This window comes from Ostrea edulis, chromosome 1, assembly GCF_947568905.1.
Source record: "Ostrea edulis chromosome 1, xbOstEdul1.1, whole genome shotgun sequence".
Taxonomy (NCBI): Eukaryota; Metazoa; Mollusca; class Bivalvia; order Ostreida; family Ostreidae; genus Ostrea; species Ostrea edulis.
The window spans coordinates 6489646-6633824 of NC_079164.1; the positions used below are offsets into that span (position 1 = coordinate 6489646).

The 144179-nt window shown below is 35.6% G+C and overlaps 7 protein-coding genes and 1 long non-coding RNA gene across 14 annotated transcripts in view; 2 read left to right on the forward strand and 6 right to left on the reverse strand.

The window, feature by feature from the left end:
- Positions 1-14674, reverse strand: part of LOC125664694 (protein mesh-like) — a 24065-nt gene extending 9391 nt beyond the window's left edge. For all 3 annotated transcript variants that reach the window (XM_056152378.1, XM_056152387.1, XM_056152389.1), the window contains exons 1-2: positions 14458-14674; positions 71-358 (exon numbers count right to left, since the gene is read on the reverse strand). In XM_056152378.1, the coding sequence (XP_056008353.1) occupies positions 71-358; positions 14458-14658 (489 nt within the window). In that variant the 5' untranslated portion in view covers positions 14659-14674. The remainder of the gene's footprint in view (positions 1-70; positions 359-14457) is intronic.
- A 9640-nt stretch (positions 14675-24314) lies between these two features.
- On the reverse strand, positions 24315-43428 carry LOC130051089 (sushi domain-containing protein 2-like). The gene is made up of 16 exons (XM_056152410.1): positions 42816-43428; positions 33644-33931; positions 33398-33535; positions 33084-33246; positions 32426-32686; positions 31646-31791; positions 30199-30347; positions 29571-29849; positions 29054-29340; positions 28626-28769; positions 28278-28436; positions 27805-27957; positions 26164-26271; positions 25822-26082; positions 24974-25580; positions 24315-24807 (listed from the first exon to the last, which is right to left on the reverse strand). The coding sequence occupies exons 1-16, from the start codon at positions 42999-43001 to the stop codon at positions 24600-24602; spliced, it is 3537 nt and encodes a 1178-aa protein (XP_056008385.1). The 5' UTR covers positions 43002-43428; the 3' UTR covers positions 24315-24599.
- Positions 43429-45552: 2124 nt separating this feature from the next.
- LOC125655106 (uncharacterized) lies at positions 45553-50075 on the reverse strand. Of its 2 annotated transcripts, XM_056152484.1 has the most exons (4): positions 49733-50075; positions 48770-48933; positions 47919-48043; positions 45553-46481 (listed from the first exon to the last, which is right to left on the reverse strand). In XM_056152484.1, the coding sequence occupies exons 2-4, from the start codon at positions 48904-48906 to the stop codon at positions 46102-46104; spliced, it is 642 nt and encodes a 213-aa protein (XP_056008459.1). In that variant the 5' UTR covers positions 48907-48933; positions 49733-50075; the 3' UTR covers positions 45553-46101. The 2 variants fall into 2 exon arrangements, with proteins under 2 accessions (XP_056008459.1, XP_056008462.1); XM_056152487.1 differs by lacking the exon at positions 49733-50075 and having other exon boundaries at positions 48770-49136.
- Positions 50076-52698: 2623 nt separating this feature from the next.
- Positions 52699-73561, reverse strand: LOC125664317 (protein mesh-like). 3 transcript variants are annotated; one of them, XM_056152397.1, is made up of 16 exons: positions 71203-73561; positions 62026-62313; positions 61784-61921; positions 61470-61632; positions 60812-61072; positions 60028-60173; positions 58581-58729; positions 57953-58231; positions 57436-57722; positions 57008-57151; positions 56660-56818; positions 56187-56339; positions 54551-54658; positions 54209-54469; positions 53361-53967; positions 52699-53194 (listed from the first exon to the last, which is right to left on the reverse strand). In XM_056152397.1, the coding sequence occupies exons 1-16, from the start codon at positions 71386-71388 to the stop codon at positions 52987-52989; spliced, it is 3537 nt and encodes a 1178-aa protein (XP_056008372.1). In that variant the 5' UTR covers positions 71389-73561; the 3' UTR covers positions 52699-52986. The 3 variants fall into 3 exon arrangements, with proteins under 3 accessions (XP_056008372.1, XP_056008377.1, XP_056008380.1); XM_056152402.1 differs by lacking the exon at positions 60812-61072; XM_056152405.1 differs by having other exon boundaries at positions 61784-62243; positions 71203-71326.
- Positions 73562-73939: 378 nt separating this feature from the next.
- Positions 73940-78487, reverse strand: LOC130051115 (uncharacterized). Of its 2 annotated transcripts, XM_056152472.1 has the most exons (4): positions 78145-78487; positions 77182-77345; positions 76306-76430; positions 73940-74868 (listed from the first exon to the last, which is right to left on the reverse strand). In XM_056152472.1, exons 2-4 carry the CDS (start codon positions 77316-77318, stop codon positions 74489-74491), a joined length of 642 nt encoding a protein of 213 aa, XP_056008447.1. In that variant the 5' UTR covers positions 77319-77345; positions 78145-78487; the 3' UTR covers positions 73940-74488. The 2 variants fall into 2 exon arrangements, with proteins under 2 accessions (XP_056008447.1, XP_056008452.1); XM_056152477.1 differs by lacking the exon at positions 78145-78487 and having other exon boundaries at positions 77182-77548.
- A 1900-nt stretch (positions 78488-80387) lies between these two features.
- LOC125664322 (sushi, von Willebrand factor type A, EGF and pentraxin domain-containing protein 1-like) lies at positions 80388-85391 on the forward strand. Its single transcript, XM_056152462.1, has 6 exons — positions 80388-80858; positions 83720-83896; positions 84069-84182; positions 84314-84559; positions 84651-84848; positions 85006-85391. Exons 1-6 carry the CDS (start codon positions 80537-80539, stop codon positions 85185-85187), a joined length of 1239 nt encoding a protein of 412 aa, XP_056008437.1. The 5' UTR covers positions 80388-80536; the 3' UTR covers positions 85188-85391.
- A 3702-nt stretch (positions 85392-89093) lies between these two features.
- Positions 89094-91237, reverse strand: LOC130051155 (uncharacterized). The gene is made up of 2 exons (XR_008799528.1): positions 91151-91237; positions 89094-89224 (listed from the first exon to the last, which is right to left on the reverse strand). It is a non-coding gene; the product is annotated as an uncharacterized LOC130051155 (long non-coding RNA).
- A 24361-nt stretch (positions 91238-115598) lies between these two features.
- On the forward strand, positions 115599-130307 carry LOC125664634 (sushi, von Willebrand factor type A, EGF and pentraxin domain-containing protein 1-like). The gene is made up of 26 exons (XM_056142083.1): positions 115599-115607; positions 116344-116527; positions 116629-116736; positions 119451-119583; positions 119764-119885; positions 121406-121591; positions 121674-121859; positions 121968-122222; positions 123314-123511; positions 123596-123799; positions 123887-124071; positions 124177-124441; positions 125191-125352; positions 125463-125624; positions 126260-126468; positions 126587-126740; positions 127007-127195; positions 127284-127514; positions 127627-127797; positions 127992-128195; positions 128339-128602; positions 128890-129072; positions 129191-129370; positions 129479-129566; positions 129764-129847; positions 129932-130307. The coding sequence occupies exons 1-26, from the start codon at positions 115599-115601 to the stop codon at positions 129948-129950; spliced, it is 4335 nt and encodes a 1444-aa protein (XP_055998058.1). The 3' UTR covers positions 129951-130307.
- Positions 130308-144179: the final 13872 nt, after the last annotated feature.

Genomic DNA, 144179 nt, shown 5'->3' on the forward strand with positions numbered 1-144179 from the left:
GATATGTGTTAGAGAGAGAGAGAGAGAGAGAGAGAGAGAGAGAGAGAGAGAGAGAGTATTCTGTACTAACTTTGGTACAGCTTGAACATCCAAAGAATGCGACATTATCCCAGGTTGCTATAAAGACCCAGGTAGCTTGAAAACGATTAAACTGTGGAAAATATGTCCGAACTTCCTCTGTCGCTCTGTGTAGTATTGCTTGATTGGTTGATTCGCGATACCACACAGTTCCCCCCTTTCTTGTATCGACATCTGCCCAGAAAATGGCAACCAGACGTCTGTCGTGTGCTAGCGGAAAAGAATTCGGTGTGTAAGTTGAAAGTGTCCCCAGGAAGGAAATGACGCCATTTGTGTTAACCTGGATTTATTCAGTACAATAGAATGGATACAAAAAAAGTACTTCACATAGTCAGAATCGTCATAACTACAGAGAGAAAAGCATGTACATCCCTCTTAATTATTGTGATAAAACTGTTTTAGAATAGAACATTGTTAGTAAAATGTTAAAGCCTTTACTATAAACAAATTAAGCCCTTTTCACAGATGAGGAGCCGGTCAATGCCGGATGCAAAATTCCAGTCATCCAGGGTGATCCGGTGTTTTTGTGTTATGTGACGGTATAAATACCGTCTTACCACGACGCAGATACAGAATGGACTGGTCTCCCTACGCATAAACACGGTAGCTACCCATACGTCACCTCCGGTTGGTGCCGGTGTGATCACGGAGCTCGCGGAAGATCATGGTCTCTGCCGGTCCATCCAAGGTTGTTTCACGGAGACACGCGGATGTCCATGGTCTTTTTCCTCTGTTTTTATCGTGATTGTCCTTGTAGTTAACGGGAACAACCCATGCACAAACCGTAGGCATCTGTGTTCATAATGGGCCAATACAGAGGATTTTCGTCCGGGACGATCCAGGGAAAAATTAAACATGTTTAATTTTTTCCCGGTTTTGCATGACCAAGTAGGATCGTCAAGGACGACGTCGGACGCATATTCGGTTTGTAGACGATGATGGTGGATTGTCACGGATTGACAATCCGGGATGATCCGGTGTCTCATCTGTGAAGATGTGAAAGGGGCTTTAAGGATTCAGAAGTCGATTTCTGTATCTTTTGCATTTAATATATATATGTGTGTGTATGTATGTATGTATGTATATATATATATATATATATATATATATATATATATATATATATATCGAACAACGAGGTTGTCAAATTTTCGGGACGACCCGTCCCTTCTTCAGGACAAACGAAAACAATTACATAATGTGGTCAATATCAACAGAGCTAATAACAAAAACTACATATAAATACATCTAGCACTACAACTACACTAATCTACAAACGTATTTACAACGCAGACTACATGATTTTGGTCTTAAGGCTTGCCAATCAATGTTAAAAGTGGAGCGAATTAGGACATGCCTTATTCGTCTAAAGAGCTGATCCAAAATGTCCGAAAAGAAAAATAAACTTAATTAATCTCAAGTGGAACGAGTTAACCCAATTACGTTGACAAATAGTAAAGCTAACTAAGGGCTCACGGCGGGGGTGACCGGTTGTCAGGAGATGCTTACTTCTCCTAGTATTCTGATCCGTCCTTTGTTATGTCATGGGGTCAGTGTTTGCCCAACTCTTCAATGTGTATTCTTTATAGGAGTTATGAGATTGATCACTGTTCGTTATCTTCACCTTGCATTTGTTAATCAAACCGTTCTTTACTCACTGATACTTAGTTAACTTGACGTATATATAGGACTCATGGCAGGTGTGACTGGTTGACAGGGTCTGCATACTCCTCATAGGCATATGGTCCGACCTCTTTTATGTTTATATATTCAGGGGTCAGTGTTTTCATGGAAGTTTGTTACAATTTTACCCGATTTCTAAGTTTGATGTTTTTCCGTTGCGCTTTATTTTACTAAAGGACACAATGGGAAATTCCAGTATTTTATAGCTTTCTTCAGATGAAATATATTTCAAAATGGTCGTTGAAGGAAACCTTTGATTGCATCTTGTTTAACGTCCACCTCGAGGTTTTTTCATTCATACGGTGACGTCACCAAGACCGGTGAAGGGCTTCAAATTTAAACCTTTGTTCGGTGCATACGGGTATTGAACAGTGAGGGTTATTTAGTGTTCCACACCTACTGTGATACGGAACATCTGTTTTTAAGGTAATCTCTTAGGACCCGTGACATTGACACATGGTGCCGAGACTTTGGTTTTGATAATGTATCAATGATGTACATATACATGGATAAAAACAATTTATATCAACTTGAACAACTCAATAGATATAGATAGTGATCAGGACGGTAAATCAACTACTAACAGCTCGACTTGTAAAATGTTAAACAGCTGACTTAGATAGTTTTATCGTACTTTCAACATAACCTGATAGCACAATCTTGAATTCATCTTTTTTTCAATATTGATTACGAAGTTATGTCTTGTTATTTTTCAGCGATCAATCAGTGCAACAAGTCTAGTTAAAAAAACACTAAAATATGTTACCCGATAAAATAGGTTTATTAACAATAATTGATGGTAATTTTCTTATTTTGATGTCTATGGGGACATTCGTGTCGTATTGACTGAACCTCTTTAAGAATTTTGTATGTGTTTTGTATTAGAAAATACAGATGTATACAGATAACTCACGAACAGCTTGAACATATTGGAAGACTTCGGAACTCTAACCGAGAAAGATGATGGTAATTAGTTGGTGTTATTTATCTTCGTCTGAACTGATAGACATTATTCTCAACCTTTTAAAGCGATTCTTTTTAAACTGACAGTGCATGATTTATGCATACCAATATTTTAATAGTATACGTATGCCCATATTGTTTTTGTTCTAGATGCTGCTTTGGTAATTCTGATATAGAAATATATTTTAGGTGGCTATCATTATTAAAACTGATTAAATTTAGAGCATTTTGTGTGATATACACTGAATAGAATTTGAAAGGCAGTGTTTCGTGTAGTTCAATACATTTTGAGCATTTTACCATTTATTCAAATTTTTTATCTTAGGATACAATATGATAAACCAAACTTAATGTTTAAAATTTATATTTTCCAGATTACGACAGATATTCTTCCAAGAGTCCACTCAATTACGCTGAAGTTAGCAGCCGCTAAGAAAAATCACTGATTAAAAGACTGAGGACTCAAGGAACAAAATTGCTTTGAAAACTATTTCAAAACGAAAATTTGAATTGAATTCATGTTTTGAATTAAAGATATATCAATTGCAGCCAGCACACACGAGCGACCTCGCTCACATGAGAGATTACACGCTGATGATGAATCTCACTGATATCTGTAATGAAAAGGATGGAATGATGGAATCAAATAAGATTGACCACAAATTTCATTATTGGATCTTTTGTTTTTGGCAATAACATTAGCCAACTTACTGTGGAATCATCAATGTCCATGGGGGTTGATGTTCGCGGATTTCGGGGGCCATTCTTACCCATGATTTTACGTGTATAAACCAAGTAGAGTTATCTCTCCTAGTGACATCGTATCGCTTACCCACGAAAATACGTCCCCACGAACCAGCAAAATTGCCCCCCACGAATTAAAATGATTTCACAGTATATGAAACAAATGCGCATTGATCATTTAGTTCACAAGGATAAAATACTCTTATTAGATGGGTATGATTACGTAGCAAAGAAAACTTTATGTTTTTATGATTTCCAGATTGATATTATATTTGCCAATCCACTTCAAATTATTCAAAATATAGGAAAACGAACAGTGACTCATTTTATAAATAATAGTAATACCATATTTATATGACAATCTTTTCATACACTATGTACGCTCAAAGGTATTTACAATGCATATATACCTTACTATATAATATTATACACAATACATAGAAAATAAATAAACATTAAGGAGGTACGCTACACCAGAGAAATTTGATGTAGATGAAAATTGGAGGATATGTATAACAATATTTTGAATTTGAAAATTTTCATATTTACTTTATTTTGTCAAAAAATACAGTTTTAGTAGAAGGTAATCTGAATTTTTTTAAAAAAACACTGCTGGACTCGAACCTGCGACCTACAGTTCAGCAGTCGGTATTCTAACCTACTGAGCTACTCGGCTAGGTATTTAAATTGAAAAGGAAAAGTCCAATATTGCTGATATCGATTTTTTCATCCATGTTTTAATGGAAGTCAGCCATTATGACGATGTAGAGTACTACCTTAAAAAGCAATGATATAAAAGCGTTATCAGATGCAAACAGTCCGTAGCTGGTACCCACACATAAACATGAAAACACAAGATACCATAAATATGCTAGATAAGAATAAACATCTGTTACAGGGCGTATTAAAATAATAATAATAATGAAATACACACACGCACACACAGCATATAATGTCACGGTTATAATACATTAAAACAGCATTTAAAAAATAAATAAAACATCACAAAATGATACTCGAAAACTAAAACACCCAGTCAAACAGATAAGATAATCTTAATGCACTGAAACAGCAAACAGGAATGACTGAAATGATAACAGATAAGATAATCTTAATGCACTGAAACAGCGAACACGAATGACTGAAACGATAGAAACTAGTTCTGGAAAACTTGATGGGAAAAATGTGTTTTCAATGACTTCTTAAACGCACAGTGTTCTGCAGTCCTTTACATGTTCTGGAAGGGCATTCCACTGTTTTGGAGCTGAAGGATTAATTTGTGAGTCACCTGCTGTCACTGAAATGTTTCTAATGATATTTGCATTACGACAAGATGCAAACACAATGACCTCGGTCTTATCTGTGTTGAGTTTCAACACATTGCCATGCATCCAAAACTCGATGTCGTATAGACAACGCTCAATACGATGTAATGTATCTGCCTGTGTAGCTATGCCCGTAGGCTTAAAAGACAGATAAAGCTGAGAGTCATCAGCGCAAAAATGGTGATCAAGTCCATGATATCTACAGATGGAGCCAATTGGTTTTGTGTACATTGCATAGCATGTTGATTCCTATAAACAAGTAGAGTAAACATAGACCCCTGGACAAACCAGTCATGGAATCAAGGGACTGGAGAGAGAATTATTCCCTGTTGATCGCTTGCACCCGCACTAAGCCCTATATCTTGATCAGATAAACAAAGTGGTCCGTAGTCAGAATCAGTGAAGGAACGCCCTCAGTTTGTATAAAACAGCATTTTACCCAATGACAGAATGTGTTTTACGATGTAAATAACATCATTATAGCCATATAAATCATATATTTTGAAAATGCGAACTTTAAACGTGGCTTTTGAAAACCCTGTAACATCAACAAACCTGCCAGATCAAAAGACCTGCCACATGCAGAACATCCCTTTATCGAATCAACCGATAGACAAAGCACTGATTTCAATCTATTTATTCACTCCAAACCAGATCATTGGTACATGAGCTCTAAAAAATATATACATAGGAAAATAATGATACTGTTAAGCGTCACAAAATATACGAGTATAGATTGAAAAATAAATAAATACAAGTATCAACAAGAAGTACTGTGAGCAATACTCACTAAGAATACCCCCTGTTTACCCCAATCTCCCAAAGGGTGTTGGTAATAGGTAAAACTTCAGTATTATGATCCAAAAGGTATCTAGGAACACAGCATCTTCATGCGATGAAAAAAGCCATTAAAGAATTTAAATGGAAACCATATTGCTACTTCGATGTCCAGTGCGCGTGACCTTTGACCTTTTGACCCCAAAATTGATAGGGAACATCTTCATTCCATGGGTAGTCCATATGTATGATATGGTGACTGTAGGTGGAAAGGATAACGCTTTAGAGCGCGGAAACCATATTGCTACTTCGATGTCCAGTGCGCTCGACCTTTGACCTTTTGACCCCAAAATCGATAGGGAACATCTTCATCCCACGGGTAGTATATATGTATGATATGGTGACTGTAGGTGGAAAGGATAACGCTTTAGAGCCCGGAAACCATATTGCTACTTCGATGTCCAGTGCGCTCGACCTTTGACCTTTTGACCCCAAAATCGATAAGGAACATCTTCATCCCATGGGTAGACCATATGCATGATATGGTGACTGTAGGTGGAAAGGATAACGCTTTAGAGCCCGGAAACCATATTGCTACTTCGATGTATATTTGATATGGTGACGGTAGGTGGAAAGGATAATGCTTTAGAGCTCGGATCCATTGCGTCTACAGACGGACGGACAGACAGACGGACAACCCGATTCCAGTATACCCCCCCCCCACAACTTGTTGCGGGGGGTATAATAAACTGGTTAAATATACATAAGTTCAGGAGGAGCAGACAGTACTAAATATTCTTATAACAAACTTTGCCACATGCAGGCAACACTAGTATAAGTAGGGTTACCAAGTGTGGAATAAAAGTCAGGTTCGTCTGAAATGCAGTTGTAATAATCAGTCTTAAAAACAAAGAGTGTTGTTACAAGCTGTGTCAGCTGGAACTGAAACGCATTTCTCATCTCATTTTTCTACAATTGAATTCAAACATATTTTATTGATAAACTCAAAAGGATTGGGTTACAGGCTTCGCCTATGTAGGCCCTCTTCCAATTCTTTTATCTCTTCTGGTTTACTAAGCACAGAAGGATAGACGGCATGCACTTTTGTTTTGATGTGCCTAATACGGGAATTTGACAGTCCTCTTATACTTTTTATATCAATTCTGCCAAGGTTTGAAATTCAAGGTTATCTTCACTCTTCATACATTTTGTAAGTGTAGAGGAGTGACTTGTCTTGGTCGATGGGTTATAAACACCATTCACTCTAAGTAGAATGGCGGCGGTGCACGCATATTTAAGAAAAATGTTACGATAACGAAAAGTGACCAATCTTATAATAAATCCCATAAAAATACGAAATCAAGAGTAGGATAAACACGGACTACTGGAAACAGGAGAGGTGGTATCAGATGACAACGAGGAGGAAGTATTCCCTGTTGATAGGGTCCAGTCGCCGTAAGCCCTGCATCTTGATCAGGTAATCAGAGCGATCCGTAGTCAAAGTTAGGATGAAAAATCCGGCCTAACAATTGGTATGAAACACGTCAGAAAGTATTCGACCTAGTGATATTCATTATTTGCAAATTTGATCATCATAACGAACATAGAAGTTACGAAATATTGACTTCAAACGAGACTGTTGAGACCTTTGTAACATCAACTTATTTGTGAGTAGCTTAAATCGATTAAACAAAATAATGATATATATCATATATCAAATCAGTTTAGGAACATCAGGATCACATTCAGGTGATAATCGACTGTTGTTGTATAAATATGGGAAGGTGATGATGGAGAAGCTGAAATCACCTCGTTTTTCATAAAGTTGAGTTGAACATAGTTTGCCATCAGCATTTATGTAATTATTTGTAGAGGTACTCCATAGTGTTGCGCCCATATGAAATTTTAAAATACTGTTGGAAGACCTGATCACTAAAGACTACCTAGATATTGTCAATGAGGAACTTGAGCATACTTTGATATCAACCCCAGAGTACTTTAGAGAAATATGAGAAAACAAATCTTGAACATTCGTAAATTGAGAAATCATCGATGATTTGCAGGTTGTGCAATTGGTATTTAGATATAGAGTTGACAGAGGACTTATAGAGAACATTTGTAATTTGATTTTGAGTTTTGACGTCGAGCGATTGAGTGTACATTTGTCACAGAAGTAAGAAAAAAGAAGACTAGATACGATGACCTTCAGGCGTCTCTTCATCTTTTCTATTATGATATATGTAAAACTTGTACGGTACAAATTTTGATGCACAATGATGTCTCTTCAGTGATGCTCAACCAAAATTTTTAAAATCCGAAATAATAAACTTGTAAGAGTTATTTTTGGAGATAATCTTTATTTTTGAAATTAATTTCTAAATTTTACCATAGCAATTAAATATACATCCGTATTTTCAAGTTAGTAACGAATTACTTAGATGTTTACTATTATTACTTTTTCGTTCATTTTTCCATATAGAATAATAGTATGAATGTTACTTGTAGATATGTATTATCTACTATTCATGAGATATACGTGTATATAATAACAAACAATAACATTCTGAATTTTGAAATGAATTTCTAAATTTTATTACGGCAATTAAATATACATCCGTATTTTCAAGCAAGTAACGAAGTACTTAGCTACTGGGCTGTAGAGACCCTCGGGGACTAACAGTCCACCAGCAGAGGCCTCGACCCAGGGGTCATAATGTAAAACTTATACGGTACCAATTTTGATGCACCAGATGCGCATTTCGACAAATAATGTCTCTTCAGTGATACTCAACCGAAATTTTTGAAATCCGAAATAGTAAACTTGTAAGAGCTCTTTTAGGGGAAAACAGTGCCAAAAAATGTAGTCAAATTCGTCTAAGGATAAGAGCTATGCATTAGGGAGATAATCTTTAATTTTGAAATGAATTTCTAAATCTTACCACAGCAATTAGATATACATCCGTAATTTCAAGTTAGTAACGAAGTACTTAGATGTTTAGAAATTTCAAAAAATTCCAAAATATCCAAATTTACTATTACTATTTTTTCGTTCATTTTTCCATATAAAATAATAGTATGAATGTTACTTGTAGATACAAGGTGAAGATAACGAACAGTGATCAATCTCATAACTCCTACAAGCAATACAAAATAGATAGTTGGGCAAACACAGACCCCTGGACACACCAGAGGTGGGATCAGGTGCCTAGAAGGAGTAAGCATCCCCTGTCGAGTGGTCACACCCGCCGTGAGCCCCATATCCTGATCAGGTAAACGGAGTCATCCGCAGTCAAAATTAGTGTGCCAAGAACGGCTTAACAATCGGTATGAAACACGTCAGACAGCATTTGACCCAATGTGAGGTTGTATTGACGAACTAGATCGTTATAACGACCATAGAATTTGAGAAATGCTGACTTCAATCGAGACTGTTGAAATCCCTGTACCATCAATTTGTTTGTCAGTAGTTTACCTCGATTTAAAAACTGACTATACCCAGAACAAGCTCTTGCGTATCGAATCAGTTGAGATATATAAACACCATATGCAGGTGATAATGGAATATTGCTACATAAATGTGGAAAGTTGACGATGGAGAAACTGAAATCATCCCGTAGATATGTATTATCTACCATTCATGAGATATACATGTATACGTGTATTTAAGTGCTTGTCTCAGAGAAAAACAGGCAAAATCAGAAAAATATTCCAGAAGGGGGGGGGGGGGGGTCAAAACTTTCCAACAATGATGATATTTTTTTGATGTATGGTCTAAAGTGAGTCAATCGTGAGACCAAAATATAGGTCAAGTTCATTCTATTTATAGTAACACGAGCAAACTGCATTTCGGTCAATCCCTAGCTTCCCTACATAGAAAATGGTTTAAAATTACCCATTTTTGCAATAAATTGAATTAGTTAATATCAGTTTTATGAATTAAAACTTATTGATATGGTGAAATATACAGTCTAATGTATCATTTGCGACTGTTGGATGATTTTTCATGTTTGACGCATTAAAAGGGGGGTGCGGCAAACATGGCTTACTATTTGAGACGTTCATTGTTAGTCAACTTTGAGCACCTGTATCGTGTAAGGTAGACAACTATTTTAATTGGTAGTATTTCCATATTTTTTAGATACTTAAGATATATTAAGAATTATATTATGGAGCTTGGCAAATAATGAGAAGTAGCTGAAAATTGCCATAAATAGTAGCTATATTCCGACGTATTTGAAGAAAATTAATTTGGTTGTAAAACCGTTTCTTTTAATGATTTCTAAACAATTTTTTTATAATACTCGTTTAAAAACATTTATATTATCATTTCTAAGCTCGGAAATAGTGAAAAAGGCCGGAAAAACATGATAAATACACTTCTTCTGTATAAATCGAAATGGGGATTCCCCGTGTAACTCTTCAAAAAAAGAGTCTCAAAAGGTATACGAGAAATGCTGGCATCGTCTGACTTGTAATTTTTGCAAATGTTTTGGAGATCATAGCTTTATTTGTGGAAATTTTGGTAATAATTTCGAAGATTCTGACACTTCATCGTTGATTGATTGTAAGAAAGATACTTCTGCACACCTATGTTCATCAAACGGTTCGAAATACGCTTATTGATTCTGTACCGGACCAGAGTTTTACAGTTTTATGCGTTACCGGACAGTTAAATATGTCAAAAACAACGAGACCATTACGGCATATATTGGAAAAGAACACGGACAATTGCTCTTCCAGAAAGGCGAAAGCGGATTGAGGTGCATCACCAATGTTTTGGTATCGGTCAAGGGAGGCAATTCAGGTTGAAGCTGGTAAGGAAACTTTACATAAATTTGTGTTTATAATGTCCCACTCCCGGCTCCAGCTCCCCGAAAAATATTAGCTGGGTTTTTTAATGTTTTTTTTATAAAGTGTGATGCCAAATCTGTGGGTTTTGTAGCAGTAATTAGGTGGTGGAAAAATGAATATTTATGTCTATACTGAGGAAATGTTCATGTAGTGTTATACCGTATTACAGAGACCTTCCATAGGAACTATAAAATCTTCAGAGGCATCAGAGCCAGTGACGTTTTTTGTCTAACACTCAGACAGTAAGAAAAGGAGATTAAAGATCTGTAATTTATTCCAAATTTTAAAAGCCAGTCACATTCCATTTAAATATTTCAATAGTGATTGGGGGTGGGGGTGGTTGAGAAAGAATAGAGGAAAAAATTCCAACTCCCACAGAAGGTGGAAAAAATCTGAACAGGAAATATGAGTAATTTGCTTTTGGTCATTGAATAATACATTCATTCAAGGACAAGTGTAGTGTAAACCTTTTTTAATGCACTGCTTTTGTTTTTGCTTTTGTTTGAACAATTAACCCGCCATGAAACATGATGCGGAAAGTAGGTACATTCCCTAACTGAAAATATGTCAGGATCAAGGAACAGTACCAATATATCATCTGATCTGAACACCTGATATCAAATTCATATTGCTCCTGCACACTACTGTCTGAGGTATAAAATCATTCAAATGTATGTAGTCAAATCTAAAGGCATAAATTATGATAACATAAACCTACAAACATATATAACTATGTCATATACCAAATTTGCTACAACCTACCATTTATCACAGTACTGTATCCCTTTTTGTTAGAAAATTCTTAATGGAATTTTTTACTTTATTGCAGGGTATAAAGCAAATTGAGGAATTCTTTGGCATGTTTGAAAGTACCTACCAGTATTGAAGATGAAATACAAGTAGGTAAAATAAATGCATATCCTGTACTAATTCTACATTTATAAAATTGATTTTCAATCTGATGCCCAACTGATCAAATAAACCTGAACTAGCATATATACATGTATGGTCTGAAAATGATAACTTATTTTGCCTTTGTTTGTTGCTTATTAATGAATCTGTTTTCAAATACTTCGAGTGTTTGATAATCTAAATATATTTTTACATTCAGAATGTTGTAAAAATGAATTACATGTGAATTCTAATTATTAATCATAATTATCCAAGAATTTGTTTTTAGCATGTCTGGCTGTCTTTTTGTCCTTATTCTGACAATGAAAGTATTACAGAGTGTTTTGTATGTATTATATATAATAGCCCCCCCCCCAATTTTATCTTTTCAGAGAAAGTTTTCATTAAATGTATGATTTTTACTTATAGTGTAAGAGAATGAACCAAACAAAACAAAGAAACTGTGAATGAGTGTCCAAGATGTCACATTAGAAGCAATGGAAAATCTGCACATAAATGAACATTATCTGAAGTATAGTTATGGATCTGATAGCAATGTTCAGTATTAGAAGAGACCTTGTCAACAATGTACATGTACTATAATGCTGTGTACATCAATATTTCTTAATTCTACAATTGTTATAGATTATGGTATAATACATGGGATTACATTATATTTGTCTGTTATATACACATTGCATGTATTTAATTTTATGAATCGATCAGACTAAAAATGTAAATTTTTGTGTTTCTGTTAACATGTAAGTCAAAACTGAAGTAGGCTGGTAGAATATACATTATAATTTTTTTCTCAAACTTTTATTTTCAAAACAACACTAAGAGACAATCTAATCACAATCTATATTTTTAAAGTTACAAGTACATTAACATATTTGATTTGAGGGGCTCAGTTTTTACAGTTAATGGTACTTTTAAATATGCTTGATATTAATTACTTTGAAATTAGTACAAGTGTGAACTTCAAAACAATGTTTATTGAAAAATCTCTTTAACAATATATATTTTATTTTAAATTCTAGGGTAGGAGGTATAATTTCAAAACAGTGGAAACACAGTAATTTTCATTTTAGGCCCCATTGTCATTAAACATAATGCAAGGATTTTGTAAAGAACTGAATTTTTCTCTCAAAATGCTCCATAAGATGGGTTAAAGGTTGTTAAAACTTAGTGGATGAAAATTTGTTTTTTTTATTTGATATCATTGTTTTATTTTTTACCTTCAAAACATAAAACTTGTAGTGAAGGACTGAAGCTTAATCAAGATAAATAAAATTTAATGAAAGTAAAGGCCATATTCAAAGTCACTTCTTTATTACAAATAGATCGATAGAAACCCAATGAATGAAAGTCATGTTTAAGGTCGCATTACATGTAAGGTCAAATACATTTCATGCAAATGATGTTTTTATTATGTTACACATGTTAAATCTTGCACAAAAGTCAATCTCATGAAATAATCATTCTGTCCATGTTCGGGGATGAGGTTAAATTTATATATTACTATACTGTATCTATTTCTACTTCAGTAATTCTACAAGATCCCTCAAACATTTAGACAGCTTTGGTTGTTATGGATTTTTAAATCTTATGTACATTGTTAAAAAAATCTCTGTAGATTGTTTCATCTACAAGATATTTAAGGTAGCTCATTACACCAAGGCTCATATCACAAGTTAGCAATTTGAATGTTTTGTGAAATTGTTTTTATCGATTGATTTGGTTGCATGTATATCATTGTGGCTCAGTGAATAAAGCATTGGGCTGGTGAACCTTAGATCTTGAGTTCAAATCCGCCATAGGCTATTTTTTATAGTTAATGATATTAATTTTTAAAATCATGTTACTTTTATCCAAAATTGCATATTGTATGCCTTTTTGACATATATACTTATGATGTATCATATCCTTCATGATGAAATCATTCTTGTGCTGATTTGAAAAACTCTTTAAGTTGTAGTGAGCCACCTTAACTCTCCTTGAAAGAAGATTGGTGTATTGCTTTTCACATATTGGTCTATCTCTCAATTGGTTCATAGACAGACATGGTATTAGAAAAGTCTTTTCTGTATAGGTATCCTAAGGCAGGCTGATGTATCTTAGTACATAACCCCTATTCAATTTTAGGACACTTGGTTAAAGGAGTTGGAGTAACATAAATATCTTTAACGATCAGGGGATCAGATTTATGTGGTCAAACATGTGGATTATTTTGAAATTGTGCATAATAATACAGTTTTGGTGTATAATTACTATGATTTGTATAAGATACTTCGAATTACTAATTTCAAAATTAGTATTTATTAAAATTTTCTTAAAATGAGAATGTTTTTTCCTTTGGTATTGATATAATTGTTGGTATGGTATGTGAAATTCATTGTGTGGTGGATTTTATCGACTTTGTCAGATTTCCTAATGGTAGTCTCTTCGCATCCCTTGACGAAATGGACAATATTATTTGCCGAGCTCAATATTTTTATGAGTTGGCCATATATGACAGAGCTTTTACTAAATGAACACAAAACCCTCAAACTTGGCCTACCTTGGAAGACTGATGGCTCCGAACATAAGGAAAAAATGCTGAATCAGCTATTGTTTGGGGGTACCCATAATAAAGGCATCGGTACTCGATTATGATAAAATATTTTCACCTCATTTTAAGTATGATTTATAGCATAGAGGAGGTACTTTTTTAAGTCTGTCCAGAATTGGACTGCCTATCTCAGTTATCTATATTTCGGGTATCGAAAATAGCTGAAAAAGCTGTATTTTGGCTTGATAATTGAGACCAATATGCCTGGAATAGGTGGCGCTGTATAAAAAGAACATGCAGGGATATTTTACTGAAATATTTTGTAAATGGAGATAGAACCCATAGGTGATTCTCCATGTAAAATATCACAAGGATTGGTAACATGTGCTTCTGGACTGTTTTGCATGGTTTTATCTGAGACAAGCACTTAATAACAAACAATCATAATGATATAGTAAGATTTAAAACAAATTACTTAAAGGCGCTTTAGAAGGTTAATGAGGGGAATAAAACACAATTAAATGACATTGAATGGCACAAGATCTTATATCTGTAAAATTACCAAAATAAAACAAAATGATTCATATCACTTACAATCAAGTGGTCATGTTGATGGTCAAAGAATGGAAACAAAGTTGAAATAGGAATTTCTGGAGAGCTACCGTCATCATTTTTGTCAACAGCCGTATCTCTATTAGAGTGTCCATGGGGATAAAATTGATTAATACAAAAACTGTGAGGCAGAAAACAGAAAATTAAAGCAAAGATGATCAACTTCATTTCTATTTGTCTCATCTGAAAATGCTTGATGTTACATGTACCTGTACATCAAGATAGTGGTCATGATTAATGGCGAGATAAGCTGTAACTTCCTTGTTCTTCTGACTGGCGTAAAAAGGATTGGCGGATCGATTGCTCACCATGACGACGGTAACTAGCCCGACATTAGACACATAAACAACATGGCGCGGATCATGTCGTTAAAGGACATACCAGACGATTTTTCTGCATCATACATGTTACATACACCGTCTCTTCGGCAAAAACAATGGCTGTCGCGTTTATGAAAGATTCTTATGTTAAATCAGTCAAAGTATATGCACAAGAACGCGAAAATATGCTAATAAAAGCCGAAGTATATCGGAGTCAGAGGAAAACAGAGGACCCACACAAGATCAACATTGATGTCAACTTTGAAGGGAAGAAGTTAGACGATGCACATTGCAGTTGCAAAGCTGGGTGTGTATACGGTTATTTTTGAGTTATTGAAATAGTTTTTACTTGTTTACAATTTCAATTTTACGTTTTTGTTTATTCAAATTATTGTTCTTGAAGTGTATAGATCTACGTACATGCGTGCATCAGCCTCAGGTATAAATAGAGAGCGTTTGTAAACAACCTCACTCGGAAAAGTTTTATCATATTTCATAAACGTTGCTCAGTGTTGTTCTTATTCTTTTTTTTTTCAAATTTCATTTGTTGTATTTTTGTTCCTTTTAGTAACTCGGTGCATTTTACCAATGTTTGTGTTTCCAGTTACTTGCTAACTAAAGGGTGCACATTCCAGGTCAGTGTAACTATGATTCAGTATCTTTACCAAATTCAGGTACACACCTTTCCCAAAAGCCTGTTTAGATAATTATACTAAACATATATGTGTAAAATAATTTTGTATTGTGGTACATGTAGTGTTATAATGCTATTGTTAATTTGATAAATGTATATTATGCAAATTTGGTGTGGGGATTGGTTTCTATTTCTTCATGTTGTGTACATATTACAGGGAGGCAGGTCAATGTGCACATGTCGTAGCTGTTATCATGATTCTGGAGCAGTGGAAGATTTCTGGTTTTGTTGAAATTCCCTCAATGCTGTCATCAACTTCCCTCCCCAACAGTCGGATAAGCCAAGAGGTGACAAGATTCAACCAGAACCAGTGTCCCAGATGATCATTTCCAACCCATCAAACCTAAACAGAAAAAGAAAGCCAATTGTGGCTTCTTTTGTTGACACATGGTAAAAAAATTGTGTACATCTTTCAATCAATTTTTTCTCTTCATTTTTTTTGTAATTGTTTTGCATGACTGATTGTCATTCTATATTGCACTCACATGGAGACAGTCTTTAAATTATATATATACACGTGCCCAATGTTTTGACCAAATTAAGGCTTTTCAGCAGAAAAGACTCACTTAGTTGTAAAGCACCTACAAGGACACCAGGGGTGTGTTTTACAAAAAAACTTCAGACTAACGACAAACTTTTCAACTTTATTTTAAGTCATTCACTCCGAATGTAAAATATTTTTTAAAGAAAATATTGAAAATTTAGCCTTAGAAAAGTTTTAATTCATTCATTTTTAAAGTAATAACTGTAAAATACAATTTAAGACTTGCCGCAAGTTGTTTTGTAAAACGGGCCCCTGGCCTCTAACAAGTGTTTACAGGTGTAGTTATTAGGTCTCAGACTCCAAACCACAGAGCTGCCAAGTCACGCCCTAGTGTTTGGCACTGAACACTTGTTACAACATAAAGTTCTTTTAAATGGTCATTCAAAATTATTTTCAACAATTTTCAGGAAAACTGAAATGTGTGAAATGGATATGGAAATCCTGAAAAAGTTTAAACAAGCCCCGATTTCCTATCTGGTATCCACAGCAGCAGGACCAACTGTTGACACTCCATTCAGTGCTCATTACATAGGATCTCCTCTCAGCTATCATGTAAGTTACAAACATTATTCAGACAAATATATGAATTAAACTTTTTAAGGAGGTATTCTACAGTATCATAATGACTGACTTCCTTTTAAAACATGGAATGAAATATAAATATCAGCAATATTTGTCTTTTCATTTCAAAAATCATCGTCTAGCTGAGTAGCTTAGCATATCGACTGCTGATCTGTAAATCAAGGGTTCGAGTCCACCAGAGGTTTAAACATTTTTTTTTTGGTCAGATTGCTTTCTACTAAAACTGCATATTGTGACTAAATGAAGTAAATTTGAAAGTTTTCAATTTCAAAATATTGTTGCAAGTATCCTCCACTTTTCATCCATATCAAATTTCTTTGCTGTAGCATTATACAGTAAATATCAATGATTATTATATTTTCCACATGCAATCGATTCATTTAAAAAAATCCATTTGTAGGAAAACCTCGTTGATATTATCAAAATTTACACCAAAACACATTTACTGAATGGAGTTTAGCAGTTTTCTTTATCTTGAATTATATATGGCATAAAATTGGTCATTACACAAGTTAACCATATCTGATCAACAATACTAAAAAGAGAAAGACTAATTTTGCCTGACAGTATTTTAAACTGTTTTATACGAGCAATAGCCCGTTCAACATGCACACGATGTTTGGCTATTTTGACAGTTTCTGTTACCTCTGAAGCTTTCATCTGTGTTGCACATGACGCAAAAGGTGGAATGTTTAGTCGAAGACTAATAACTTCGATTTCCTTTTCAATATTAAACCCTTTGTCCACCATAACTCCATCACCATTTTGTGATTTCCCACATTGTTTAAGGTCTGACAATACTTTAAGGAAGCCACTCCCCTTTGTAATAACTTTATCAGATACTGATCCAGAGAATAACATGGAAGAAAATATTACAGAGCCCCTTGGATCTATGCCCACAAGTCTTTTCAAAGTTGTGCATGACTTATAGTCAGAATAACATTGACTCTGTCGATTGAGAGAACTGGGCTTTTGTACTTTTAACTCCGTACAGTCAATAATGACGAAAGTGTCTGGAAAATCTTTCTTATAATTTTCAGGCATGTTTTCGATTATTACTTCACGATGAGGTCATATATCTACACTACCTAGTCTGAAAAACATGAAATTAATCTAGTGGGTGAATATTGCACTGTAGTCTTGCACAGATATATCAAACAAATATGAAATATGTCTAAAGTCAAAGTTTTGTCTCAGTTTTATCAAAACAAGCAAGAGCTGATCCTTTGTTGACAACGATTTTGCACCTCTAAGAGTTTTACTCCATATAATAGGATATTCTTCTGTTGGTACTAACAATGAGTATAAAACATTGAACCGGTCTTTAGAAAACCCGGTATAATACTGATAATCAGTGTCCTTCAGTTTTTTATATCCAAATCGTCCTGAATTTTGTTGTTGCAGCTCAAAATTAATTCGGAGCAGTTTTTCCTTCTCTTCAGTTAATGCAGTATTGTCAGCAACAATGGCCAGTATTTCAAGTGGATTACAACCTGCAATATATTTAGAAAATTTAATATTATTTCTTTTTGTAGTATTCATGGGTAGTACAATAATGTAAAACATATATGATAAAAAGAATCTTGAATGGTTTTTCATTAGACATGATTTATATACAACTCAACATGGATCCCGATAGAAAACACACTTTTTTCCATGAAAGTCAAATCCGATCACAACTCATTGGAGATCCTAAACATAACCCTCAACATTATATGTCATGTCTATCATTACAATGTATTTATTATCGCATAATTTCAGGCACCATTGATTTTACCTATTACAAAACCCCGTGCAGCAGAAAACTGTGGAAGTACTGTGTTCCCAAAAGCCCTTCACACCTGCGTTGACCTTGAATGCATTCAAAATCTTACACATGAATGGACTGATCTTAATTTGACACAGAGTGATGCAATTAATTTGGAAAAATCAACAAGATCTCAAAGTCTGAACCAAATATGGTATGCAGAACGAAGTAAGAGAATAACGGCATTCAATTTCGGACTAATCATAAGAAGAAAAAAAGACGTAAACCAGAAATTTTTAAAGAACACATTTCAAAAGAATGATTTCACATCTTCTGCTACATCATATGGTAAAGCGAATGAACACATTGCCAAGCAAATGTACATTAAGAAAACGGGACACCACCTTCATGATATAGGTTTGATTGTAAACACAGAACTACCATTTCTAGGCGCTACTCCTGATGCCATAGTGTGTGATAAGTCTAAAAGTGGCTTGATTGAAATTAAATGTCCTTACTCTGTCAGAGACAAGACCATCAGTGAAGCATGTGAAACAAGAAATTATTTCTTCCTCCAAAGAAATGGCGACACTTTCAGCTTAAAACATGAGCATTCCCACTGGTATCAAGTCCAAGGACAGCCTCTAGTCACCGGAGCTCCATTTTGTGACTTCATTACATATACCAAACAAGACTTATATGTAGAAAGAGTTTATCCAAACACGTCTACTATGGATGTGCTAGTTTAGAAACTAGCTAAGTTTTATGTCCAACATTTTAAGCCATTTATCCACAAATGTGATTCTGATCTACATGTATGATGTTGATTTACCACACCAACTATGAAAACAAGAATGTATTTGTACCTGGCATAATATGCCCCCTCCCCTCATGACAACAAGGACACAATAAACACTGACTCAGTGTGACAGAAAGATTTGTTTACTGGTCATTAATATCTTTGTATGGTAGATATATTAGCGAATCTTGGAGATAAAATTCTGTTTGCTGTCATACACTTAAATTTGTATATAAATGTACTAGATAATTCAAATTCAGTTGAGTAAAGCTCTCTTTACACTTTCAGTGGAGTATTTACATTTTGTTTTTATTTTGGTGCAGAGATATCATGTCATTTGCAAATACTGCTCCTTGATACTAATATTCAATCATAGAACATAATTACCAGGAATAATTGGGTTAACATTTTCTGTTGCTGATGCTTGAGAACTTGTAGTTGCAGTCTTTGAAACATGTTGAATTTCAGATGATGCCTTTAACACATCACTGCCAGCTTCATTGTGCTGATTCCTTTGATATGGATTACAAAGAAACATTTTTCTTACAAATATTTTCTTAAAGATGAAATTTTGTCAGACTGGGTAAAGGTTTTGCTTAAATATAGTACACTGTACATGGATTGTCATTTTTTCAATGTGAGAATATTTACTTCAAAATGCTTTATCTTGCAGATGTATCATACAATACTATATATATATATATAGTTATAACATAGGGTGTCAAGTCCCTATTTATTCCTATAAACTCAAAGGTTCTTATATATACCCTACAAGTCATTATAAAAATTCCTATAAAGCCCTATATATCCACAAAAAAAGAAGAAAGAAATGGCAGTCCTATTTTCAAAAATGATAAAAAAAAAGAGAAAAAAAAAAAAGAGAGCTGATTCTAGATTGATATTTAATTAGATTGTTATGAAGAGAATAACTATGATCATTTTATAAGAACTTTTTGTTGGATGGAAAACTGTCCACATCTGAAAGGATTTTGTCTTTGTTTATGTTTAATATTATTTTTTCTCCAGAAAGATACTATGTAGAAACAATAAACTTTGTTACAAACTCTTTAATAAAAACCCTATTTATTCCTATAAGTCTGCTGTAAAATCTCTATATTTGCCCTATAAACTGCAAATTGTTTTCCTTATAATCCCATATTTTTTAGACCCAAAGTGGTTTAAATTGACACCCTGTTGTATGTACATGCACTACAACTTACATATCAATACTAGTGTCCATCAAAATCTGTCGCTTAGATGTAGTTCTCGTTTCTGAACTTGATCCTCTTTTGGTGGGTGATTTTCGAGCTGGTGTCAATGCATCATAACTGACTGCAGACACTGGATCAGGATGCTTCTCAGATGGCTGGCCATTGACAAAATGCTGATAATTTTAAAAAGGAACACATAAAAAAAATCCAATTTATCTTTTAAATATTGTAACAATTAAAACATCCAATTTTATAATAATGCAAGGTGAAGATAACGAACAGTGATCAATCTCATAACTCCTACAAGCAATACAAAATAGATAGTTGGGCAAACACGGACCCCTGGACACACCAGAGGTGGGATCATGTGCATAGGGGAGTAAGCATCCCCAGTCGACATGTTTCAGTATCCGTTTTACATGATTATAGAATACCTGAATCTACTGTCACAGTGATTGAGTACATGTACAGTACTTTAAGTCTTAAATGGACTGATTCAAGATTTTCCTCATGATTTTATTTTTCACTAAGTTTTAGTGATCAAATTTTACTGTCTAATATGTTAAAAAGGTTTCACAAAAAAATAAGGTTATACATGACAGAAGCTTAAAATAAAAACAAAATGAATACCAATAGAATGGTTATTTTGCCAAAATTTTGATGCCCCTGTTAAAATCCTGGATCCTTCGATGCTATATTTAGTCGTCAGGTCGTATTTAACTGCATGGGTTTGCATAAAGGAGTTTTGATTATATAACATAATCACTAATATTTTGATATACCTACCTATTCATTTGCATTTCATATTACCGAGCACTTTACATGTAACTGTGCACGACAAAAAACTTGTATTTACACGAGTCATCAGTCGACCTGCACGGGCACCAGATCTGCAGCTATGTCCCCTTTGTACTTTCTATTTACGAGTTTAATGCTATTTTAATGAGCGTTACAAGTATCGGTGAGCATATTACCTTTGAACACACGTATAAATGTTTCGCTTTCCCTCTTTCTTTGAGTATATCTTCATTAAAAATATATAATGGGGACGACCACACAAGCGTATCCACCTCTTAGCTTTTTCCAAGTTTCTTCCAGGTTTTGGAAAAGGAATGAACACTATCCCTCCTTGAAGCCGATCTGGGTATCTGCTATCAGTGTTACAAGTGCCCCAACAGCAACGTTTCACCATAATTGCGTTGTCATAAACCAATGTAAACAATCCGATAAAATGTCGAATTTTCGCTTGTTGTCGGGAAAATGGCGGTGCGTCCTTAGCTTCACAAAGCGCGTGTAAATGGAGCTCTCTGATTGGCTAATGCTCCCGTCACTAAAAGATTCGGCGATCCGTCAATTTCAGCATGTCGATCTTTATCTTTACTTATTCTATTTGAAACTTCCTGTTAATACTTTACAGAAGGGTGTCAACCTTTCTTATATATATGTAAAATTAATGTGGTACGGTACATCCAAAAGTTTCTTTTTAATGACGTCATACAGTGATGTTTACACTTTATATGATGTTGTAGGTCTTAAAAATGGTAACCAAGCAAAATACATTTACGCTAAGCATATTTTTGCTTCGCATCTGTGTATATTCCGATCTACACAACATGTTCATTCGATATATCACAGTGAACTCGAAATAAAAGATATCACAGAGCCATCCACATCTGTTTCGAACTTAGATATCGTATTGAAGATAAATGTTAGCGGCAAATTAACAACTCAACTTTATGAAAAACGGGATGATTTCAGCTTCTTCATCTTCAACTTCCCATACTTATAATATTGCATTATCACTTGCATATGGTGTTCATGTCTCTCAATCGATTCAATACGCAAGGGTGACAAATTGATGTCACTAATTTTCATTCATATGTCGATTCGATATATACCTTTGAACTCGAAATTTAAAACACCACACGGTCGTCCACTTCTGCTTCATATTTATGTACTTTATTGAAAATAGATATTAACAGCAAACTAACAACTCAACTTTATGACAATCGGGATTATATCAGCTTTTCCATCGTCAACTTCCCATAGTTATGTAGCAATATTCCATTATCACCTGCATATGGTGTTTATATCTCTCAACTGATTTGATACGCAAAAGCTTGTTCTGCGTATGATCAGTTTTTAAATCGAGGCAGGTTACTGACAAACAAGTTGATGGTACAGGGTTTTTAACGGTCTGGTTTAAAATCAGCATTTCGCAATTTTTATGGTCGTTATAATAATCTAGTTTGCCAATAGAACCTATTTTTTGTTTGAAACGCCGTCTGACGTATTTCATAACGATTGTTAAGCCGTTCTTTGCACACTGATTTTAACTACGGATTACTCCATTTACCTGATCAAGATATGAAGCTGACGGTGGAGGTGACCGGTTGATAGGAAAGCTTAATTATCCTAGGTAACTGATGCCACCTCTGGTATATCCAGGGGTCCGTGTTTGCCCACCTCTCTATTTTGTATTGTCTATAGGAGTTATGGGATTGATCACTGTTCGTTATCTTTACCTTTCATGTGTCACTTATACATCTGATAAGATGTTATTTAAAACCCCTACCTCTGGGATCGCATGCTCCTTCTGAATATCTAATTAGTATCAAGAGCGTTAAAGATGTTATTTAAAACCCCTGCCTCTGGGACCGCATGCTCCTTCTAAATATCTAATTAGTATCAAGAGCGTTAAAGATGTTATTTAAAACCCCTACCTCTGGGATCGCAGGCTCCTTCTAAATATCTAATTAGTATCAAGAGCGTTAAAGATGTTATTTTAAACCCCTACCTCTGGGATCGCAGGCTCCTTCTAAATATCTGATTAGTATCAAGAGCGTTAAAGATGTTATTTAAATGTTGCTCATTAACACTATATACCACGTTTGATCCTAGCTAAAGTTGGAACCTCTTCACAATTTTGGTGGAGGTCTTCTTGCTCTTCAATGCTATGCTTTAGTTTCTCTTACAGATGTGCGGTTGTAGAGAGGATTTTTGTAAATTTTGGCACGTTTTGCTCACCTTTAAGGCTCCGGGGTGCAGAAGTCCTGAAATTTAAGTTTATGCCCCCTAATCCCAAAGATGCTGAACCAAATTTAAAAAGAATTGGAAAGGGAGTTGTGTTCAATTGTTGACGAACGGTGTAGGAGGAAGGATGCAGACCAATAACTGAAATCTTGACTCTGTAGTCTCAAACAACCAAGCCAAATACATAGTGATAATGAAATGAGAAGACTATAAAAATTGTGACCTGCGCAGTACCCTGGTAATCGGTGATTAAAACAGACTTACCGGCCCTGCGTTTAGTCTAAGACTAAGACGTTTAATCAACATAGGTAATGACTATTCCTTAATCAAGCGCCCATCACTACAAGTGAAAGTAACGCGTTTTTCAGATATGACCTTTAAAATGGAAACTCCACTTGACGATAGGGGGTGGTACATTAAAGAACTCTCTCACTATAACGGTCACCATTCGTGCAACTTCATCTGTAGCTGATGAAGTCGCTACGTTAGTTTAAAATTCTCGAATTGGACATAAAAAAACCCACCCACAACAAAAATACCCTTACTAAATATTTCTCTTGACCAAACAGTGTATTATGACTTTGAACCACGGTTCCTTGGTCAAGGTCACATTTCTATGGACATAACTGTAATATGGAGGGTAATAAATATCCATATTAGACACAGAGATTACATATGACCAGATTGTGTTTTACAATCGCGGATTAGTCTGTGTCAGTTTGCCACGGTAGCAGATAAATATTTGATGAACGTTTGTTCAGGCCATATCTTCATAATGGAAATTTGGCCAAAGCTCAGAATACTGGCACATACTAGATTTTTACTGACCAGATAGCCTGTTGTGACTCTGAACCACAATCGTTCGGGCAAGGTCCAGCTCAACAAATAAAAAAATAATAGAAAACATTAGAAATTCACATCACTTTATCGCAAAAGGTGAAGCCCTTTTGTGCTCAATGTTTAAGATTCCCTTGTTATACTCGTAACTTTTAAAACATGGAACTCGGTAGAAATTGCAAGTAAAACGCTCCTTTCATGATTTTAAATACTAGAAGATTTATATCTCAAGAAATCTACAGGATATCATTGAGAATATGATCTTGTTTACTGAACACTTGATGAAGTTTGCCGTTCCAGCACCTCCGGGCTATAGTTCTGTCGGTGGGTTCTATACATTGGTGAATTCTTTACATATCAAGGACCGGATTCCGAGTATCCATAGTTGTCACAACCAGGCAGACTTTGTTTACTGCCTTCAGAAACTTCTGATAGTTCAGCACTTGCATCTGTATGTGTCCTCCCGGAATTCATTTGGGATCCCCTATTGTATTTCTGATAACGAGAAGAGCGTCCAGGGGAGTGTGGATTTTCACTGTCGTTTCCTACATACTTCTCACGTGATCTGAAATACAGGTGTATTGACGTGTAGTCTTAACACTTGCCCACTACGTGTACATATATATCTACATTGAATATACAATATAACGCGCATCATCGAGTGAACTCGGAGATGATGATGTAAGGTTTTAGAACAGAACACATTAGTATACTGAGTAATTCACACATACCTGATTTTACATGTCACAAAAGACCCAATGAGTATGATGAAGATGATGAAAACTACTCCTACCCCATTGATGAACCACACGTGAGCCTTGTTAGATATAAACTTGAGAAAATTATAGTTGTCCTTCGTTGGAACTGGTGTTGTTTGATGAGCGACATATGCTACTGTGCGTGTTGATTGCGAAGTTGGCGGGGGCGTTCGTGGTTGATGTTCTTGCGATTGTGGTGTAGAGGAAACAGCCGTTTGACCTGCTGACGATGGCTCCAACGTGGAGATCCGTGTTGCGATTGATGTCATTTGATGACCAATAGACATAGGAAAACGTGTTGACTGTGATGTTGGCGCTGGTGTGAGACTTGGAGGAGTGCGCGATTGTGGTATAGAGGTGAAAGTCGTTCGACGTGTTGAAGTTGGCGGCGACGTAAGAATCTTTATACAAGAACAATGTCTAAAATTGCTCCATGTTCCATTCTTACAAGTCGTCGGTGGACATGAACCACTGATTCGATAGCCCATGCCGCACAGAAAGTTAGCTGTTGCATTCTCTAGAGTGTTATTGGTATACCACACACCTCCGTCTTTCGACGGAAGCACAGGACAGGATTGGACTGAAAAATATAAAGGATCACAGACGATACCATGTTTGAAGGGCAATATTTATTGTTAATGAATAAGTAGGTGTACCGAACGATTTTCTAATGTATGATGCATTAAGATGCATGCAAAGTTCAACAAAATGGAAAGTGAAAGTACAATTATGTAAAAGTTGATGGCTGTTTGTTGTAAAACTTGATTACAGTAGGTGTGCCTGGTCTCGCAGCATTATGATGATGATTATAGTAGGTTTACCTGGGCTCGCAGCGTCCGCTGCTTGCTGTAGTTGATAAGTGAATTGACGAGTGCTCTGAGCGATGTCCCGGGACCCAGTCATGTGCAAGTCAAACAAACAATCTGTGTTGCTACCACATAGTTCTCTAGCTTCTGTTGTAACTGGACTAGTGACGGATGACGAAAACACCGGGCGGAAGTCCACTTGCCGTTCACTGTTATAATCTGAGTACGTTTTCCCGTTAGGGTAGGTGAACAATGAGTTCCTGTTTGTGATCCTCCCTTAACAGAAATCAATCTATATTCTACAACAATCTGAAAATAATTTGGAGCGTTTCCGAAATTTAGAGAAGTGGTACTTGCATGATTCATTAATGACGTGGAAAATTGCTTCTTCTGTTGCATCAGATGGCAAACGCAAGTCGTTAGCTGGATCTCCATCAAAGTTTCCGACAAGACCGCTGAGGGTACCTGCGAAATCAACGAAGTCTTGTCATTAAAAAGGCTATATAGCAAAATTTTACCCGATTATGCTATTCTAAATATAGAGTATGAAAGAATGTTAAAAGAGAAATTTTGTATGTACCGTAGTTATAAATGCATTATTAAGTCACACGTGAAAATTAACCAATAGTGTTTTTTTATTAACAGACTTGATATATAATCTTATGAGCAGAAATTGTTTAAAACTTCCACTTGAGAAGAAACAATCTATTGATGTGGCCTTCAACACGACATTTAGACATATCGACAACTTTATATCTATAACCAATACCCATTTCCATTTATATGTCAATTCGATATACATGTATCCCATTGAACTCGAAAAAGAATATACCACAAATTCTTTCACGTATGCTTCGTATTTGAGCATCTTATTGAACATAGATTTGAACTGCAAACTATAAATAAAACATTATGACAAAGGAAATTACTTCTCCATCGTCAACTTGCCATATTTGTGCAACAATATCAGGGGCGGATCGAGGAATTGCGGTTACGGGGGGGGGACACTTTATGAGGCAGTGGGTCCAGGGCGAAGCCCCCGGAAGCACCTGTATTTTACAGATTTTATGAGGCTTGAAATATTTCTCTTATTTAGTCATTTGTACTATTTTCTATCATTTTGATAAGGTGTTAATCAAATGACCCAAATTTTAAGGGTTTTTTGGAAAAAATTAAGTTCTCCTAATAAAGTAATTCAAGAAATCAAAAGATTTTGTCATTTACTTATCCCGGAGTGGGAAATTATTGCTTCTTTTATCGTGTAGTACATTTTCCGAAACAAGATACCACGATTTACCTTAAATTGAAAATTTTAGGGGGGGGGGGCGCCGGCTGCGCCCCCTCTAAATCCACCACTGAATATTCCATTATTGATAACAGTCATAACGGGGAATTGAAGACCGAAGCAAGACATTTTTGTTCTTTTTTATTCTGTTTCATGAATACAAGAACAAGTAAGCTAAAAATGGAGCACAAATCGTGCTCATAGGAATTTCAACATCTGATAATCTAAGACAGTGTAAATATTGTCAATGAGAAACTCCATTGTCTTTTTAACATCAATATCAAAGTATTTCTGTGTGGAATTAGAGTGATGTCTGTCAAAACAATTCTATGGATGACTGAGCACAAGATATAACCATTTCCATGTTCAATTTTTACGGACGAAACTTTAATTTTTCGCGAAGAATTATGTAAAGTTTTGACAAGTCATACGTTTTGAAGGTGTTGATTTTGAAAATAAAAGTTTTGTGATTTAAAATTCACTAAACGGTTTTTTGAATTTTGAAAATCCACATTTGATTCACACCACCTTTTTCGCATGTGTTGTGGCACAATAGTCTGATGTTTCTCACAACAGTGGGTAGTTTCGCGAGGAGTGCAAATAAGGGCATGGTAGAACATTTGCTAATCCTGCAATGTAGTTCTGCTTTGTAAGGATTTAGTTGTAATTCTTAAGTCCAGTATATACATAAAAGTTTAGTTTTACAGTTTTACCTTTCAAAATGTTGTTCCCAATGACTGTGATAACGTTAAGCATTTTCTGACTGGCCAGAATCCTAAATGAGACGCCCAAAGTATCAAACATTACGATGATGTCTCTACCCGTGGAGGTTCCAGAGAGGTTGGGCAAACTGAGCACCGATACACCTGCCAATAGAAAGAAGGTGGGTTTTTGATCACGAATAAGTACAGTAACGAATGATAGAATCAAACAGATGCATGTAATATATGTATATTGCCTTAATTACAGAGTTGAACTTTTATGTAAATGATGGCTTTTTAGTTAATTTGCTTTTGTAGGTTTCGTTGCTAAGATTCATGTGTGATCTAACATTAAGTGATTTTATCTGCAAGACCCATCTTCCTGTTGCATGTACAAATTCATCCTGATGACAAAAGTGTCATGATTATCCACAGTGTGAAGTTTGTTATAGTGAAGAGACTGAAGTTTAGTATACAATACACACCTCTGTATCGAAGCCAGGAGACGTCACTAAAGTCCTGAATTATTCCGTTGACAAGTACGTCTGCCATTCGAATGGAATTCAGACGAACCTCTACTTTGTCCGTTGAATGCGTCACCTGGGAGACGAATGAAGTGCAGACGCTGGCATAGACATTGTTACCTAGGGATCAAATAAGCAACTTCCTGACTACTTCCTTCTTCCTAGTAAATGTTGTGATATGTGAATATTGATATCGTTGGTTTTAATTGCTTATCTTGGAATCATTTTTATGTTTTTATTTAAAACATTGAAATTATTTTAATACCACGAGCTCTGTAGAGCGTTCCCCGACGTATTTAGAAGTAGTACCTGTGCTGTCCGTGACTTGTTCAAATCGAATCTGGCTCTCAAATGATGCAGTCTTAGATATCATGAACTGAAATTCCCCAAGACCATTGAAGTCGTAGCTTTTTCCATCCAAGGTTTTAATATGCGGGTCCCCATGTGCACCAGCTAACGGGTATATGCAAACAGACATCTCAATTGTGCATACAAACATATGATCAAGTTTCTCTTTCATGATTACATCAATTATGAAATATCAAAATAAAACAATCTGTTTCAAATATTTTCCGACTATTCTGAAAACGAAAAAACACACCAAAATCACATAAATAGCAATCAAGATGAAAGAAAACCGAAAACAACACGTCTTATTATGGTTTGAATAATGATTGAAATGCACGCACGCAAACACCCATCCACCCACACAAATATACAAGATATATATGATATACCTGGTTGAGGGGGAATGTAGTTGACACAAGAACTGACGTCTCTGAACTCTAGATAATCTTGACATTCGGAGAAGACGGACATCCCGCTAAATCCGTTTAATCTGGTGTCGAAGTACCTACAGCAGTGTAAGGACGGAAGCACATCGTAGTAGAAATTGGTCACGTACGGTACATTACCCACCCCTCCCAAATAGTGGTAGCGCTGGAGAGTTCCGCCTTTCTTCACCCGGGAGTCAATTAAATTGCCGTCTTTATCATAGCAACACACATTGTCAATGCCAAGTCGTCTTAATAGAAATATAAAACATCACGTAAATTCGCTTTCAAAACATAATACGTTTTGGAAAAAGGTTACTTTACCGAAACATGATCAATCCCTAAAATCCTAGTGATTTTAACTTCCTCGTATTGCACTGATGCAGGTCGTTCGTTAGAGTTGAAACAGTGCATATACATGTATACAGACATAATTCATTTATCTGGTTTTTTTTCCGGTTTTGAAATAACCAGCTCTTACCCTGGTGCACTAAGTCGAACGCAATGTTGGGCATCAGCTCTGTACAAACAATTCAAGTCTTGTATTCTAGTATTTGTTATCCTATTACAGTCGGGATCGGGCTGGTATCGTGCTGTGTCCACCAAAGCCTGCTGCAGTGTACAGGGACATGGGGATATGTCGCCAGAAGACAGTCGTGGCAAACGAGCTTCATTTCTTAACCAAGAAGAACAAAACTGCTTTGATTGTTCTTGCGAAGGCACTATTGCAAAGATGTCTGACCAAATACCTCTGGTTGGCCTAAAATAAAAATAGTTTCCGTTTCTTTATTTTTCACGTCTTCGAGAATTTTTCACTCATATTAAGACACAAATTTATTCTTATGCATGGTTCTCTGTGGCATACGCATCGCGACAACGCCTACCGAGACACGGGACCCTGTTTTTATAGTCCCATTCGAAAGACACAAATTTCTCTCCTCTAATACCTAGGGTTTGGGGAAGGCACACTAACTACCTACTGTTATGTCTAAGGTTTGACTTTGCTCTGATTCAAGCGTGTTCATACCCTCACCCATAGAGAGAAGATAGCTTTGATTTTATGAATGTATACATAGTACACATGTATTTGAACCAAAGGAGATGCTTACATATCAAGATCTGTCTGTAGAGCGGAAGTGACGCGGAGGACTGCCATATATCCATCTGAATGAAGAGTGATGGTAAATGTCCGAAGGCTTTTTTCGATGTTGTCATGCAGCACAGATTTTTCCCATATTAGTTGTTTATTTGTATGTTCCTACAAAATAACCCCCCAAAAAATATCCAAGACGATACCAACAAACACAAGCAAACAAACAAATGAAACAACATAAGGACATGCCAATTTGTAATCTAATTCGTCGGATTCGCCGCTTCTATTTGTAACAAATCCAAATTATAATATTATCAAAAAATAATATCCGCCCGCGTGTTCAAAAATATCCGTAAATATTTTTTTTAGTTTTTACAACAAGCGCACAAATAACCTTGATGTATATGCTGACAAATGACAGAAGTGCAGGCTCTCGAGAAATTTCCTAACAGTGTAATACGGTTAAGTTATTCATGATGTCAATCTTAATATGTACGATACTTCATAACATTGGATTGGAAGTTGTTCCTTATGCTGGAATCGAACTGGAAGCCGATGAAACTTTTGAAGCGCTATTCGATGCCACTATTTAGAGAACATTGATAGCGTATGATTGATTGTTTGATTAGCCTATATATTGACTGAAGTCTCTCTTGAGAATATTTCACTTACATGAAGACGTTACCATTGCCAGTGAAGGGCTGCAAAATTTAGGCCTATGCTCAGCGCTTATGGCACTGAGGGATCTTTATCGTGCCACACCTGCTGTGACAAGGATCTCAGTTTTTGCAGTCCTATCTGAAGGACCGTCCCATTTATTCGCCTCTTACAACAAGCAAGGGGTACTGATCGATGACTATTTTAAACCGGACCGACAGTTAACGACAAATTCACGAAAGGTTTGGTGATGTCATATCAAAATTCAAGAAAATGCTCAAAGCGATGCAATGGATATTGCATTTGCAATGAATGTCAAAACTGGATGTGTCCCTAGCAATTTGCATATCTCTGAATCGAAAGTTTGTACAGATGAAACTTAAATAAAATTCTTCAAAAAGACCTTATCGGTTAATGTTGCAAAGTACATGTATTAGGTATAAAGAAAATAAGTCTTTGAAACCTGAAATACTTATTTATTGACGTAAACTATATCAACAAAGTTGAAAAATATTAAGTTTATGTGGTAAACAAATAATATCTGATGATTTTAGATCTTTATTTTTAGGCGCCCGCTTTTTAAACTCACACTTAATTCAATTAAAAATATTTATATTTCTTGTATTCGCTCGCCTCATAATTTTTATCTCCAAAATTAAAAATAATATTTGTAAAATAATTTCGCCCTCTCGCCTCACTTTTTTTTGTTTGAAAATCAGAAGAACTATTTTACAAATTGGTGTGGCCTAAAACTGCTGGACCACATTCTGCGAGTATTGTCGTTGGTTTCTAGGTCTAACACGTACCTTCAATGTATATAAATGTATGTGAATTCGTTCAGAGCCTCTTAGTTCGAACGCCTGTGGGTCCCATGAGATGCCATATTGCTGTCCATTAATCCATTTCTCGGGTTCGTGTCGCCTTACTGGGTTATTGGTTATAGCAGGATTCACTAAGGAAAATTAACAAGGTTTATGAATAGACATAGAATTTCATGCTGTACAGCAACCGTGCAGTAAAGAAATAATGAATATGTTTTATAGTGATATAGATGAGGAATTTGGGTATCAATTGTGTGTACTAGAGTAATGCAAAATGAATGATAAGGAGAATATAGTTAGTGGTGGTTATATGATATCTAATTAACAATGTGAGTATCGTGGTGCTAATTTGAGCAGGGAACAAGGTAAGTGTTTGGTTGTAAAACCATGTGTTGTCTGTTATTAGACATTCTCCTTTTAGTATTGTCTTTTAACCATGTTGTGTGGACGAAATATTTGCTAAACTGTTACAATTGGTGAATTGAAATTACACAATTATATTAAACACGCACGCAGGCACGCACACACACACACACACACACACACACACACACACACACACACACACACACACACACACACACACACACACGTGAACTTTTGAAAATAACGAACAGTGGCCAGTCCCACAACTTATATAACCAATACAAAATAGAGAGTTGGGCAAACACGGACCCCTGTGCATATCAGAGGTGGGATGGGTTGTCTAGGAGGAGCAATTTAACCACTAATTAGATTCTAGATATAAAGGAAACTGTATGGTACCAATCGTATAATGCCCGGTATGATCCCGTGTGTTTCCGTTGACTTCTTTGATGGTAAGGGTGATTGTGATATCACCGGTCAAGTTAAACATCGGCGTGATGCATACAGCGCTGAAGTCTGAATCTCGCCGACACGGAAATGACGTAACAATCGATGAGTACTGGATTTGGATAATAACATCAGGATTCATGCATGGACCTCCGATCACGAGGTATTGTCCTCCAAGCATTGGGCCATACCGAGGGGAAATCGTCAGTGTGCCTATTTCATTGGATTATTAAATATTAGTTTATTACCTTTTATTTGATATCAATGCCCTTATAAGTAAACTAAGTGATACTTATGCCTTACAAGTATGAACAAGTGAAAATAACAAGTGTCAAAGAGGAGTAAGCATATCCCTGTTGACCGGTCACACCCGCTGTTTACCCTTTGTCGCGAGCGGGTAAACGTTGTAATTTGTAGTCAGAATCAGTATGTAAAAAACTGCATAAACTGCAATGGTATAAAACACGTCAGACAGCATTCAACCTATGGACATGTTGTAAATGAAATCAGTAGATGCAAAGTGAGTATGAATTGCTGCTTCAGAATAATTAAAGATAATTTAGAATACTTGAGATAAGATGCCTGGATCAAAGTTAAAATATCTAGATACCCCAGGTATTACATCCACCATTGTCGATTTCTGCAGCATCAATACGGAATGCGAATTTCCCTGGGATTCCTATGTTAGACATGTGATTTACACCGATGATGTCATGTGTTCTCGACGCATTAACAACATAAAATACCCTGCCATCTCCTGCATTAAATCCAACCTACAGTTGTAAAACAAATTATGTATTATATATCAAAACAGTATGGTGGTAAATGTTCATCCGACTATTAATGTCTCGGAAAAGGAGTTGCACTAGCTACTAACGAACCATAAAAGCCCAAACTATGCCTTTCTATACATTAAATCATCACCTGAGCAGGTGTTCCTCCAAGACCAGTTTCTGCGTTTCCTCCACTTGCAGTTCCAGTCGTCCATTTAATTTGTCCATAATTGAAAACGGTAAATGAATGTTGACCATTAGTAATAAGGATCTCTTGAAATGTATTTCTCTGAAGAATATCATGCATTTAATAGATATGTGTTAGAGAGAGAGAGAGAGAGAGAGAGAGAGAGAGAGAGAGAGAGAGAGAGAGAGAGAGAGAGTATTCTGTACTAACTTTGGTACAGCTTGAACATCCAAAGAATGCGACATTATCCCAGGTTGCTATAAAGACCCAGGTAGCTTGAAAACGATTAAACTGTGGAAAATATGTCCGAACTTCCTCTGTCGCTCTGTGTAGTATTGTTTGATTGGTTGATTCGCGATACCACACAGTTCCCCCCTTTCTTGTATCGACATCTGCCCAGAAAATGGCAACCAGACGTCTGTCGTGTGCTAGCGGAAAAGAATTCGGTGTGTAAGTTGAAAGTGTCCCCAGGAAGGAAATGACGCCATTTGTGTTAACCTGGATTTATTCAGTACAATAGAATGGATACAAAAAAAGTACTTCACATAGTCAGAATCGTCATAACTACAGAGAGAAAAGCATGTACATACCTCTTAATTATTGTGATAAAACTATTTTAGAATAGAACATTGTTAGTAAAATGTTAAAGCCTTTACTATAAACAAATTAAGCCCTTTTCACAGATGAGGAGCCGGTCAATGCCGGATGCAAAATTCCAGTCATCCAGGGTGATCCGGTGTTTTTGTGTTATGTGACGGTATAAACACCGTCTTACCACGACGCAGATACAGAATGGACTGGTCTCCCTACGCATAAACACGGTAGTTACCCATACGTCACCTCCGGTTGGTGTCGGTGTGATCACGGAGCTCGCGGAAGATCATGGTCTCTGCCGGTCCATCCAAGGTTGTTTCACGGAGACACGCGGATGTCCATGGTCTTTTTCCTCTGTTTCTTATGGTGATTGTCCTTGTAGTTAACGGGAACAACCCATGCACAAACCGTAGGCATCTGTGTTCATAATGGGCCAATACGGAGGATTTTCGTCCGGGACGATCCAGGGAAAAATTAAACATGTTTAATTTTTTCCCGGTTTTGCATGACCAAGTAGGATCGTCAAGGACGACGTCGGACGCATATTCGGTTTGTAGACGATGATGGCGGATTGTCACGGATTGACAATCCGGGATGATCCGGTGTCTCATCTGTGAAGATGTGAAAGGGGCTTTAAGGATTCAGAAGTCGATTTCTGTATCTTTTGCATTTAATATATATATGTGTGTATGTATGTATGTATGTATATATATATATATATATATATATATATATATATATATATATCGAACAACGAGGTTGTCAAATTTTCGGGACGACCCGTCCTTTCTTCAGGACAAACGAAAACAATTACATAATGTGGTCAATATAAACAGAGCTAATAACAAAAACTACATATAAATACATCTAGCACTACAACTACACTAATCTACAAACGTATTTACAACGCAGACTACACGATTTTGGTCTTAAGGCTTGCCAATCAATGTTAAAAGTGGAGCGAATTAGGACATGCCTTATTCGTCTAAAGAGCTGATCCAAAATGTCCGAAAAGAAAAATAAACTTAATTAATCTCAAGTGGAACGAGTTAACCCAATTACGTTGACAAATAGTAAAGCTAACTAAGGGCTCACGGCGGGGGTGACCGGTTGTCAGGAGATGCTTACTTCTCCTAGTATTCTGATCCGTCCTTTGTTATGTCATGGGGTCAGTGTTTGCCCAACTCTTCAATGTGTATTCTTTATAGGAGTTATGAGATTGATCACTGTTCGTTATCTTCACCTTGCATTTGTTAATCAAACCGTTCGTTACTCACTGATACTTAGTTAACTTGACGTATATATAGGACTCATGGCGGGTGTGACTGGTTGACAGGGTCTGCATACTCCTCATAGGCATATGGTCCGACCTCTTTTATGTTTATATATTCAGGGGTCAGTGTTTTCATGGAAGTTTGTTACAATTTTACCCGATTTCTAAGTTTGATTTTTTTCCGTTGCGCTTTATTTTACTAAAGGACACAATGGGAAATTCCAGTATTTTATAGCTTTCTTCAGATGAAATATATTTCAAAATGGTCGTTGAAGGAAACCTTTGATTGCGTCTTGTTTAACGTCCACCTCGAGGTTTTTTCATTCATACGGTGACGTCACCAAGACCGGTGAAGGGCTTCAAATTTAAACCTTTGTTCGGTGCATACGGGTATTGAACAGTGAGGGTTATTTAGTGTTCCACACCTACTGTGATACGGAACATCTGTTTTTAAGGTAATCTCTTAGGACCCGTGACATTGACACATGGTGCCGAGACTTTGGTTTTGATAATGTATCAATGATGTACATATACATGGATAAAAACAATTTATATCAACTTGAACAACTCAATAGATATAGATAGTGATCAGGACGGTAAATCAACTACTAACAGCTCGACTTGTAAAATGTTAAACAGCTGACTTAGATAGTTTTATCGTACTTCCAACATAACCTGATAGCACAATCTTGAATTCATCTTTTTTTTCAATATTGATTACGAAGTTATGTCTTGTTATTTTTCAGCGATCAATCAGTGCAACAAGTCTAGTTAAAAAAACACTAAAATATGTTACCCGATAAAATAGGTTTATTAACAATAATTGATGGTCATTTTCTTATTTTGATGTCTATGGGGACATTCGTGTCGTATTGACTGAACCTCTTTAAGAATTTTGTATGTGTTTTGTATTAGAAAATACAGATGTATACAGATAACTCACGAACAGCTTGAACATATTGGAAGACTTCGGAACTCTAACCGAGAAAGATGATGGTAATTAGTTGGTGTTATTTATCTTCGTCTGAACTGATAGACATTATTCTCAACCTTTTAAAGCGATTCTTTTTAAACTGACAGTGCATGATTTATGCATACCAATATTTTAATAGTATACGTATGCCCATATTGTTTTTGTTCTAGATGCTGCTTTGGTAATTCTGATATAGAAATATATTTTAGTAGGCTATCATTATTAGAACTGATTAAATTTAGAGCATTTTGTGTGATATACACTGAATAGAATTTGAAAGGCAGTGTTTCGTGTAGTTCAATACATTTTGAGCATTTTACCATTTATTCAAATTTTTTATCTCAGGATACAATATGATAAACCAAACTTAATGTTTAAAATTTATATTTTCCAGATTACGACAGATATTCTTCCAAGAGTCCACTCAATTACGCTGAAGTTAGCAGCCGCTAAGAAAAATCACTGATTAAAAGACTGAGGACTCAAGGAACAAAATTGCTTTGAAAACTATTTCAAAACGAAAATTTGAATTGAATTCATGTTTTGAATTAAAGATATATCAATTGCAGCCAGCACACACGAGCGACCTCGCTCACATGAGAGATTACACGCTGATGATGAATCTCACTGATATCTGTAATTTGTAATGAAAAGGATAGAATGATGGAATCAAATAAGATTGACCACAAATTTCATTATTGGATCTTTTGTTTTTGGCAATAACATTAGCCAACTTACTGTGGAATCATTAATGTTCGTGGAGGTTGATGTTCGCGGATTTCGGGGGCCATTCTTACCCATGATGTTACGTGTATAAACCAAGTAGAGTTATCTCTCCTAGTGACATCGTATCGCTTACCCACGAAAATACGTCCCCACGAACCAGCAAAATTGCCCCCCACGAATTAAAATGATTTCACAGTATATGAAACAAATGCGTATTGATCATTTAGTTCACAAGGATAAAATACTCTTATTAGATGGGTATCATTACGTAGCAAAGAAAACTTCATGTTTTTATGATTTCCAGATTGATATTATATTTGCCAATCCACTTCAAATTATTCAAAATATAGGAAAACGAACAGTGACTCATTTTATAAATAATAGTAATACCATATTTATATGACAATCTTTTCATACACTATGTACGCTCAAAGGTATTTACAATGCATATATACCTTACTATATAATATTATACACAATACATAGAAAATAAATAAACATTAAGGAGGTACGTTACACCAGAGAAATTTGATGTAGATGAAAATTGGAGGATATGTACAACAATATTTTGAATTTGAAAATTTTCATATTTACTTTATTTTGTCAAAAAATACAGTTTTAGTAGAAGGTAATCTGAATTTTTTTTTAAAAACACTGCTGGACTCGAACCTGCGACCTACAGTTCAGCAGTCGGTATTCTAACCTACTGAGCTACTCGGCTAGGTATTTAAATGGAAAAGGAAAAGTCCAATATTGCTGATATCGATTTTTTCATCCATGTTTTAATGGAAGTCAGCCATTATGACGATGTAGAGTACTACCTTAAAAAGCAATGATATAAAAGCGTTATCAGATGCAAACAGTCCGTAGCTGGTACCCACACATAAACATGAAAACACAAGATACCATAAATATGCTAGATAAGAATAAACATCTGTTACAGGGCGTATTAAAATAATAATAATAATGAAATACACACACGCACACACAGCATATAATGTCACGGTTATAATACATTAAAACAGCATTTAAAAAAAAAATAAAACATCACAAAATGATACTCGAAAACTAAAACACCCAGTCAAACAGATAAGACAATCTTAATGCACTGAAACAGCAAACACGAATGACTGAAATGATAACAGATAAGATAATCTTAATGCACTGAAACAGCGAACACGAATGACTGAAACGATAGAAACTAGTTCTGGAAAACTTGATGGGAAAAATGTGTTTTCAGTGACTTCTTAAACGCACAGTGTTCTGCAGTCTTTTACATGTTCTGGAAGGGCATTCCACAGTTTTGGAGCTGAAGGATTAATTTGTGAGTCACCTGCTGTCACTGAAATGTTTCTAATGATATTTGCATTACGACAAGATGCAAACACAATGACCTCGGTCTTATCCGTGTTGAGTTTCAACACATTGCCATGCATCCAAAACTCGATGTCGTATAGACAACGCTCAATACGATGTAATGTATCTGCCTGTGTAGCTATGCCCGTAGGCTTAAAAGACAGATAAAGCTGAGAGTCATCAGCGCAAAAATGGTGAACAAGTCCATGATATCTACAGATGGAGCCAATTGGTTTTGTGTACATTGCATAGCAGTTTGATTCCTATAAACAAGTAGAGTAAACATAGACCCCTGGACAAACCAGTCATGGAATCAAGGGACTGGAGAGAGAATTATTCCCTGTTGATCGCTTGCACTCGCACTAAGCCCTATATCTTGATCAGATAAACAAAGTGGTCCGTAGTCAGAATCAGTGAAGGAACGCCCTCAGTTTGTATAAAACAGCATTTTACCCAATGACAGAATGTGTTTTACGATGTAAATAACATCATTATAGCCATATAAATCATATATTTTGAAAATGCTAACTTTAAACGTGGCTTTTGAAAACCTTGTAACATCAACAAACCTGCCAGATCAAAAGACCTGCCACATGCAGAACATCCCTTTATCGAATCAACCGATAGACAAAGCACTGATTTCAATCTATTTATTCACTCCAAACCAGATCATTGGTACATGAGCTCTAAAAAATATATACATAGGAAAATAATGATACTGTTAAGCGTCACAAAATATACGAGTATAGATTGAAAAATAAATAAATACAAGTATCAACAAGAAGTACTGTGAGCAATACTCACTAAGAATACCCCCTGTTTACCCCAATCTCCCAAAGGGTGTTGGTAATAGGTAAAACTTCAGTATTATGATCCAAAAGGTATCTAGGAACACAGCATCTCCATGCGATAAAAAAAGCCATTAAAGAATTTAAATGGAAACCATATTGCTACTTCGATGTCCAGTGCGCGTGACCTTTGACCTTTTGACCCCAAAATTGATAGGGAACATCTTCATTCCATGGGTAGTCCATATGTATGATATGGTGACTGTAGGTGGAAAGGATAACGCTTTAGAGCGCGGAAACCATATTGCTACTTCGATGTCCAGTGCGCTCGACCTTTGACCTTTTGACCCCAAAATTGATAGGGAACATCTTCATCCCATGGGTAGACTATATGCATGATATGGTAACTGTAGGTGGAAAGGATAACGCTTTAGAGCCCGGAAACCATATTGCTACTTCGATGTATATTTGATATGGTGACGGTAGGTGGAAAGAATAATGCTTTAGAGCTCGGAAACCATTGCGTCTACAGACGGACGGACAGACAGACGGACAACCCGATTCCAGTATACCTCCCCCACAACTTGTTGCGGGGGGTATAATAAACTGGTTAAATATACATAAGTTCAGGAGGAGCAGACAGTACTAAATATTCTTATAACAAACTTTGCCACATGCAGTCAACAATAGTATAAGTAGGGTAACCAAGTGTGGAATAAAAGTCAGGTTCGTCTGAAATGCAGTTGTAATAATCAGTCTTAAAAACAAAGAGTGTTGTTACAAGCTGTGTCAGCTGGAACTGAAACGCATTCCTCATCTCATTTTTCTACAATTGAATTCAAACATATTTTATTGATAAACTCAAAAGGATTGGGTTACAGGCTTCGCCTATGTAGGCCCTCTTCCAATTCTTTTATCTCTTCTGGTTTACTAAGCACAGAAGGATAGACGGCATGCACTTTTGTTTTGATGTGCCTAATACGGGAATTTGACAGTCCTCTTATACTTTTTATATCAATTCTGCCAAGGTTTGAAATTCAAGGTTATCTTCACTCTTCATACATTTTGTAAGTGTAGAGGAGTGACTTGTCTTGGTCGATGGGTTATAAACACCATTCACTCTAAGTAGAATGGCGGCGGTGCACGCATATTTAAGAAAAATGTTACGATAACGAAAAGTGACCAATCTTATAATAAATCCCATAAAAATACGAAATCAAGAGTAGGATAAACACGGACTACTGGAAACAGGAGAGGTGGTATCAGATGACAACGAGGAGGAAGTATTCCCTGTTGATAGGGTCCAGTCGCCGTAAGCCCTGCATCTTGATCAGGTAATCAGAGCGATCCGTAGTCAAAGTTAGGATGAAAAATCCGGCCTAACAATTGGTATGAAACACGTCAGAAAGTATTCGACCTAGTGATATTCATTATTTGCAAATTTGATCATCATAACGAACATAGAAGTTACGAAATATTGACTTCAAACGAGACTGTTGAGACCTTTGTAACATCAACTTATTTGTGAGTAGCTTAAATCGATTAAACAAAATAATGATATATATCATATATCAAATCAGTTTAGGAACATCAGGATCACATTCCGGTGATAATGGACTGTTGCTGTATAAATATGGGAAGGTGATGATGGAGAAGCTGAAATCACCTCGTTTTTCATAAAGTTGAGTTGAACATAGTTTGCCATCAGCATTTATGTAATCATTTGTAGGGGTACTCCATAGTGTTGCGCCCATATGAAATTCTAAAATACTGTTGGAAGACCTGATCACTAAAGACTACCTAGATATTGTCAATGAGGAACTTGAGCATACTTTGATATCAACCCCAGAGTACTTTAGAGAAATATGAGAAAACAAATCTTGAACATTCGTAAATAGAGAAATCATCGATGATTTGCAGGTTGTGCAATTGGTATCTAGATATAGAGTTGACAGAAGACTTATAGAGAACATTTGTAATTTGATTTTGAGTTTTGACGTCGAGCGATTGAGTGTACATTTGTCACAGTAGTAACAAAAAAGAAGACTAGATACGATGACCTTCAGGCGTCTCTTCATCTTTTCTATTATGATATATGTAAAACTTGTACGGTACAAATTTTGATGCACAATGATGTCTCTTCAGTGATGCTCAACCAAAATTTTTAAAATCCGAAATAATAAACTTGTAAGAGTTATTTTTGGAGATAATCTTTATTTTTGAAATTAATTTCTAAATTTTACCATAGCAATTAAATATACATCCGTATTTTCAAGTTAGTAACGAATTACTTAGATGTTTACTATTATTACTTTTTCGTTCATTTTTCCATATAGAATAATAGTATGAATGTTACTTGTAGATATGTATTATCTACTATTCATGAGATATACGTGTATATAATAACAAACAATAACATTCTGAATTTTGAAATGAATTTCTAAATTTTATTACGGCAATTAAATATACATCCGTATTTTCAAGCAAGTAACGAAGTACTTAGCTACTGGGCTGTAGAGACCCTCGGGGACTAACAGTCCACCAGCAGAGGCCTCGACCCAGGGGTCATAATGTAAAACTTATACGGTACCAATTTTGATGCACCAGATGCGCATTTCGACAAATAATGTCTCTTCAGTGACACTCAACCGAAATTTTTGAAATCCGAAATAGTAAACTTGTAAGAGCTCTTTTAGGGGAAAACAGTGCCAAAAACTGTAGTCAAATTCGTCTAAGGATAAGAGCTATGCATTAGGGAGATAATCTTTAATTTTGAAATGAATTTCTAAATCTTACCACAGCAATTAGATATACATCCGTAATTTCAAGTTAGTAACGAAGTACTTAGATGTTTAGAAATTTCAAAAAATGTTTACTATTACTATTTTTTCGTTCATTTTTCCATATAAAATAATAGTATGAATGTTACTTGTAGATGCAAGGTGAAGATAACGAACAGTGATCAATCTCATAACTCCTACAAGCAATACAAAATAGATAGTTGGGCAAACACAGACCCCTGGACACACCAGAGGTGGGATCAGCTGCCTAAGAAGAGTAAGCATCCCCTGTCGACTGGTCACACCCGCCGTGAGCCCCATATCCTGATCAGGTAAACGGAGTCATCCGCAGTCAAAATTGGTGTGCCAAGAACGGCTTAACAATCGGTATGAAACACGTCAGACAGCATTTGACCCAATGCGAGGTTGTATTGACGAACTAGATCGTTATAACGACCATAGAATTTGCGAAATGCTGACTTCAATCGAGACTGTTGAAATCCCTGTACCATCACCTTGTTTGTCAGTAGTTTACCTCGATTTAAAAACTGACTATACCCAGAACAAGCTATTGTGTATCGAATCAGTTGAGATATATAAACACCATATGCAGGTGATAATGGAATATTGCTACATAAATGTGGGAAGTTGACGATGGAGAAACTGAAATCATCCCGTAGATATGTATTATCTACCATTCATGAGATATACATGTATACCTGTATTTAATAACAAACAATCATAATAATATAGTAAGATTTAAAACAAATTACTTAAAGGCGCTTTAGAAGGTTAATGAGGGGAATAAAACACAATTAAATGACATTGAATGGCACAAGATCTTATATCTGTAAAATTACCAAAATAAAACAAAATGATTCATATCACTTACAATCAAGTGGTCATGTTGATGGTCAAAGAATGGAAACAACGTTGAAATAGGAATTTCTGTAGAGCTACCGTCATCATTTTTGTCAACAGTCGTATCTCCATTAGAGTGTCCATGGGGATAAAATTGATTAATACAAAAACTGTGAGGCAGAAAACAGAAAATTAAAGCAAAGATGATCAACTTCATTTCTATTTGTCTCGATGTTACATGTACCTGTACATCAAGATAGTGGTCATGATTAATAGCGAGATAAACTGTAACTTCCTTGTTCTTCTGACTGGCGTAAAAAGGATTGGCGGATCGCCGATTTTCGTGTACGCCCCGCCCACCATGACGACGGTAACTAGCCCGACATTAGACACATAAACAACATGGCGCGGATCATGTCGTTAAAGGACATACCAGACGATTTTTCTGCATCATACATGTTACATACACCGTCTCTTCGGCAAAAACAATGGCTGTCGCGTTTATGAAAGATTCTTATGTTAAATCAGTCAAATTGTATGCACAAGAACGCGAAAATATGCTAATAAAAGCCGAAGTATATCGGAGTCAGAGGAAAACAGAGGACCCACACAAGATCAACATTGATGTCAATTTTGAAGGGAAGAAGTTAGACGATGCACATTGCAGTTGCAAAGCTGGGTGTGTATACGGTTATTTTGGAGTTATTGAAATAGTTTTTACTTGTTTACAATTTCAATTTTACGTTTTTGTTTATTTAATTTATTGTTCTTGAAGCGTATAGATCTACGTACATGCGTGCATCAGCCTCAGGTATAAATAGAGAGCGTTTGTAAACAACCTCACTCGGAAAAGTTTTATCATATTTCATAAACGTTGCTCAGTGTTGTTCTTATTCTTTTTTTTTCAAATTTCATTTGTTGTATTTTTGTTCCTTTTAGTAACTCGGTGCATTTTACCAATGTTTGTGTTTCCAGTTACTTGCTAACTAAAGGGTGCACATTCCAGGTCAGTGTAACTATGATTCAGTATCTTTACCAAATACAGGTACACACCTTTCCCAAAAGCCTGTTTAGATAATTATACTAAACATATATGTGTAAAATAATTTTGTATTGTGGTACATGTAGTGTTATAATGCTATTGTTAATTTGATAAATGTATATTATGCAAATTTGGTGTGGGGATTGGTTTCTATTTCTTCATGTTGTGTACATATTACAGGGAAGCAGGTCAATGTGCACATGTCTTAGCTGTTATCATGATTCTGGAGCAGTGGAAGATTTCTGGTTTTGTTGAAATTCCCTCAATGCTGTCATCAACTTCCCTCCCCAACAGTCGGATAAGCCAAGAGGTGACAAGATTCAACCAGAACCAGTGTCCCAGATGATCATTTCCAACCCATCAAACCTAAACAGAAAAAGAAAGCCAATTACCACAATTCTTTTGTTGACACACGGTAAAAAAAATAGTGTACATCTTTCAATCAATTTTTTCTCTTCATTTTTTTTGGTAATTGTTTTGCATGACTGATTGTCATTCTATATTGCACTCACATGGAGACATTCTTTAAATTATATATATACACGTGCCCAATGTTTTGACCAAATTAAGGCTTTTCAGCAGAAAAGACTCACTTAGTTGTAAAGCACCTACAAGGACACCAGGGGTGTGTTTTACAAAAAAACTTCAGACTAACGACAAACTTTTCAACTTTATTGTAAGTCATTCACTCCGAATGCAAAATATTTTTTAAAGAAAATATTGAAAATTTAGCCTTCGAAAAGTTTTAATTCATTCATTTTTAAAGTAATAACTGTAAAATACAATTTAAGACTTACCGCAAGTTGTTTTGTAAAACGGGCCCCTGGCCTCTAACAAGTTTTTACAGGTGTAGTTATTAGGTCTCAGCCAAAAGACTCCAAACCACAGAGCTGCCAAGTCACGCCCAAGTGTTTGGCACTGAACACTTGTTACAACATAAAGTTCTTTTAAATGGTCATTCAAAATTATTTTCAACAATTTTCAGGAAAACTGAAATCGGTGAAATGGATATGGAAATCCTGAAAAAGTTTAAACAAGCCCCGATTTCCTATCTGGTATCCACAGCAGCAGGACCAACTGTTGACACTCCATTCCGTGCTCATGACATAGGATCTCCTCTCAGCTAGCATGTAAGTTACAAACATTATTCAGACAAAATATATGAATTAAACTTTTTAAGGAGGTACTCTACAGTATCATAATGACTGACTTCCTTTTAAAACATGGAATGAAATATAAATATCAGCAATATTTGTCTTTTCATTTCAAAAATCATCGTCTAGCTGAGTAGCTTAGCATATCGACTGCTGAACTGTAAATCAAGGGTTCGAGTCCAGCAGAGGTTTAAACATTTTTTTTTGGTCAGATTGCTTTCTACTAAAACTGCATATTGTGTCTAAATGAAGTAAATTTGAAAGTTTTCAATTTCAAAATATTGTTGCAAGTATACTCCAATTTTCATCCATATCAAATTTCTTTGCTGTAGCATTATACACTAAATATCAATGATTATTATATTTTCACATGCAATCGATTCATTTAAAAAAATCCGTTTGTAGGAAAACCTCGTTGACATTATCAAATTTACACCAAAACACATTTACTGAATGGAGTTTAGCAGTTTTCTTTATCTTGAATTATATATGGCATAAAATTGGTCAATACAGAACAGGTTAACCATATCTGATCAACAATACTAAAAAAAGAAAGACTAATTTTGCCTGACAATATTTTAAACTGTTTTATACGAGCAATAGCCCGTTTAACATGCACACGATGTTTGGCTATTTTGACAGTTTCTGTTACCTCTGAAGCTTTCATCTGTGTTGCACATGACGCAAAAAGGTGGAATGTTTAGTCGAAGACCAATAGCTTCGATTTCCTTTTCAATATTAAACCCTTTGTCCACCATAACTCCATCACCATTTTGTAATTTCCCACATTGTTTAAGGTTTGACAATACTTTAACGAAGCCACTCCCCTTTGTAATAACTTTATCAGATACTGATCCAGAGAATAACATGGAAGAAAATATTACAGAGTCCCTTGGATCTATGCCCACAAGTCCTTTCAAAGTTGTGCATGACTTATAGTCAGAATAACATTGACTCTGTCGATTGAGAGAACTGGGCTTTTGTACTTTTAACTCCGTACAGTCAATAATGACGAAAGTTTCTGGAAAATCTTTCTTATAATTTTCAGGCATGTTTTCGATTATTACTTCACGATGAGGCCATATATCTACACTACCTAGTCTGAAAAACATGAAATTAATCTAGTGGGTGAATATTGCACTGTAGTCTTGCACAGGTATATCAAACAAATATGAAATATGTCTAAAGTCAAAGTTTTGTCTCAGTTTTATCAAAACAAGCAAGAGCTGATCCTTTGTTGACAACGATTTTGCACCTCTAAGAGTTTTACTCCATATAATAGGATATTCTTCTGTTGGTACTAAAAATGAGTATAAAACATTGAACCGGTCTTTAGAAAACCCGGTATAATACTGATAATCAGTGTCCTTCAGTTTTTTATATCCAAATCGTCCTGAATTTTGTTGTTGCAGCTCAAAATAAATTCGGAGCAGTTTTTCCTTCTCTTCAGTTAATGCAGTATTGTCAGCAATAATGGCCAGTATTTCAAGTGGATTACAACCTGCAATATATTTAGAAAATTTAATATTATTTCTTTTTGTAGTATTCATGGGTAGTACAATAATGTAAAACATATATGATAAAAAGAATCTTGAATGGTTTTTCATTAGACATGATTTATATACAACTCAACATGGATCCCGATAGAAAACACACTTTTTTCCATGAAAGTCAAATCCGATCAACTCATTGGAGATCCTAAACATAACCCTCAACATTATATGTCATGTCTATCATTACAATGTATTTATTATTGCATAATTTCAGGCACCATTGATTTTACCTATTACAAAACCCCGTGCAGCAGAAAACTGTGGAAGTACTGTGTTCCCAAAAGCCCTTCACACCTGCGTTGACCTTGAATGCATTCAAAATCTTACACATGAATGGACTGAGCTTAATTTGACACAGAGTGATGCAATTAATTTGGAAAAATCAACAAGATCTCAAAGTCTGAACCAAATATGGCATACAGAACGAAGTAAGAGAATAACGGCATCCAATTTCGGACTAATCATAAGAAGAAAAAAAGACGTAAACCAGAAATTTTTAAAGAACACATTTCAAAAGAATGATTTCACATCTTCTGCTACATCATATGGTAAAGCGAATGAACACATTGCCAAGCAAATATACATTAAGAAAACGGGACACCATTTTCATGATATAGGTTTGATTGTAAACACAGAACTACCATTTCTAGGCGCTACTCCTGATGCCATAGTGTGTGATAAGTCTAAAAGTGACTTGATTGAAATTAAATGTCCTTACTCTGTCAGAGACAAGACCATCAGTGAAGGATGTGAAACAAGAAATGATTTCTTCCTCCAAAGAAATGGCGACACTTTCAGCTTACAACATGAGCATTCCCACTGGTATCAAGTCCAAGGACAGCTTCTAGTCACCGGAGCTCCATTTTGTGACTTCATTACATATACCACACAAGACGTATATGTAGAAAGAGTTTATCCAAACAAGTCTACAATGGATGTGCTAGTTCAAAAACTAGCTAAGTTTTATATCCAAAATTGAAGCCATTTATCCACAAATGTGATTCTGATCTACATGTATGATGTTGATTTACCACACCAACTATGAAAACAAGAATGTATTTGTACCTGGCATAATATGCCCCCTCCCCTCATGACAACAAGAACACAATAAACACTGACTCAGTGTGACAGAAAGATTTGTTTACTGGTCATTAATATCTTTGTATGGTAGATGTATTTAGAGAATCTTGGAGATAAAATTCTGTTTGCTGTCATACACTTAAATTTGTATATAAATGTACTAGATAATTCAAATTCAGTTGAGTAAAGTTCTCTTTACACTTTCAGTGGCGTATTTACATTTTTTTTTATTTTGGTGCATAGATATCATGTCATTTGCAAATACTGCTCCTTGATACTAATATTCAATCATAGAACATAATTACCAGGAATAATTGGGTTAACATTTTCTGTTGCTGATGCTTGAGAACTTGTAGTTGCAGTCGTTGAAACATGTTGAATTTCAGATGATGCCTTTAACACATCACTGCCAGCTTCATTGTGCTGATTTCTTTGATATGGATTACAAAGAAACATTTTTCTTACAAATATTTTCTTAAAGATGAAATTTTGTCAGACTGGGTAAAGGTTTTGCTTAAATATAGTACACTGTACATGCATTGTCATTTTTTTAAATGTGAGAATATTTACTTCAAAATGCTTTATCTTGCAGATGTATCATACAATACTATATATATATATATATATATATATAGTTATAACATAGGGTGTCAAGTCCCTATTTATTCCTATAAACTCAAAGGTTCTTATATATACCCTACAAGTCATTATAAAAATTCCTATAAAACCCTATATATCCACAAAAAAAAGAGAGAAGAAAGAAATGGCAGTCCTATTTTCAAAAATGATAAAAAAAAAAGAAAAAAAAAGAGAGCTGATTCTAGATTGATATTTAATTAGATTGTTACATGTATGAAGAGAATAACTATGATCATTGTATAAGAACTTTTTGTTGGATGGAAAACTGTCCACATCTGAAAGGATTTTGTCTTTGTTTATGTTTAATATTATTTCTTCTCCAGAAACATACTATGCAGAAACAATAAACTTTGTTACAAATTCTTTAATAAAAACCCTATTTATTCCTATAAATCTGCTGTAAAATCCCTATATTTGCCCTATAAACTGCAAATTGTTTTCCTTATAATCCCATATTTTTTAGACCCAAAGTGGCTTAAATTGACACCCTGTTGTATGTACATGCACTACAACTTACATATCAGTACTAGTGTCCATCAAAATCTGTTGCTTAGATGTAGTTCTCGTTTCTGAACTTGACCCTCTTTTGGTGGGTGGTTTTCGAGCTGGTGTCAATGCATCATAACTGACTGCAGACACTGGATCAGGATGCATCTCAGATGGCTGGCCATTGACAAAATGCTGATAATTTTAAAAAGGAACACATAAAAAAATCCAATTTATCTTTTAAATATTGTAACAATTAAAACACCCAATTTTATAATAATGCAAGGTGAAGATAACGAACAGTGATCAATCTCATAACTCCTACAAGCAATACAAAATAGATAGTTGGGCAAACACGAACCCCTGGACACACCAGAGGTGGGATCAGGTGCATAGGGAAGTAAGCATCCTCAGTCGACATGTTTCAGTATCCGTTTTACATGATTATAGAATACCTGAATCTACTGTCACAGTGATTGAGTACATGTACAGTACTTTAAGTCTTAAATGGACTGATTCAAGATTTTCCTCATAATTTTATTTTTCACTAAGTTTTAGTGATCAAATTCTACTGTCTAATATGTTAAAATGGTTTCACAAAAAATAAGGTTATACATGACAGAAGCTTAAAATAAAAACAAAATGAATACCAATAGAATGGTTATTTTGCCAAACTTTTGATCCCCCTGTTAAAATCCTGAATCCTTCGATGCTATATTTAGTCGTCAGGTCGTATTTAACTGCATGGGTTTGCATAAAGGAGTTTTGATTATATAACATAATCACTAATATTTTGATATACCTACCTATTCATTTGCATTTCATATTACCGAGCACTTTACATGTAACTGTGCACGACAAAAAACTTGTATTTACACGAGTCATCAGTCGACCTGCACGGGCACCAGATCTGCAGCTATGTCCCCTTTGTACTTTCTATTTACGAGTTTAATGCTATTTTAATGAGCGTTACAAGTATCGGTGAGCATATTACCTTTGAACACACGTATAAATGTTTCGCTTTCCCTCTTTCTTTGAGTATATCTTCATTAAAAATATATAATGGGGACGACCACACAAGCGTATCCACCTCTTAGCTTTTTCCAAGTTTCTTCCAGGTTTTGGAAAAGGAATGAACACTATCTCTCCTTGAAGCCGATCTGGGTATCTGCTATCAGTGTTACAAGTGCCCCAACAGCAACGTTTCACCATAATTGCGTTGTCATAAACCAATGTAAACAATCCGATAAAATGTCGAATTTTCGCTTGTTGTCGGGAAAAATGGCGGTGCGTCCTTAGCTTCAGAAAGCGCGTGTAAATGGAGCTCTCTGATTGGCTGATGCTCCCGTCACTAAAAGATTCGGCGATCCGTCAATTTCAGCATGTCGATCTTTATCTTTACTTATTCTATTTGAAACTTCCTGTTAATACTTTACAGAAGGGTGTCAACCTTTCTTATATATATGTAAAATTAATGTGGTACGGTACATCCAAAAGTTTCTTTTTAATGACGTCATACAGTGATGTTTACACTTTATATGATGTTGTAGGTCTTAAAAATGGTAACCAAGCAAAATACATTTACGCTAAGCATATTTTTGCTTCGCATCTGTGTATATTCCGATCTACACAACATGTTCATTCGATATATCACAGTGAACTCGAAATAAAAGATATCACAGAGCCATCCACATCTGTTTCGAACTTAGATATCGTATTGAAGATAAATGTTAGCGGCAAATTAACAACTCAACTTTATGAAAAACGGGATGATTTCAGCTTCTTCATCTTCAACTTCCCATACTTATAATATTGCATTATCACTTGCATATGGTGTTCATGTCTCTCAATCGATTCGATACGCAAGGGTGACAAATTGATGTCACTAATTTTCATTCATATGTCGATTCGATATATACCTTTGAACTCGAAATTTAAAACACCACACGGTCGTCCACTTCTGCTTCATATTTATGTACTTTATTGAAAATAGATATTAACAGCAAACTAACAACTCAACTTTATGACAATCGGGATTATATCAGCTTTTCCATCGTCAACTTCCCATAGTTATGTAGCAATATTCCATTATCACCTGCATATGGTGTTTATATCTCTCAACTGATTTGATACGCAAAAGCTTGTTCTGCGTATGATTAGTTTTTAAATCGAGGCAGGTTACTGACAAACAAGTTGATGGTACAGGGTTTTTAACAGTCTGGTTTAAAATCAGCATTTCGCAATTTTTATGGTCGTTATAATAATCTAGTTTGCCAATAGAACCTATTTTTTGTTTGAAACGCCGTCTGACGTATTTCATAACGATTGTTAAGCCGTTCTTTGCACACTGATTTTAACTACGGATTACTCCATTTACCTGATCAAGATATGAAGCTGACGGTGGAGGTGACCGGTCGATAGGAAAGCTTAATTATCCTAGGTAACTGATGCCACCTCTGGTATATCCAGGGGTCCGTGTTTGCCCACCTCTCTATTTTGTATTGTCTATAGGAGTTATGGGATTGATCACTGTTCGTTATCTTTACCTTTCATGTGTCACTTATACATCTGATAAGATGTTATTTAAAACCCCTACCTCTGGGATCGCATGCTCCTTCTGAATATCTAATTAGTATCAAGAGCGTTAAAGATGTTATTTAAAACCCCTGCCTCTGGGACGGCATGCTCCTTCTAAATATCTAATTAGTATCAAGAGCGTTAAAGATGTTATTTAAAACCCCTACCTCTGGGATCGCAGGCTCCTTCTAAATATCTAATTAGTATCAAGAGCGTTAAAGATGTTATTTTAAACCCCTACCTCTGGGATCGCAGGCTCCTTCTAAATATCTGATTAGTATCAAGAGCGTTAAAGATGTTATTTAAATGTTGCTCATTAACACTATATACCACGTTTGATCCTAGCTAAAGTTGGAACCTCTTCACAATTTTGGTGGAGGTCTTCTTGCTCTTCAATGCTATGCTTTAGTTTCTCTTACAGATGTGCGGTTGTAGAGAGGATTTTTGTAAATTTTGGCACGTTTTGCTCACCTTTAAGGCTCCGGGGTGCAGAAGTCCTGAAATTTAAGTTTATGCCCCCTAATCCCAAAGATGCTGAACCAAATTTAAAAAGAATTGGAAAGGGAGTTGTGTTCAATTGTTGACGAACGGTGTAGGAGGAAGGATGCAGACCAATAACTGAAATCTTGACTCTGTAGTCTCAAACAACCAAGCCAAATACATAGTGATAATGAAATGAGAAGACTATAAAAATTGTGACCTACGCAGTACCCTGGTAATCGGTGATTAAAACAGACTTACCGGCCCTGCGTTTAGTCTAAGACTAAGACGTTTAATCAACATAGGTAATGACTATTCCTTAATCAAGCGCCCATCACTACAAGTGAAAGTAACGCGTTTTTCAGATATGACCTTTAAAATGGAAACTCCACTTGACGATAGGGGGTGGTACATTAAAGAACTCTCTCACTATAACGGTCACCATTCGTGCAACTTCATCTGTAGCTGATGAAGTCGCTACGTTAGTTTAAAATTCTCGAATTGGACATAAAAAAACCCACCCACAACAAAAATACCCTTACTAAATATTTCTCTTGACCAAACAGTGTATTATGACTTTGAACCACGGTTCCTTGGTCAAGGTCACATTTCTATGGACATAACTGTAATATGGAGGGTAATAAATATCCATATTAGACACAGAGATTACATATGACCAGATTGTGTTTTACAATCGCGGATTAGTCTGTGTCAGTTTGCCACGGTAGCAGATAAATATTTGATGAACGTTTGTTCAGGCCATATCTTCATAATGGAAATTTGGCCAAAGCTCAGAATACTGGCACATACTAGATTTTTACTGACCAGATAGTCTGTTGTGACTCTGAACCACAATCGTTCGGGCAAGGTCCAGCTCAACAAATAAAAAAATAATAGAAAACATTAGAAATTCACATCACTTTATCGCAAAAGGTGAAGCCCTTTTGTGCTCAATGTTTAAGATTCCCTTGTTATACTCGTAACTTTTAAAACATGGAACTCGGTAGAAATTGCAAGTAAAACGCTCCTTTCATGATTTTAAATACTAGAAGATTTATATCTCAAGAAATCTACAGGATATCATTGAGAATATGATCTTGTTTACTGAACACTTGATGAAGTTTGCCGTTCCAGCACCTCCGGGCTATAGTTCTGTCGGTGAGTTCTATACATTGGTGAATTCTTTACATATCAAGGACCGGATTCCGAGTATCCATAGTTGTCACAACCAGGCAGACTTTGTTTACTGCCTTCAGAAACTTCTGATAGTTCAGCACTTGCATCTGTATGTGTCCTCCCGGAATTCATTTGGGATCCCCTATTGTATTTCTGATAACGAGAAGAGCGTCCAGAGGAGTGTGGATTTTCACTGTCGTTTCCTACATACTTCTCACGTGATCTGAAATACAGGTGTATTGACGTGTAGTCTTAACACTTGCCCACTACGTGTACATATATATCTACATTGAATATACAATATAACGCGCATCATCGAGTGAACTCGGAGATGATGATGTAAGGTTTTAGAACAGAACACATTAGTATACTGAGTAATTCACACATACCTGATTTTACATGTCACAAAAGACCCAATGAGTATGATGAAGATGATGAAAACTACTCCTACCCCATTGATGAACCACACGTGAGCCTTGTTAGATATAAACTTGAGAAAATTATAGTTGTCCTTCGTTGGAACTGGTGTTGTTTGATGAGCGACATATGCTACTGTGCGTGTTGATTGCGAAGTTGGCGGGGGCGTTCGTGGTTGATGTTCTTGCGATTGTGGTGTAGAGGAAACAGCCGTTTGACCTGCTGACGATGGCTCCAACGTGGAGATCCGTGTTGCGATTGATGTCATTTGATGACCAATAGACATAGGAAAACGTGTTGACTGTGATGTTGGCGCTGGTGTGAGACTTGGAGGAGTGCGCGATTGTGGTATAGAGGTGAAAGTCGTTCGACGTGTTGAAGTTGGCGGCGACGTAAGAATCTTTATACAAGAACAATGTCTAAAATTGCTCCATGTTCCATTCTTACAAGTCGTCGGTGGACATGAACCACTGATTCGATAGCCCATGCCGCACAGAAAGTTAGCTGTTGCATTCTCTAGAGTGTTATTGGTATACCACACACCTCCGTCTTTCGACGGAAGCACAGGACAGGATTGGACTGAAAAATATAAAGGATCACAGACGATACCATGTTTGAAGGGCAATATTTATTGTTAATGAATAAGTAGGTGTACCGAACGATTTTCTAATGTATGATGCATTAAGATGCATGCAAAGTTCAACAAAATGGAAAGTGAAAGTACAATTATGTAAAAGTTGATGGCTGTTTGTTGTAAAACTTGATTACAGTAGGTGTGCCTGGTCTCGCAGCATTATGATGATGATTACAGTAGGTTTACCTGGTCTCGCAGCGTCCGCTGCTTGCTGTAGTTGATAAGTGAATTGACGAGTGCTCTGAGCGATGTCCCGGGACCCAGTCACGTGCAAGTCAAACAAACAATCTGTGTTGCTACCACATAGTTCTCTAGCTTCTGTTGTAACTGGACTAGTGACGGATGACGAAAACACCGGGCGGAAGTCCACTTGCCGTTCACTGTTATAATCTGAGTACGTTTTCCCGTTAGGGTAGGTGAACAATGAGTTCCTGTTTGTGATCCTCCCTTAACAGAAATCAATCTATATTCTACAACAATCTGAAAATAATTTGGAGCGTTTCCGAAATTTAGAGAAGTGGTACTTGCATGATTCATTAATGACGTGGAAAATTGCTTCTTCTGTTGCATCAGATGGCAAACGCAAGTCGTTAGCTGGATCTCCATCAAAGTTTCCGACAAGACCGCTGAGGGTACCTGCGAAATCAACGAAGTCTTGTCATTAAAAAGGCTATATAGCAAAATTTTACCCGACTATGCTATTCTAAATATAGAGTATGAAAGAATGTTAAAAGAGAAATTTTGTATGTACCGTAGTTATAAATGCATTATTAAGTCATGCACACGTGAAAATTAACCAATAGTGTTTTTTTATTAACAGACTTGATATATAATCTTATGAGCAGAAATTGTTTAAAACTTCCACTTGAGAAGAAACAATCTATTGATGTGGCCTTCAACACGACATTTAGACATATCGACAACTTTATATCTATAACCAATACCCATTTCCATTTATATGTCAATTCGATATACATGTATCCCATTGAACTCGAAAAAGAATATACCACAAATTCTTTCACGTATGCTTCGTATTTGAGCATCTTATTGAACATAGATTTGAACTGCAAACTATAAATAAAACATTATGACAAAGGAAATTACTTCTCCATCGTCAACTTCCCATATTTGTGCAACAATATCAGGGGCGGATCGAGGAATTGCGGTTACGGGGGGGGGGGGGGCACTTTATGAGGCAGTGGGTCCAGGGCGAAGCCCCCGGAAGCTCCTGTATTTTACAGATTTTATGAGGCTTGAAATATTTCTCTTATTTAGTCATTTGTACTATTTTCTATCATTTTGATAAGGTGTTAATCAAATGACCCAAATTTTAAGGGTTTTTTGGAAAAAATTAAGTTCTCCTAATAAAGTAATTCAAGAAATCAAAAGATTTTGTCATTTACTTATCCCGGAGTGGGAAATTTAGTACATTTTCCGAAACAAGATACCACGATTTACCTTAAATTGAAAATTTTAGGGGGGGGGGGGGGGGCGCCGGCTGCGCCCCCTCTAAATCCACCACTGAATATTCCATTATTGATAACAGTCATAACGGGGAGTTGAAGACCGAAGCAAGACATTTTTGTTCTTTTTTATTCTGTTTCATGAATACAAGAACAAGTAAGCTAAAAATGGAGCACAAATCGTGCTCATAGGAATTTCAACATCTGATAATCTAAGACAGTGTAAATATTGTCAATGAGAAACTCCATTGTCTTTTTAACATCAATATCAAAGTATTTCTGTGTGGAATTAGAGTGATGTCTGTCAAAACAATTCTATGGATGACTGAGCACAAGATATAACCATTTCCATGTTCAATTTTTACGGACGAAACTTTAATTTTTCGCGAAGAATTATGTGAAGTTTTGACAAGTCATACGTTTTGAAGGTGTTGATTTTGAAAATAAAAGTTTTGTGATTTAAAATTCACTAAACGGTTTTTTGAATTTTGAAAATCCACATTTGATTTACACCACCTTTTTCGCATGTGTTGTGGCACAATAGTCTGATGTTTCTCACAACAGTGGGTAGTTTCGCGAGGAGTGCAAATAAGGGCATGGTAGAACATTTGCTAATCCTGCAATGTAGTTCTGCTTTGTAAGGATTTAGTTGTAATTCTTAAGTCCAGTATATACATAAAAGTTTAGTTTTACAGTTTTACCTTTCAAAATGTTGTTCCCAATGACTGTGATAACGTTAAGCATTTTCTGACTGGCCAGAATCCTAAATGAGACGCCCAAAGTATCAAACATTACGATGATGTCTCTACCCGTGGAGGTTCCAGAGAGGTTGGGCAAACTGAGCACCGATACACCTGCCAATAGAAAGAAGGTGGGTTTTTGATCACGAATAAGTACAGTAACGAATGATAGAATCAAACAGATGCATGTAATATATGTATATTGCCTTAATTACAGAGTTGAACTTTTATGTAAATGATGGCTTTTTAGTTAATTTGCTTTTGTAGGTTTCGTTGCTAAGATTCATGTGTGATCTAACATTAAGTGATTTTATCTGCAAGACCCATCTTCCTGTTGCATGTACAAATTCATCCTGATGACAAAAGTGTCATGATTATCCACAGTGTGAAGTTTGTTATAGTGAAGAGACTGAAGTTTAGTATACAATACACACCTCTGTATCGAAGCCAGGAGACGTCACTAAAGTCCTGAATTATTCCGTTGACAAGTACGTCTGCCATTCGAATGGAATTCAGACGAACCTCTACTTTGTCCGTTGAATGCGTCACCTGGGAGACGAATGAAGTGCAGACGCTGGCATAGACATTGTTACCTAGGGATCAAATAAGCAACTTCCTGACTACTTCCTTCTTCCTAGTAAATGTTGTGATATGTGAATATTGATATCGTTGGTTTTAATTGCTTATCTTGGAATCATTTTTATGTTTTTATTTAAAACATTGAAATTATTTTAATACCACGAGCTCTGTAGAGCGTTCCCCGACGTATTTAGAAGTAGTACCTGTGCTGTCCGTGACTTGTTCAAATCGAATCTGGCTCTCAAATGATGCAGTCTTAGATATCATGAACTGAAATTCCCCAAGACCATTGAAGTCGTAGCTTTTTCCATCCAAGGTTTTAATATGCGGGTCCCCATGTGCACCAGCTAACGGGTATATGCAAACAGACATCTCAATTGTGCATACAAACATATGATCAAGTTTCTCTTTCATGATTACATCAATTATGAAATATCAAAATAAAACAATCTGTTTCAAATATTTTCCGACTATTCTGAAAACGAAAAAACACACCAAAATCACATAAATAGCAATCAAGATGAAAGAAAACCGAAAACAACACGTCTTATTATGGTTTGAATAATGATTGAAATGCACGCACGCAAACACCCATCCACCCACACAAATATACAAGATATATATGATATACCTGGTTGAGGGGGAATGTAGTTGACACAAGAACTGACGTCTCTGAACTCTAGATAATCTTGACATTCGGAGAAGACGGACATCCCGCTAAATCCGTTTAATCTGGTGTCGAAGTACCTACAGCAGTGTAAGGACGGAAGCACATCGTAGTAGAAATTGGTCACGTACGGTACATTACCCACCCCTCCCAAATAGTGGTAGCGCTGGAGAGTTCCGCCTTTCTTCACCCGGGAGTCAATTAAATTGCCGTCTTTATCATAGCAACACACATTGTCAATGCCAAGTCGTCTTAATAGAAATATAAAACATCACGTAAATTCGCTTTCAAAACATAATACGTTTTGGAAAAAGGTTACTTTACCGAAACATGATCAATCCCTAAAATCCTAGTGATTTTAACTTCCTCGTATTGCACTGATGCAGGTCGTTCGTTAGAGTTGAAACAGTGCATATACATGTATACAGACATAATTCATTTATCTGGTTTTTTTTCCGGTTTTGAAATAACCAGCTCTTACCCTGGTGCACTAAGTCGAACGCAATGTTGGGCATCAGCTCTGTACAAACAATTCAAGTCTTGTATTCTAGTATTTGTTATCCTATTACAGTCGGGATCGGGCTGGTATCGTGCTGTGTCCACCAAAGCCTGCTGCAGTGTACAGGGACATGGGGATATGTCGCCAGAAGACAGTCGTGGCAAACGAGCTTCATTTCTTAACCAAGAAGAACAAAACTGCTTTGATTGTTCTTGCGAAGGCACTATTGCAAAGATGTCTGACCAAATACCTCTGGTTGGCCTAAAATAAAAATAGTTTCCGTTTCTTTATTTTTCACGTCTTCGAGAATTTTTCACTCATATTAAGACACAAATTTATTCTTATGCATGGTTCTCTGTGGCATACGCATCGCGACAACGCCTACCGAGACACGGGACCCTGTTTTTATAGTCCCATTCGAAAGACACAAATTTCTCTCCTCTAATACCTAGGGTTTGGGGAAGGCACACTAACTACCTACTGTTATGTCTAAGGTTTGACTTTGCTCTGATTCAAGCGTGTTCATACCCTCACCCATAGAGAGAAGATAGCTTTGATTTTATGAATGTATACATAGTACACATGTATTTGAACCAAAGGAGATGCTTACATATCAAGATCTGTCTGTAGAGCGGAAGTGACGCGGAGGACTGCCATATATCCATCTGAATGAAGAGTGATGGTAAATGTCCGAAGGCTTTTTTCGATGTTGTCATGCAGCACAGATTTTTCCCATATTAGTTGTTTATTTGTATGTTCCTACAAAATAACCCCCCAAAAAATATCCAAGACGATACCAACAAACACAAGCAAACAAACAAATGAAACAACATAAGGACATGCCAATTTGTAATCTAATTCGTCGGATTCGCCGCTTCTATTTGTAACAAATCCAAATTATAATATTATCAAAAAATAATATCCGCCCGCGTGTTCAAAAATATCCGTAAATATTTTTTTTAGTTTTTACAACAAGCGCACAAATAACCTTGATGTATATGCTGACAAATGACAGAAGTGCAGGCTCTCGAGAAATTTCCTAACAGTGTAATACGGTTAAGTTATTCATGATGTCAATCTTAATATGTACGATACTTCATAACATTGGATTGGAAGTTGTTCCTTATGCTGGAATCGAACTGGAAGCCGATGAAACTTTTGAAGCGCTATTCGATGCCACTATTTAGAGAACATTGATAGCGTATGATTGATTGTTTGATTAGCCTATATATTGACTGAAGTCTCTCTTGAGAATATTTCACTTACATGAAGACGTTACCATTGCCAGTGAAGGGCTGCAAAATTTAGGCCTATGCTCAGCGCTTATGGCACTGAGGGATCTTTATCGTGCCACACCTGCTGTGACAAGGATCTCAGTTTTTGCAGTCCTATCTGAAGGACCGTCCCATTTATTCGCCTCTTACAACAAGCAAGGGGTACTGATCGATGACTATTTTAAACCGGACCGACAGTTAACGACAAATTCACGAAAGGTTTGGTGATGTCATATCAAAATTCAAGAAAATGCTCAAAGCGATGCAATGGATATTGCATTTGCAATGAATGTCAAAACTGGATGTGTCCCTAGCAATTTGCATATCTCTGAATCGAAAGTTTGTACAGATGAAACTTAAATAAAATTCTTCAAAAAGACCTTATCGGTTAATGTTGCAAAGTACATGTATTAGGTATAAAGAAAATAAGTCTTTGAAACCTGAAATACTTATTTATTGACGTAAACTATATCAACAAAGTTGAAAAATATTAAGTTTATGTGGTAAACAAATAATATCTGATGATTTTAGATCTTTATTTTTAGGCGCCCGCTTTTTAAACTCACACTTAATTCAATTAAAAATATTTATATTTCTTGTATTCGCTCGCCTCATAATTTTTATCTCCAAAATTAAAAATAATATTTGTAAAATAATTTCGCCCTCTCGCCTCACTTTTTTTTGTTTGAAAATCAGAAGAACTATTTTACAAATTGGTGTGGCCTAAAACTGCTGGACCACATTCTGCGAGTATTGTCGTTGGTTTCTAGGTCTAACACGTACCTTCAATGTATATAAATGTATGTGAATTCGTTCAGAGCCTCTTAGTTCGAACGCCTGTGGGTCCCATGAGATGCCATATTGCTGTCCATTAATCCATTTCTCGGGTTCGTGTCGCCTTACTGGGTTATTGGTTATAGCAGGATTCACTAAGGAAAATTAACAAGGTTTATGAATAGACATAGAATTTCATGCTGTACAGCAACCGTGCAGTAAAGAAATAATGAATATGTTTTATAGTGATATAGATGAGGAATTTGGGTATCAATTGTGTGTACTAGAGTAATGCAAAATGAATGATAAGGAGAATATAGTTAGTGGTGGTTATATGATATCTAATTAACAATGTGAGTATCGTGGTGCTAATTTGAGCAGGGAACAAGGTAAGTGTTTGGTTGTAAAACCATGTGTTGTCTGTTATTAGACATTCTCCTTTTAGTATTGTCTTTTAACCATGTTGTGTGGACGAAATATTTGCTAAACTGTTACAATTGGTGAATTGAAATTACACAATTATATTAAACACGCACGCAGGCACGCACACACACACACACACACACACACACACACACACACACACACACACACACACACACACACACACACACACACACGTGAACTTTTGAAAATAACGAACAGTGGCCAGTCCCACAACTTATATAACCAATACAAAATAGAGAGTTGGGCAAACACGGACCCCTGTGCATATCAGAGGTGGGATGGGTTGTCTAGGAGGAGCAATTTAACCACTAATTAGATTCTAGATATAAAGGAAACTGTATGGTACCAATCGTATAATGCCCGGTATGATCCCGTGTGTTTCCGTTGACTTCTTTGATGGTAAGGGTGATTGTGATATCACCGGTCAAGTTAAACATCGGCGTGATGCATACAGCGCTGAAGTCTGAATCTCGCCGACACGGAAATGACGTAACAATCGATGAGTACTGGATTTGGATAATAACATCAGGATTCATGCATGGACCTCCGATCACGAGGTATTGTCCTCCAAGCATTGGGCCATACCGAGGGGAAATCGTCAGTGTGCCTATTTCATTGGATTATTAAATATTAGTTTATTACCTTTTATTTGATATCAATGCCCTTATAAGTAAACTAAGTGATACTTATGCCTTACAAGTATGAACAAGTGAAAATAACAAGTGTCAAAGAGGAGTAAGCATATCCCTGTTGACCGGTCACACCCGCTGTTTACCCTTTGTCGCGAGCGGGTAAACGTTGTAATTTGTAGTCAGAATCAGTATGTAAAAAACTGCATAAACTGCAATGGTATAAAACACGTCAGACAGCATTCAACCTATGGACATGTTGTAAATGAAATCAGTAGATGCAAAGTGAGTATGAATTGCTGCTTCAGAATAATTAAAGATAATTTAGAATACTTGAGATAAGATGCCTGGATCAAAGTTAAAATATCTAGATACCCCAGGTATTACATCCACCATTGTCGATTTCTGCAGCATCAATACGGAATGCGAATTTCCCTGGGATTCCTATGTTAGACATGTGATTTACACCGATGATGTCATGTGTTCTCGACGCATTAACAACATAAAATACCCTGCCATCTCCTGCATTAAATCCAACCTACAGTTGTAAAACAAATTATGTATTATATATCAAAACAGTATGGTGGTAAATGTTCATCCGACTATTAATGTCTCGGAAAAGGAGTTGCACTAGCTACTAACGAACCATAAAAGCCCAAACTATGCCTTTCTATACATTAAATCATCACCTGAGCAGGTGTTCCTCCAAGACCAGTTTCTGCGTTTCCTCCACTTGCAGTTCCAGTCGTCCATTTAATTTGTCCATAATTGAAAACGGTAAATGAATGTTGACCATTAGTAATAAGGATCTCTTGAAATGTATTTCTCTGAAGAATATCATGCATTTAATAGATATGTGTTAGAGAGAGAGAGAGAGAGAGAGAGAGAGAGAGAGAGAGAGAGAGAGAGAGAGAGAGTATTCTGTACTAACTTTGGTACAGCTTGAACATCCAAAGAATGCGACATTATCCCAGGTTGCTATAAAGACCCAGGTAGCTTGAAAACGATTAAACTGTGGAAAATATGTCCGAACTTCCTCTGTCGCTCTGTGTAGTATTGTTTGATTGGTTGATTCGCGATACCACACAGTTCCCCCCTTTCTTGTATCGACATCTGCCCAGAAAATGGCAACCAGACGTCTGTCGTGTGCTAGCGGAAAAGAATTCGGTGTGTAAGTTGAAAGTGTCCCCAGGAAGGAAATGACGCCATTTGTGTTAACCTGGATTTATTCAGTACAATAGAATGGATACAAAAAAAGTACTTCACATAGTCAGAATCGTCATAACTACAGAGAGAAAAGCATGTACATACCTCTTAATTATTGTGATAAAACTATTTTAGAATAGAACATTGTTAGTAAAATGTTAAAGCCTTTACTATAAACAAATTAAGCCCTTTTCACAGATGAGGAGCCGGTCAATGCCGGATGCAAAATTCCAGTCATCCAGGGTGATCCGGTGTTTTTGTGTTATGTGACGGTATAAACACCGTCTTACCACGACGCAGATACAGAATGGACTGGTCTCCCTACGCATAAACACGGTAGCTACCCATACGTCACCTCCGGTTGGTGCCGGTGTGATCACGGAGCTCGCGGAAGATCATGGTCTCTGCCGGTCCATCCAAGGTTGTTTCACGGAGACACGCGGATGTCCATGGTCTTTTTCCTCTGTTTTTTATGGTGATTGTCCTTGTAGTTAACGGGAACAACCCATGCACAAACCGTAGGCATCTGTGTTCATAATGGGCCAATACGGAGGATTTTCGTCCGGGACGATCCAGGGAAAAATTAAACATGTTTAATTTTTTCCCGGTTTTGCATGACCAAGTAGGATCGTCAAGGACGACGTCGGACGCATATTCGGTTTGTAGACGATGATGGCGGATTGTCACGGATTGACAATCCGGGATGATCCGGTGTCTCATCTGTGAAGATGTGAAAGGGGCTTTAAGGATTCAGAAGTCGATTTCTGTATCTTTTGCATTTAATATATATATGTGTGTATGTATGTATGTATGTATATATATATATATATATATATATATATATATATATATATATATATCGAACAACGAGGTTGTCAAATTTTCGGGACGACCCGTCCTTTCTTCAGGACAAACGAAAACAATTACATAATGTGGTCAATATAAACAGAGCTAATAACAAAAACTACATATAAATACATCTAGCACTACAACTACACTAATCTACAAACGTATTTACAACGCAGACTACACGATTTTGGTCTTAAGGCTTGCCAATCAATGTTAAAAGTGGAGCGAATTAGGACATGCCTTATTCGTCTAAAGAGCTGATCCAAAATGTCCGAAAAGAAAAATAAACTTAATTAATCTCAAGTGGAACGAGTTAACCCAATTACGTTGACAAATAGTAAAGCTAACTAAGGGCTCACGGCGGGGGTGACCGGTTGTCAGGAGATGCTTACTTCTCCTAGTATTCTGATCCGTCCTTTGTTATGTCATGGGGTCAGTGTTTGCCCAACTCTTCAATGTGTATTCTTTATAGGAGTTATGAGATTGATCACTGTTCGTTATCTTCACCTTGCATTTGTTAATCAAACCGTTCGTTACTCACTGATACTTAGTTAACTTGACGTATATATAGGACTCATGGCGGGTGTGACTGGTTGACAGGGTCTGCATACTCCTCATAGGCATATGGTCCGACCTCTTTTATGTTTATATATTCAGGGGTCAGTGTTTTCATGGAAGTTTGTTACAATTTTACCCGATTTCTAAGTTTGATTTTTTTCCGTTGCGCTTTATTTTACTAAAGGACACAATGGGAAATTCCAGTATTTTATAGCTTTCTTCAGATGAAATATATTTCAAAATGGTCGTTGAAGGAAACCTTTGATTGCGTCTTGTTTAACGTCCACCTCGAGGTTTTTTCATTCATACGGTGACGTCACCAAGACCGGTGAAGGGCTTCAAATTTAAACCTTTGTTCGGTGCATACGGGTATTGAACAGTGAGGGTTATTTAGTGTTCCACACCTACTGTGATACGGAACATCTGTTTTTAAGGTAATCTCTTAGGACCCGTGACATTGACACATGGTGCCGAGACTTTGGTTTTGATAATGTATCAATGATGTACATATACATGGATAAAAACAATTTATATCAACTTGAACAACTCAATAGATATAGATAGTGATCAGGACGGTAAATCAACTACTAACAGCTCGACTTGTAAAATGTTAAACAGCTGACTTAGATAGTTTTATCGTACTTCCAACATAACCTGATAGCACAATCTTGAATTCATCTTTTTTTTCAATATTGATTACGAAGTTATGTCTTGTTATTTTTCAGCGATCAATCAGTGCAACAAGTCTAGTTAAAAAAACACTAAAATATGTTACCCGATAAAATAGGTTTATTAACAATAATTGATGGTCATTTTCTTATTTTGATGTCTATGGGGACATTCGTGTCGTATTGACTGAACCTCTTTAAGAATTTTGTATGTGTTTTGTATTAGAAAATACAGATGTATACAGATAACTCACGAACAGCTTGAAAATATTGGAAGACTTCGGAACTCTAACCGAGAAAGATGATGGTAATTAGTTGGTGTTATTTATCTTCGTCTGAACTGATTGACATTATTCTCAACCTTTTAAACCGATTCTTTTTAAACTGACAGTGCATGATTTATGCATACCAATATTTTAATAGTATACGTATGCCCATATTGTTTTTGTTCTAGATGCTGCTTTGGTAATTCTGATATAGAAATATATTTTAGTAGGCTATCATTATTAGAACTGATTAAATTTAGAGCATTTTGTGTGATATACACTGAATAGAATTTGAAAGGCAGTGTTTCGTGTAGTTCAATACATTTTGAGCATTTTACCATTTATTCAAATTTTTTATCTCAGGATACAATATGATAAACCAAACTTAATGTTTAAAATTTATATTTTCCAGATTACGACAGATATTCTTCCAAGAGTCCACTCAATTACGCTGAAGTTAGCAGCCGCTAAGAAAAATCACTGATTAAAAGACTGAGGACTCAAGGAACAAAATTGCTTTGAAAACTATTTCAAAACGAAAATTTGAATTGAATTCATGTTTTGAATTAAAGATATATCAATTGCAGCCAGCACACACGAGCGACCTCGCTCACATGAGAGATTACACGCTGATGATGAATCTCACTGATATCTGTAATTTGTAATGAAAAGGATAGAATGATGGAATCAAATAAGATTGACCACAAATTTCATTATTGGATCTTTTGTTTTTGGCAATAACATTAGCCAACTTACTGTGGAATCATTAATGTTCGTGGAGGTTGATGTTCGCGGATTTCGGGGGCCATTCTTACCCATGATGTTACGTGTATAAACCAAGTAGAGTTATCTCTCCTAGTGACATCGTATCGCTTACCCACGAAAATACGTCCCCACGAACCAGCAAAATTGCCCCCCACGAATTAAAATGATTTCACAGTATATGAAACAAATGCGTATTGATCATTTAGTTCACAAGGATAAAATACTCTTATTAGATGGGTATCATTACGTAGCAAAGAAAACTTCATGTTTTTATGATTTCCAGATTGATATTATATTTGCCAATCCACTTCAAATTATTCAAAATATAGGAAAACGAACAGTGACTCATTTTATAAATAATAGTAATACCATATTTATATGACAATCTTTTCATACACTATGTACGCTCAAAGGTATTTACAATGCATATATACCTTACTATATAATATTATACACAATACATAGAAAATAAATAAACATTAAGGAGGTACGTTACACCAGAGAAATTTGATGTAGATGAAAATTGGAGGATATGTACAACAATATTTTGAATTTGAAAATTTTCATATTTACTTTATTTTGTCAAAAAATACAGTTTTAGTAGAAGGTAATCTGAATTTTTTTTTAAAAACACTGCTGGACTCGAACCTGCGACCTACAGTTCAGCAGTCGGTATTCTAACCTACTGAGCTACTCGGCTAGGTATTTAAATGGAAAAGGAAAAGTCCAATATTGCTGATATCGATTTTTTCATCCATGTTTTAATGGAAGTCAGCCATTATGACGATGTAGAGTACTACCTTAAAAAGCAATGATATAAAAGCGTTATCAGATGCAAACAGTCCGTAGCTGGTACCCACACATAAACATGAAAACACAAGATACCATAAATATGCTAGATAAGAATAAACATCTGTTACAGGGCGTATTAAAATAATAATAATAATGAAATACACACACGCACACACAGCATATAATGTCACGGTTATAATACATTAAAACAGCATTTAAAAAAAAAATAAAACATCACAAAATGATACTCGAAAACTAAAACACCCAGTCAAACAGATAAGACAATCTTAATGCACTGAAACAGCAAACACGAATGACTGAAATGATAACAGATAAGATAATCTTAATGCACTGAAACAGCGAACACGAATGACTGAAACGATAGAAACTAGTTCTGGAAAACTTGATGGGAAAAATGTGTTTTCAGTGACTTCTTAAACGCACAGTGTTCTGCAGTCTTTTACATGTTCTGGAAGGGCATTCCACAGTTTTGGAGCTGAAGGATTAATTTGTGAGTCACCTGCTGTCACTGAAATGTTTCTAATGATATTTGCATTACGACAAGATGCAAACACAATGACCTCGGTCTTATCCGTGTTGAGTTTCAACACATTGCCATGCATCCAAAACTCGATGTCGTATAGACAACGCTCAATACGATGTAATGTATCTGCCTGTGTAGCTATGCCCGTAGGCTTAAAAGACAGATAAAGCTGAGAGTCATCAGCGCAAAAATGGTGAACAAGTCCATGATATCTACAGATGGAGCCAATTGGTTTTGTGTACATTGCATAGCAGTTTGATTCCTATAAACAAGTAGAGTAAACATAGACCCCTGGACAAACCAGTCATGGAATCAAGGGACTGGAGAGAGAATTATTCCCTGTTGATCGCTTGCACTCGCACTAAGCCCTATATCTTGATCAGATAAACAAAGTGGTCCGTAGTCAGAATCAGTGAAGGAACGCCCTCAGTTTGTATAAAACAGCATTTTACCCAATGACAGAATGTGTTTTACGATGTAAATAACATCATTATAGCCATATAAATCATATATTTTGAAAATGCTAACTTTAAACGTGGCTTTTGAAAACCTTGTAACATCAACAAACCTGCCAGATCAAAAGACCTGCCACATGCAGAACATCCCTTTATCGAATCAACCGATAGACAAAGCACTGATTTCAATCTATTTATTCACTCCAAACCAGATCATTGGTACATGAGCTCTAAAAAATATATACATAGGAAAATAATGATACTGTTAAGCGTCACAAAATATACGAGTATAGATTGAAAAATAAATAAATACAAGTATCAACAAGAAGTACTGTGAGCAATACTCACTAAGAATACCCCCTGTTTACCCCAATCTCCCAAAGGGTGTTGGTAATAGGTAAAACTTCAGTATTATGATCCAAAAGGTATCTAGGAACACAGCATCTCCATGCGATAAAAAAAGCCATTAAAGAATTTAAATGGAAACCATATTGCTACTTCGATGTCCAGTGCGCGTGACCTTTGACCTTTTGACCCCAAAATTGATAGGGAACATCTTCATTCCATGGGTAGTCCATATGTATGATATGGTGACTGTAGGTGGAAAGGATAACGCTTTAGAGCGCGGAAACCATATTGCTACTTCGATGTCCAGTGCGCTCGACCTTTGACCTTTTGACCCCAAAATTGATAGGGAACATCTTCATCCCATGGGTAGACTATATGCATGATATGGTAACTGTAGGTGGAAAGGATAACGCTTTAGAGCCCGGAAACCATATTGCTACTTCGATGTATATTTGATATGGTGACGGTAGGTGGAAAGAATAATGCTTTAGAGCTCGGAAACCATTGCGTCTACAGACGGACGGACAGACAGACGGACAACCCGATTCCAGTATACCTCCCCCCACAACTTGTTGCGGGGGGTATAATAAACTGGTTAAATATACATAAGTTCAGGAGGAGCAGACAGTACTAAATATTCTTATAACAAACTTTGCCACATGCAGTCAACAATAGTATAAGTAGGGTAACCAAGTGTGGAATAAAAGTCAGGTTCGTCTGAAATGCAGTTGTAATAATCAGTCTTAAAAACAAAGAGTGTTGTTACAAGCTGTGTCAGCTGGAACTGAAACGCATTCCTCATCTCATTTTTCTACAATTGAATTCAAACATATTTTATTGATAAACTCAAAAGGATTGGGTTACAGGCTTCGCCTATGTAGGCCCTCTTCCAATTCTTTTATCTCTTCTGGTTTACTAAGCACAGAAGGATAGACGGCATGCACTTTTGTTTTGATGTGCCTAATACGGGAATTTGACAGTCCTCTTATACTTTTTATATCAATTCTGCCAAGGTTTGAAATTCAAGGTTATCTTCACTCTTCATACATTTTGTAAGTGTAGAGGAGTGACTTGTCTTGGTCGATGGGTTATAAACACCATTCACTCTAAGTAGAATGGCGGCGGTGCACGCATATTTAAGAAAAATGTTACGATAACGAAAAGTGACCAATCTTATAATAAATCCCATAAAAATACGAAATCAAGAGTAGGATAAACACGGACTACTGGAAACAGGAGAGGTGGTATCAGATGACAACGAGGAGGAAGTATTCCCTGTTGATAGGGTCCAGTCGCCGTAAGCCCTGCATCTTGATCAGGTAATCAGAGCGATCCGTAGTCAAAGTTAGGATGAAAAATCCGGCCTAACAATTGGTATGAAACACGTCAGAAAGTATTCGACCTAGTGATATTCATTATTTGCAAATTTGATCATCATAACGAACATAGAAGTTACGAAATATTGACTTCAAACGAGACTGTTGAGACCTTTGTAACATCAACTTATTTGTGAGTAGCTTAAATCGATTAAACAAAATAATGATATATATCATATATCAAATCAGTTTAGGAACATCAGGATCACATTCCGGTGATAATGGACTGTTGCTGTATAAATATGGGAAGGTGATGATGGAGAAGCTGAAATCACCTCGTTTTTCATAAAGTTGAGTTGAACATAGTTTGCCATCAGCATTTATGTAATCATTTGTAGGGGTACTCCATAGTGTTGCGCCCATATGAAATTCTAAAATACTGTTGGAAGACCTGATCACTAAAGACTACCTAGATATTGTCAATGAGGAACTTGAGCATACTTTGATATCAACCCCAGAGTACTTTAGAGAAATATGAGAAAACAAATCTTGAACATTCGTAAATAGAGAAATCATCGATGATTTGCAGGTTGTGCAATTGGTATCTAGATATAGAGTTGACAGAAGACTTATAGAGAACATTTGTAATTTGATTTTGAGTTTTGACGTCGAGCGATTGAGTGTACATTTGTCACAGTAGTAACAAAAAAGAAGACTAGATACGATGACCTTCAGGCGTCTCTTCATCTTTTCTATTATGATATATGTAAAACTTGTACGGTACAAATTTTGATGCACAATGATGTCTCTTCAGTGATGCTCAACCAAAATTTTTAAAATCCGAAATAATAAACTTGTAAGAGTTATTTTTGGAGATAATCTTTATTTTTGAAATTAATTTCTAAATTTTACCATAGCAATTAAATATACATCCGTATTTTCAAGTTAGTAACGAATTACTTAGATGTTTACTATTATTACTTTTTCGTTCATTTTTCCATATAGAATAATAGTATGAATGTTACTTGTAGATATGTATTATCTACTATTCATGAGATATACGTGTATATAATAACAAACAATAACATTCTGAATTTTGAAATGAATTTCTAAATTTTATTACGGCAATTAAATATACATCCGTATTTTCAAGCAAGTAACGAAGTACTTAGCTACTGGGCTGTAGAGACCCTCGGGGACTAACAGTCCACCAGCAGAGGCCTCGACCCAGGGGTCATAATGTAAAACTTATACGGTACCAATTTTGATGCACCAGATGCGCATTTCGACAAATAATGTCTCTTCAGTGACACTCAACCGAAATTTTTGAAATCCGAAATAGTAAACTTGTAAGAGCTCTTTTAGGGGAAAACAGTGCCAAAAACTGTAGTCAAATTCGTCTAAGGATAAGAGCTATGCATTAGGGAGATAATCTTTAATTTTGAAATGAATTTCTAAATCTTACCACAGCAATTAGATATACATCCGTAATTTCAAGTTAGTAACGAAGTACTTAGATGTTTAGAAATTTCAAAAAATGTTTACTATTACTATTTTTTCGTTCATTTTTCCATATAAAATAATAGTATGAATGTTACTTGTAGATGCAAGGTGAAGATAACGAACAGTGATCAATCTCATAACTCCTACAAGCAATACAAAATAGATAGTTGGGCAAACACAGACCCCTGGACACACCAGAGGTGGGATCAGCTGCCTAAGAAGAGTAAGCATCCCCTGTCGACTGGTCACACCCGCCGTGAGCCCCATATCCTGATCAGGTAAACGGAGTCATCCGCAGTCAAAATTGGTGTGCCAAGAACGGCTTAACAATCGGTATGAAACACGTCAGACAGCATTTGACCCAATGCGAGGTTGTATTGACGAACTAGATCGTTATAACGACCATAGAATTTGCGAAATGCTGACTTCAATCGAGACTGTTGAAATCCCTGTACCATCACCTTGTTTGTCAGTAGTTTACCTCGATTTAAAAACTGACTATACCCAGAACAAGCTATTGTGTATCGAATCAGTTGAGATATATAAACACCATATGCAGGTGATAATGGAATATTGCTACATAAATGTGGGAAGTTGACGATGGAGAAACTGAAATCATCCCGTAGATATGTATTATCTACCATTCATGAGATATACATGTATACCTGTATTTAATAACAAACAATCATAATAATATAGTAAGATTTAAAACAAATTACTTAAAGGCGCTTTAGAAGGTTAATGAGGGGAATAAAACACAATTAAATGACATTGAATGGCACAAGATCTTATATCTGTAAAATTACCAAAATAAAACAAAATGATTCATATCACTTACAATCAAGTGGTCATGTTGATGGTCAAAGAATGGAAACAACGTTGAAATAGGAATTTCTGTAGAGCTACCGTCATCATTTTTGTCAACAGTCGTATCTCCATTAGAGTGTCCATGGGGATAAAATTGATTAATACAAAAACTGTGAGGCAGAAAACAGAAAATTAAAGCAAAGATGATCAACTTCATTTCTATTTGTCTCGATGTTACATGTACCTGTACATCAAGATAGTGGTCATGATTAATAGCGAGATAAACTGTAACTTCCTTGTTCTTCTGACTGGCGTAAAAAGGATTGGCGGATCGCCGATTTTCGTGTACGCCCCGCCCACCATGACGACGGTAACTAGCCCGACATTAGACACATAAACAACATGGCGCGGATCATGTCGTTAAAGGACATACCAGACGATTTTTCTGCATCATACATGTTACATACACCGTCTCTTCGGCAAAAACAATGGCTGTCGCGTTTATGAAAGATTCTTATGTTAAATCAGTCAAATTGTATGCACAAGAACGCGAAAATATGCTAATAAAAGCCGAAGTATATCGGAGTCAGAGGAAAACAGAGGACCCACACAAGATCAACATTGATGTCAATTTTGAAGGGAAGAAGTTAGACGATGCACATTGCAGTTGCAAAGCTGGGTGTGTATACGGTTATTTTGGAGTTATTGAAATAGTTTTTACTTGTTTACAATTTCAATTTTACGTTTTTGTTTATTTAATTTATTGTTCTTGAAGCGTATAGATCTACGTACATGCGTGCATCAGCCTCAGGTATAAATAGAGAGCGTTTGTAAACAACCTCACTCGGAAAAGTTTTATCATATTTCATAAACGTTGCTCAGTGTTGTTCTTATTCTTTTTTTTTCAAATTTCATTTGTTGTATTTTTGTTCCTTTTAGTAACTCGGTGCATTTTACCAATGTTTGTGTTTCCAGTTACTTGCTAACTAAAGGGTGCACATTCCAGGTCAGTGTAACTATGATTCAGTATCTTTACCAAATACAGGTACACACCTTTCCCAAAAGCCTGTTTAGATAATTATACTAAACATATATGTGTAAAATAATTTTGTATTGTGGTACATGTAGTGTTATAATGCTATTGTTAATTTGATAAATGTATATTATGCAAATTTGGTGTGGGGATTGGTTTCTATTTCTTCATGTTGTGTACATATTACAGGGAAGCAGGTCAATGTGCACATGTCTTAGCTGTTATCATGATTCTGGAGCAGTGGAAGATTTCTGGTTTTGTTGAAATTCCCTCAATGCTGTCATCAACTTCCCTCCCCAACAGTCGGATAAGCCAAGAGGTGACAAGATTCAACCAGAACCAGTGTCCCAGATGATCATTTCCAACCCATCAAACCTAAACAGAAAAAGAAAGCCAATTACCACAATTCTTTTGTTGACACACGGTAAAAAAAATAGTGTACATCTTTCAATCAATTTTTTCTCTTCATTTTTTTTGGTAATTGTTTTGCATGACTGATTGTCATTCTATATTGCACTCACATGGAGACATTCTTTAAATTATATATATACACGTGCCCAATGTTTTGACCAAATTAAGGCTTTTCAGCAGAAAAGACTCACTTAGTTGTAAAGCACCTACAAGGACACCAGGGGTGTGTTTTACAAAAAAACTTCAGACTAACGACAAACTTTTCAACTTTATTGTAAGTCATTCACTCCGAATGCAAAATATTTTTTAAAGAAAATATTGAAAATTTAGCCTTCGAAAAGTTTTAATTCATTCATTTTTAAAGTAATAACTGTAAAATACAATTTAAGACTTACCGCAAGTTGTTTTGTAAAACGGGCCCCTGGCCTCTAACAAGTTTTTACAGGTGTAGTTATTAGGTCTCAGCCAAAAGACTCCAAACCACAGAGCTGCCAAGTCACGCCCAAGTGTTTGGCACTGAACACTTGTTACAACATAAAGTTCTTTTAAATGGTCATTCAAAATTATTTTCAACAATTTTCAGGAAAACTGAAATCGGTGAAATGGATATGGAAATCCTGAAAAAGTTTAAACAAGCCCCGATTTCCTATCTGGTATCCACAGCAGCAGGACCAACTGTTGACACTCCATTCCGTGCTCATGACATAGGATCTCCTCTCAGCTAGCATGTAAGTTACAAACATTATTCAGACAAAATATATGAATTAAACTTTTTAAGGAGGTACTCTACAGTATCATAATGACTGACTTCCTTTTAAAACATGGAATGAAATATAAATATCAGCAATATTTGTCTTTTCATTTCAAAAATCATCGTCTAGCTGAGTAGCTTAGCATATCGACTGCTGAACTGTAAATCAAGGGTTCGAGTCCAGCAGAGGTTTAAACATTTTTTTTTGGTCAGATTGCTTTCTACTAAAACTGCATATTGTGTCTAAATGAAGTAAATTTGAAAGTTTTCAATTTCAAAATATTGTTGCAAGTATACTCCAATTTTCATCCATATCAAATTTCTTTGCTGTAGCATTATACACTAAATATCAATGATTATTATATTTTCACATGCAATCGATTCATTTAAAAAAATCCGTTTGTAGGAAAACCTCGTTGACATTATCAAATTTACACCAAAACACATTTACTGAATGGAGTTTAGCAGTTTTCTTTATCTTGAATTATATATGGCATAAAATTGGTCAATACAGAACAGGTTAACCATATCTGATCAACAATACTAAAAAAAGAAAGACTAATTTTGCCTGACAATATTTTAAACTGTTTTATACGAGCAATAGCCCGTTTAACATGCACACGATGTTTGGCTATTTTGACAGTTTCTGTTACCTCTGAAGCTTTCATCTGTGTTGCACATGACGCAAAAAGGTGGAATGTTTAGTCGAAGACCAATAGCTTCGATTTCCTTTTCAATATTAAACCCTTTGTCCACCATAACTCCATCACCATTTTGTAATTTCCCACATTGTTTAAGGTTTGACAATACTTTAACGAAGCCACTCCCCTTTGTAATAACTTTATCAGATACTGATCCAGAGAATAACATGGAAGAAAATATTACAGAGTCCCTTGGATCTATGCCCACAAGTCCTTTCAAAGTTGTGCATGACTTATAGTCAGAATAACATTGACTCTGTCGATTGAGAGAACTGGGCTTTTGTACTTTTAACTCCGTACAGTCAATAATGACGAAAGTTTCTGGAAAATCTTTCTTATAATTTTCAGGCATGTTTTCGATTATTACTTCACGATGAGGCCATATATCTACACTACCTAGTCTGAAAAACATGAAATTAATCTAGTGGGTGAATATTGCACTGCAGTCTTGCACAGGTATATCAAACAAATATGAAATATGTCTAAAGTCAAAGTTTTGTCTCAGTTTTATCAAAACAAGCAAGAGCTGATCCTTTGTTGACAACGATTTTGCACCTCTAAGAGTTTTACTCCATATAATAGGATATTCTTCTGTTGGTACTAAAAATGAGTATAAAACATTGAACCGGTCTTTAGAAAACCCGGTATAATACTGATAATCAGTGTCCTTCAGTTTTTTATATCCAAATCGTCCTGAATTTTGTTGTTGCAGCTCAAAATAAATTCGGAGCAGTTTTTCCTTCTCTTCAGTTAATGCAGTATTGTCAGCAATAATGGCCAGTATTTCAAGTGGATTACAACCTGCAATATATTTAGAAAATTTAATATTATTTCTTTTTGTAGTATTCATGGGTAGTACAATAATGTAAAACATATATGATAAAAAGAATCTTGAATGGTTTTTCATTAGACATGATTTATATACAACTCAACATGGATCCCGATAGAAAACACACTTTTTTCCATGAAAGTCAAATCCGATCAACTCATTGGAGATCCTAAACATAACCCTCAACATTATATGTCATGTCTATCATTACAATGTATTTATTATTGCATAATTTCAGGCACCATTGATTTTACCTATTACAAAACCCCGTGCAGCAGAAAACTGTGGAAGTACTGTGTTCCCAAAAGCCCTTCACACCTGCGTTGACCTTGAATGCATTCAAAATCTTACACATGAATGGACTGAGCTTAATTTGACACAGAGTGATGCAATTAATTTGGAAAAATCAACAAGATCTCAAAGTCTGAACCAAATATGGCATACAGAACGAAGTAAGAGAATAACGGCATCCAATTTCGGACTAATCATAAGAAGAAAAAAAGACGTAAACCAGAAATTTTTAAAGAACACATTTCAAAAGAATGATTTCACATCTTCTGCTACATCATATGGTAAAGCGAATGAACACATTGCCAAGCAAATATACATTAAGAAAACGGGACACCATTTTCATGATATAGGTTTGATTGTAAACACAGAACTACCATTTCTAGGCGCTACTCCTGATGCCATAGTGTGTGATAAGTCTAAAAGTGACTTGATTGAAATTAAATGTCCTTACTCTGTCAGAGACAAGACCATCAGTGAAGGATGTGAAACAAGAAATGATTTCTTCCTCCAAAGAAATGGCGACACTTTCAGCTTACAACATGAGCATTCCCACTGGTATCAAGTCCAAGGACAGCTTCTAGTCACCGGAGCTCCATTTTGTGACTTCATTACATATACCACACAAGACGTATATGTAGAAAGAGTTTATCCAAACAAGTCTACAATGGATGTGCTAGTTCAAAAACTAGCTAAGTTTTATATCCAAAATTGAAGCCATTTATCCACAAATGTGATTCTGATCTACATGTATGATGTTGATTTACCACACCAACTATGAAAACAAGAATGTATTTGTACCTGGCATAATATGCCCCCTCCCCTCATGACAACAAGAACACAATAAACACTGACTCAGTGTGACAGAAAGATTTGTTTACTGGTCATTAATATCTTTGTATGGTAGATGTATTTAGAGAATCTTGGAGATAAAATTCTGTTTGCTGTCATACACTTAAATTTGTATATAAATGTACTAGATAATTCAAATTCAGTTGAGTAAAGTTCTCTTTACACTTTCAGTGGCGTATTTACATTTTTTTTTATTTTGGTGCATAGATATCATGTCATTTGCAAATACTGCTCCTTGATACTAATATTCAATCATAGAACATAATTACCAGGAATAATTGGGTTAACATTTTCTGTTGCTGATGCTTGAGAACTTGTAGTTGCAGTCGTTGAAACATGTTGAATTTCAGATGATGCCTTTAACACATCACTGCCAGCTTCATTGTGCTGATTTCTTTGATATGGATTACAAAGAAACATTTTTCTTACAAATATTTTCTTAAAGATGAAATTTTGTCAGACTGGGTAAAGGTTTTGCTTAAATATAGTACACTGTACATGCATTGTCATTTTTTTAAATGTGAGAATATTTACTTCAAAATGCTTTATCTTGCAGATGTATCATACAATACTATATATATATATATATATATATATATATATATATATATATATATATATAGTTATAACATAGGGTGTCAAGTCCCTATTTATTCCTATAAACTCAAAGGTTCTTATATATACCCTACAAGTCATTATAAAAATTCCTATAAAACCCTATATATCCACAAAAAAAAGAGAGAAGAAAGAAATGGCAGTCCTATTTTCAAAAATGATAAAAAAAAAAGAAAAAAAAAAGAGAGCTGATTCTAGATTGATATTTAATTAGATTGTTACATGTATGAAGAGAATAACTATGATCATTGTATAAGAACTTTTTGTTGGATGGAAAACTGTCCACATCTGAAAGGATTTTGTCTTTGTTTATGTTTAATATTATTTCTTCTCCAGAAACATACTATGCAGAAACAATAAACTTTGTTACAAATTCTTTAATAAAAACCCTATTTATTCCTATAAATCTGCTGTAAAATCCCTATATTTGCCCTATAAACTGCAAATTGTTTTCCTTATAATCCCATATTTTTTAGACCCAAAGTGGCTTAAATTGACACCCTGTTGTATGTACATGCACTACAACTTACATATCAGTACTAGTGTCCATCAAAATCTGTTGCTTAGATGTAGTTCTCGTTTCTGAACTTGACCCTCTTTTGGTGGGTGGTTTTCGAGCTGGTGTCAATGCATCATAACTGACTGCAGACACTGGATCAGGATGCATCTCAGATGGCTGGCCATTGACAAAATGCTGATAATTTTAAAAAGGAACACATAAAAAAATCCAATTTATCTTTTAAATATTGTAACAATTAAAACACCCAATTTTATAATAATGCAAGGTGAAGATAACGAACAGTGATCAATCTCATAACTCCTACAAGCAATACAAAATAGATAGTTGGGCAAACACGAACCCCTGGACACACCAGAGGTGGGATCAGGTGCATAGGGAAGTAAGCATCCTCAGTCGACATGTTTCAGTATCCGTTTTACATGATTATAGAATACCTGAATCTACTGTCACAGTGATTGAGTACATGTACAGTACTTTAAGTCTTAAATGGACTGATTCAAGATTTTCCTCATAATTTTATTTTTCACTAAGTTTTAGTGATCAAATTCTACTGTCTAATATGTTAAAATGGTTTCACAAAAAATAAGGTTATACATGACAGAAGCTTAAAATAAAAACAAAATGAATACCAATAGAATGGTTATTTTGCCAAACTTTTGATCCCCCTGTTAAAATCCTGAATCCTTCGATGCTATATTTAGTCGTCAGGTCGTATTTAACTGCATGGGTTTGCATAAAGGAGTTTTGATTATATAACATAATCACTAATATTTTGATATACCTACCTATTCATTTGCATTTCATATTACCGAGCACTTTACATGTAACTGTGCACGACAAAAAACTTGTATTTACACGAGTCATCAGTCGACCTGCACGGGCACCAGATCTGCAGCTATGTCCCCTTTGTACTTTCTATTTACGAGTTTAATGCTATTTTAATGAGCGTTACAAGTATCGGTGAGCATATTACCTTTGAACACACGTATAAATGTTTCGCTTTCCCTCTTTCTTTGAGTATATCTTCATTAAAAATATATAATGGGGACGACCACACAAGCGTATCCACCTCTTAGCTTTTTCCAAGTTTCTTCCAGGTTTTGGAAAAGGAATGAACACTATCTCTCCTTGAAGCCGATCTGGGTATCTGCTATCAGTGTTACAAGTGCCCCAACAGCAACGTTTCACCATAATTGCGTTGTCATAAACCAATGTAAACAATCCGATAAAATGTCGAATTTTCGCTTGTTGTCGGGAAAAATGGCGGTGCGTCCTTAGCTTCAGAAAGCGCGTGTAAATGGAGCTCTCTGATTGGCTGATGCTCCCGTCACTAAAAGATTCGGCGATCCGTCAATTTCAGCATGTCGATCTTTATCTTTACTTATTCTATTTGAAACTTCCTGTTAATACTTTACAGAAGGGTGTCAACCTTTCTTATATATATGTAAAATTAATGTGGTACGGTACATCCAAAAGTTTCTTTTTAATGACGTCATACAGTGATGTTTACACTTTATATGATGTTGTAGGTCTTAAAAATGGTAACCAAGCAAAATACATTTACGCTAAGCATATTTTTGCTTCGCATCTGTGTATATTCCGATCTACACAACATGTTCATTCGATATATCACAGTGAACTCGAAATAAAAGATATCACAGAGCCATCCACATCTGTTTCGAACTTAGATATCGTATTGAAGATAAATGTTAGCGGCAAATTAACAACTCAACTTTATGAAAAACGGGATGATTTCAGCTTCTTCATCTTCAACTTCCCATACTTATAATATTGCATTATCACTTGCATATAGTGTTTATGTCTCTCAATCGATTCGATACGCAAGGGTGACAAATTGATGTCATTAATTTTCATTCATATGTCGATTCGATATATAACTTTGAACTCGAAATTTAAAACACCACACGGTCGTCCATTTCTGCTTCATATTTATGTACTTTATTGAAAATAGATATTAACGGCAAACCAACAACTCAACTTTATGACAATCGGGATGATATCAGCTTTTCCATTGTCAACTTCCCATAGTTATGTAGCAATATTCCATTATCACCTGCATATGGTGTTTATATCTCTCAACTGATTTGATAAGCAAAAGCTTGTTCTGCGTAGGATCAGTTTTTAAATCGAGGCAGGTTACTGACAAACAAGTTGATGGTACAGGGTTTTTAACAGTCTGGTTTAAAATCAGCATTTCGCAATTTTTATGGTCGTTATAATAATCTAGTTTGCCAATAGAACCTATTTTTTGTTTGAAACGCCGTCTGACGTATTTCATAACGATTGTTAAGCCGTTCTTTGCACACTGATGTTAACTACGGATTACTCAATTTACCTGATCAAGATATGAAGCTGACGGTGGAGGTGACCGGTCGATAGGAAAGCTTAATTATCCTAAGTAACTGATGCCACCTCTGGTATGTCCAGGGGTCGGTGTTTGCCCACCTCTCTATTTTGTATTGTCTATAGGAGTTATGGGATTGATCACTGTTCGTTATCTTCACCTTTCATATGTCACTTATATATCTAGGATGAAGGTGATGAAACTTTTACATCGTATGATCCTTACAATTGTACGATCATCAAGTAAAGGGGAGCACATTGCCTTAACATTAAGAGACAGACAGGGAATAAATAGCATTGTTCTACTGTGTAAACCATGATAGAATAATAAAATATAAGGGTATTATGACATTATCTTACAGAGTGTTGAATTTAGAATCCCGGAAACCAACTAGCTTTAACCGCACGGTTCTTGCATTGAATGGACTTCAATTTTTCACTGTGTACTGGTGACATGCTTTATTACATATGTTCCGAATTATTTAAAGAAACCTATGCAGACACTGATGTTACAGGAGTTTCGACAGTTTCGTTTAATGTAAGCAAGTGATAATATATATTGCTGCATAAATATGGAAAGTTGACGATGGAGAAGCTGAAATCGTTTGTCGCTGATATTCAATTTCAATTCATACATAATTAGTTGAAATGCTAAACGTATTCACACGTATGCGTTTCGCTGTCAAATGTCAAAGTGAATTGAAATTCCTTTTATGAAAAGCAAGTTCATTCTGATGTTTTCATTGGCGTTCGAGTTAAGTATGGCGGTTTTTAAAACTTACTACGTATCCATGTACAGTTAAATATGCATATACGTATCGGAAGAACTTTATTGATTTGGAATCACATATGCTATTTGAAATTCTGATAAGAACCGGGGAAAAGACACAGTGTAACGCGCTATATAGGCAAGGTAAACCACATCGTTTTCTTGTCAAAGTTAAAACTGATGCACTACATTTTAATTTACTACTGATCATTTGTTGACAGAGACTTTTGCAATGCTTCTCGCAATTTTTATGTTATATGTATTGGGTTTCACTGAATCTGGCCGTGCACCAACATGGGATTCATGCGGCTGTCGTTGGTTGCCATGGGGAAGTTGGTCTCAGTGTTCTGCGCTTTGTGGAGGGGGGCACAGATACAGAAGTAGGAAGGTTTGGCTACATGACACACCTGAATGTAGCGAATTTACAAAATGTGCCAGCAAGGATATGGGACAGGATTGGGACTATTCTTGTAATAGGATTTGTTACCATGGATCATACAGAAATGGTGGATGTCGTTGCTCAGTAGGATGGCGTGGAAGTTGCTGCAACTACCGTATGTATTTTTGACCATATTTAGTTTTCTGTTACCTTTATAAAGTTAAGAAATATCATTTTAGTGGTATTATCCCTGTCCGCATATCTATCACACTTCCCTGGCATTGGATGTCCTGAGGTAGAAAAAATAGAACATGTCTTGTAGATGTACAACAGGGTTTTATGAATATTGAAAGGGCACGAAGCGTCGAGGCGTGTCACTGAAATTCCTTCTTCGGAATAGGATATACAGTATAATCTGTCTAAACCGGCTATGTGTGGTTCCAAAGAAATTGGTTGGTTTGCACAGAGTCCGGAGTGCAGAATGTTGACAAGAATGAGAGTTGCTTCCCTTGTATTCACTATTTATGCATACGTGTGTAATGATTGCTAACGTTTTAATATACATTTATCACAAAAGAATTCAAAATGTAAAAATATAAATGTCAGTGTTTTATTGTCGTGCTCATTTGAAAAAGTTTCAATTTTTATTAAACAGTTTAAAATCTGGGAATTATTCGCGCAATTTTCGGTTGGTAAATTGTCGATTTCGTCTACATCATCGCCGTTATCAAGTGCTACATTATGTACGTTCGTCAAGTTTGTGTTGTGTTCGTTTAAAATTTGTCTTTCCCATGTATCGCTTTCAACTGTCTCAACTTGTGAAACGGAAACTAATGTAATGCCGAGTGATCGACCGGACATGGTGAGTTGTGCTAACTAACTGCATATCATCACTGTCTGACCAGCCGTAAAGCTCCGAGAAGTCCACGAGGGGAAACCCTGCTTTTGGAAAACATAACGGGATTGTTGCCGATTTTGTTTCATTCCAAGAATGTATCGAATTCATCGATTAATTGAACTTTGTCTTTTAATGTCAGTTCTCGTCTCTGTCGTTAGGGGGAGGGCGCCATTACCTCGTGCGTGGTGCTGTCATAATTGAAAAGTGCACCCCCTAAACATAAGGTTTTATTTTAAACTGATCGCGACTCATCGCCAGTTGCACTCTTTTACTTACCTGTGGCTTCCCTTGAGACACCCTTTGTGTACACCGCGTGTGATCGACCGAATACCGACAGGTTGGTCATCGTGGGGTGGCTGGTTTAAATGCGATAATTAGAGCTAATTACGAGCAGTTGGGACCTTGTGTGCACCGAATACAATTGACCGCAACAATTAGGGTGGTGTATCATCGAGGGGCCGGTTTACACAGGATAATTAAAGTTAATTAATAGCAGTTGGGACTGTGTACGCCGGCCGATATACAAAATACGCAGTATCCGGAGTACAGGGAATTATTAATAAAGGATTTGTTAAAGAAATGTTAGGGACTATATTTTGTGGCCGGAATTGACAGAGCGCCGGAGTACTCAGAGGCCGGTTTGGACAAATTATACTGTACATCTTTGATCCAAATCGAATGCAATACAATGACAAAGATTGCATGTACAACGAATACCAAAATCAATCTTGCTTCTAATATAGCAACTGAGGAAGAGTGAATAACTTTAATGCTTTGGAAACATGCATGTCCATAAATCACAAAACATACAAAGGCAATATACGTATTAGGTATTACATCAAATTTGCCATAGAAACTGCGACTTACCTACTAATATACGTTAAGCATGAGTGTAGGACGGGGTTGCTTCCTAGTACATCTCACTATACATGCATATTCTACAGCAATGGAACTTGTATGGATGATATAAAGATGGACATTCAAGTTAAATGTTGGACAAACTTGATTCTAATTAGCTACATGTATTTGTTCTACAGTAATAAAGATTTTAGTTATGATATGGCAGCTTGTTCTGCGTACAGTCAGTTTTTAAATCAAGGCAAGCTACTGACAAACAAGTTGATGGTACAGGAGTTTCAACAGTCTCGGTTGAAGTAACCATTTTGCGAATTCTATGGTCGTTATAACGATCTAGTTCGTCAATACAACGTATCATCGGGTCAAATGCTGTCTGACGTGTTTCATACTGATTGTTAGTCCGTTCTGGGAACACTGATTTTGACTACCGATGACTCCGTTTACCTGATCAGGATATAGGGCTCACGGCGGGATGCTTACTCCTCCTAGGCACCTGATCTCATCTCTGGTGTGTCCAGGGATCCGTGTTTGTCCAACTATCTATTTTGTAATGATTTTAGGAGTCATGAGATTGATAATTGTTCGTTATCTTCACTTTTCATTTGTATGGAGTCATTTGATCACACTTTAAATGTTACAACTTACCAATATTTTCTGACAGAGTGACATAAGAATTATTGGGTCGAGACGAATCCGTAGTGACTTACTAGTAAAACGATTTTTTTCCGTATAATGGCGGAATTTACAATGGTTACAGTTCAAATATGTCATTGAGAAATTTCGCAAGATTTCAGTTTCCCTATAGCAAACCTACGGTATTTCCTTTGGCGAGTAGGCTTGTTCTAGGGAAACTGGAACTCTGCTTCATCCCTCAATGATATATTGTAGCTACAATACCAATAGAGCAATAAAAACCAGAATAAAACATAAATCACTGCAATATTTAAACCCGGGATCCTCCGGACATGCTACCTTAATCCGGTTCTTATTGATTGTTGTTCGATATATACAGGGACCAGTTATCTTGTATTTTCATGATTCCACAAAATAAGAACTTTCTTTGTGTTCCAAATAGTTTGCTCAGGTGTGTATCAGCATCAACCTGACACACTTTCTTTCAAAGAAATCACTCATTCTAAGATGATTTTCAGGGATTTAACAAGTTATATCGTGTACCTTGTACAGTGAAAAATCAGTAGAGGTGGGACCAACTGTTCTGTACGGTTATGACTTTGATATAGTATGCTACGTGTTTTTTATATATATATATTTTTCTATAGAAGTAGCATGTGGAAATCCGGGTTCTATCAGAAATGGTCATGTCACAGGATCTGTATATACATATGACAGTATTGTTGTTTATCATTGCAACCAGTACTATAACTTAACCAGTGGGACTAGAACCAGAAAATGTCAAGCTAATAGTGTGTGGAGCGGACGGAAGCCTAGATGTGCTTGTGAGTCGACCATAGATGCATTTATCTAAAGAGATTATTTAATTGTTAAGTCAATCAATAACATGTTGTTTTAAAGAAATATATCATATGCAGAGATGAAGTTGTATTTTTACCTGTTAAACACCATATAATATTGAAAATATGATAAAGAATGTCATTTGTTACTATCCAGTTGTTAATTCCTGTGCCAGTAATCCATGCCAAAACAATGGGACGTGTATTAACGGTCTGGATCGATACACCTGTCTCTGCACAAAAAGTTTTACTGGGATGAACTGCGAAACAGGTTTTTTTTTTTAAATTTGAAAAACTGAATTTTGTTTACAAAAGAATCTTAATTGTTAACGTAAATTCATTGTAAAGTATGTTTAGAAGAGATAACTCGTTTTCAGTAATACTTAAATATGTATGAAATAGATATTCAACCTCCAGTGATGAGCGGTTGCCATGAAAACATGACAGTGTACTCTGCAGAACCGATAACCTTCATTAACTGGACAGAACCCACATTTCATGATCCAGTTGGGAAACATGTTATGGTATCAACGAATTATCCTCAAAATAGTTGGAAGTTTCCATGGGGGGATTTCATAGTTCAATATGAAGCACTAAAACCTTCTAACGGTTTGAGAACAAATTGTGTATTCGATTTAAAAGTCCGACGTAAGTTCAAAATCAATTTATTTCTATACATCAGAAATATCTAAAGAACGAAGTTCATTTCACTAATAAAATAAAATGACCTTTGAATTAGCTCATCCTTGCGGAGATCTTAATATACCTGGAAATGGAGCCAAAGTTTGTAATGGATGGAAGAAAGATTACGGCGAGTTGTGTTTGGTCTTCTGTGGACCGAGGTACAGCCTGGACGTGAGATTCAGTCATAGTCAGTGGTATGTCTGTGGAGCAAGTGGAAAATGGGTACCACGTGGACCAATGCCTAATTGTACAGGTAAATGTATGTTGGTAATGAAACATGTACATACTTCTTGTAATGAAGACTTCGTACAAAATGTAGATGATGCTATCTTTATTTGATTGGATATTAACAAGGTATGATTTGTACTCCTATTTGAGGTGTATGTATAGTTTAGACCATCTCTTTTTAGGAATGTTTACAACAAAGACAACAGACGAGAAATTCAGATTTACCAATAGTTCTTCTCCAGATCAAATTACCAAAATGCAAGAAACCTATCTTGAATCGCTAAAATCATCTGCGTATAGTTATTTTTGCACACAATTTGATGTGATGTGTCGAAAAGAAAACGTTGACGTTTTTTGTGCATAAATCACACGCTTATCTACTATTACAAAAATTGAAGATAACCCGAGACCAAAGAGTAACACTTTATAGATAGTCTTCTCTTGAGTTCTGCTATACACTGTTATGTGTTTTATATGTATTTGAGTGACTTTGGAATTAGTAGTATTTTGTAAAATTAATACATTGGCTAAATTCTCATACAAATTTTAAGATTAAAATATCAAGCAGCTAATAAATGATTCTCTGTCTATATTGATTCCCTCCAAAATAAATCACACTTGTGTTATTAAAATGTTCCAGTTTTCAATAGAAAGTGATACTGACAATTCAAGGCTTTTAGGGCTTATTGAAATCCGTGATAGATTGTTGGGTATGTAACATGACAACTGGGGTTTAAAAGACATAATACTCATTAACTACTGTATGTCTTAGTGCATTTACAAAGGACATGTGTGAGTTCATTATAGGTGTGTTGCTGGACTGTATACATCATTATAATTATAAAGATAGTTCCGCGATATCCAATCCATAGGAGATAGGTTCAATATATCCACCCCAAACTCATAGTTTGAAGAGGGGAAAATGGGAATTAGATACGCGTATATTCTTTTTACAGTGTTCAACCAAACGGGGTAGGGTTACAACCTCTACATCCCTTCTATGGAACCGCCACTGCGTTCATGTTGATGTATAGATCACAACAAGCTCTCTAATGGTAACACATACATCAGAGAATAGTAGCCAAAGTGATAAAATTATCGTAACATAGTTTTTACCTTTCAAAGCAAAAAATCGTTAAGCCAAGTTTGAGTGCTATCATTGATATTTCTCACAAAGGCACTTCAGGCCAGAAATTGTTCATACATATCCACCTACCAAGAACTACTATGACTAATTACTAAACAGACTGTTCACAATTGATTTCGGCGGATCATGCCATGGCATGGACATCAACGGCAAACTAACAACACCATGTCAAACGATAGGACCAGCTTCTCTATTCTGATGTAGCAATATTCCATTATCATCTGCATATGGGTTTTATATAGATCTCTCAACTGATTCGATACCCAAGGGCTTGTTCAGTGTATGATAAGATTTTAGATCGAGGCAGACTACTGGCAATTAAGTTAATGGTACATCAGCCTCGTTTAAAATCAGTATTTGAGAATTTCTATGGTCGTTATAATGATCTAATTTGCAAACACAAGCTGTCACTGGGTCCATTGCTGTCTGTTTAGCAGTTCTGCACACACATATTTTGACTACGGTTTTCTCCGTTAACACGACTGAGAAAGAAGGGTCACCGCGGGTGTGTCCCGTCGACAGGAGATGACACTCCTGCTAGGCACTTGATTCCACGTCTTGTGTGTCCAGGGATCCGTGTTTACCCCACTCTTAAATCGTATAGGAATTTTGAGATTTGTCACTTTGTTATATCACTTGTTTATCTACACAGCGTTGGACTACACAATGTGTCCAGGGGTCCGTGTTTGCCCAACTATCTATTTTGTATTGCTTGTAGGAGTTATGAGATTGATCACTGTTCGTTATCTTCACCTTACAATTGCTTTTGAATAACATTTGGGGAATAATCAACTTGAATTTGTTCTGAAGTTTAGAAATAAATCACGTATGAATTATTCTAGACTAGTTTCGTTACTTTAAACAAATAATTGAATACTTCGATAACATCACGATGGAGTATCCCGTTCTCATATACATGTATCATACCAGGGTCTCGATCTGGCTGAGGATAGATGTAGATCGGACTCGGGGTTGCGGGAATTGCTTCCAGAAATACCCAGTTTGTCAAACAAATTTATCAACTTTTGCATATGACAATCCTCCCATATAATGTTTAAAGATTTATTTCTATAAAATGTAATATAAAAACACAGCTTACAGAAAATGAAGTTAATAATTGTTGATGATAGTGTATCTAGCTACTTGCACACTCGTTGTTTTGAATTGGTCGATAGAAGATGTACGTTACAGCGTTTAAAATTGCTACTTGTCGTACAGAGCACGTGTATTTACTTCAGCTAGATTCACATTTCAGCACTTTAAGGATTGATTTATGATTACCTTAATATATGATAATCTCTATTTCTCTATCATTATACACAAAATAAGCGGTACAATGTAAATCGTGGTTACGCCAATTGCGCCAAACTTCAAATACGCTAAAATAAGTATTATAGAGAATCTATACTCGCATCTTTACTTGGTTCAATCGAGTATGTGTTTAATTTCAATTTCTAAATTATCATATCAAATTACCACTTCTTCATTGATAATTATCTGATAAGGTATTCAATGCATATCAATAATATTTTGTATCTAATGATTGCGTGTAAGTGATGCTATAATTTTGAATTTTGAAGGGTTTCCCAAATAGAAAAGGTGAATATGACGAACAGTTTTCAATCTCATAAATACCATAAACAAGACAAAATTGAGAGTGGGGCAAATACGGACCCCTTGAAATACCTTATATCTTGTTCGGGTAAATAGATGTATCCGTACCCAAAATTAGTAGGTAAAGAATGGCCTAATGTTTGGTATGATAGTCAGATAGCAGTTAACCCAATGATGGGTGTATTAACAAATTTGATCATTATAAAGACCATAGAATTTGTCAAATGCTACACTTAGCCGCTACTAGTCCCCCTAGGCACCTGGTATATCCAGGGGGTCCGTGTTAGCCTAACTCTCTATTTTGTATTGCTTATAGGAGTTATTAAATTGGTCACTATTCGTTATCTTCACCTTTCATTTGTTGATAGTCTGTCTCGATTTAAAGAATTGATATTACGCTGAACATGATCTGTATTGAGTCAGTTGAGCGACATAATCAGTATATTCCGGTGACACTAAAACATGCCATATGACGATAGAGAAGTTGAGGTCGTCTCACATGACGATGGAGAAGTTGAGGTCGTCTCACATGATGATAGAGAAGTTGAGGTCGTCTCACATGACGATAGAGAAGTTGAGGTCGTCTCACATGACGATAGAGAAGTTGAGGTCGTCTCACACGACGATAGAGAAGTTGAGGTCGTCTCATATGATGATAGAGAACTTGAGGTCGTCTCACGTGCCTTAAAGCCAATTGGTTAGATTGTCGTCAACGTCTCTGTTCAATAAAGTAACCAAATATAAAATATATGAAATATATATGGATGACTATATGGTGTCCTTTACTTCGAGTGGAATGGGACGATTCGAATCTACATATAATTACCAGTGAGAGTTGTTAACAGAGTTCTTCCTTTACTTGTTTTTGTTTGACGTCTCTCGATAATTTTCACTCATAATGATATGTCAGTTGTAGGGCTGTGGCAGTGAGGTTTTTTTTATCGTGTCTACGCCTGTTGAAGGAGCAGACATATCCCAAGTTTAGGGTTTAAGGTTGACGCGGTCATTGCAAAAAGATATGCCTTCCAGGTTACGAAACAAACGTTCTGCAACTCATCCACTGCGACTGATGAAACGTCACTGACGTCGGCTTAAAGGTTATAGCAAGCTATTTTTCTTCTCTTTTAGAACGTTTTGAATAAATTCTGCCTTAAAAATACAAATATAGATCAGCTAAAAAAAGAACACAATGTGTGCCCTTAGAATCCCCATTACTGAGTAAGGGGGCACATGTTCAATCATTCGTGGTGAATTAATTTACGGTCAGAGACGGACTCCCCTATTTCACAATATCTTTGTTCTTTTGATCAGAAAATTTAGTTTGTCTTCTTTGTCCCCAACCGAGGGCCATGCTGATCTAAATTGACGCATGCGACTCATCCCACGATAGTAATGTGTAATCACCTGACGTTGGTTTTACGACAGCCACGGAAGATGCAATTTAGTCGCACAATAAGAACTCAAAATATTATTCGTTTAGAATAAATCTTAAAAAAGTGAATAGACTTATTGATTTGTAATTTATTGTACTTGTAAGCTAATACATGAAGATAAATGAAATTAACAATCTTATAAAGAATTCGAAACCAACAGTAGTGCAACAATGGATCCCTGGATACACCATAGGTGGGATCAGGTACCTAGAAAGAGTAAACATCCCCTGTAATAAACAGTTGATATTGTTGAGGTCATAGCAATTGCAGTGGAGCAAAAGAGTCTTTGTACATCATCTACGAACCAAACACAATAACGCACCAACGACGCACAACAAATTCTAACAGACATGCCAAAAAAGATGATAGCTAGAAACCTGGCAAATGATGAGTTTTTGTCGTCAGAATAAAATAGATAACTTACATTGCGCTTATGCTAATTTTCTAATCAGAAGTAATTTAGAAAATTTCACATAACTACATCAACAAAGACCATATATAAACTCAGTCAGCAGACGTGTCCTTGAGTAAAGAGGTAGAGAAAAATAATTAGATAATATCTATGGTTAAACCCTCCACATATATACCACTGAATGGGGTGAATGAGATGCGCAGTTTAAATACTTTGCTATCAGTGAACTCCTTTTAAAACTTCTTTCCTGAACAATTAGAAAACGCAATCAATCTACATTTTCAGTTGACAGAATCTTAATTTTACCTATCCCCACACAAACATTTCAATTTGGCATACATCAAAGAAAGTAATCCCTAAAAGTCAAACAAACACTGATAATGGAATTCTCATGCTGTGGTATTTGACATCGTAACGTTTATTTATTCCAGGTAGAACTTAAAGGTACATTGTCCACTTGACTCCTTGTTCGTTTATTATCAAACACTGATAAAACGACAATACATATCAGTCTTGAAAACAGAATACTGTAGTGCAATATGCTGATCCGTAATGTTCCTTATTAGAAAGTTTCTTAAAATCACCGGTCACGAATTTTAACGTTGAATAGAAATAGTATTCAAATTAGATTGAAACAGATGTAAAACTTATACGGTACCAATTTTGATGCACCAGATGCGCATTTCGACAAATTATGTTTCTTCAGTGATGCTCAACCGAAATGTTTGAAATCCGAAATAACAAGGACGTTTTAGAGCTATTATAGGCAAAAACAGTGTGCCAAAAAAGTGGAGTCAAATTCGTCTAAGGATAAGAGCTATGCGTGAGGGAGATAAAAACCCTTAATTTTGAAATGAATTTCTAAATTTTATAACAGCAATTTAATATACATGTACATCCGTATTTTCAAGCTATATGAAAAGGAAAAATGTCTTGGTAAGGTTTTCAACTCTACAGTACACGACACGAGTTTTTATGCGTGTTCCACACAATGCGGTAGAACAAATTTGCCCCAAACACGGTGGACCATTGTCGGCAACTTCGAAGTTCCATTTCTTCCGCGCGAGCTAGACATTGAAGTCCACGAAGGATCTCCGTGAATGTCACCTGTACCTCCGTCGATGCCATTGTGTACCTCCTTGTGATAAAACAAAAAAATAATTTCCGAAATGATTCACCCAAAAAAACCTTTTTCGCTTGGCCAGCATGCATGCCACCCCCCCTCCCATTAATTATTTAGAAATTAGCTATAAATCATTCAATTCCTGGAATTGTTGTTTAATGATACGTTGGTGTTTTGGGTACACATCCGTATGTAGACTTCCTTGCAGGCGTTCACACCTTTTTATGACGCCCAAATTCTCGACATCCTGTATATAAACCCCTGTGGTATTCCCACCACTCGTCGGTACATTGTTTCACGGCACGTGCAGCACAATTTCACCAAATAAAAGAAGGTTCATGAACAACGACAATCACATGCTAATAATTTCAATTTGATAAATAGCAACTCAAAGAAATGTGTACCATAAGCAGTGGTTTATTTTTAACGTAAGGTTTTCATTGTAATTTGGAATAGTTGATTAAGGTCTGCTATATACATGTTTACATTGGAGATGAATTTCATTATGTACTCAACTGTGATGCAATGCGAGCAAAGAATCACATTTTTATCACCTAAACAAATAAAAATTAAAAATATCTTAATTTTTTAAACAAACCTTTAGAAAACTCCGTAATTTCCTTAAGAAAATAATAAAATAAAATGTGCTCCACTACCTAGAATGCCCATACTTCACATTAATAATAACATGTGGTTTTTTTTCTAACTTAATAAATTCCTCATTACACGCATGTATTATTTACTAAATGTATATATAACAACTTTTTGTCTTTATATTTTTGTATACCATTGCATAATGGTGATGAGATCCAATAAATTGAATTGAGTACATGTAGTCTTGAAATATCACTAAGTATAGAGTCGACAACGATTGAAATTAAAATGGAAACGTTTTCTCGTTTATTCAGTGACTCACAAACTTGTGCGTCTTCAGAATGAAAGTTGTAAAACAAACGTACTAGGTTATGGTCAGTGATACCATCATACGGGGGTAAAATTCATCTCATCTCCGTCGTGGACGAATAATCTTGGCTAGCGAAGATGGGGAAAAAATGCCTAGATAGTCCGCTTGCATTAACATGTATTATGAAGGTGAAATCGAAGAATTATATAGTAAATCCAATGATGTTGTAGTATATATAGCATGTATTTATTTTATTTTTGACTGAGAGGGAGATAGACAGCTAAGCACGTAACATCGTTTTAGAAGGGGGGGGGGGGACTCATTCATTAGTACTCATTCATTAGTCCTAACCCGGACCAGCCGAAAACTTTAACATGTAAAAAAAAAAAAAAAATATCAGAATGAAAGTGGATGGATAATTAATCAGAAAGAAATTGTACTTTCAAGATTTATACTGAACGTATTAAACTTCCCGTATCTGCATACATTCATGAATATCATAACCAATGATTACCAATGCACGCTCTCTCTCTCTCTCTCTCTCTCTCTCTCTGTTGCTTTCATTATCTAATGCATCTAAATTTTAAACGGATTTCATATAGCAATTAAAGATTTTGATAATCGATAACGTATATGAATAAAAGCAAATAATCATATGAATAAAAGCAAATAATCGTTAAGTCATTTCTGTTTTTATTGGTATTAGTCTTTTTCATGAACTAGTTGCATTTGACACCGAGAATTACAAACATGTAGAATCGGAGAGGGTGTGATTTGAAAACTTGAAAGTTAAGGATTTAGCCTTGTAACTTTTTGTCCTGTGACTTTCCGTCCTACATTCGTAGCGACCTACCCACTGCACGAAATTGAATTCGGAAGGGGGAATTGAGAGTTTCAGACTACTACTACCCCCCCCCCCCGTACACAATTTAAAGTTTTCGTAATCGGACAATATAAGCACCATTTTTGTTGTTATCTTATTGCTTGTCAAGAATTTTACACAACTTAACCGGCAACATACCCCTTCTAATACATTGAAAAATATAAGTAATGTTAGCACGGGGCTCTATAAAGTTCAATCTGCAGTTTGGTCATACTTCGTCATTCAATAACTTATTCAAAATAAAAATAAATGATTGTCGCGCTAGCGGTACTATGATGTATGACTATAACAATGACCTGTGTATAACTTGTACATTCCATGCAAATTCGAAGGGGTTTTCGCCTCAGTAGAACAATGGGGGTCAGCTAGTCCGTGTATTTGAGCTTGGCTTCTTGCGGAAAGTGTGAAATACATGTATATTGGGTCGACGCAAGATACCCGTGACCTTATACGAGATCTGATATCTCGCCGACCCAATATATGTCACACTTTTCATAAGAAGTCAAAACCCAAACTAGCTAACCGTAATTTAGTTATTCTGTGACAAAGACCCTAGGAATTTGCATGGTATATACTTATTATACAAAAATCATTGCATTATCCAGACACTCCCGATGAACATTTTTTTTAATGAAAATTTCTATCAAAGTACATTGAACATAAGTCTCCGTCAAATGTAATTAACTCGGGATTTTAAAAATAAATCATTCGATGGTTTTTATTTTGCTTCTATTAATTATGTAAGAAATTAATTCCAATTTGTTAATCGACAATGTTCTAATTTCTATATTGGATCAAGTTATATTTGTCAAGATGCATATTAACAACAATATGATGGAAGTAATTATGTTAAACTGCGCATTTGTGTGAGAGAGAGAGAGAGAGAGAGAGATAGTACATCGGTAATTATTAAATATCCTTATTACATGTTGTACATGTATGCTTTTCATTTACTGAACATACTAATTCGCATTCAAAATATTTTAATGAAGAAAGAAGACTAAAAGAAAAAAAATCAAAACCAGGTTTTCTCAAAAACATAATATATAGTGTTTGGTATCGTTGGAATTGGCTCAAAACGCTGAAAAACAATATAAGTATCAAGAGGGAAAATATTGACATTTTTCCTTTTCTTAAAAATTCACCCTTATCATTATTATTTGGCCTGCGGCACATTTTCACATCTCCCGCAAGGCGCCCGTGGCCAGAACAAAGCTCTTAGCAGCTGTGTGTATTCGCCAATAACACACACCGTGGAACACGGAGGACACGGTGCATCTCCGTGGATTTTCCACCGTGGTCTTTCCACGGTGGGGTGTATAAAACTCGTGTCGTGTACTGTATATTTTAGTCGTCAAGGACTTTTTATCCATTAACAATGCTTAGATTTATGTATGTGTTGATTCAATATATCCAAGTGAACTCGAACAAAAATACGCCTTAGTGTCTTCCACATCTGCTTTGCATTCTGAAAGTTATTAAACAAAGTAACCACTTCACTTCATGACAAACAGTGTAAATTCAGCTTTTTCATCGTCAAATTTCCAGATTTATATAGCAATATTCCATTTTCACCTGCATTTGGTGTTTATGTCTCTCAATTGATTCGATACAGGAAAGCATGTAGTTTTTGAATCGAGAAAGTCTACTGATAGGTGAAGATCACAAACAGTGATCAACATCATAACTTTTATAAGCAATACAAAATAAAGAGTTAGGCAATTATTAACCCCTGGATATAGCAAAGGAGTGAGCAGGTGCCTACAAGAAATATCCCCTATTGACCGGCCATACCAGCTATGAACTCTATATTTTGATCAGGTAAACGGAGTTATCCGTATTCAAAATCAGCGTGTCAAGAACGACATAACAATCGGTATGAAACACGTCAGCCAGCATTTGACCCAATTATAGATTGTATTGGAAACCTAGATCATTATAACGACCAAATAATTTGGGATATGCTGACTTTAAACGAGAACCCCTGCACTATTCACTTGTTTGTCAGTAGCCTGCCTCTATTTAAAAACTGATCTTATGCAGAACAAGCTCTTGTGTACCGATTCAGTTGATATATATACACACCATATGCAGGTGATAATGGAATATTGCTACATAAATATGGAAAGTTGACGATGGACGAGCTTAAATCATTCCGTTTGTCATAAAGTGGAGTTGTTACTTTAACGTTGATATCTATTTTCAATAAAATACCTAAGCATGAAGCGGAAATGGACACTGTGTGGTGTCCTTTATTTCGAGTTCACAGGGATATATCAAATAAACATATGACTGAAAATTATTGTTGTTAATAGATAAATCGTAGATATATCTAAATGTCGAGTTGAAGGCTAGAGCAAAAGATTTGTTCTTCTCATGTAGAAGCTTTTGAATAGAGTCTTCTTCAGACGAATATATAAAGCTGAGAAAGGAGCAGAATTCATGCCCATGAGAAATTCAACACACTATTGGAAAACATGATCACCAAATACTACGAAGACATTGCCAATGAGGAACTTCAGCATATATCTTACTTTAACTTCAGAATATTTTGAGTGGAATCAGAGTGGTGTTTAACAAAGTAATTTTAGATAACTAATCATCAGATATGAATATTTGCGTTTTCCATTTTTGTTAACGAAGAAACTGTCTATGATATCAAAAAGTTTACACTTTGAGTTTTTGTGAGAAAGGGTCGTGGAAAGTGTTGAAAAGTCCTACATTTTGACGTTGATTTAAGAAGTGTTGTGAATTCAAATTTACTAAAAGTTCTTTAGAATTTGTAGAATCCACATTTGATTTACACCCTTTGTGGTATATGTTGTGGGCAATACGTTTTGAAGTTTCTTCTTCACGGCTGTTGATATTTTCGTGAGGAGGAAAAATATGGGGCTCACGGCGGGTGTGACCGGTCAACAGGGGATGCTTACTCCTCTTAGGCACCTGATCCCACCTCTGGTGTGTGCAGGGGTCCGTGTTTGTCCAACTATCTATTTTGTATTGCTTGTAGGAGTTATGAGATTGATCACTGTTCGTTATCTTCACCTTGCATAGAGGATTGGTAGAACATTTATTCGATCCAGCAATGTGGCTTTTGTTGAAGTTTAGGAATCCAGTATAGGCATGGTAACTCATATTCATACAGCCCATTGCCTAGGGGAACAAATGTGTCTGAACGGAAGCATAATTTTAAAGAATATTATATTTTGAAAGGGAGATGAAGTATAAGTACGATGACCAAATATGGAATTAATGCCAAAGTCGAGGAAAATACAGTTGAGATAATGAGCCTTACAAAGACAATGTTGTTACAGGCTTTCTCAGTTAGAACCATAACATATTCCTCGTGTGACCTATCATTGATCACGTCTGATCTACTAAACACAGACAGATTGATGGTACATACTTTTGCTTTGATGTGTCTATCATGGGATTTTTATATTCCTTTTAGACTTTTAATCCATTTTGATGAGATATCAAGTTCTTTTTCATGTTTAGCTCATCGTATAGGATAATCTTTGACATAATTCATAATAGAGATTAAGTTCTGTCGTCATTTGAAACACCAAAGGTTCTCTGAATTTAGGAACTCTTAAAATAAATGATTTCAGGTCCTCATTGTCAACTATATCAACGTCACCAACAATGACCAAACCAACTGGTTTAAAGAGGACGAAGAACAATACTACGTAAATGGATTAAGTATACGATGGTCTATATATAGGCACTGCAAAGTTTGTAATGAAAAAGTTTGGATGCACTAGTAGAAATACATTCGCAGGGCCTAGACTCGAATTTGAAATATGTTGGAATACAAGACTGAACTTTTTATGACGAAGAATGTTGGCCATGGTGAATGCACCTATCCATTTGTTACTACATTTTAGTTTAAGGAACTGGCGGCATGAATCGGAAGTAATATTCATAACCCGCTGTGGCTAAAGAGCTTGTGATGGACAACATCCATAATCATAGGTTTCAGTCTACATTCTGGTCTTGAAAAATAAGAGTATGGACTAGCTTTGGCTTCTTCAAATAACAAATGAAAATCTTTCAAAGGTCTGTGCGAATATAATGTGGACCGGATTGTCTAATTGTCTCTTAATGAAAAGTGAAGATAACGAACAGTAACCAATTTCATAACTCCTAGAAACAATAGAAAATAGATAGTTGGGCAAACACGGAACCCTGGAGATACCAGAGGTGGGATCAGGTGTATAGCAGGAGTAAGCATACCCTGTCGACCGGTCACGCCCGCCGTGAGCCTATATTATGAACAGGTAAATGGAGCTATCCGCTGTCAAAATCAGTGTGCTAAAACGGTTTAACAATCGGAATGAAACACGTCAGCATTTGCGCCAATGATTGATTGTATGATAAGGTAAAATTGAATCAAGCATGATATCATGAAAACATTGTCCTTTAGATAAACGATGTCTTTGTGTATTTGGACAAAGTACCATCACATTCACGCTATTTCCTTGTAGACTAGTCAAATATCCTACATTGTATGCATTGTCATTGCATCCGTATAGAAACGCAGTACCCAGAGTCCTTGTCCAGTGATTCCTTCATTATCTATGAAAAAGGGTACTTTAAATTCGGATGGCTTGTATGATTGCTGGGATAAAATTTAGAAATTCATTTCAAAATTAAGGATTATAGCTCCCTCATGCATAGCTCTGATCCTTGGACGAATTTGACTCCAGTTTTTTTGGTACTTTAGTTTTTATTTTAGCTCTTACAAGTTTATAGCCATTTCGAATTTCCAAAATTTCGGCTTGAGCATCACTGAAGAGACAATATTTGTCGAAATGCGCCTCTGGTGCATCAACATTGGTACCGTATAAGTTTTACATAATGACCCCTGGGTCGAGGCCTCTGCTGGTGGACTGTTAGTCCTCGATGATCTCTACAGCCCAGTAGCTAAGTACTTCGTGATTAGCTTGAAAATACGGATGTATATTTTATTCCTGGGATACAATTTAGAAATTCATTTCAAAATTAAGGATGATATCTCCCTCATGCAAAGCTCTGATCCTTGAACGAATTTTGCTTCATGTTTTTTGGCACTCTAGCTTTCCTTTTACCTCCTACAAGTTTATTGATATTTCAAATTTCGAAACTTTCGACTTGAGCATCACTGAAGACATTATTTGTCGAAATGCGCATCTGGTGCATCAAAATTGGTATCGTATAAGTTTTACATTACGTACATGATGTTTATACTTGTTTTGTAATCAGGAGTAATTTGATACTTTCGTTTTGCTATATCATTTAGGTCACACAAAAGCTCATTCAATGGACGAAGATGTATGCAACAGGTTAAATATACAGTTAAACCCTAATACATGTATACCGGTGAATGTAATGTGTAATTCAAAGATTCTTATACGCACTGAAATGCTTTTAAAATTCTTTATTTCTGAATATATAGAAATATACAAAATTTTAAATTTTCTTCATCGTGCATGTGCACTGAAATTAAATGATTGTTTATTTAACCTATCCCCACACAAAATTTCCAAGAAAAATCGATGAGGACAAAGCCTTGTTATCTGAGTAATTTGGCATATATCAAATAAAGTTATCCCTATAAATCAAGTAAATACTGATAGTGAAATTCTTATTGTGAAATATTTGTCAGAACAGCGTTTATTTATTCCAAATAAAAGTTAAAGGTACATAGTTCACTCGATCTCTTGTTCCTATCTTATCAAAAATGACAAAACATCTATAAACCTTAACCTTGAAAACAGAAGATTATAGCACAATAAATAAGCTGACTTGCACTTCCCCGTATCTCAGAGCTTCTTATAATCATAGATCACGAATTACTAACGTTTAATAAAAAGACTAGTTAAATCAAATGATGCTATCTTTTATTTTTACAGGGTTACACAATTAGTCATATAGACTAGTTTACATTGTGGTTCTGTCTTTGCCATATATACATATCGAGAACGTATATCATGAAACATGAAACTATCACAGTTAATTACATACAGAAAAGAACTACCTAAAATGAGACGCCAAAACGCCTTATTATCATTGAGCATCAAAATCAATGTTTGAGATAGACTGACTTAAAATATATCATAGTTGTGCATTTTCTAAGACCATGTGGTAATGAGTACCATACTATTGTTGCTGAAATGATAAAAACCTAGATTATTCTACTCTGGCTCATGTAACATAAATACAATTACTAGAGACCTTTCTTGTATTTCTTTTGTATACTTCATTCACAAATCAAAATCAAAATCTTCAAATTCGCTGATGTCATCCGATGGAAAATTTTAAAAACCTAAATAATTTTTCATAATCTATAAATTTCCCTCACATTTATACAAAGTTTTCTACATTTCGACAATTTCTGGGACATTCCTATTAAGACACATTGTGCTTTCTATAAATCTATTGTCTAATTTATTTGGTTTATTCATTCTTCCATAGAATTTAAGAGATCATCCTTTAAATTTCTTTCTATCACATCTAAAACATTATCAGAAACAGCTTGCGAGGTATCATCTGCATAGCTACCGAATGTAGAGTGTTTTAGACATGTTAAGTAGTAATTTGAAAACAATAAAGAAACAGAGGTTCCTATATAGAACCCCAAGAGACTCTGATGGTGACATATTTTTTCCTTGGCAATGGTCGCTTTCAATTTGACACATTGTGATATTTCATGTAGATAAGAATGGAACACTTTAAACGTCTTTTCACAAATACCAAAAGAAAAACGCCTGTACATCAACGTCAATACATCGTGATAAACGGGGTCACATGGTTTGCTTAGTTCAATAAAAAGTAGGTTCTTGAGGCATTTGTCAATGCTATTAGGTAAAGCAGTTTCGCAAAAATGTTTTGATCTGAAACCTGATTGATAATCAGTTAAAAGTAATCTCAAACAGTGTTCAAAACTTATATTTCAATAATATTGCTTATGATAGGTAAAACAGATACAGAAAAAAATATATTGTGACATTCAACACGACAATAAGATATATCGAGGACGTTTTATCTACCTCTTTAACAATAGTCATTTTCATTCATATGTCGATTCGATATATCCCTGTGAACTCGAAATAAAATACACCACAGTCCTCAACATCTGCTTCGTACTTAGATATTTGATTGAAAATGAATATTAATGGTATATTTAAAACTAACAACTCAACTTAAGGACAAACGGGGTGATTTCAGCTTCTCTATCGTCAACTTTCCCACATTTAAGTAGCAATATTCCATTATCACCTGCTTATAGTGTTTATATCTCTCAACTGATTCGATACGTGACATTTTATGTGTATGATCTATTTTGCAATCGAGGCAGGCTAATGAAAAACAATTTTATGTTACAGTGTTTTTGACAGTCGCGTTTAAATTCAGCATTTTGCAAATTCTATGTTCGTTATACTACCCTATCGTTATGAGATTGATCACTGTTTGATTATCTTTGTCTTTCGCTGATCTAATTTGCCAAACAACCCATCATTGGGTCAAATACTTTGACCGGTCGAGAGGGGGGTTGCTTTCATCTCCTAGGCACCTGCTCCTAGAGAGGCGTGTCTACACAACTCTCTATTTTGTATTCCTTAAAGGAGTTATGAGATTAATCACTGTTCGTAATATTCACTTTTCATCTCAAATATTAGGGAATATTCTTTATGTCTCTGTGTCTTATGCAAGGTGAAGATAACGAACAGTGATCAATCTCATAACTCCTACAAGCAATACAAAAAAGATAGTTGGGCAAACACGGACCCCTGGACACACCAGAGGTGGGATCAGGTGCCTAGGAGGAGTAAGCATCCCTTGTTGACCGGTCACACCCGCCGTGAGCCCGATATCCTGATAAAGGTAAACGGAGTTATCCGCAGTCCAAATCAGTGTGCCAAGAACGGCTTAACAATCGGTATGAAACACGTCAGACGGCATTTATGTATCAAGATTCGTGGGATCATATGAAAAGTAAATATAACTAATATTGATTATTCTCACTAACCCCTACATAACAGAAAAATCTACCTTCAAAATGGAAATAAAGGGTGGGGCAAAAGGGGATCTCTATACATACCAGTGGTGGAATCAGATGGCTAGAGAAATATGTATTCCCTTTTGATTGGTTACATCCACTGTAAGTCCTACATCTTGATCAGGTAAACGGAGTGTTCAGTATTCAAAAACACAATGTAAGGAAAGGCATTATGATTATTATAAAAGATGCCAGATAGCACTCGCCCTAATGACTGGTTGTATTTGCAAATAAGATATTTATAATTACTATAGAATTTGAAAAATGCCGGATTCAAATAAGACTGTTGAAACCCCTTTGGCATCAACATATCTGTTTGTAGCGTGCCTTTATTTGAAAATTGATCATACGCATATATATGGAAGTATGACGATTGATAAACTGATATAAGGATTTTCATAAACATCAGTAATAAGTTTTTCGTTAACTCCTAAGTTCAATAAAAATGAAATATGAAGCAGATGAGGAGACTATATGGTGTGATTTATTTAGAGTTCACTTGAATGAAAAGAAGGATATGCTGAACAGAGATTAATTAATTAAGGAAAACAAAATTACGAGTAAGACAAAGACAGGTGTGATCAGGTGCCACAGAGGAATGAACATACTCGGTCGACCAGTCAAACCCACCTTGAACCCTACGTGAAAGGTGATGATAACGGACTGGGATCAATCTCATAACTCCTATAAGCAATACAAAGTAAATAGTTGGGCAAAGGTGAAGATAACGAACAGTGATCAATCCCATAACTCCTATAAGCAATACAAAATAGGAAGTCGGGAAAACACGAACCCCTGGATGTACCAGAGGTTGGATCAGGTGTCTAGGAGGAGTAAGCATCTCCCGTTTTTATGGGGGGTGGGTATAAACGATCCAAGTACATTTGATATTAGACGGATATTTTCGAAAAACGTAAAATTTGAGGAACTTTTGCAAACAATGATCGAATATAACAGTACTAGAATGATTTGAATCGTTCTCAAGCAACATATGTTTTCTCTTCTGGCTTTACATGAAATATCAGCCAACAATTTCCATCTTTATTTCATATTTCAGTGTTATGGGAGTTTTCACAAGTGCCGAAACAATCTATTTCAGGACCTTTAGAAGGTATGAATATGGACGTAACTGTTTCAATCATGTAGCAATAAAGGGGGTATTAAATTTTCTTAGTCTCTTCTATATAATAAACATATGCATAGTGACATGGGTGTTTGTGACATAATGACGGATTTGCAAAGAGTCATTTGTACCTACCTTACGTAGTCCAGAAAGCCTTAACGTAGCTGCGAACATCTATGTTTAATAAAATATCCACGTATGAGGCAGTTGTGGAAGACTGGTGTCTTTTATTTCGAGTTCACTGGGATATAGTGAATAGACATATGGATGGAGATATATTGTTAATAGATAAAACGTTCTCGATGTATCTAATTGTCGAGTTGAAGGCCACAGCAAGGCATTTTTGTCCTCTGATTGAGATTGATTGTCTGGTGGACACTTTTCCACTCATATTGAGACGTAACTATCTGTAGACGAATTACTACAAATTTACACCTATTCTTAGCACCCAGGGACGTAGTAGTGGGGGTTCTTTATTATACAAACACCTGCCGCAACACAGTACCTCTGTTTTGAGGTCATATCCGATTGACCCATTATCCGTAATTCTAAATACCGAGCGTTTGGTGAAGGAGTAATCGCTACCGATAATATCGTCTTAGGGCATGACGCAGGGCTCGTGTCATGCGGGGTTCAAACTCACGACCTCACTGTTACAAAGCTAACACTCTGCCACTGAGCTACCGTGATCCGTCTTCTGATTGAGAAGATTTTGAATAAAGAATATATTCGTTAGAATATAAGAACATATCGAGTAACAGAGGAGCACAATTCGTATCAATGAGGTTGAATATGTGCCAAAAAGTTAATATTTCTACTGTTCCGGTGAGTGTTGGACCAAAAACCGTTAAAGTTGACTATCTATGGCTGATGCCATCATATGGCGCTAAATATTCCCCTGCGCGGGTATGTTAAGGCAGGTCATGCTTCATTTATGCACGTAAACTGAATAATTTTTAAAATCTGTCTTACATAGGGAGAGGAGCTACTAACTCTTAAAAACTATTTTGGTTGTTTATATGAGAACATTTTGTATCATAATAACATGACAAACATGCGCTTCCGTATGACGTCATTGCATGACTGTTATAAATAGATCATAGAGGTACTTTAATAGAAAATGTAAAAGTAACACATTATCCCAAGATTCAAATATTGGTCTAACTGGCGATAATGACGGTAAAATACCCATAGTATATCAGAATTACTGATAGAATCCTATCACTTTCATTAAGAAATAATTATTGAACATTTAAACACGAAACCATCTAGCTCATGTTTTACATTTTGCATGATGCTATGTAGTTTTCTTTAAAAGTTTTCTTAACAGACGATTCTATCAGTAATTGCCGTGTACATTAGTTTATGACATTTCAAACGGTGTATAAAAAGTCTCTAAATGTATGCGGGTTAATGTGCTACCTTGCAGCTTTATTTCAGTCTGTGACAGAGGAAAATCGGATCGACATGCTAAATGGAATGTTTTCTCCGTTAAACAAAGTTGTCAATGAATGATATCAACATACCTTCTTAATATCAATACATTCTCAGCGTTTCACTTATATATTCCATATATCCCATGTCATATATTTCAAATACTCTACATTTTGTCGATATTTGCATGGCACACATAAACAAATTCCTTGCATGTGTCAACGTCACTCGATGTATAGTCATGACGTCATCAGTTTACTTTCATATCGATCAGACAGAAATTACACAACAGCAGTATAGCATTTCGAATTGCGTTGGATCTTAGTAGTTGCATGGTGTATTTTATGCATAAATAAAACTTAAATAAAAAATAAAATCGGAATTTAATGTATACTTAGTGATATACTTATTTCAATTATGACGTCACATTGTTTCGCGGATTTTATCCCAGTAAAAAATTTCATAGCCTGCCTTAACGTACCCGCGTGTCGTTTGGATGAAGAAAATCGATGGATGTATACTTTACGGCAATTTTTAAAGAACACAAAATATTGATTGCTTATCTTTTTAAGAAACAAATGTAGAAATTCTTTTGATTTATTTGTAGTTTAATCAGGTTACAGCTCTGGTGTGTCCAGGGGTCCTTGTTTGCCCAACTATCTATTTTGTATTGCTTATAGGAGTTATGAGATTGATCACTGTTCGTTATCTTCACCTTTCTGCAATACAAAGTTGTTGTCCTAAAGCTGATATAAGAATTGTTGATACAAAAATTAAGTCTTAGAATTGATTAATTTGCTTTATAATGAATAATTATCGGTGTGAGTATAACGAAACAGTTGTTGACAGAGGTACCGGACAACTCTTAATGTTGTCCCTTATGAGAGTTATGATATTACTCATTGTTCGTTATGTTCACCTTTTCATCTACTTGACTGGAGTGCAAACTGTTGCAAGATGTCCAACAAATTAACTGTTGTCCTCAACCTCAGGCAACAACAGTTTATTGTCATACACCTTAAAATTTCCTATGTAAAACTAATACGATTGAGACCAACATTTTAACTATTGAAACAGGTCTCGCTCTCGTTATCCGGTGAACATTTTATGAACTGTATATTGGGCAATAGTCTGTCTTATTTCTGTTGACAAGGCAAGTCACGTGATTCTTGGTCTGCTATTTTGTTTACGTAATGGCGATGAAATACTTATTTTATTAGATAAAACGCAGAGCAGAAACGTAAGAAATGTGATTAGATGTATTAATTATTACTTGTTGATTAGGATATACAGTGTATTTTCTTTTAAACTAGTGAATACTTTGATCTACACAACCACACTGTCTTGTTTTAAAAAATCGAAGTCAACAAACCATGTGTATATAGTAAACACAACCTACAACAAAACAAATGGATCCAATAAAAACAGCTGTGTTCCGAGGACACAGTCAATAATTATATAGTATTGACCTTTCTACCATTTAAAAAGTCAGTATGTCAACCAATTTTAATGTTGAAAAATGAAGTAGATAATTTACATGGCGCTTATGCTCGTTATCTAATAATAGGTAATTTTGAATTTATTCTATAACTACACCGACTTAGTTTACATGAAATTCATTCAGTAATTACATCCTTTAGTGAAGATGTATGGAATATTAATTATATAACAGGCTACATTCCACAAACCCAAAATCATATCTACCAGTGAATGCTATGTGAAGTTCATTTTGATAGGCACTAAAATACTTTTAAAAATATTTTTATAAACAAATAGGAAAATACAATACATTTTGACTTTCTTTATCATGGGTGCGTGCTGACGTTGACAGAACCTTCATTTTACCTATCCTCACACTAAGATTTCCAAGAAAAATCGATGATGACAAAGCCCTTTTATCTAAGTAATTTGGCATATATCAAATAAAGTAATCTGTAAAAATCCTTCTAACACTGATAGTGAACTTTTCCTGCTGAGGTATTTGACCCCCCCCCCGTCGTTTATTTATTCCAAATAGAACTTAAAGGTACATTGTCCATTCGACCCCTTGTTCCTACCTTATCAAAAATAATAAAACATCTATACACATTAACCTTGAAAGCACAACACATACGCTGAACCTTATCGATAAATCTTTTTTTCAATTGTAATATTTGTTTGGAGTTGTTAATGTTAAATAGAATGATTATTCAAATTAAATTTAATCAGATAAATAAGAAGGTAAATTGTCTTGCTATAGTCTTCAAATTTATTATCAATGATTACATTTATTTATACGCTCATTCAATATATCCTAGTGAACAGAAATTAAAAGATATGACAGTCTTTCGTGTCTGCTTTGTATTTCGAAGCTTTGCATTAATTCCACATTTGGTAATCCTACATGTACTTATATCCCAACTTCCCTTTCAAAAGATGAAAATGTTAAGATAACGATCAGTTATCAATCTCGTAACTCCTCTTTAGAATACAAAAACAAAATATGGGTAAACATGGATAATTGGGCACACCAGAGGAGGGATAGCGTGCCTTTTAGGGGCTACAGCAGAATAAACAGAGCAATATGCAATCAAATCAGTATGCAAAGAAGGGACCGATTTGGTATGAAACATATCATACAGCATGTTAGATAAAGACAGGGTGTATTGGTAAATTAGATTGTTATGAAGACCATAAGATTTGCGAAATGCTGGTTTTGAACAATACTATTGGAATCCTGTAACGTTAGCGTATTTGTCAGCAGCATGCCTTGATTTATAATCTGACGATATACAACGTACAATTGGGTCAAATGCTGTCTGACGTGTTTTATATCGATTGTTAGGCCACTCTTGGCATACTGACTTTGACTACGGATAACTCCGTTTACATGATAAAGATATAGGACTTACGGCGGATGTGACCGGTCGACAGGGGATGCATACTCCTCCTACCTGATCCCACCTCTGGTATGTCCAGGGGTCTGTGTTTGCCCAACTCTCTATCTTGTTTTGCTTATATGAGTTATGAGATTGATCACTGTTCGTTATCTTCATCTTTCTTTAAAGACTAGACTTTTTGACATCATAGACAGTTGCTTCTTCAACAAAAACGGAAAACGGAAATATTCATATCTAGTGATCAGTCATTCAAAAACTTACTTTGTTAAACACCACTCTGATTCCACGCACAGGTACTCTGAAGTTGACATAAAAAATATGCTAGAGTTCCTCATTGACAATATCTTCGTGGTCTTTGGTGATCAGGTCTTCCAACAGTCTGTTGGAATTCCCATGGGCACGAATTGTGCTCCTTTGTTAGCTGACCTGTTTTTATATTCATATGAAGCAGAATTTATTCAAAAACTTCTACGTGAGAAGAAAAAATCTCTCACTGTGACCTTCAATTCGACTTTAAGATATATCGATGACATTTTGTCTATTAACAATGATAGCTTTCATTCATATGTCGATTTGATATACCCCTGTGAGCTCGAAATAAAGGACACGACAGAGTCGTCCACTTCTGCTTCATACTTAGATATTTTATTGAAAGTAGACATTAACGGCAAACTGACAACTCAACTGTATGACAAACGGGATGATTTCAGCTTCTCCATCGTCAACTTCCCATATTTGTGTAGCAATATTCCATTATCACCTGCATATGGTGTTTATATATCTCAACTGATTCGATTTGCAACAGCTTGTTCTGGGTATAGTCAGTTTTTAAATCGAGGTAAGCTACTGACAAACAAGTTGATGGTGCAGGGATTTCAACAGTCTCGATTGAAGTCAGCATTTCGCAAATTCTATGGTCGTTATAACGATATAGTTCATCATTACAACCTCGCATTGGGTCAAATGCTGTCTGACGTGTTTCATACCGATTGTTAAGCCGTTCTTGGCACACTGATTTTGACTGCGGATAACTCTGTTTACCTGATCAGGATATAGGGCTCACGGCGGGTGTGACCGGTCAGCAGGGGGTGCTTACTCCTCCTAGGCACCTGATCCCACCTCTGGTATGTCCAGGTGTCCGTGTTTGCCCAACTATTTATTTTGTATTGCTTGTAAGAGTTATGAGATTGATCACTGTTCGTTATGTTCACCTTGCATGCAGAAGAAAATCTTAGGAGGAGTTGAGAGTTGAGAAACATAAACACCATATGCAGGTAGTAATGAAATATTGCTCTCTAAAATTCTGTTTTATCATTTTTTTAAAAAAAAATTGTTTGCATCAGTTTCTGCTTTGTTCGAACGTTTGACGCCCTACTTTCCATTCTGGATTTAATTGATATCAAGTTCGTGTTAAGGTATTCAATGTATAATTACCATATTTCATATCTAATACATGGATGGTGGAATATTTGTAATCATGGTATCATTTTGAAGGGTTCATCAAATAAAAATAATCCACCAAAGGAATTTTCTAAATTTTGTTTACTGTTTTATTTATTTCACCTAGAATTTAACATTGAAGTATATGGGAAAAGCATGTTTTATTACAATATTTTAAAAACAAATTATATTTTCATATTAATCTCTTTGTAGAAAGTTACATACACTTTCTTTTAATGAAAATATGAATTGAAATTAATCATTGACCACACACATTTTTAGAAAATTTGATTTTTCTTATTTTTACAAAGGGCAGACAACTCATCCAAAAAGTCTTAAGTGCAAAAAGGTCAGCTTCTAATAATTTACCAGTCATGTGAATTTCATCTGCTTCACTTTCATCATTATTTAACAATAAACTTTTATGTTGATCTATATCCTTCAAAATTGTTAATTATCCTTTCATTATACATGGAATACCTTAAATACACATACATATAATGGCTACATTTAACAGTTCCTGCTATAGCTACTAGTTAAGGATGAATCAACCACCTGGTATAGATTCACGTCTTCACTTAATGAGGTGATGTCTTTGTTGAATTTTAAAAGACATCTTTGTGCTGAAATTGCAGATGATTTTCAGTTCTTGGATTCTGAAGGTTTGAACTAAACCTTGATAAATATACTCGCTATTGAGAATGAATTGATTCAGAACATTATTGTGGTCCCTGGACGCAGCATTGTTAAGTTACTTATAATCGTCGTAGAAAGACAGATATTTGTAAGTTTACATACAGTACCGTATAAGTTTTACATTATGACCCCTGGGTCGGGCCTCTGCTGGTGGACTGTTAGTCCCCGAGGGTCTCTACAGCCCAGTAGCTAAGTACTTCGTTACTAGCTTGAAAATACGGATGCATATTTAATTGCTGTTACAAAAATTAGAAATTCATTTCAAAATTAAGGATTATCTCCCTCATGCATAGCTCTTATCCTTGGACGAATTTGGCTCCACTTTTTTGGCACGCTGGTTTTGACTATATTTAGCTCTAAAACTTCATAGTTATTTCGAATTTCAAACATTTCGGTTGAGCATCACTGAAGAGACATTATTTGTCGAAATGCGCATCTGGTGCATCAAAATTGGTACCGTATAAGTTTTACATACAGCAAAGAGAGAGAGAGAGAGAGAGAGAGAGAGAGAGAGAGAGAGAGAGAGAGAGAGAGAGATTTGCTCCGCGTATTATGTTCGTTATTCACAAAACTAACTAGCACGTATTTTACAGATTGATAACCTTAGAGCGTGTTTTAATTTGTGTAAACTTTGGAGATTTTCTATCTCATAGGCGAACAAATACTTTTCGCGGAATATATTTTGGCGGAAATAGAATTTCAAAACATGAAAATTGATAAGCAGTGTAGCATTTATTACTTATTTGTGAAAAGGTTGAATGTTTTCAGAACAACAAACATTGAAAACCCAGCAATTGATTTATCTTTCAAATTGAAGACATAAATAAGTGATATCTAGAGTTGTCACTTATTTGAAAATACGTATTATGCGTGCAGACATACTTGGGTGTAAGATCACCCATCGGGAAAAGACACCACTGTACGGTATACTGTTTCCCGTTATAAAAGAATTAAAAATGCATTAATATTATGTACTGGGAGAAGGTATTATTAGAAAAACAAAAACAATTATGATGAAATACCTTAATGATGCATTACATTTTGAAACTTTTATAAGAAAACTTCTCGAAATTCATGTTACTTTAGAACTCGGAAACATATCAAAAATAAGATCAAACTGTCGAATGCCTCTATAGATAAAGTTAAACCCTAGACGTTTCTCGGAGACCAGAATTGTTAAGTTAATAGGTTTAGTAACATCAACTTGACATTTTTTGGGCTTACAAGTCTAATACGTAAAACCTGATAAACACAACAAATCAATCATTATTGATTGCGCACATTTTTGAAAAAAAAAAAAATATTCATTCTGGTTTAGATCCACTCTAAGTTGCAATGATTCTCCCTGCCTGTTATTAATAATCTGAGTTCAATCGCATGTTTGATATGACGGTATATACAATTTTGCGAAGTTAACTTTTGCTTTATCCACATTTTACGATCGAAGACCTCGACAAAATATCGCTTTAGGTCAAAGCACATATAGAATAAAAGATGTTTTGGTAACTTTTGACTTCCTCTATATGTAGTAGAAATTAAAGTATTAAATGATTTCGAAATAATAAAATATATACTGGATATTGATAAACCATAAATACAAAGGAAATACAGTCTGAAAGATTTCTTACAGTTTATTCGTTATTCATAATTGCCTTACCACACCGTGTACCTTCTTGATTTTCGTAATAAATATATATCTACTTGTACACACAAAGCCATTGTGATACATAACAACTCAGGTTTGAAACCTTTTAGAAACAGATTTTCTTAACACTTTTAATGATCGTATTATAATTTATCTAGATCCTCTGAAATCTTACCGACTTTGACACTTATACAGAAATGAATACTTATTTAGATAATAACCCACTTCTTATGTCTCAGAAAACAAATGCAATGATATTGATTGTATCAAGATAAAGTTTATCTTGACGGACTTAGAATACTAAATATGTAAGTATTTTTACAAAAAATAAATCTCCATGCATACATTTCTTAACGTACAAATCCCTTTTCATCAATATTAATCATTCTGACTGGCTGTAAATCTAAGATGCAATCAATGACACTTTATCTTATATCCTTAATGTGACAGAGAAATAGTCCAGTCGTTTGTTTGAGCTTTTTTATCACGTAATAAATCATTTCGAAGGAAAATGATTGAAAACAGATATAGACATATTGCAAAGGATAAAAAAATATTGCCTTTCTTCAATGCAGACTTGTCAGTATTCAAAATATTAAATTTGCTTTTAGAACACTGCTTACAACCGAATTCCCGCAGACAATGGGTTCAGTACATCCCGGGATCGATCTCCCGAGATCGCGTCAGAACTAAGACATCTTAGATAGGATGTGAATGACGTTTGTCTCGTCTCTGTATGAGTGAAATATGCTCGATTCTGACTTAACGGCACAAACAAGAATGCAAATGTAAATGAAGTATCATGTTTTTCCAGTTGTTTACATTTCATTTCTCTTTAATAATTATGTAAATGTAACTACAGTAGAATGTAACACATTTATTATATGAAGGACATATTGCTGTCCTATAAATGGGATTGTATTACAATGACCATAAGCATGACTTTCTAACAGAAGCTTAATAGTATTGTTTGAAATGATGTCACGACATTCTTTACATGGACTACAGATTACTCCATTTACTTAATTAAGGTATATGGTTGACGTCGGATGTGAGAGGTCAACCGGCGATGCTTAATCCTCTTAGTCATCTTATTCCACATCTGTTGTGTCAAGGGGTCTATGTTTGCATTCAATGAATCTATGTGAACACGTGACGATAACTAATAGTATTCAATCTCATGAATCTAATAAAGAATATAAATTTAAGACAAGGAGTAGATTTGGTACTGTGGTTGAGCAATGAATATTTACTCTAACGGAGTGCACATCAATGTCACTTTCACTGATTTCTCTAATGGTACCTTCACACTCACGGATGTTTCTTACGGATCCTTACGTATTCCACAAATCCGTAAAAGTACACGGATTGTTACGATTTAGACACTTTGAAGAGCTATTTAAGAATGCTTTAAGAGTATTTACGGGACATTTATGGTGTATTACGAGTTCTTGCGAAGCATTTACAGCACACATTTACGATTTGTTCTGAGTGAACACGGATAAATACGAACAATTAACGACATTTTACGAGCTTTTTAGGGATTGCCACCGATATATTACTGAAATTTACGATTTAGCTTAGCTTTTACGTGTAAATCACGACCTGTCAACTTGTTGATAACGTGCTGTTACGAATAGTTAGGAGTTAGTTACGATTGTTTACGCTTTTGACTCAAATGTGTTCGCAATTGGCTTTGTATCATCATTCGACAACTGACATTACTTGTAACAGCATGTATGCATCACACTAAATACGCTAAATACCCGAAATGTCTAAAACTTTAAAGAAGGGGGAAATGGGTAATAATAATCTAAATGAAATAGAATAAACAAAAACAAAAAATTAAAAAAGCCAAGAAATAATGTTCGATTTCCTTCTCTAAGTCCAATATCACAAGAATGTTTTGATCAGTTTTAAGGTATTTGAGATTTTTAAGTCTATCGGGTATTTAGTGCGTTCATTAAAACGGCAGCTCTTGTCGACAGTTGATGCTGCTGAGGAAAAATAAGTCGTGTAACGTCTACACAAAGAACATTATTGAAATATGAGGAAGTAAGTAGGGTATAATTGATGTGAAATTTCAATTAACAGGTTCGAAATCTTCCATACTAGTCTGAATTTCTCTGCTATCATAGGCAAGAAACTACTCCGTGACCTGGACCGGTAAATGTCCTAGTAAAAATAAGCAAGTGAAATCGAGAGAACGGTGACCTATATCTTTATTATTTTAAGAACCAGTGACTTGAAATTTGGCATGCAAGTAGTTAAAACATTAATGTATGCAAGAAAAACGATATTGGTATGTATATTGTATGCAAGATGTGTAACTTCTTTGATGTCTTGATAGCAACTGAAAGAAACTGTCAGATTTTGCGTCTTTTATATCTTTTCTTAATCGTAAAGTTTAAGTAGTACTCGTAAAGTAATCGTGTCTATACGTAAAGTGCTCGTAATGACTCTGAACAATCCGTAAAGAGATTGTAACCCGACGTCAATGAAATCGTAAATATCACTTAGGTATTCGTAATAATCCGTAAACAACTCGTAAACTATCCGTAACGTATTGTAAACTAACCGCAAAGATTCGTAAAAAAAAACAACTTTTTACGAGTGTTTTACGGATTCTTACGTGACGTTTACGTGTTCTTGCGACCAGTTAAAGATACGTACGGATTGTTACAAGTTATTTACGGGTTATTTACGGAAAATTAAATCCGTGAACAATCGTGAAAAGTGTTTTGACATGTCAAGACATTTGCCCCTAATTTCACGGATCCTTACGAGTGTGTGCGAGTTGTGACGAGTTATTAACGGATACCGACGAGTGTTTTACGAATGCTTGCGATTGACTACGAGTCGGAGATCCGTAAGGACTCGTAGGAAAAATCCGTGAGTGTGAAGGTGGTATTAAGCGTTAAACAAGTTATACCACATTAACGACCACTGATTAAGTTGGAAATATATGAAGGAAACGGTCTTTGACTTCTAAAAATGTGAGATAAAGTGTCAATAAGTACTGTATATTGACCACAATCTGGATCGTTTCTTTTCACTTTTTTGTATGTCAATATACTTCCCAATTGAGAATCTATAGCTCATATATAGTCGTCATCAGCTGTAGGTGAAGGACAACGCATTTTGAACTATGTATGATGCTTACGGATGTAGCAGTGACAATTCGTTATTGTGCCAACATCTTTCGTGTCAGGAAACCTCAATATCATTTCCAAAATGCACATATGCTTCACTTGCTATGTCACACTTGGCAAAATAACAATAACAACCTACGTTTAATTTGTTAAGTTTGACGCGGTCCCGTTATCGAAAATTGAACCCCTGCATCCCAGTTGGAAGTAAACGACTTAACTACTAGGCAGTGTTTTTTTTCGAATGTAATGAGGTGGAGTGTTGGATTCATCGCTGCTCCGTACCTACATAATTACATGTATATGGATTGTCAGACCTCAGGAATATATGTAGATATGATCGCCAACTGTACAGAAATATCTAAAACCAAGAGAACCCTTAAAGAGAACCAATTTTCTCTTAGGAATAGGGTATAACGAAAGGGTATATGTCAAATGTTTTAAATCATGAATCATTTAATTATTTGTCTTGCATCCCTTAATATTGCATTCATATCCATATCTCATTAGAAGCATCGCAAATAAAGACCGCAACTGAACATGGTTACACTGTCAACTTCCCAAATTTATTTAGCAATAATACATTATCACCTGCCTGTATATTGCGTGTATATATATATATATATATATATATATATATATATATATATATATATATCAATGTAAAACTTATACGGTACCAATTTTGATGCACCAGGTGCGCATTTCGACAAATAATGTCTCTTCAGTGATGCTCAACCGAAATGTTTGAAATCGTAAATAACAATGATGTTTTAGATCTATTATAGGGGAAAACAGTGTGCTGAAAAAGTGAAGTCAAATTCGTCCAAGGATAAGATAAGAGCTATGCGTGAGGGAGATAATCCTTAATTGTACATCAACTGATTCGATACACAAGAGCTTGTTTAGAGCTATGCGTGAGGGAGATAATCCTTAATTTTACATCAACTAATTCGATACACAAGAGCTTTTTTCGCTTGTTCCGCACATAAGCAGTTTTTAAATCGAGACAGGCAATTAAAAACAGGTTCACGGTTCAGGGGTTTCAACAGTCTCGTTTAATCATTACTATTTTCTAAGGTAGATAATCAAGAAATAAGATTAACCTAGTTAATCTTTTTTCTCTGGGTCTAGAACTAGAAACATTGGTAAAGAACATCAACATTATAACCTAGAAGGAGGCCACAACGACGGTATGAAACTGATGGGAATATATAAAGAAACCATTTTAAGAAGCAAGTGTATAGTATGTCACATGAGAATGAAAGCATCATAATGTAGATATTTTGTTTACCGTGAGCTTACATATGCAATTTAAACGATACTAGAGTAAACTGTTTCTTGAATATGAACCATCTCTTGGATTCCTGGAGAGAATTATGAAGGTATCTGTGTAAACACTAATCTTAATTAGCTTCGTGCTGTACAAGGCGATAGCAACAATGAAACCAATTTTTAACGCCATCTTTAGACGGGACGTATTATCGTACAGCGCTGTCTATAAATCTGTCTGTTTGGTGTTTTCTCCTTCGGTTTTCATTTTTTCTCTTACATATCAAGCTGATTTACCTTGTGGGTCACTTTAGATCATGTTACAAATTTGATGAAAGGTGAAGATAAAGTACAGTGATCAATGAAAGGCGAAAATAACGCACAGAGATCAATCTCATAAATCCCAGAAGCAATACAAAATAGATAGTTGGGCAAACACGGACCACTGGAAACACCAAAGGTGGAATCAGGTGCCTAGGAGTAATAAGCATCCACTTCGACACCTCTTTCAAGAGTTTTACCCCTTCATTTGAAATTTAATGTTTTATGAGTGTACATGATTTGTTCGTTTAACTCATCCCACATTTTTCACAGTATATATTTTGCTATCTTATTGATTTGAATGAAAGTACTCATAATGTAAAACTTATACGGTACCAATTTTGATGCACCAGATGCGCATTTCGACAAAAAATGTCTCTTCAGTGATGCTCAACCGAAATGTTTGAAATTCGAAATAACTATGAAGTTTTAGAGCTAAATATAGCCAAAACAGCGTGCCAAAAAATTGGAGCCAAATTCGTCCAAGGATAAGAGCTATGCAAGAGGGAGATAATCCTTAATTTTGAAATGAATTTCTAAATTTTATAACAGCAATTAAATATACATCCGTATTTTCAAGCTAGTAACGAAGTACTTAGCTAATGGGCTGTAGAGACCCTCGGGGACTAACAGTCCACCAGCAGAGGCCTCGACCCAGGGGTCATAATGTAAAACTTATACGGTACCAATTTTGATGCACCAGATGCGCATTTCCACAAAAAATGTCTCTTCAGTGATGCTCAACCGAAATGTTTGAAATTCGAAATAACTATGAAGTTTTAGAGCTAAATATAGCCAAAACAGCGTGCCAAAAAAAAGTGGAGCCAAATTCGTCCAAGGATAAGAGCTATGCATGAGGGAGATAATCCTTAATTTTGAAATGAATTTCTAAATTTTATAACAGCAATTAAATATACATCCGTATTTTCAAGCTAGTAACGAAGTACTTAGCAACTGGGTTGTAGAGACCCTCGGGGACTAACAGTCCACCAGTCCAAAACGGATCAAAACTGATACGGAGAGAAGGTTGATGGGGAAAGCAACTCTGATTTTGTATATGGAAGAAAATATAATCTAGGAAATGATTCCCTTCATAGCAAGCCATTTTACCCGGGACTCGTTTTCTGGGGTGAAGGTGGGGATGCTGTTACTATGAAGCAATTGCATTACCCCAGTTACTTAAGTAATAATGTACTACATCACATGATCTGTGTGTAGGCCTTCAAATCAAATACCATATTGGTAACGACAATCCCAACATGACCAGTGTAAGTCCCTTGGGCCGATTCAAAACAGATCAGGAAACACAGCTGCCTTGATGATCCCTATACTGGCCCGGGAAGTCCAATTCTCATCATATAGTTAAAGATTGGATGGGGATGAAGTTGTCCTACATTGGAAAATATTTACATTTCAAATGTTTATGCCTTTGATGTCTTTAAGAACTATGCGCATATTGATCTTTATAAATATAGTGCGTCTATTGTAACGACTGAACATTCCGACAGAAAAGAAAGCAGATATAAGAAATGGATTCCATTTTTGAAAATACATGAGGGTAGGAACTGCAACGCTTCACTCCACATACTTTTCATGAAGAGCTGACGCACTTCATGAATTATACAGACGTCGTTATAAAGCGTCGTAATTTAATACTTTCATCGATTTTTTTGTTAGAAAAAATGAATTCAATTTCCCAAATATGAACAATCTACTATTAATACATTATTTCAACTGAAGCCGTTGCTGATTTTAAAGTTTGTTCGTATATTGATATATCAGAGACATTTAACGATAGAAAAGATCTAACGCTCTTGTAGACTGAACAGTATACGTTTAACAGTGCATTTACCCACAACAATTTTGGAATTTACCGTAGGACAATGCAGTGTATACTACTCCTAACACTTCTAAACCTAGTTTCAACTATTCAGGTATATGTTTGTTAGTTCGAATTTGGAATAGATTTATCATTTCGTTAACTAATGACACGCTTCCTTACAGCTGAGATCAAAGGGATGCAACTTGGCAGAGATAAAACCGAACGTTTTGGCATGCTGGGATAAACTCGGACAAGATGTAGGGGATAAAGGTCACCCAACTGGAACGACTTGTGAACTCAGAAGGAATCATTCAACAGAAATCGTATTATGTACTTCGAGGGGATGGTCAATCGTAAAAAGTGACTGTATGATAATATTTCTAAACAACGTGATTGAAGAAGTTTCATTGTTTTAAAGCCAACGTTGAGTTAGCATTAATATTCTGATTATATGTTCTGTCTTTTAGCTAATTTAGACGGATATCACCACAGAAGAGAAAAACGGTTCCTTGGCTTCATCGGCCGCGGACTACATAAACTAGGATGTAGTATCTTTCACTGCCATAAACGAGTTCGTAAGTATATATCTTTTTTGAAATTCTCTCTCTATTTAAAGAAAACAAACATGAACCTATCAAATATTGCACAGTTACCAGTGAGCAACAACAAAAAACAAAATTCTCCTCCTAATTTGAGTATTCATAATTTTTGTCACAGAAAATATCAGAAGACAGCAAAATTGAACACATGTAACACCCCTTTCCAAACACAATTTCCCCGGGGTAGGTGTGTGTGTGTGGGAGGCGCGGGGGGGTGTCCGTGATGTTTCTGGTTTCTGGTAACGCAAAGACCGTCTCTTTTATTATCGTGAAATGACTCATGGGCGTCAAACCACGAGAAAATAAATTCGCGTGTGCTCTGTTGATCAAGAATTTTTGCATGTACATGTAATTTGGCAATGTAAGATTAAAAGCAAGTAATTTTATTTCGCGAGTGATCCTTCTCGCGAATTTATGCGATAATAAATTCCTCGTGTACAATTAGGAGTTTACAATAGTGGTAAGGGCGTTCAAAATTATTTTACAACCGGAAAGCCCAGATTCGATACTTGATCCTGGTGCCACATCATTAGGTGGAGAATGTATCTTCACCGAACGGCGGGAATCACGGGTGTTTGGATTTGACCTTAATTTCGACTAAAAATAACCTCTTTGTATTCTTTCTTTTCCGTGACGTTGCACGGGACAAGTACTGTTCTATGCAGTTTTCGGTAAGTCACGTAGTAACAATATTCAGTGTTATCTGCTGACAGTATGAAAAGTGAAGATAATGAACAGCGATCAATCTCATAACTCCTACAAGCAATACAAATCTGAATTTCAATACAATTTTTATTTTAAAAAACTTTGATAATTGCAAAGATATATGTCAATTTTCTTCTTGTTATATTTTAGGTTCATTTTCTTATGGTTTTCACATTGTACACAATTGGTAATGTTTCATGACTATAAAGTTAGCTTTGTGTACCTGAAATACTATCAGATAACATAATTTTATTATTTGAGCTTTCTTCTTTTATCCAAAATTTCAAAAAAGTGTGCACTTAAATGCAAAGAAATGCATCATTTGCGCAGCTCAGTTAAGGCTATCCGAGAAAAATCACAGTGCTGTTATAAATGTGTCTCTGTGCACTTCGCACCATATGACGTCACAATAAAAAAGTACATCACAGCGTACATGTTCTGATAGTTGCATCGCGGTTATCAATTGATAAGCTGTATACGTGAAAAAATTTCTTGTAAAATGGTTATATATATTACTCCTTTATCAAATCAGCCTCCATCTTTAATATATAGTATGCACGAAGGTGATATTCATATTATATTGTGACCTTGAAATCGCCCCTAATCTGAATGACTGATGCGTTTAAAAATTTCCTCATTTACATAAATAATCTCACACTACAGAAACAGTGGCAAAGTTCAGGTTTATCTGCTATAAAAAACAATAACACTTTTTTCTGAAATAAAATTTAGATATATTTATGCGTTTGAAAACTGCGGGGAGAAATTTCTGTCTTGTATATTAACGGTATGATATATATAGGAATATGGGCAACCCCGATACTTCGTTGATGACTGTTGATATGTTGTTAAATTATATCATGTTTAGTTTGAGTATGCATTTGTTCCGAACACTTTTCATGTTAAGGATTTTTATTTATTTCTGTGTAATAAAAGTTCAGCTGGTTACTCGCATGAACCTGAACTTTTGTCCACAAGTAGGACCTCTTGCTGTTTTTGAAACACAAAGTGTTACGTGATACTTAACTGACGTCACGAGAAATTGCCATTAGGGGAATTTACGGTAGCTCAGTCACAGTCAACATATGGGTAGTATCGTTTCTGTGTTTAACCGTAACAAGTGTAATAATACCTGTGAATATGAGGTGCAATTTCACCCCATGATTATTGTGCATTTTACTATGGAAGCCCTTAACCTAGTTGCATGAAACCCACAAAAGTGAATCATTTGAAACCCGAGGGTGATGTCATACAAGCGAGGTATAACCCAGGGATAATTCAACAAAAATAGGAAATTCGCGATGAAGGAATGGATAGGTATCGTTTTAATAACAAACTTATATATAAAGAACTTGTGTCCCAACTTTCCATCAAATATTTATTAAGTATATAATAAGACGCGTAATGAGAATTTTACTTTCACAACACAGAGGCTGTTATTTACATTGTATAATAAGACGCGTAATGAGAATTTTACTTTCACAACACAGAGGCTTATATTTACATTGTATAATAAGACGCGTAGTGAGAATTTGACTTTCACAATACACAGACTTATATTTACATTGACCTAGATATCCCATTATTACAAGATCTGTGATTCCCGATTCAGAAACAGAACAGAGTCCTTATATCACCTAATTCATATGTTATTAGGGAAATCATATCATTACATTAGGCGATATATATTAATGATAATAATAATTATGCATTTTAATTCTGACACTATGAATATTTTATTCACATGTATATGCACATTGATTTTATATTATATTTTCTCTCACATTTGTAAACTGCTTTAGAGAACTAATTTTGATAGGGTGCTATATAAATCTTTTAATTATAATCACAATTACAAATCTTCAATTATCGTCTCAAAAAGTTATAACTAGAATTCCTTACACATTTGTTCATAATACCTGTATCCCAATTGATCATTACACATTAAATAGGCATTGTGTTGTTGTAATTGTTTCTGCTTCCAGGGGATAAAACTCCTCCCTATATGGCTGGAGTGTGCAATGGAGATATCCATGCTACAGCTGATAAATATCAAGTGACTACCAGAGTCAGCTGGCCGGAAAATTTTGCAAATGATGACCGAGACGGACGTGTACGGTACGTACACAGAATTATATATATATATATATATATATATATATATATATATATATATATGCGTGTGTGTGTGTTTGTGTGTGTGTGTGTGTGTGTGTGTGTAATATATTTTATTACAACTTTATTCATAACACAATCTGTGAATTCATCCATTGAGAATCTGACTTTTTGTTCTTTAAGTACAATAATGGTCACTGGAAAATCACCAGGACTTCATTTCTGGGGCGTGACGGAAATAGCTTATATAGCACGTGATCGATCTGGAAACATGGCGACTTGTTCATTTCATGTTACAGTGAAAGGTAAATTCAACGTTTTAATATATAGCATTTTCTGCACGGAAGCAAGCACAGTGCTTTTATTTTTGTAGGTTTTGACAAGGTGTAATGGAGATGCTACCATTATTTTATTTTTGTAGGTTTGACAAAGTGTAATGGAGATGCTAGAATTATTTTATTTTTGTAGGTTTTGACAAGGTGTAATGGAGATGCTAGAATTATTTTATTTTTGTAGGTTTTGACAAGGTGTAATGGAGATGCTACCATTATTTTATTTTTGTAGGTTTGACAAAGTGTAATGGAGATGCTAGAATTATTTTATTTTTGTAGGTTTTGACAAGGTGTAATGGAGATGCTAGAATTATTTTATTTTTGTAGGTTTTGACAAGGTGTAATGGAGATGGTACAATTATTTTATTTTTGTAGGTTTTGACAAGGTGTAATGGTGATGTTACAATTATTTTATTTTTGTAGGTTTTCACAAGGTGTAATGGAGATGCTACAATGATTTTATTTTTGTAGGTTTTGACAAGGTATAATGGAGATGCTACAATGATACACACGTTTTTATTTCTTTCCACTTTTTTCTTTGAATGCAGATGTACATTTTATAATAACCTCTAGGCCTGTAGGATGAACAAAGCACACAAATATCACGTCACAGTTAGGTATGACATACATTTTGTAGACACGCCCTTCATGCACATGTAGAATACCAACATAGATTTGGGTTAGACATTCCTTCTAGGCACCCGATTCCCATCTCTGGTATATCCAGGGGCATGTGTTTGCCCAACTCTCTATTTTGTATTCCTTACTAGAGTTATCAAAATTAATGACTATTCGTTTTTGTTATCTTTCAAATCTATTAATTCTAATGGTAATAAAGAACCATAACTAGCTTTGCTTTTCGTTTGTACATAATACAAGATATAGTTTTGGATCGTTAATATATCGTTTATATAGGCTTCAGGGCGGATGTGACCGGTCGATAGGGGATGCTTACTCCTCCTAGGCACCTGATCCCACCTCTGGTGTGTCCAGGGGTCCGTGTTTGCCCAACTATCTATTTTGTATTGCTTGTAGGAGTTATGAGATTGATCACTGTTCGTTATCTTCACCTTGCATCTAGTATAATCTGGGGTCCATGTTTGCCCAACTCTCTATTTTGTAGTCCTTAAAAGAGTTATGAGATTGATCACTGTTCGTTATCTTCACCTTCCATCTCGACGATTGGGGAATATTTTTTATGTCTCTGTATGTTTGCAACATTAACGTTGGAAATATATATGAAACGATGCAAAAACATCATACTAGGCAAAGGTCAATATCAGTAATTTACGTCAGAATGTTGGTCGATAACAACGTCGACGTTTATGTCAGTAAAAAGCTACGGAGACGTTTCTGCCACCTAGAAAGGAAGCTTTATGTTATCGTACTTTATCTAGCATAATTTTTCCACAATTCATCACTTGAGGAATTCTGTTTGAGAAAAACAAGAGCGTCACACTGACGATTTTATAGTCATTTCTCTTTCTGTGCAGTAATACGATGTCCCAGAATTCCTCGTGTGCGTGATGGTTACTATATCTGCCATCCCAGTGACGACATGCTTTATGGGGCTGTGTGTAGATTTGGCTGTTATGTCGGACATGAACTAGTAGGAGGAAATACAGTGGTCACGTGCACTCAGTCAGGAACATGGTCCGGGGCAATACCTCGCTGTCAAAGTATAATAATGATCAAATTTGCTGTAAATTAAGGAGCAATTCATAAATACACATTTACATCAGAAATATCCCGTATTTGTAGAGATACAATGCCCGCGTTTGCTTCCGTCGAAGGAACCTTCAAAGTATAGCTGTACAGATGAAAACAGATTTCGGAGTATTTGTACCTACAGTTGTTCAGAAGGATATGATATCACAAGTGGAATGTCACGTGTACGTGTCTGTACCCGATACAGGACATGGAGGGGTGCTGAACCTAAATGCACTGGTATTCTTTTTATATACAAATGTGTGCATACATACAAGTGAATGTAAGTAATGCGCTCAAAACGGTTATCACAAAACAGGCTAAATTTTGTTTCGATGTGAATTACAGATATTGAACCACCAAAACTTTCAACATGTCCTGGGACTGTTTACGCATACTGCGGGAGAAATTCTCTGAAATCATATGTCGTTTGGAAAGAGCCTTCTGCAAAGGATAACCATGATGGAGTAATAAGTGTTACAAAAGAAGGCTCAGTATCGCCTGGGGACAGGCTGTCTGCGGGCACTTACACAGTTACCTACAAAGCAAAAGATTTGGCGGGAAATAAGGCAGATCCATGCAAAATGAAAGTGGTTGTGAAAGGTAATCTTATGGGTTCATGGAAACGATTATTACTGAGATTAGCGCACTGCATCAATGTCACTTTTACTCTGTTTTATTATCCACTTCTCGCAGCGATAGTTAAATATTCTTTTCCTAGCAAGCTAGTATTTTGGAAAGAAAATATTAACCCTATATCACCATAGTCAACTGATAATTTAAGGCGAATCCATGATAAAAATCCTCAGTTTTTTTCCAATACTAGTACTATCTGTTATGGTAGCGTAATGAATGTTGCTCTTTAGTAAAACACATACAGCACAGTACCAGTAATCCATGAATAATTCAATTCATTTTTGGCATAATTTCATAGAAATTAACATTTGCTCATCGATTTGGTTGAGTATCAAAGTTTTAAAGGTCATCTTAAATACAAGCCGGTCGACGGGGGATGTTTACTCCTACTAGACACCTAATCACACCTGTGTTTGCCGAACTCTCTATTTCGTATTGCTTACAGGAGTTATGAGATTGATCGCTGTTCGTGATATTCACCTTTCATACGTAACAAAGTGTAAAACTTATACGGTACCAATTTTGATGCACCAGATGCGCATTTCGACAAATCTTCAGTGATGCTCAACCGAAATGTTTGAAATCCGAAATAACTTTGAAGTTTTAGAGCTAAATATAGCCAAAAAAAGCGTGCCAAAAAAGTGGAGCCAAATTCGTCCAAGGATAAGAGCTATGCATGAGGGAGATATAATCCTTAATTTTGAAATAAATTTTCTAAATTTTATAACAGCAATTAAATATACATCCGTATTTTCAAGCTAGTAACGAAGTACTTAGCTACTGGGCTGTAGAGACCCTCGGGGACTAACAGTCCACCAGCAGAGGCCTCGACCCAGGGGTCATAATGTAAAACTTATACGGTACCAATTTTGATGCACCAGATGCGCATTTCGACAAATAATGTCTCTTCAGTGATGCTCAATCGAAATGTTTGAAATCCGAAATAACTATGAAGTTTTAGAGCTAAATATAGCCAAAAACAGCGTGCCAAAAAAGAAAGAGACAGAAATGTGATTCTCTTTAACCTTTAAGGAACTATTCATCTTTTATTATCTTAGTCATCAGATGTCCTGAAATATATCCGACCCCCTACCAAAGTGTTACGTGTCCCTCTGGAACGAGGTATGGTAGCGGGTGTAGTTTTGACTGTGATTTGGGATCGACAATTAATGGTACAAACTATGTCGTTTGTGAAAAAGGAGCAACTGGTGTTTATGGATATTGGACATGGGAGGGAAATCAACCTTTCTGTGAAGGTACTCCTTCAGATATATGTCTGCTGCTTTCAGTTATATTTAGAGTACTTAATTATTTTTTTTTTGCAATGTTCTTGTGTTTAGTTATACAAAAATGTGCAAGAACACCGAATGTACCTGGTCACGGTGCTTTATCCTGTGATAATTGGTTTGGAGGAAAGTTCTGCCAAATGTTTTGCAAGAAAGGATACGATGTTTCGCCTGGTAGGAAATTTGAGGAAATGTTAACGTGTGGAGAAAGTGGCAAGTGGCTACCGAGGACCGCTCTTCCTCTTCCTGACTGTTCAAGTATGGCATCAACAACCAGAATAATATGTATTTCTAACAGTCAACAGATTGTACACATTTATTGTAATTAAATGTTTGGTATTCTAGGGTCAATATCAGCTAGATATGGAACATATGTGATGTCTGCCTCGTATTATTTTGAGGGCGATTGTACAAAACCGAAAACCATTCTGGAACTTCAGGAAAAATTCATCCAACTCCTGAATTCGTCGTCATCCTTTGGTTTAGGTTGTTCACTTGCAGGAAACAAATGCAGTGCTGAAAATGTGCAGGTATTACAGGACAAAATACAATAATCAAAAGTAAAGCGTTGCATTTCAAATATTACATAAATGCTAAGTTAATAACAAGTACACTAATTTTTAGTGATGTTGCAGGTTCGATGTGGAGCAACAAGACGGAAGCGTTCTGTAGATATGACAATAAACTTTGATCTGACTCTAAACTACGGCAATTCATCAATGCAGTCTTTTAGCCAAACACAAGAAAACATATTCTTATCACTTAAAGAAGCTCGGAAGAAAGGGGAACTTGATATTATTTCGAACGTTACTACTATACGCTTACAAAGCATAGTGCAGCATGAAGTGAAGCTAATCTGTCCTTCAAGGACAGTAGCATCGTCTCACACTTTTTCTTGTGGTAAGTGACGATTGTTTATTCAGTTCGTTTACAACAGAGAACCCTATTGGCTTAATGATCTAGACGATTGTTTAACACATATTGCAGTCTATGTCAAAAGATTCTGTGTATACATGCAAGACAAGGAGAGGTATTTAAATAAATGATTTGAATTACTGTTATCACTAATGCTTTGCCTTGGTACGATTGATCGATTGTATATTATTTAACTTCGCTGTCGAGAATCTATCACTCTTATGGAGACGTCACCATTGCCGGTGAAGGGCTGTACAATTTAGGCATATGCTCGGATTTTGGTTATTGAGCAGGTAGGGATCTCATTTCCATGAAGATCCGGGTAAGAATAGGTTCTCGGTACCCCATGCTTATCGTAAGAGGCGACTAAATGGAGCGGTCATTCGGATGGGATCGCATAAAACCAAGGCCTCGTGTCACTGCAGGTGTAACACGATAAAATCCTTCCCTGCACAATTGTCGTAACGGCAGATTATAGGTGGAATGGTGACCTCTTCATTCGACTAAAAAATTCCCGAGAGGGACGTTAAACAATATAAAATTAATCAATCAATCAATGGCGTTCATTGTTTTGAGCGATTCGTTATATCGCTAATGTGACTGATACTGATGATGATGCAATTTTTCATTTTGAATGTTGACTCTTAAAACAATCTGAATATTGAAGAGTCGTTTACGACAAAATATATTAAAGGTTTCAGTTTCTCATTTTTAAATGAATTTATTAATTGTAGTTGGGTGTAGTCCGGGAACATTTTATGATAACGACACGCAAACCTGTCCACAGTGTGAAAAGGGATATTATCAAGACAAAAGCGGTGAAGACGTTTGTATACCGTGTCCCAGAAATACAACAACGAAATCAATAGGATCCAAGAACATCGAAGAATGCATTGGTAAAATTTTATTTTGGCGTGATAATAATGTCAGCTTTTTCTTGTATAAAACTTCAGTCTCGTTGGAAGTATTTTACGTACATAAGTATTACGGATGGTGTATTTAATAGTCGCTTGTGAGCCAGGTAGCTGGTCATTAGATGGTACCCCAGATTGCTCACAATGTCCAGTGGGAACATATTCAGATAAATATGGTGTTACCCTCTGCAAGAAATGTGAACATTCTCTCTCAACTGAAAATGAAGGTGTGAAAGAAGAATCACAGTGTAGAGGTAATCAATCCAAAGAGGTAGGTTCCATATCAGTTGAAGCATTTAAACGAGATGGCTGCAGCTTCTCCATCGCATATTTTCCAAAATTGCATTGTATTATCACTGGTATATTCCATCGCCCTCTGCTTAGGATGTGTACCTCTCTCACCTGATTCGATAAGTATAGGCATTATGCTCTGTATGATCAAGTTTTAAATTAAAACAGGCTAATAAGTTGATGTTACTTAATGTGCAGAAGTTTCTGCAGTCTGGTTTAAAGTAAGTACTTCATCAACGCTATGGTCGTTACAATGATTTAATTTGCAATTACAAGCTATAAATTGGTCGAAAGCTGTCTGACGTATTTGATACCAATCATCAGCTATCTCGTGTGACTACATATTTCATTGTTTACCTGATGAAGATATAGGTCTCACGACAGGTGTAACCGGTGGAAAGGAGATGTTTACTCCTCATCCGGTACCTGATCCAACCTCTGGTTTGTCCGGGGGTCCGTGTTTACCCAACTCTATTTTATATATTCCTTAATGTTGTATTCTTTAGAGGATTTATGACATTGAGAAATGTTTGTTATCTTCACTTGTTCACTTGAGAAATGTTTTGGAATTTCTAATTTCTTATTTTCAATTTTCTAGAGTTTGACGTTTGGTTTTCCGGAAAGGAGAGTTCGGCATCTTTATACTTTGAAACAGTTCGATCGCACAACAGTTTCATTGTATCATCTTGGTTGCAAAGAGACATGGAATCGTTTAATGCCTTCAGTTTGACATTGAATAGTTTACGGAATAACCCAAGAATCGAATTGAATTTAAAAAGAAATGTATCGCTTCATACCACAAGGCAATAAAATGAAACTTGGAAATAATGCTCAATTTTGATATGTGTTAAAAAGTTCTCACAGTTTGTGGATTGCAGAATATAACGTATCTTTGACATTGTTTTATGTTTGAAGGAACTCAAAGATAGAGTCAGATGTAGTGGACAACAGGTGGCACTATGTTATTCTACTTATCAGCGACGAGAAAGTGAAAGTATACATTGACAACGATGTAAAGTGTGAGATAAATGAAAACATAACTCTAAAAGCCAACGAAAGTTATGAAGTTAAATTTCAAGGTTTGTAAAAATTGATAATGATTGAATTGTTTTTAATTATTTGATTAAAGAATGCGTAACTGTAATATCTGGGTGGTCAGTCGAATTATTATTATTATAAAAATTTACAAAGCGCACAATTGTACAAACAAAAATGCAATACACATGAAGTACCATATACCATTTATTGATATTATACAGTTTTATAACTTGTAAGTCTGATATCATACCTGCCTGTTTCAATCCTTTCGAATATACTATTTGATATCAGATAAATATATATTAAGGTAAAGGAAAGGTCTCCCAGTTCAATATTTGGTCGGAAGATACAGGAGATCTTAGTGCTTCTTTACCAGAAGTAATGGGAATGAACAGTTCCTGCTCTCTCCAAAGGACTGGTGATATCCTTTCATGGAAACAGTTCGAAAACATTCATTCCGAGACCACGTTCAAGCAAATCCCAAGTGAATGTGATGGTAATGAGATGAATTCATTAATCTTGTTTCCCATATTGATGAAAAATCTCTATAGGAAAGTTGTACTAATAGAAAATCTATTCTTTAGATTTCGACAGTTGCAAATCTAATCCATGTATCAATGGAAACTGTCAGGACACGTTAGATGGGTTTGAATGTCACTGTCATTATGGCTTTTATGGTGAGAGGTGCGATGGTAACGTGGATGATTGTGCAGAAAATGTATGTGAGAATAATTCAACGTGTGTGGACGGCGCTTCAAACTACACCTGTCTTTGTAAGGATGGATTCAGAGGAGATCTTTGTGAGATAGCAATGGGTCAGTGCTGCATTATATTGGTAATGAACGCTTTCATTGTTCATTATCTTCACATTTGCACCATGTATACAACTTCTATATGTGAAGGACATAACGTAATTCATAATTTCAGTGGATGGAGGATGGGGGAGATGGGGTCAGTGGTCACAATGCTCTGTAACATGTGGAAATGGGACACAAAGACGAACCCGGTTTTGTAGCGACCCTGCGCCAGATAACGGTGGATTGCAGTGTCCGGGAAACGCATCTGATGTAAATATGTGTAGCATGGAAGAATGCACAGGTGAGGTTTAGAGGTGTTTATAAGCAATCTTTCAAAAAGTAACCCCGGCTAAGGAGCTAAATGAAGTTCTTAAAAGTAATGATAATTTTCAAAAGTCTTCCTCTATTTTTGTTTAATTACACAATGTCATGAATGTAGCACCCATATTTGACAAAGTCTTGATACATCTAGTTGTATATTTACAAATTTTGCAGTTTGTAGTAAACTCTCCGTCACTGAACACGTCTTGATGATATGTAGAAACAATTCAGAAAATACGAACTGTACACTAGCGTGCGAGGAGGGCTATGATTTTGATCATCTGATAAAACCGTACTATGTATGTGGACCAGACACCTATCACCTTTGGGATTTCAAAACATTGGATAACCCCGACGGGAAACTTCCGCAATGCATTGGTATGGTATTTTCGTTTCAATATTATTTTGTTGATTGATAGAACATGTATGATATATTATTCAATATAGTATTATGTTCACACATAGTGCTATATGCTGTGAAATCAGAATACGAGTGTGATGGATTTCAATTTTCATAACAGAGACCAAAAATAGCCAAGACATGTCTTTCCAGTATAGTGCATCATACATTAGTCTTCTGTGCGATACTGATGGAAAAGCTAAAGATTCAAAGACTGGAATTCCTCAACTGTTAAAATATGCCGCAGAAGACATAAATTGTGTAGCAAATAAAACATGTTTACTTCAGCAAATGAATGTTGAAAATTGTCACACACGAACTAAGAGGGACGCTGAAAACAAGACGGTTGAATTTCAAATGAAACTTGCCTGTGATCCGCAAATATGTAAGTTGTCTAAGAAGATTAACAAATCTAGAATAACATGAAATGTATATATATTACACACACACACACACACACACACACACACACACACACACACACACACACACACACAGAGAGAGAGAGAGAGAGAGAGAGAGAGAGATGGAAGTACTATCAAGTAAATAAAAATATATATAAAACTTATACGGTACCAATTTTATAATGATAACGTGAGAGATAGACAAGTCCTTAAACAACAGATTTTTTATCTGAATTTTGTATTTGACAGAGATTGTGATATTTTGCAGACAGCAGCATGGAATGTTATAACATTCTTCACGATGCTTTGCTCACTCTGATGAGAAAGACTCTGTCAAACAGTTTTAGCGCATTTATACAGGGTCAGCAATATCATATCCAACCATCTTCTGCTCACGTGGAGACGTTCGTCAAATGCCCAGTGGGAGCGGTATCTGCCGATATCTATTGTGGTAAAACTGCTGTAGTTCATTTAGTTCCTGTATTTTGTAAAACTTCTATAGTTCATTTAGTTCCTGTATTTTCACCAACGTTTTCTCAGTCGTCGTTGAATGATATTTGTACATTTAGTTGAATGTTCCCCTGGCCGATACTACAAATATGATGAATGTGTGAAATGTGACTACGGAACATACCAGGACGAGAGCGGGAAATCATCCTGCAAGGAGTGTCCCGATGGAACCACAACTCCTGGGAGAGAGTCGAGATCAATCGACGAATGTTCAGTTTTCATCGCAAAGGATAAGAATGGTAATGGTTTGGATATCATATCATGTTGTTAATTTGTATTTGAAGTTCTTTAATTAACCACAAATTTTATCTCTGTAAGAGAGCAAAATCAAAACATTAATTTTTCAGACAACTTGTACATAGTTACCGGGGTATTGTCGACAGTCTTATGTCTTGCCATACTTTCAGTAACCGTCATCTTCATTAGAAAGCGCTTGTGAGTTCTTCCTTTTTATAAATTGGTCATTTGAAAGTTCAAAACAACTGTTGCTTATTGTGTTCTTTTCAAAAGTTTATATATACTAATATAATGCAGGGTATGAATTGAATAGCATAGATATCGCAATATCAGCATTCCTAAGCGTCAGTGTCTATCTTGCATGCAAATTCGTGCTTCATGATTGTTCTTTTCAGAAGTCGATTAAACAAAGATGACAATAAGATCTTTTATAAAGTTGGGAGCAAAACCGATAGGGAGAAACCCATTTGCTATGCAATGTATGTATTGGTTCCATATATCTGAAAGTAATGAAATGAAAGCCAATGTGCATTCTATAACGTGGACATTTTCTTTTCATGTAGGAGGACCCGACGACAATGATCCAAGGAACAATACAGTTTTGAATATGCTACCCGTTAATGTATATCGATATGAACCAGCTATTGTGATTCATGCATAATGCATTATTAGTTCTTTAAGTTTTTAATCTTTGTTCATGTACCATGTTGCAATATAGCACCGTGTTGCAATGCTTATTCTTTATGATTAAATATTTGATGATTTAATTTTTAACATATGTGTGAAAACAAATTAAGGCTTGATACAGAAACCGCTTTGTAATGATGTAATGAAAATGAAACTCTGCTGCTAGACTATTTGAAAGAAGATGGTGTAATCAAATTTAACAAATGTGTGAAACTCTTGATTCGATTGGAATATAGAATTTTTCAGACAGTTGATTTTCTTCATTATCATCTGAATTTCGAATGAGGTGTATGCCTAGCTCCCATGACATACATTTCAGGGACGTCTTAACCCCTCCTATTAACCATATTTATAAATGAAGAATACGGGATATCGGAACTAGAAAATTTTGAAACTCTTCAGAAAAAGAAGCTCCGAAAATTATGCGGCACTTGGGCAACTCTTGTATATATAAATTAGTGATGCATAAAGACGATTCATATCTGATAAAAAAAAAACATCTGCCTGGTTTAAAAATTATTTTCAGACTGTTGCAAGTGAATGGCCTAGTACCAAAACATGAGTTATTGGATTAAATGTTTGATGTTTGGTGACAGATAAAACAAAAGAAATGTCTATTTCCTACACCGTATGCAGTTGTGTATTCTTGAGTCATTAAAACAACCGATCGCTATGAAATGGTATAATTAATCACAATAAATTATTTATAAATCGGTCTCCAGAAACGTAGATGCAGCAACATGTAGCCTCAGCCCCCACCCCCACCCCGTTTTCCTGAGATTGCGTTAAATTATCATATACATTAAATTTTGTTATTAGTACATGTAAAGATCGATTCATTAGCTGGTCACTTGATAAAGTAGCGGTGAATAGTAGTGGAGATGCAAGGTTAGATCAATGAGTTCAACTTATGAACTGAAGAATACCCCCCTTTACGATTTAGGGGTTTGGATGGAACTGATTTTTTTGCTAACTAAGATTTGTCATATAGATATAACAGCACTTTTTTTCGTTTGTTCCCCATCCCTCAACTTTCAAAAACGACGTTAAAATGTACCTGAACTCACTATATCTGATAGTAAATAAATAACATGTGCTTCTTTATAGAAAAGTTGCCCAGGTTAACGCGGAAAACGTGATCTCGTTGAACATACTAAATATTAAAACTAGGATGGAATCGGAGATGAAATAATGATTTTAATATTCCCTATTGTACGATGAAAAAATAGCTTTGGAGCCGTATTGTAGATCTGAACTTCTTTAACATCCTTGCTGTCACTAACCTTCAAATCCATATCAAAGATTAACCAGGACCATGATTACGAAATGAATCAGTCATCAAAAATTTTATTCTATCTTCGTACAATTCTCTTGACAGAATCTGATTCGCATTGGAACCAACAGTGCTATTCTAGACATCGATAAGCTTGATTACTAATTTTTTCTCTCCATAGAAATAAATGTTTACTAATAAATGGGCGTATAGCCACTTTATAAAAGTAGACTGTATACACATACATGCAAGGTGAAGATAACGAACAGTGATCAATCTCATAACTCCTACAAACAATAAAAAATAGATAGTTGGGCAAACACGGACCCCTGGACACACCAAAGGTGGGATCAGGTGCCTAGGAGGAGTAAGCATCCCCTGTTGACCGGTCACACCCGCCGTGAGCCCCATATCCTGATCAGGTAAACGGAGTTATCCGCAGTCAAAATCAGTGTGCCAAGAACGGCTTAAAAATCGGTATGAAACATGTCAGACAGCATTTGACCCAATGCGAGGTTGTATTGACGAACTAGATCGTTATAACGACCATAGAATTTGCAAAATGCTGACTTCTATCGAGACTGTTGAAATCCCTGTACCATCAACTTGTTTGTCAGTAGCTTACCTCGATTCAAAAACTGACTATACCCAGAACAAGCTCTTGCATATCGAATCAGTTGAGATATATGAACACCATATGCAGGTAATAATGGAATATTGCTACATAAATGTGGGAAGTTGACGATGGAGAAGCTGAAATCATCCCGTTTGTCATACAGTTGAGTTGTTAGTTTGCCGTTAATGTCTACTTTCAATAAAATATCTAAGTATGAAGCAGAAGTGGACGACTCTGTGGTGTCCTTTATTTCGAGCTCACAGGGATATATCAAATCGACATATGAATGAAAGCTATCATTGTTAATTGACAAAACGTCATCGATATATCTAAAAGTCGAATTGAAGGTCACAGCGAGAGATTTTTTCTTCTCACGTAGAAGTTTTTGAATAAATTCTGCTTGATATGAATATAAAAACAGGTCAGCTAACAAAGGAGAAAATGTGAAAATTCGAAATAACAATAAACTCGTAAGAGCTAAAAGGAAAACTAGAGTGCCAAAAACTAGAGCCAAATTCGTCCAACGATAGAGCTATGCATGAGGGAGATAATAATTAATTTTGAAATTAATTTCTAAATTTTATCCCATCGATTAAATATATATCCGTATTTTCAAGTTAGTAACGAAGTACTTAGCTACTGGGCTGTAAAGACCCCTGGGGACCTACATGTAAGTTGAAGATAACGGACAGTGGTACATCTCGTAACTCCTATATACAATGCTTGTAAAATATGTAGATCTATGTGTAAATTATCACTTGAAAATACCTGTATATCTGATTCATTCCTCAGATAGACAGAAATATAGAGTTAGTTAGTTTTAAGTTATTGCGTATTTCATTAGCTGTATAAAATTGGATCCACCTAATCTGAATTGATAGAATTTTTGTCACACGTTTTCCTATTTGCTTATTAACATCCTTTGAGAATACTTCACATAGGAACGTCACCCACTTTAGTGATATACAATCCTTGCTCTCTGTCTAAAATGACATGGGACAACACTTGATAAAAACAAAGTATCTTGGTCATGGAGTTAAATTATTTTTTTTCTTACAGTTGTAACACTGAATGTGAGGGTGGGATTTTGTTTGGAGTAATATTTTCGGTGAATCAACGACATAGTAAAATAACACCTTTTCTGTTCATTCAAAAAAAAAAAAAAAAATGAAAGTACTGAATTTTGTCTCCATTTTAACAAAATCAAAATCACGAAACTATTTTCCAAATCATGGGAGAAAAGCGAGACTTGCAAATTGGTATAATATTCTGAACTTGCTACCCTTCTGGTGCTCATTTCAAATGCCCTACTCCTTGGGAAATATAGAGAAAATAAGTTTCTCTTTCTTATATCATTCCAACTATACGTCTACGTCATTATGTATCGTGTTACCAATAGTGTTATCATATAAAACATGCAAAACATATATGGACATGTAGTAGAAGAAATAACAGTCAATATGAGAAAACTATAGATTATCAGAGAAAATTCAGTTATCTTCTACCTGAAACGTGAAGATAACCAACATTGATCGTCATCACGATTCCTATAATGAATACAAAATTAAGAGTACAGCGGACACAGATCCCTATAAATACCAGAGGTCGGATCATGTTCATAGGAGAAATACGCATCCTCTTTTGACCGGTAACACCCACCATGAACCCTCAATCTTGATCACATAAATGGAATAATACGTAGTCAGTATGGAAGGAACGACCTCAAAATTGCTATCAGACATAGGCAGCATTCAACCTAGTGAAGATAACGAACATTAATCAATCTCATAACGAATATAAAATAGAGAAATTTGGATCTATCGACGACGTTATATCTATCAACAATCATACTTTTCATTCACATATCGATTTGATATATCCCAGTGAACACAAAATAAAAGACACCGCGGGATCTTCTACATTTGCTTCATAATTAGATAGTTTATTGAACATATATGTTGTCGCCAAACTAACAACTCATGACAATTTAAGACCTCTGCTTCTACAACGTCAGATTCCCCTATCTGTATAACAATATTCCACTATCACCTGCGTATGGTGTTTATGACTCTCAACTGATTTGGTATGCAAGAGCCTGTTCTGCGTACGGTCAGGTTTTAAATCAAGACAGACTACTTTATCAAATAAGTTGATGTTTCAGATGTTTCAACAGTATCGTTTAAAGTCCGCAACTCACTATTTCTAAAGTCATTGTGACGATTTGATTTACAAATACAGCCTGTCATAGGGAGGAATGTTGTCTAACATGCTTCATAGCAACTGGAGTCGCTCCATGCACATTTATTTTGATTACGGATTACTCCGGTTACCCAATCGAGATGCAGGGTTATTGGTGGATTTGATCAGATGACAAGCGATGGTTACTACTCCTAGTCTTCTGATTCCACCTTTGGTATATCCAGATGTTGGCGGCCGGCAAACACTTAATTATGTATACTTTATATAAGTTATGAAATTTATCGTTTGTTATCTTCACATTTTCGTTGCTATTTAAGTATCTTGGAATAACCACAAATGATGTTTAAAGAGGTAACTGATGCACACACAATTAAATATGTATGGTATTTTGTGACAAATGCCGCGTATTTTATCTTAAATAGCAACGAAAATGTGAAGATAACAAACGATAAATTTCATACCTTATTCCATTGAAGTTCCCGAAATGAGATTAACTAATTCCCTCATTACTACTTCGTGGATTGTGGACCAGATCATCAGACGTGTCCCTAGAAAAAGATAATGAAGAGGAAGTCAAAGCCCCCCCCCACGTAATTTGCAGCATAAATATCTTTGTAGAGTAAACGTAGTTCTAGTGCTTACCTTTCTACAAAAAAGATACCTTATGCATTTTGTCCGTTTGTTCCAAGGAAGGGACAAAGTCGTTCCGAAAATTTAGCAATCTAGTAACATTCATTTCGTTGGTCATTTTGGTGTTTTTCAGAATTTTTGTATTTGACCTGGTATCCTCCCTGTGGGTCCGACACTTATGACACTTAAGTATTCTTTATATGAGTTAAGATATTGTTCATTGTTTGTTGTCTTCAGCCTTGTGATGTTTATATTGGTTTTAACAGTCGGATCATCTTGATCTAATTGCATGCATTTATCGAATTCTTTTCCTTCTATTTCTTTATGTTTTTTGTATTTGTGCATTTGTATTGGTTGACTCGGTGTTATTGGTTGACTCACTTTGATTGTGCTAACAATGTAATACATAAATAACATATACATCCTTGTGAATGAGAAGAATGGAATGCTATTGACACAGAGACGTTTCCTACAAAAACTTAGCATGTAAGATGATTAATCATCCTGAGGCACAAGGACCAATAGTACACTGTTCGAAGGGGAGACGTTTAGAGAACATCCGTGACGTCTCCCGTTACAATTAGTTTAATTTGATTTTTTTTTTCATTGCGAAATATAATTTTACGTACGTCATTGCTAACTTCTCAGCATTCAGTTATCAACTCGTAACATTGTTGTACTGTTTCTTATTTATTCGTGTAATTGTGTCTTTCAAAAATAGTCATTCTTTCAAATCTCTAAAACAGCAACAACCAGGAAGAATGGAACTGATGACACTCTTCCCATTTTATATAGATTTTAAGAATATTTTTAATGGATCATCTTTATATTTGAAAATTAAGAATTATGGTACATAACAGTCACCTATATGCATTCATGTTTCAATCAAGAAACAGTTTTGTGAACATATGACAGTAAATAAAACTGTCATGGGACTTTCACTCAGTATCTAATGGTGTAACTCATGTACAAAGGGAGCAAACCACACTTTGGAAAAACAAGTTACCCGACTTGGACTCTTTCCAACTGTATACGGTTATATCTTGGTACGTTTTTGAGTTTCCATTTAAATCACATCACCACCGCTTTAACATCAGACGACAAAATCTGAACACTGCGTATGGAAATAAATATACGGGTAAGTTTTTATCATTTATATCTCTTAAGTTAGCTCATTACACCAAAATTGCACTTTTCATGGCTTGTTAAAACACTTGTAATGGAGTATCGTTTCACCATCGAAAGAGTAATGCATTCCCTCAATTATTCAGTTTGATTGTTTTTGTGATGTTTTTTTTAAAAAATAAAAAAATATGCTTTGTTTGCCAAAAATTTACAGTCCAAAGTTTTCTGTGATTCGATGCATGATATAAAATTTGTGATAAAGAGTGCCTATCTGATATACGTTTTAATTTCTAAGAAAAAAAAATGTTATGAAAATTAAAAAAAGTCATTTGTTTATGTTTATAGCTCTACTGGTAAAATGATCAAAAACCATGTCAATAAGAAAAAAAGATTTGTCGAAGAAATATATTTTGAAAGGAATTGAAATGAGATTTCAGATATATCGCTATATAGATAGATAGAACATCTATATAAGTTTGCGTGGTTTAATATTTGTGCTATCCAACGAGTTCAAACGGCGATGTATTCGCTCCCCAAGCCTCGGAAATAGATACACCATTTCAACTTATTGAAATAGAGCAATTATCAATCACGCAAAATCATTATATTGATATCCTTTTTCTATTAGATGTATACAAAGCAAAACACAGAGGTTAGAGAAAATGGAGAGATTGTAAATTGCCATATAACCCAAAACACCCCGATACAACTGTAGAATTGTTCTTTTGATTTATTAGATAGTCTAACAAAGAGATCAAACATGGATACATTGGCGATGTTCTGTGCCCTCGCATTGTGCTGTACAGTATCTTCCTTAGGAAAACAGGTAAAATCCAACGAATTCGAGGGAAAGTCTTCATGTACGTTAATGTATGCCCTCTTGCATAGCACTATTGAAATAAAGGACAAAATACTATAAGGAAACACACGATTCCCCCTCATTCACTTATGCATAGTTCACACGAAGAATTTCATTCCCATTAAACGTAATCTTATGTGCATCAAATGTGGATTTCACTCATAAAACAAAAATGTATATCATGTTGGTCATAACTTGAAGATTACATACCAGAAGTTAACTACAGTCTAAAACACTTATTTGATAATTTGATAGGGAATACCGAGATGTGAAAAATACTTGTATGTACATGAGACAACAATTAAGTAAAGCCAAATGTAGCACTTTAAACAACAATTCAACAAAAGAAAAAACATAAGTTGAAAATGATGAGATTTGTAACTTCATCAAACAAATTACTAAACGAACATTACCAAGTAAACAAAAGCAGCTGATACGATAATGGAGAGATAAATTGTAAGTGAAAATCATAACATTTAAGGACTATTATACCAAATCTATAACAATGATAATGTAAAATTGTTGTTTAATCATTTACATGTATATTAATTAGATAGGACACACACTTCTTTTATTACACATGAAAGGTGAAAAGTGAAAATAATGAACAGTGATCAATCTCATAACTCCTATAAACAATTCAAAATAGAGAGTTGGGCAAACACGGACCCCTTGACACACCAGAGGTGGGATCAGGTGTCTAGGAGAAGTAATCATCCCCTGTCTATGGGTCAAACCGGCCGTAAGCCCTGTATCTTGATCAGGTAAAAGGTGGTATCCATGTAGGAAAGCACCTTTTTGTATTCGACATAGGGTGTTTTTTTAAAATGGAATGCACCGGTCCTAACTCTGGCCGGTCCTTTTTCAAGAAATGAATGAATCGCTTTGTTAAGTTTTCGCTGATATGAAAATATTCGCGTCGAAGCTGACCTTTGTACGGTATCTGACACATCACACTACGCTACTCGATATATGTTAATAAGTGTAAAAATAATGGCGTTATAAAGCAGGCATGAAAGTTTAATTTACTTCAACCCCGCACTTTCTCAAGAAAGTTTGGGTATATTGTTCTTCCTTCTTCCCGTCTTGTATTCCGTCTATCTCGTCTATCCCATCATTGGATCTCAGATCAGTTTTTCATAGATAGTAAAATTTCATTCTTTTTGAGTAACATTTGGAACTCCGTTTAGAGTGCAATGAGGTTTTCGAATTTCGATTTAGGACCCGAAGGTTTAAAATTGAATAAACGTGTTTCGAATCCCATAGATTTTTTGTCATTGGAACCTATCGGATTCTTGGTCTACGTTTGCTTTCGGCTAACCATCTGACATTTCCATAAGATTGGCATGCACAGCAGATACATATAGATCGTTTTTGTGTTGTTGTTTTATATCCCGTCGATAATTTTGACATAGGGAGGACATATAGCAGTTTATTTCTAGGCTAAATACTTGTATCTTAATATTTATATTAATCATTTATTTATATTAAAGTTTACATTATGACCCCTGGGTTGAGGCCTCTGCTGGTGGATTGTTAGTCCCCGAGGGTCTCTACAGCCCAGTAGCTAAGTACTCCGTCACTAGCTTGCAAATACGGATGTATATTTAATTGCTGTGATAAAATTAAAAAAATCATTTCAAAATTAAGGATTATATCTCCCTCATGCATAGCTCTGATCCATAGACGAATTTGGCTCGAGCTTTTGACACTTTAGTTTTCCTTTAAGCTCTTGCAAGTTTATTGTCATTTTGAATTTCTAAAATTTCGGCTTGAGCATCACTGAAGAGACATTATTTGTGGAAATACGCATCTGGTACATCAAAATTGGTACCGTATAAGTTTTACATTGATAATGAGATGACCATTTGATTCCATTCAAGCAAAATTATCTGTTAGATTTAGTTATTTCATGTTTTAATTCATCACACTATGGATCGTAAACTTCACTTTAGTTTTCATTGGTTCTGTTTCAATATTTCTTCTCTGTTGTATATCTTCGGGTTCAACACTAATCCGCAGGATATCGGTAAGTGTACGAACCTTCACATAAATTCATCCCAAATGAGGCAAACCTTTTATACACACAGGACTCGTTCGCTTTCAAATTTGATGCGATACATGCAAGGTGAAGATAACAAACAATGATCAATCTCCTAACTCCTATAAGTAATACAAGATAGATACACGCATTATAGTAAATATAGAACTAAATTACGAATAAAAGCAAGTTCGATTTAAGAATGTCATGTTTTAGTGGAAAGTGTTGCAAAATTAAATTATTTGTTCGTTTACAATGTTTTTTTTTTGGGGGGGGGGGTGTATTCATTGGATTTAAAATTTAAAAATTCAAATCTTTTTCAGTATACTTTTATTGTACTTTATTTACTTTTTTGATATTTTTCATGGTAAGTTAATGATTTTAAAAAACATATGCATTAGTATGAAGTATATAAAACGGTGGATTCTGTGGATGACTTCTCGCTTTCTCTGTAATTTTTGCTTTCCTTGTACATGAAAGGTGAATATAACGAACAGTGGTCAATCTCATAACTCCTATAAGATAAACATGATAAACCTTTTATTTTGCAAAATGCTGACCCCATCATAACATTTTTGCGTACAATATGTTCCATTCCGTCTTTCGTTTAAAAATGCGTGTGTTCTTTCCATTTTCTAATCATAGGTGTGGCTGTTCGCTAACACATCTGTCAATGCCGAAATTTCAAAATTCTTACAAAACGCTTTGTAAATTCTTTTACAGACGTTTCATTTCGCTTAATCAATTTATGATGCAGAATTTTAAGATAAAATTGTTTTAGCGCTTGTAAACAATTTCCCACAATTAAGATTTTAATCATAATAGAATATTTTCTTCCGATTTTTGGGGTGTTATCTTAGCTACATTAATCATTCTAATTCTAAAATTCTGTTTCGTTTTCCTTTCCGTTCCACCTTCCGTTTCATTTCCCGTTCCGCGTTTTAGCAACATCCTGTCAAAAAGCATCAGTGAATCGTCATCTTTCACTTATTGGCTCTTTGCTTTCAATAATACGAGTCTGGATAGCCATGCTTTATGTATTTTTAAAGCAGCGTAAATTGATATTCAGTCAGAAAGACTGATATATTAACTGTTAAATGTCTTCATGATAGTAACTTCGAATATCACGTTGATATCCAGGTTAGAATAGGTCCCCTTGCATGTTGTAAAAGGCGACTAAATGGGGCGGTCCTTCGGATGAGACAACAAAAACCGAGGTCCCGTGTCATAGCAGGTGTGGCATGATAAAGAACCCTCCAATGTCAAAAAGCTCCGAGCAAAGGTCTAAATTTTGCAGCCCTTCACCGGCAGTGGTGACGTCTCCATATGGGTGAAACATTCTCGAGAAGGACGTTAAACAATATTCAATCAATTAATCAATCAATCTAATATAAATATCGCAAAGAATAGCCCATTGTCATATTCAGATTCAAAGGGCATCCCTACTTTATATGTAGCTTATATGGTGATTGTTTAGTCCTTTTCCCTTTTGATATTGGAATATAAGGGTAAATGGATTGTTAAATTTTAACCCAGAGTCTGAAAATTTCAAAACGACTATCCGAGGTCAATACAACGAATGAGGTAGAGAAAAGTTATAATTTTGTAGATTTTTATTGTATCTATTTTTATGAATTTCATCACCAACACATGGTTGTCCAATTTTGTCTTTTGAATATAATTTTCTGAATTGCTAAATCGACCAATACTAGAAAAGACTCATTCGATGAATATCAATTGAGATTTAACAAAAACAGACAAACCCGATTTCAATAGATAGAATGGCTCTTAATGTTATATTACTTTCAGTAAAAAAAAATTACCAAATTTCTAAGTTGAGGTATCAATTAACATATTGAGGTATTGAACATTGCATAGTGCAAACAAAGTCCGTCGAATGGGACGTTAAAGGGTGTCCCGTGTCAAGGATCACAACCCCCTTGGCACGCAAAAGATCATTTTTCTGATTTTCGAAAACTAGTCGGCTCACTGGGGACCGTCAGGGAAGCTCAAACACCCACAACTAAACACCATCAATTAGTTAACCGCCATTAAATGACCGAACTATTGCCAACACGGCGTAAAACCGCAAAGAGTCAACAATCACAATTCAAACTTTGACGTTTTACTAAATCACTGGGGGCCATGTGTCACATTAAAGTCGAGAAGGCCTTTACTACATATCGAAGTCGTCAACTTGCATGCAAAATTGCCATCATATACGCAGAATCAAAGACGATGTGTCTTCTGAAAATCGGGGAATGTCGTACAGGCTGAGACAATCGGTGTTCTTTAGTTTATCAAACTTTGTACCTGTATGTTTTAGAGATATTTAAATATAATCCCCTAGTTATTCGAGTAATGTTTGGATGCATTCATAATTTTATTTGTGAACTTTTCTGATGTTGTTTAAAGTCATTTATCATCTTTTTGTTATTCATTGTTTATTGTTTATTGCAGAACATTGGTCCTCTAGCCAACAGTGAGTATTTTTTGGCACCTGAGTAACTTCGGTAATATTTTACGATCTGTTTTATCCGGCTATTATTAATAGCGATTGTTATAAATATACATAAGAGATAAAAAGTTTTACCAAATGAAAAAAAAATATGATAAAGGTTAGATTAATATTTAATATTTTACATAAACACTAGTACTTAATGTATCTAATCGTTATAATTTCAGAAGTTTTTGAGGAAACTTTCAAAACAAAAGGACCAGCCTCTGGGGTAACTCTACATGTAGATGCTGGGAAGATGATAGAACAATCCCAGCATAGTCATAGTGAATCCATTGGAGTGATTGGAATAGGTGCAGCTTTAGGAACGGCTTTCGGTCCTATTGGAACAGCTGTTGGAGGAGCCCTAGGTGGATTGCTGTGCATTTTTATATGTAAACACGGTACAACTTTAAAATAATTTTATTCCTACTGATTATCAAATTGTTTAAATAATGGGTTTTGTCAACGTGAAAGGTGAAGATAACGAACAGTGGTCAATCTCATTAACCTTATAGGCAATACGAAATATAAAGTTGGGCAAACATAGAACCTTGGACACACCAGAAGTGGGATCAGGTGTCTAGGAGGACTAAGCATCCCCTGTCGACCGGTCACACCCGCCGTAAGTCATATGGGTTCTTGTCGACGTGTAGTTATTAAAAGTTATTAAATGAGAAGAAAAAAAATCTCTCGCTGTGACCTTCAATTCGATTTTTAGATATATCAATGAAGTTTTGTCTATTAACAATGATATCTTTCATTCATATGTCGATTTGATATATCCCTGTGAGCTCGAAATAAAGGACACCACAGAGTCGTCCACTTCTGCTTCATACTTAGATATTTTATTGAAAGTAGACATTAACGGCAAACTGACAACTCAACTGTATGACAAACGGGATTATTTGAACTTCTCCATTGTCATTTTCCCATATTTGTGTAGGAATATTCCATTATCACCTGCATATGGTGTTTATATATCTCAACTGATTCGAGATGCAAGAGCTTGTTCTGGGTATAGTCAGGTTTTAAATCGAGGTAAGCTACTGACAAACAAGTTGATGGTACAGGGATTTCAACAGTCTCGTTTGAAGTCAGCATTTCGCAAATTCTATGGTCGTTATAACGATCTAATTTGTCAATACAACCTCGCATTGGGTCAAATGCTGTCTGACGTGTTTCATACCGATTGTTAAGCCGTTCTTGGCACACTGATTTTGACTGCGGATAACTTCGTTTACTTGATCAGGATCTGGGGTTCACGGCGGGTGTGACCGGTCAACAGGAGATGCTTACTCCTTCTAGGCACCTGATCCCACCTCTGGTGTGTCCAGGGGTCCGTGTTTGCCCAACTATCTATTTTGTATTGCTTGTAGGAGTTATGAGATTGATCACTGTTCGTTATCTTCACCTTGCATAATGGTATAACTGCTACGATAGACTGAGTCACGCCTCCATCCAAATACAAAACACAGATTGATGGGCAACGAATCCGTAAACATTTTGTACAGGTTTTACCATTATCAAAACATATGTTTATTTACCACGGAATTTCATTTTTAAAAATAATTTATGCGAACGCTATTTCTCACATATGCGTCGACTGATTTTCGTGATATTTTCAGTGTTGATAGAAATTTGCTTAAACTCGATAAATATTTTTCCAAATTTTATTACGTTGCTCATTATTTAATATATTGACATATCCCCCCCCCCCCCCGAGTTTTAGAGGACCAGTTAGTCCCCCAGTCATCTCGGAAAAGTTTTAAGATAACTTGAAATTTTCAGGGCCTGTAGAGTTCAGTTCGCAAATTTCCCGAATTGCATTTACCAATTTTCACTGCATTGTATACGCATTTTAGTCAACATATATTTGGTTATACACAAATAATTTGTTAAGACATATAAAACGAAATTTGTAAATTATAAGGAGACGTATTTGATGATGTGAAGTTTTAGTGGCCAGCCACTTTGATTGTTTTCCTTGAATGGTCAAAGGTATTCTATAAATGTTTCCAAAAATAAGGAGAATTTGTGTAGTATTATTGAAGCCGTTGTTTCTATCAATGTCCCGCAACTGCTGATGTACGCAAAATGATACTTGATTACGTAATATGTGATTTGGGGAATAATGCAAGAAACTGAAATGCCCTTTATCTCGTAAATAAAAGGTAAAGATAACGAACAGTGAGCAATCTCAAAACTCCAACAAGCAATTCAAAATAGATAGTTGGGCAAACAGGGACCCCCTGATCCACCAGATACACCAGAGGTGGGATCAGGTGCCTAGGAGGAGTATGCATCCCCTGTCGACCGGTCACACCCACCGTGAACCCCTTATCAACATCATATAAACGGAGTCATCCGTATTCAAAATTAGTGTGCCAAGAACGACCTAATAATTGGTATGAAACAATTCAGGCAGCATTTTAACACAATGATAATTTGTATCGACAAGCAAGAATATTATAACGACCACAGTATTTGCAAAATGCTGACTTTAAACGAGACTATTGAAACCCCTGCACTACATGTATCCACTTGTTTGCCATTAGCCTTTCCCAATTTAAAAACTGATCATACGGAGAACAAGCTCTTGCGTATCGAATCAATTGAGAGCTATAAATACCATATATATGTGTTAATGGAATATTTGCTAAATAAATATGGGAACTTGACGATGGAGAAGCTGAAATCATCGCGTTTATCATAAAGTTACAGTTGTTAGTTTGCCGTTAATATCTATTTTCAATAAATATTCAAGTGTGAAGCAGAAGTTGCTGACTCTGTGGTGTCTTATATTGCAAGTTTCCAGGAATATATCGAATCGACCTATGGATGAAATTAGCATTGCTTATAGATAAAACGTCGTCGATATCCC

Excerpts from the sequence above, each read along its gene's own strand:
- LOC130051089 (XM_056152410.1), bottom strand. The coding sequence starts at position 43,001 with ATGAAGTTGATCATCTTTGCTTTAATTTTCTGTTTTCTGCCTCACAGT. Across the intron at positions 28,437-28,625 it reads ACAAGTCACGGACAGCACAG|GTAACAATGTCTATGCCAGC; the intron begins GTACTACTTCTA and ends TTTGATCCCTAG. Across the intron at positions 25,581-25,821 it reads AGCGGACGCTGCGAGCCCAG|TCCAATCCTGTCCTGTGCTT; the intron begins GTAAACCTACTA and ends TATATTTTTCAG.
- LOC125655106 (XM_056152484.1), bottom strand. The coding sequence starts at position 48,906 with ATGCATCCTGATCCAGTGTCTGCAGTCAGTTATGATGCATTGACACCA. Across the intron at positions 48,044-48,769 it reads ATGGACACTAGTACTGATAT|AAATCAGCACAATGAAGCTG; the intron begins GTAAGTTGTAGT and ends TCCATATCAAAG. Across the intron at positions 46,482-47,918 it reads TGTTAACCCAATTATTCCTG|GTTGTAATCCACTTGAAATA; the intron begins GTAATTATGTTC and ends AATATATTGCAG.
- LOC125664317 (XM_056152397.1), bottom strand. The coding sequence starts at position 71,388 with ATGAAGTTGATCATCTTTGCTTTAATTTTCTGTTTTCTGCCTCACAGT. Across the intron at positions 57,152-57,435 it reads CTACATTCCCCCTCAACCAG|CTGGTGCACATGGGGACCCG; the intron begins GTATATCATATA and ends TATACCCGTTAG. Across the intron at positions 56,340-56,659 it reads CTCCTGGCTTCGATACAGAG|GTGTATCGGTGCTCAGTTTG; the intron begins GTGTGTATTGTA and ends TTCTATTGGCAG.
- LOC130051115 (XM_056152472.1), bottom strand. The coding sequence starts at position 77,318 with ATGCATCCTGATCCAGTGTCTGCAGTCAGTTATGATGCATTGACACCA. Across the intron at positions 76,431-77,181 it reads ATGGACACTAGTACTGATAT|AAATCAGCACAATGAAGCTG; the intron begins GTAAGTTGTAGT and ends TCCATATCAAAG. Across the intron at positions 74,869-76,305 it reads TGTTAACCCAATTATTCCTG|GTTGTAATCCACTTGAAATA; the intron begins GTAATTATGTTC and ends AATATATTGCAG.
- LOC125664322 (XM_056152462.1), top strand. The coding sequence starts at position 80,537 with ATGCTTCTCGCAATTTTTATGTTATATGTATTGGGTTTCACTGAATCT. Across the intron at positions 83,897-84,068 it reads ACGGAAGCCTAGATGTGCTT|TTGTTAATTCCTGTGCCAGT; the intron begins GTGAGTCGACCA and ends GTTACTATCCAG. Across the intron at positions 84,849-85,005 it reads ACCAATGCCTAATTGTACAG|GAATGTTTACAACAAAGACA; the intron begins GTAAATGTATGT and ends ATCTCTTTTTAG.
- LOC125664634 (XM_056142083.1), top strand. Across the intron at positions 129,371-129,478 it reads CATCGCAAAGGATAAGAATG|ACAACTTGTACATAGTTACC; the intron begins GTAATGGTTTGG and ends TTAATTTTTCAG. Across the intron at positions 129,567-129,763 it reads ATCTTCATTAGAAAGCGCTT|AAGTCGATTAAACAAAGATG; the intron begins GTGAGTTCTTCC and ends TGTTCTTTTCAG.